The sequence below is a fragment of the Oncorhynchus tshawytscha genome, linkage group LG23 (assembly GCF_018296145.1).
Source record: "Oncorhynchus tshawytscha isolate Ot180627B linkage group LG23, Otsh_v2.0, whole genome shotgun sequence".
In the NCBI taxonomy this organism is placed as follows: Eukaryota; Metazoa; Chordata; class Actinopteri; order Salmoniformes; family Salmonidae; genus Oncorhynchus; species Oncorhynchus tshawytscha.
Genome location: NC_056451.1, coordinates 10,513,546 through 10,657,724, shown reverse-complemented (window position 1 = coordinate 10,657,724; position 144,179 = coordinate 10,513,546). Strand labels below are relative to the sequence as shown.

Sequence of the window (144,179 nt, the reverse complement as noted above, 5' to 3'; positions counted from 1 at the left end):
ACGTCGAGACAGACTGGGATACGATAACATTGGTAAGGAATTAAGTATGTACAGTATAGCCTAAATAAATCGAATTATTTGCTCACTGGAAAAATAGTCATTCTTACGTCTTATTAGAAGTAGCGGAGGAAAATAACACCTGATACAATAAACTGGCTAACTGTCTCGGGCATAGTCCATCGGTTACAAGTGCAACGAGTTAACACAATGTATCCACCACGATTATCAGTCAGTCGTTCGTGAATAGAACATCGGATAGTGGTAAGCGGTGCTGAAATCTGTTATTTCTACCAGTCGCGAACAATCCTGATGTATAAACGCATACAAAAATAACGTATATTAAATAAATTCGGCTTCTCTAGAAAAAAAAAATCGACAATGATCTGCTATCTCATGTAGAGACGATGGCGCAACGATATGCACACCCATGTTAAAAAGTGCGATTTACTTTCCAATGTCGAGTTAAGGCTTGCTATGGATGCATAACATCTGCTTGCGATATGTGTTCTTTCTGCTGGTTTGATTAACGTCCGGACGGGAGCTCTTCTTTCTTTCTCGCTTTCCCCCTCTGTGTCCCCATTAAATTATGAGTTGTATTGACTCATCACTCCCCTTGCTGGTGCTGCCTGTGCTTTCCCTTTCTCCTCCTCATTTCAAAAGAAAATACCCCCAAAACAAGACGATTTAACCCGCATGTCGAGTGTTGAAGGCAGCCACCCGCGACAGCCGATGTCCTGGCGGAGTGGAGAACCTAAAATAAAGTAAAAAGTGGAAAGAAAAGAGAGGATGGTGCGATTTCCGGCTGTGCGCGCAGGAATTTTTAATCAGCTTGATTAGAGTGAGGCGGTTCTGCATTTATTACTGAATAACACACATGCACATACACAGAGGCGCGCATAGGCTATACATATTCGAGATGCTATGCGAATGGACATTATATAGGCTACAGGAGGACCATGTGTGAAATTGTTAAAATAGGCCGATATAAACCGCGCATCACTGAAATGCTATCTGAGAGAGCACAATAGATTAACTCCCATGCCATTTTGCCTATTGATCTACGTCAGTCCTGAGTAGCCTACTCGACCAGTAAGCTATTCTTATTGTACAAACAAATACAGAAACAAACAAACAAAACTGTTATCCCAAATTATAATAGGCTGTTTGTTTATTACATGGTTACTATTATTTTCCTGAACTTTTCCCATAATAAGATGAATAATAGCCTACAATAATAATGCCGGGCTCCAATATTATGATTATTGAAGACAGATCAAATCTGTTAGGTGTGAACAAAAGCCTGATAACTGAGTTTGCATATCACTTAGAGGTGCCTCACTGGCTGAATATGTCTTATTGCTACAGCACACATCATAGAAGTAGAGGGTGGTGAGCAAAAGCTGTTCTGGTGCCTTTCTAAAATAGCTTATGTACACAGTGCATTCATTTCACACATGCTACGAGCAGCCCTACACACGGGTGACAACGCAATAGAGAGCATAGCCAATCCTCTACTACTAAAAAGATTGGATTACGGTACTGACTTTCCCTGACCACAAATATGGCACTGTCCTAACCTCGTACAGGAGAGAGGGGGGACTGGGAGAGAGTAGAGTGAGTGTGACCTTCCCAAGACCCTAGAGGCGCACCTCAAGGACATCACTTTCAAGGCAAGTGCCTTACAACCTCTGTTATAGACAAAGTATTGTCTATAACTGAAAGCAATGTTGCTGTCTATTACTATATACATCACAATACAATTATTCTCGCTCAAATGGGAATGCACAGCGATGCTATAAAACATATGTTTGCACAAACAACGTAGAGAGAACATCAATTGTCACACAGAATCAAAGAATGCAAATCATTACAGTTATCCTGCATACCCTGAGATAAAACACTATTCTACACGAAAAGATTGTCAGCAGGGGACTATAAACAAAAACATATGTGGGTGTAAATACTTACAGAGACAGACCAAGATATTATGTACAGTATATCAGGCATGTTGTTAACACAACATGAAAACAAGGCAGTCCAAATTCATAAAAAAAGCTAAAAAGGAAACCAACCAAAACAGGACGCATTAATACCTGGCAAACCATAAACACAAACTCTATATGTGCAGTGATTGCCTACCTCTTTGGTCAAACACAGAGGAAATGCTGCATATAGAAACAAAATGTTGCATATATTGTAGTATTTAATCATAAACCATGGTAAGGCCTATAGCTCCCAGAAATGTTAAGCCAAATCATAAATCTCTTCCCACACAACAACAACAAAAATGGTTGTTTTGTCAATAACGCATAGAGGCGAGCAGAAGGAAATATGTAAGGGGAAAAGATTTGTGATAAAAAGTCCAACTCTTCAAAAGAGGGTTTCTCTTAAATTCCTGAGAGATGGTTCCTAGAGATGAGACATATTGAGCTCAGGGAAACTCTTAGTTCATACATGTTTAAGGAGTTTTAAGCCAAGAGGGTAATACTTTATGGTGTTCAAGCTTTATAAGGATTGACCCAGCAGATTACCTCTTTATCATATAAAAATGTAAGTGTTTTATGTTTTTTGACAGAAAGAACACCCAAGTCACTGTATTCCCAATGATTGTATTGCTGAAAAAACGTTTGAGCCAGAAGTAAACAGAGCAAGGTAAGATTCAGTGGTATCAAGTTGAGGTGGAACACTGTCTTGAGTAAACAACAACACCTAGCTCAATGTCAGTCACTTTCAAAGCAGTGAGTCTGTGCTGCCGGTAAGTGATGCTGTCCCATGTCTGTGGCCTGTCACCGGAAACCCATACTGTATGCTCCAATGTTAAAACCTTACTGAGGTTCAAACTAGTCAGGTGTATGTCACAATTCAATAAACTTAGTAGCCTATCTATAAAATGTTGGGTTGTACAGAGATGTAAAAACTGTCTAAACTGACAAATTCATACTGCATTCATCAACAGAGTACTGCAGTATTACTTTGTTTTAATCAAGTAAGGTGCATGATAATAAAGATGAAAAGGACAACGCAATATTCTGGGGCTATTACTATGTTATTACAGTGTTACTGCTGGTGATGTATAAAAACAACTCAATGTTTTTGGGTCAAATCCATTGCTCATTTCACATAATATCACCTGTAATAGCAGGGTCAAGGTTTTATGTAACACATTGGGAAAATTCAAAGCCAAATACATCAAATGTTTTTTTTATCAAAATGTTTTTTGAGAGACTACACATGACGCTTGCTGTACATTTGGTTGGGTGTACATTTTCATATCTGTCAGAGTGGGCATGGACATAGAAATAACAGCGAATGCGAGCTATAGTCGGGCAAATGGGCAAATTGTTATCTGCCGTGACGCAAGCAGCCGCTGTCATTTCCACTGTGATTGTGGGAGACCATCAGAGAGCATTGATAACCCTGCCAGCCAGGTTCTGGCACTGCCAACAGGTGCTGCCACTGCCAGCGACGTTGGCACAAACATGGCTGTGAAAACCCTCTGACATCCAGAAGGGCACAGATTTGCACTGACTGCACCACTGAATCAACAGTACTGATTATCAATTAACATATAGGTTTTTGTATCAGAGAGAGAAAAAAATAGTTTTCACACTGAAAGGACTCTATCAATACCAGCTGATTACAAACACACTAGTGTGATAGATTTACCAGGGCCAAGGCATATGTGTTATTACATGTTTGTAAGAGATGGGTGATGTTATAGCTGAGCTCCTTAGTATGAAGCAGAGGTTTGGCATGCACATCTTCAATAAAATAAAAAATGTAAACATAATAGATGTCTTTAAAGATGTATCTCTGTTAAATAGTGTAATACTTGAGCCATATGATTTAGTTACAATACAAAGCTTGTATCAAGATTCATAGCCATAAACAGTAGGCAAATCACATGCACCTGGCCTTTATAAGTAAGATAAGAAGTCGAAAATGGCAATCATAAATCGATTTCACTAACATTTTACAACACCTACTCATGATCCCTTCTATTGCACTGTCCCCTTTGCCATCTTTTGCACCACCATAATATATAACCTTACAAATGTTATTGCCATATTGTAGCCCCTTCTTTGACCCTCACTATACCATCACATAGAACGATCATGAAGCCTCTTGTTAAATAATGGAGAGAAAATAAGTACGAGGTCAGTTTTAACAACCAGTTTATAATCTACTCTTTAACATGTCAAGATCCTGCAAAAGAAAGCGGCATGAGCGAACGCAGCAATGTTGGCTTAGCGTCTCGGACGGTGTGGCTTCTTTGTTGTCCCAGACGCCGAACGCGTCATCACATACAGTATGTAGGTGTTGTGATATCGTCATGCTCACTACTTTAATGGGCATTAATACGATTATTTGGATTATCTAATACAAATGAGTCTGTCTGCATCTTAGCCGTGTGTGAATACTAACAGCATGGGGTAATGCTGTCAGTGCAGATCTCAGCTGGCTGTGTAGGATCTGGGATATATGAAAGCACACACAAAAAGAAGGCACTAATAAGCCAATGAGGTATTCAATAATCTGTGTATTATTAATATTGGTGTGCTGATTGTCAAAACATTATTATAGTACATGCACAAATTCCCTCTCCACTAATGACATATTGTTTATACAGTAGTAGGTATTTGCAAGTGTGTTTGCATTGAGAGTGTATAGACAACAAACCAATTACCAAAGTCACATGAAAACTTGAAGAGGATAGTGTCCGGTGCAAATTGTTTTAGTTGAAGGGACATTTCCAGCAGTACTGCATGGTGTGCCACATATACAAATAAACTATTACTAAAAAGACATCAGTGAGAAACTGAGATATCCTTTTAGTACTCAGTCGTTAAGCAGTGAACCTGAATATGAAAGATATTCCATATCAGCAATGGATAGTGTTCTTTAAACTGAACGAGTTGTAGGCTCTCTATTTGGCCCTCATAGTCAGTTTGGTTTTTAATTAAAAGTGAAAGAAAGTAAATCATTTTTTTTAAATTCTGATTTGGCAGTGTTGTGTCGTCATCGGAGAAAGAGTGTGATTCAAATGAACATCTTAAAGTTTCCTAAGTGCTTAATTCTTTTATAATCACATGAATGTCCAAAGTAGAACCGGACGACGTCCCCGCCCACTTACTGGAAGACCTTTTCACTTTCCTCTGAACAGGCCTCACAGTATGCGTCAAGTCGTAGACGCCGGCATCAAAGAGTAACAGAAATGAGACGGTGACGATTTTGAGAAGCCGCATGCTCTTACAAAATATACTATTTGTCTCACAGAGCGGAACTCTGACGCCCACCACTAGTACGATGTGTGGTGTGCACTGTACAACTCCCCCCACACACGGAAACACAGGTTTCTCGGTATCCGAGATTGAGCTGGTCTCAGCTCTGTGTCTGTCTGGGCCTATATGCATCATAAGGTCAAGATCGCTGTCCCTAGCCGCAGCAGCCTTAGCGACAGTGGTGCCACGACGACGACCGGGCCAAGATTAACACAGGGCCAGAGCTGGCCTCATTTTAATCTCCCCACAGGAATCTTTATTAATGATTCAAAACAAATGATTGTGTCCCCGAGGCTGGTGAGAGGACCCTGTATCGGCTTGTTTATCCCCCTTCGCTTTTATCGAATTATAAAACAAATTAGTCATAGAACAATTAACTAGCATCAGTTTCAGGGCCTTGGAAATTACTGTTCTGTCACTGGTTGCAGGGCCAGTGCTCATCACATGACTGAATAATTTGAACTCTAATTTCTGCCTCGTGGATTGCAACATATCAACAATTAATAGCTAGATAGACAGGGTTGTGTGTTTCGGGAAGCGACACTGAAGATGGCTTTGTCCACACTTTGATATTGAGCTACACAGTGAAGAGGGAGGCTAAAGATGGTGCAAAGGATGCCATATACTCTGCTGTGGGGGATACTTGAAAGGACAAAACTATGGTTGGTGCAGGAGAACTCTTAAGAGTGTTAAGTGAATGTGGGCAGGTGAAACAAATGTTTACTACGCCCAGTACACAGAAAGGCTACTGAGCCAACCATTCCATAGGCCTGGGTGGGAGCATTGGATAAGGAGTGCCAACATGTCAATGCAGTTGTATCTACATATTTTCCTCTGCACATTTAATCTGTAGTCAAAGGATGCATCATCCACCACTGTACAAAACATTTGACAAGGGAATGGTTGAGGTTGTGTTTGTGTGTACAAGAGAATACAGTATCGGTTGAATTTGTTTCATCGGAGTATGTGGGTGGGTATTAACAACCTGATCTTAGCAGGATGCAAATTCCACCAAAGCACTCGGTTCCTTTTTTGTTGCATTATCTGAACAAAGGATTCAGGAAAACCTACACAGATCGGATAATGACAAGCATAAAAATAAAACACAATCAAATTTTTTCAAGAAATCAAAACACATGTTGGGCCTGAAATAAGGTGATTTGAATTATAAAAAGTTCAAGGTATCAGTCAACATGTATTTCAAATTGTGTTTGTTATTGTGCAGTGAAGCATGCAAACAATTGCTATTCAATTTTTTACAGAATTGTCATTTTGCCAAACCGTGACAGAATCGACATGACAGACTTTGGTTATTTATCTCTGTGGAAAGACAGGCTCCCCATTCAACCAAACAGTGCTGATTGTGAGGACCAGAAACAATGCAAGCTTTTATCGTTAAGCCAAGGAATCTGGATCAACAGTATGCAAAGCATATGCCAAAATAAATTGTTTTCAACATGCTGGGGCAACATATCCCCCTTTTAAAGGAGTCTCAGATCATGGCCAAATGTGCTGTAACTCTGCAGTTGCATACAAGCGCGCATCCAGGGTGGTATGTCTGCAATTGTCAGGCCTTTTTACATTTTTGACACTGAGCCATGGAATGTGCAAACAATCCCTATTAAGACACAGACCTTTTACCAAAACTGGTTGCAGCATGTCATCAAAAAGTCTCAGATTCATTGTTACCTTTGTTCCATATTAGCAATCATAACAGACCTATTTCAGAGGAGGTGGAATCCCCAAAGAACCACACATCAAAAAACGAGACAGGCCTCTTATTTACTGGCGACAGTCTAATAAATGCATTTGCTGGCAGCTAAACAGGTATTTACTCTGCTCCCTACCACAGGTATAATTTCACTGTTTGCTGAGCTGTTATTTCTACACTGCTAATTATCGAGGGTGGTAAAGACGATTAATGGTTTTACCCTAGATATCAGTCTCAGCCCAGCGAGACACAACCCAACTCTAGACTCACCAAGTACTTTGCTGTATGAATTTTAATAGCGTAGAGATCTTCGTAGGAGGTATTTTGAACAAGCCCCAAACTCTTTTAGCTACACCCTAACCTGAAGCCATCGTTTAGTCGCAAATGTCTGGAGGTTCTAACATTTAACATCCACATTTTCTTCTTCTTCAAAAACAAGCTACCACTGCAAGGAGCTTGAGTGAATAATTCCGTTTCAAACGTCAGTGTTGTTGAGTGTCATTGAGACATCATTGTGTGTTTTTTGAGGAGAGGTAGCAAAGAGGAAACCTCTATGATGTACTGTACTGCCTAATTGGTCTCTTAGGGTCAGGACATGAACTGAAGACGTTGTTTCCTCTCGCCCACCTATTATGTACGTTAGTATCTATTACTATGTACTTCCAACCCTACATCCCTTACCACAACTGCTGTTCAACGGCTGTGGGGACCTCATCTGAAAGAGCACTATGAGCTGCACACCCTACTCCTGTCTTCTGTACTGTATGTTAAGAGCAGCAGCCAACGTTCAGCTGAGCCTGCAATGCCTCCGCTCCCTCAGAATCTTCTGCTCCCGTATGCTAGAGCGACCTGACAAATGAAGTGGCAATTATTGGAGATGTGAGGCAAACGTGCCACCAGGATGACAAGGGTGGAGAGGAGAGGGAGAGATCCCCTAGCTGTGTTTCTAACAGTTCTCAAACAGTCGGTTGATTTCCTGCTATTACATAGCTGTCAATAACAAAGGCGGACACTACTTTCACTTTGGTGCCTTGACAAATTTAACCTGACTTTTGATAACCTCAAAAACATCTATAGGCAAAGACAGACAGTTAAAAGTCTCTGTATTTCTTCTGCCTTATGGTCATTATTACATGTCAAAGGAATTTGCAAAAGGGTATGAGAACATGAAATTATGGCACAATGTTAGGCTTCTTCAGGGCATCACTATTGGATCTGTGTCCTGTTAGGTATCTGGACTGTTAGCACTGTCCTTGCCATCTGACTTGTGTCGTTCCTGTCAAATAAGGTTAAGTAACAGATTTGTGTGTGTGTGTGTGTGTGTGTGTGTGTGTGTGTGTGCCACTTTCACAACGGCTAGCTAAGTGTTAAGACTGGTTTTAGTAAGCAGAAAGTGAGACTGAGAGGGCTAACAGCAGCGCTCAACGTTCAACGTTCAGTCTTTCATCTTAAGCAGGATTTACAAGAAGTGACACGGTCGCTAAAACAGGAAAAGGGCTGTGACATTGTTCTGTGAAATAGTGACCAGATTAACTACAACAGCTCCTCAAACTGTGAGAGATTTGACAAGATACAATCACCTCTACTAAAACCATAACCTGGTTTTCTTCAGCTTGTGCCACACTCTCAGCATACAGGACTATCACACTCTCAGCATACAGGACTATCACACTCTCAGCATACAGGACTATCACACTCTCAGCATACAGGACTATCACACTCTCAGCATACAGGACTATCACACTCTCAGCATACAGGACTATCACACTCTCAGCATACAGGACTATCACACTCTCAGCATACAGGACTATCACACTCTCAGCATACAGGACTATCACACTCTCAGCATACAGGACTATCACACTCTCAGCATACAGGACTATCAGACTCTCAGCATACAGGACTATCACACTCTCAGCATACAGGACTATCACACTCTCAGCATACAGGACTATCACACTCTCAGCATACAGGACTATCACACGCTCAGCATACAGGACTATCACACTCTCAGCATACAGGACTATCATACTCTCAGCATACAGGACTATCACACTCTCAGTATACAGGACTATCATACTCTCAGCATACAGGACTATCACACTCTCAGCATACAGGACTATCACACTCTCAGCATACAGGACTATCACACTCTCAGCATACAGGACTATCACACTCTCAGCATACAGGACTATCACACTCTCAGCATACAGTCAGCAGTGGAAAGAAAAATATTTACACTCTAGATTTGTCAAATCAACTTCTTCTATAACATATTCCATAGGCTTATTGGGCTAGTTAGAGATATTAGACATACAAACTTTACCTCCTGTAAAAGAATACTTAAAACTTAACTATAAGATTACTTAAAACGTAACTATGGTAAATGGAATTCTCCATATCATGCAGTTTTTACCTGATGTCCCTGTGGAATAATTGTTTTAATAAATGCATATTTTCCATATTGAATTATTTATTAATATTAGCTGAAATAAAGATACCATGACATTTTTCAGGGCTGAGACAATAGACAGCTTGTTTACCTATCGGTGATCAGTGAATCAGATCAGATTCATCTAAGTCAGCAGCAATGCTAGTGATTATGGCATGTCAAGAATCCAAGCCGTACTGAGATATGTGAAAGAGACTGTCTGTCGTGAACCTGAACAAAACCACAACACACCTATGCCCACACAATCTCACAATGGGACACTACAACTTCCCATAACATGCCCTTACACACACACTCATCTGGATCTTTCTAAAAACACTGTATCAGCACAATTACAAAAACCTCAATTAGACAAAAAATCAAGGCCATCATTACTACTTTTACCCAATATGCTCACTATCAGTTGCAAAACCTGTTGTCAACGCAAGACACTGCAAAAGAGGATATTCATTAGGAACACAATCCACTTTATTTCTTCATTTACTATTTGAGTTCCATTAGGCTACAAGGCATTTGATTATGAAGATATTATAAAGCAATTCTTCATGAAGTGCAGTGTTAGATATATAAGTAGTACGGTATAATAACTATGTTCTCTGACTATTAAAGATCACCTATTGTTTGAATCCTGGAAAATGTAAAAATTATCTGGAGAACTATCTTAAACTATATGAATTAGTTGGAGTGTGTGAGTTCTGTGTTAAAATAAGCATAAGAGCATAAGCATACATTTGAACGATAATCACTTGACTTCATAAAACACCCATTGGCAAATTTAAAAAAAAAAAAGGGGGCTATCATGGCCTGTTGGTATAGGCTAATAGACTACTTAGTCTACTTGTTATTAACACGTGATACAAACTGTCACGTTCGGAAAGTATATAATTCATCTAACAGTATGTAAAACAACTGCCGCGACAAAAAAAGATATATATATTTTGTCAAAGACACTGTTATCTATGCCTATATACAGTTGTATAACAATAAAGGTGACTAATGTTTTTCTATTGTGGTTATTCCAAGACATCACTCAAAACAAATACTGGTCAGGTAATGCATTTTTCTAGCCAAGTTTGCAGGTAGCCTATAGGCTACATCACGGAACTGAAACGATAAGGAAGCACAGAGTTGGTGCGTTCTCTCAAGATGCGCAATATACATGAATCGGTTTAACCTCATTCAAGAGTGCCTAATAAGCCTGGAATATGCCGAGTTATTATTTACAACTGAACTAAACGCGACACAAAAGTATAAACATTTACATAGTATAGCCTATTGTAGTATTTCATCTATAGCATATCATTAAATCATGCACTCAGAACGTAGAGATTGTCTTCTCTAAATAGAAGACATAAATGTGCCAATATTTAGATGCATTTTGGCCTTCAGTCTTTTATCGAGAAAGGGTCTGAAAACTGTTGGTCAACTGACCTAAATGCTTACTGTCAAAGACTACTTCCGTTCATTCAAGGATCACACCTACATTTTTTAAATAGGTGGACATTCCAGTCTGTCGGTAGCTTACAAAATAGCAAATAGCAAAAATAAGCAGGTTCTGTTGAATTGAAAGAGAAAAAATGAATTCAGGAGAAAATGTAACAATACCTTCAAAGTTAGCAGTTACCGTGAAGCCTCTTGTTTTCCATCAAAAAGTTCAGAATTCTAATAGAGTCTGCTCCACCTTGACGGATCCAAAACTGCTCGGACAATTCCGGTTGAGAAAGACACACGAGCTGTCAAAATTGCACTCGCGAAGACTGCGCAAAGCTGAACTTCGGAGAGCCAGAATTGAGCGCAAATGCAAGCAACGTGTGCTGCGGGAGTGTGCTAGATTTGAGTAGCGGCATGAGAGGAGGGTTTCTTTGAAAGGGTGGCAGGTAAACGAACCGCCCCTCCCCGTTTCTGATGCTCAAATCGATGATTTGCCAGCTGTGGCGCAGCTTGTCTCGTGCCCCACTTTAGTTTTTACAACGCTCTTCTCCCGGCGCGCTCTCCAGGGTCTCCAGGGAGCTCGACTCAGGAATAGCAGATAGGAGCCGACTGCCAGGAGAGCGTTCACACTCATTCATTTTCATATCTACACGCCACATGTTTGGGTGTCAAGAAAAACGACCGATAATATAAAACATTGCGTGTTCATAAGATAGATTTGTTTGAGGGTGCGCATAGCCTCTTTTTAACAATGGTGCATGGCAAAACAGATAATTATATTGTCCAAACTCTCAAATTGGTCCTGCCGGATAATATAGAACTATATAGGCTTCCTAGGCAGTGGTTTGTAGTGTTGGTATCTAACCTGGTCTCAGAGCATAACATTAAGTATCAAATCAATTACAGCACCGGATATCATAGCCTAACATTTCATCCATGGTTAACCAAACAAGCGATCAAAAAATAACCACTTCATTGTTTCATTTCCATCAATGTCAGTTGAAAAGATAATAAAAACTGCTATACGAGACAAACTTGTTGAAAGGCTTTTGCATTGAAAAGATAACACACACACATATTTAAAAAATAACAGTAATTACATTTACAATGAATAAATTGTAAAAATAACAATAATAATACATAAATAATATAGCCTACTTTCTACGTAAGAAAAATGCCTTTGGCATTCCATACCTACCATTTAAATCACTTAAGACTGCAAGCTGTTGCTTCAGCCATAGTTAATACAGTAGCCGACATTTGCGCATTTATGGCTACTGTATGGCACAATCGAATTGAAAATCGTCTTGTGGTCGATAAGAGTGCCACCAATAAGGCTTTATTAGTCCAAAGCTAAAAAAAAATACTGAATTAGATTTTCTATATAATTTTACTCAATTAGGTTATTATGCCTGTTTGAAAATGTGTTAACGATTTAACAAAACGCGGTTGGAAGGAGAGGAGAACATTTACATGTATTTAATTTGCTAAAAGTTAATTGCAGTCTATATGAGAGGTTTTCTCAAATTTCTACTAAAACAATTTAAATAGGTATTTGGTAAATCCTGTAGGTTCACCTGTATAAATTTGATGCGTTGAAAATATAAATGCAGTGGGTTGAAAACATTTTGCCAATGTGAAAACGTGCCCAATGCTTTGTAAAGTATAGGTAAATAAATGTAGGTAGCTTTGATATGTTTCATAATGTGACTTAAAAATGAGTGACCAAAAGACTAGTCAATGATGGCCATGCACTGCAAAAGGTATGCATGTGTAAACATTCAAACGAACAGAGTGGTTGTATTACATGACCAAACTATGTAGCCTATGGGCAAGAGGACATGGTCATTTAATTGTGTAATTGACTTTTCCTCAGAATGTGTTATCTACTACATTTTTGGAATAAGGCAGAAGGAACGTCAAGTATGATCTAATGAGGACTCTGTTTTTTAATCAAATATGATAGTGGGCTTTTGTTGTTACATCATTTTCTCTCTCTCTCTTAGGTGTGTGTGTGTGTGCGTGCGTGCGTGTAGAATACGTTGTCTGGACTAAGTGATTGACGATTTGATCTTTGATTGATTATTTTAACGTGCACACAGAGGTACCAGTAGTTGCAGTTGTGCTGCAATGAGGCGCTGCAGCACAACCATAAATAACTCAACTACAATCACAGGAGTTGTAGCATAACAATTACTTTACCGGTAGGCCTACTACTTTGTAACAAGTAAGAATGAGTGTAACGTTAACTATTTTAAAATGGTTCTATATGGATGCAGGTTTATTGTAAGGCACAGGAATAAAAACTTCTCAGAAAGGTGTATTTGTTGTGGGTTTGGGAATCCACAAAAGCCTTTTTGGTTTCATAATGAGTTATATCTGAAATCTACATTTTAAAAAACTCCGTTTCTCTATATGATTCATTTACTGCACTCTCATGGGAGAATGAAGTGGCTTCCAAAGTTACAGTTAAAAGGACTCGGAGATTACGTTTTTTACTGTTATTTTATGTTTAAGTTTGCATTTTGCCTAAATAGTTTTCAAAGATATGGATAACAAACAATTTATGTATTTACTCAAATGTAGACTTACCCTCCACCTGATTAGTTGCTCAAGCACTGGTATGTTTTTCCCACTTAGGCCACAAGGGGGACTACTATGACGTTTGCATCAGACAGATGGCAGAAAACACAGAGGACAGAAACAGAAAAGTGATGACCCTTTCTCCCATAATCCTGATTTCTTACCCATCAGTCAATTCGGGGACATTTTATAAAATTGTTTTGCTTTTCATCTCATTGACCAACAACCACACATTAAAAACTTTACAAAACTGCTCAATTTAATGGTAATATGTTTACAATTGGAATAACTGTATAATAACTATCTCTATAGAGACATTACACTTTGATAGTTGTGAGTATTGGAGAAGTATTATGGATATTCCAAATAGCAGTGATAATGCATATTATCAACTATTCTACACTGAGCTGTAGTAACATGGAGACCTCTCTTGCTAGGAATATCGTTAAAAGAACTGAGATGTGAGAAGTGAAGTTTACACAAACCATGATCAAGCAATTAATGGGCTGGGTCCACAAAACATTTTAATTGTCTGTGTTTTTCTGAAGACAGTAAAGAGTACTTTGAAGATTACAAGGGTTCAACACTCCAGAATTCATGTTTCCGACCAACTTAATGGCAAGACATCATTGCATTTCCATCAAGTGGGTCTATTTTAATTACAGACTATTTTCGACTGAATGTAATTTGTCTAAAAAAGATGCCTTGAGCCACGAGTCAGACGTCTCGTCTAAATCTGGAATGTGTTTTATTGTTTTGATTTTGTGGTTACTGTTCACTGCTCGCTGGAGTTACTCTCTTTCATAATTAACTTCTCATCACCTTTTATGCTTAACAAGAATTCCTGAGGAATCCAAACTAGCACTTGTCATCTACTTGTGTTTACCAGCATTTCATGTTGTTTCTGATAATTTCACCATTTCACAAGGCGTATTGTCTCTATTTTCACCCGTTAGAAATTAAATAGGGAATTTGAGCTCAATCCCTCCCTACCCTCCCTCCACTGTAGCCTCTACCTCTCCCCAATTCTGTATGTGGCGATGGGACCTTCATGTCTAACTTGATGTGTTCTGCTGTGCTAAACATGCTCACAGCCCAGATGAAACGCTATTAATCCTCATTCATCTGCTCCCTCAAGATGCTGCTGTGCTCCGTCAGGGAGGACTTTGAAGTGGAGAACCAAGCAGAACAATAAGCTGACCCACAGAGGCCCTATCCAAACTGCACATGCCTAATATCCCTACTGCACAAATGGTGTGTCAGTCAGTCAGGTTCGCAGTTCTAGGTACTCAGTAAAAGTATTTATCACGTCTGTTTGCCCACTGGTTGTTAATGGCTGTTAAATGTCAGTAAAGTGTATCAAATGTATTTATTTATTGTCCATTTGTCACAGCGAACAACATAAATGTGTCTTCCGCTCTGTTCTAAACCCCCGTGACATCACGCATACAGGTGAGATGAGCAGAGGGTCAAGCTGCAGTGCAGCGCGCCTGGATGGGGAGCGTGTTGTGGGGTAATGGGACCAACGGTAGGGGAATGTCTTGAGGATGTGAACCCAGCAGCCCTCCAGTTTCCAGATCAATTCTGACTGTTTTTCCTACGCCTGGCCTGGGATTCATACCTGCCACCTTTTGGCCACAGGTCCATCTCCGTAGCCTTTGGGCTAACTACCGCCCCAAGTGTATGGCTACACACTCAGTCAGTGAGGTGTCGCTATAACAGAACATTCAACAGTGCATTTCATACCCTTGTCATCCAAATTAGTCTTGTGAGACCATCCTTACAAACCTCGTCTAGTTGAAGCCTGGGCTTCCGAGGCTAAATCCATACTTCCTGTCACCTTTATGCTACCTGTAAGTGAAAGACGAGAAAAAAAATGATCTTTCAGTTTTTACAATCACACAAGCAAATTACATTTACATGTCAAAACGTAGTTATTGGTAGGCTACAAGCAGAGTTTACAGTATGCTGAAACATTCCATAGACAAATACAGTAAGTTCCGTTGATTAACTCTCCCAGTAGTTGAACCTTATCTAATCTGCAGCCCTCCACTCCGAGCTGCCTGGTCTGACATGCCTGCCAATACAAAGCATTTGAAGTCCCCACAATGCCCATGTCTGTGTGTTTGACATGCATCTCAGCACGGCGCTCCAGTCACAGCAAGACATCATATCTTCCAGGAGAGTCTATTAGCCGTGCTTAATTAAACTAATGTAATTAGACATATCCAAACTCAGACGACTGAATCGTTGATAAGGAAGCGGCCATGAGAGGAGTAGTGTTGCCACATCCCCTGGCTAGACATTAGTAATGGTAGGCCTACCTATTACACAGTAATACGCTCTTCGCTGAGCTTGAGAGCTTGTGCGTGGATAATGTGTCTACTTGTGAAATAAATGCTTGGGATGTACCCTACTGTATCTGAAGTTTTTCAGATTTTGTAAAACCAACGATGAATATGGGTTGATTGAGCAAGCAATGCTCGTATTGTAAACTAGAAAGCTTGTGACTGGCAAATTACATATATTGCTTCAAACATATGTTGGGTGGGCCCAAAGGATGCTGACAATCAATGATGAACACCAAAGGATAATTTCTCTCTATATCATTATTTTGATTTGGTTGGAGCCATTGAGTGTGTGAGTGACTCATTGAGTGTAAGTGAGTCATTGAGTGTAAGTGAGTCATTGAGTGTAAGTGAGTCATTGAGGTGTGAGTGAGTCATTGAGTGTGAGTGAGTCATTGAGAGTGTGAGTGAGTCATTGAGTGTGAGTGAGTCGTTGAGAGTGTGAGTGAGTCATTGAGTGTGAGTGAGTTGTTGAGAGTGTGAGTGAGTCATTGAGAGTGAGTGAGTTGTTGAGAGTGTGAGTGAGTCATTGAGTGTGCGTGAGTTATTGAGAGTGTGAGTGAGTCACCGAGTGTTATTAAGTCATTGAGAGTGTGAGTGAGTCATTGAGAGTGAGTGAGTTATTGAGTGTGAGTGAGTCATTGGGTGCTATTAAGTCATTGAGTGTGTGAGTCATTGAGTGTTATTAAGTCATTGAGTGTGTGAGTCATTGAGTGTTATTAAGTCATTGAGTGTGTGAGTGAGTCATTGAGCATGAGTGAGTCATGTAGAGTGTGAGTGAGTCATTGAGAGAGTGAGTGGGTCATTGAGAGTATGTGTGAGTCATTGAGAGTGTGAGTGAGTCATTGAGAGTGTGAGTGAGTCATTGAGTATGAGTGAGTTATTGAGAGTGTGAGTGAGTCATTGAGTATGAGGGAGTTATTGAGAGTGAGTGAGTCATTGAGAGTGTGAGTGAGTCATTGAGTGTGTGAGTGAGTCATTGAGAGTGTGAGTGAGTCAATGAGTGAGTGAGTCGTTGAATGTGAGTGAGTCATTGTGTGAGTGAGACATTGAGTTTGAGTGAGTCATTGAGAGTGTGAGTGAGTCATTGAGAGTGAGTGAGTTATTGAGTGTGAGTGAGTCATTGGGTGCTATTAAGTCATTGAGTGTGTGAGTCATTGAGTGTTATTAAGTCATTGAGTGTGTGAGTGAGTCATTGAGTGTGAGTGAGTCATTGGGTGCTATTAAGTCATTGAGTGTGTGAGTCATTGAGTGTTATTAAGTCATTGAGTGTGTGAGTGAGTCATTGAGCATGAGTGAGTCATGTAGAGTGTGAGTGAGTCATTGAGAGAGTGAGTGGGTCATTGAGAGTATGTGTGAGTCATTGAGAGTGTGAGTGAGTCATTGAGAGTGTGAGTGAGTCATTGAGTATGAGTGAGTTATTGAGAGTGTGAGTGAGTCATTGAGTATGAGGGAGTTATTGAGAGTGTGAGTGAGTCATTGAGAGTTTGAGTGAGTCATTGAGTGTGTGAGTGAGTCATTGAGAGTGTGAGTGAGTCAATGAGTGAGTGAGTCGTTGAATGTGAGTGAGTCATTGTGTGAGTGAGACATTGAGTTTGAGTGAGTCATTGAGATTGTGAGTGAGTCATTGTGAGTGTGAGTGAGTCATTGAGTGAGTGAGTGAGTGAGTGAGTGAGTCATTGAGTGTGAGTGAGTCACTGAGTGTGATTGAGTTGTTGAGAGTGTGAGTGAGTCACTGAGTGTGTGAGTGAGTCATTGGGTATGAGTGAGTCACTGAGTATGAGTGAGTCATTGAGTATGAGTTAGTCATTGAGTGTGAGGTACTTTAAGCCTATGGCCAGTAGTTTTGCTTGAACATGTGACCTAATTTCCCTCGCCCTTAAAGGTATTGAGGGGAAATGAGTCATCACTCAATTCAAATGACTCCCAATTACCAACACATACTGTGTTACTTACTGTAAAAAAAAAAAAAAAATTACAGTACAGTGGTAGTATTGGTACAGTAGCGGTAAAGTACAGCGCATTAGCAGTACAGTGGCATACAGTATATTGAATATGTCAGAAGTAGCTCTGCAAATTAACAGAGTTTCAAAAAGTAACAGGGGAGCATACTGAGTTCCAATTTGAACTTTCTCTGCCCCTGTATCTCAGGATATGGTGGTTGAAGTCGTTTAACAATGAACTCATTACTAAAGGGCCAGCTAAACTTAAAATATCCAGGGCATTGGATTTTTTCTTACAATAGTCTTCCTATCCTATCTCAGACCAAAATGAGGACTTTGACTTCTGACAGGGCATGAGGTAATATGCCCTCATATATTATTGGGTGACTCGCTATTCAAGCTAATGAGGTCGCCGATATTTCTTCCAATAGTTTACTTACGCAATTACCAAGAGTTACTTTCATTAATGTCATTCTTTTTATTTTGTCAATATGTGAGACAGTAAGAGCATCAATTAAGTGAAGTCACATATGACTAAATATAATGTAGCCTACACTCCAGATGACATGGATCATGTCACTTTGCTCAAATAGTTTGAGAGAGAAGAGTAAGAAGTCTGTGTGGGTAGAGATGGGAGGCGAGTGGAATGTACTGTACTGAGAGATATATTTGCACTATTTTGTTATGTTGAGGAGCCACGTCAAGTTATTCCACATAATTATATAGGCGTGGAATACATGATGTAACCATGGCAACATCTGTAAGCGTCAGGGCACACCTGAGGCCAATCAAGGGTGGGGTAGTGTGACGGGGGGAGAGGAGGAGTGAGTGAGCATGTCGCAAGTGTCAGCTTCATTAACGCCATCAAAACACTTCAGCCTAGCATTTACGACCTGATTCAATTAACATTTGTCCAAGAAGATAAATAATTGAGAGAAAAAATTGCATCCGTGTTAAACTATTTAACAACTTTATAGAGAGTAGACATACACTTATTGACATATAAGGAGAGTTCACTGATTAGAATTTATTTCTTGGCATCCATTCTTTCTTTGCTATATCTTTGCTTCCATACTTTGCCCATTGCAATGATGCAACTATCAGCAGTGTAAAACTCCTGTGTAAAACTCAAATGCTACACAATCCAGGACCATGCCCCAGGACTACCTGACATGATGACTCCTTGCTGTCCCCAGTCCACCTGACCGTGCTGCTGCTCCTGAACATTTGAACATCTTGGCCATGTTCTGTTATAATCTCCACCCGGCACAGCCAGAAGAGGACTGGCCACCCCACATAGACTGGTTCCTCTCTAGGTTTCTTCCTAGGTTTTGGCCTTTCTAGGGAGTTTTTCCTAGCCACCGTGCTTCTACACCTGCATTGCTTGCTGTTTGGGGTTTAAGGCTGGGTTTCTGTACAGCACTTTGAGATATCAGCTGATGTACGAAGGGCTATATAAATAAATTTGATTTGATTTGATTGGATCCTGTGTAAAACCTTTAAATGTCGCTGCATGTTAACGTAAGGCTTGTGCGATATGTGGCAGGTCATTTCTTCGCGTCCATACGTTGCCTTATTATACGTTATGCCAAACTGTTGTCCTCTAGAATCATACAGAACATGAAACATGAAATGCCAAAGCACTAATAAATGATCCATAATAACAAAGTATGTACAGAGCCTTCAGAAAGTATTTACACCCCACCCTCGTTTTCACTCCCTTTTGATTTTTGGGTCACTGGCCAACACACAATACCCCCGTAATGTTAAAATTGATTTAAAAATAAAAAGTGTCTTGAGTCAATAATTATTCAACCCCTTTATTGTGGCAAGCCTAAAGAAGTTCAGGAGTAAAACTTTGCTTTACAAGTCACATAATAAGTTGCATGGACTCACTCTGTGTGCAGTAATAGTGTTTAACATTATTTTTGAATGACTACCTCAAAACAAATACAAAAGGCAGACATTGAATATCCCTTTGAGCATGGTGAAGTTATTAATTACACTTTGGATGGTCTATCAATACACCCAGTCACTACAGAGATACAGGTGTCTTTCCTGACTCAGTTGTCGGAGAGGAAGGTAAAACCTCTTAGGGATTTCACCGTGAGGCCAATGCTGATTTTAAAACAGTTACAGAGTTGAATGGCTGTGATAGGAGAAAACTGAGGATGGATCAACAACATTGTAGTTACTCCACAATACTAACATAAATGACAGAGCGAAAACAAGGTAACCTGTACAGAATACAAATATTCCAAAACATGCATTCTGGTTTGCAACAAGGTACTAAAGTAATACTGCAAAAAATGTGGCAGAGCCACATTATTACTTTCTGTCCTGAATAAAAAGTGTTTGCGGCAAATCCAATACAACACATTACTGAATACCCACTCTACATATTTGCAAGCATAGTGGTAGCTGCCTCATGTTATGGATATGCTTGTAATCATTAAGGACTGGGGAGTTTTTCAGGATAAAAAAAAGAAACGTAATAGAGCTAAGCACGGGCAAAATCCTAGAGGAAAATGTCTCCTTTCAGCAGGACAATAACCTAAAACCCCAGGCCAAGTCTACACTGGAGTTGCTTACCACGAAGACATTGAATGTTCTTGAGTGGCCGAGTTACATTTTTGAGTTAAATCTACTTGAAAATCTATGGCGAGGCCTAAAAATGGTTGTCTAGCAATGATCAACAACCAATTTGACAGAGCTTATGGAATTAAGAAAATAATAATAGGCAAATGCTACACAATCCAGGTATGGAAACCTCTTAGAGACTTACCCAGAAAGACTCACAGCTGTAATCCCTGCCAAAGGTGCTTCTACAACATAAGATATTTCTGTATGTACAAGATATTTCTGTATTTAATCTTCAATACATTTACAAACAGTTCTAAAAATGTGTTTTCACTTCATCATTGTGGGGTATTGTGTGTAGATGGGTGAGAGAAAAAAAACAATTTAATACATTTTAAATTCAGGTTGTAACACAACAAAATGTGTTATAATTCAAGGGGTATCAAAACCTTCTGAAAGCACTGTATTCAGATGATCGTTAAGTCAACAGGCAAAGATGAAGGTTTTACACAGGAGTTTCAAGCTGATCATATTGCTACATCATTGCACTAGGCCCTGCTGAGTTCCTCAGTCCCACCATCTCCACATTAACACTATCTTGTTCTAGTTTACCCATACAGTAACCCTTCATCCTTCTGTGCCCCAAGTTGCTTCTGACAGCAGCTTAGCCTCCCTCCTCCCTCCTATTAAACCCAACCAGGGGGTGTGGAGGGCCCTCAGGGCATCAGCACGCCCCTCCCCCCCGCTCCTGGTTGCCCCCGGTGACGGCGACAGAAGTCTGTAATTGCCACCTCGTCAGACGGCTTCATTAAGACCAGTATTGTCTGTGCAGCTGAACTGCAAAGGATGGAGGGAGACAGTGAGAAGAGGAGAGAGCGAGAGGACCCATAATGCAATTACTGCAATGCTGTGACAGGTGGGGCCCACATCCACCATGTCTATTGGGCCATCGCGCATGCTGGGGAGTACCCGGGTAGACGCGTCATTTTTCACCCCCCTGTCATTAGCTGGTAATGATTGGATTATTTTGCAGATGAATCGCGGTATACGTCTTACTCACAAACACTTCCTAGAGATATTAATCAAAACCATCAAGGCAAAGCAGTCGGAGAGAATTAAAATAACAACATGTCTAAATAAAAAATGACAGTAATCTCTCAATGTGTTTGTAACCCCTTGGATATATTCGTGTTGAAGTGGCGCAGTCTCGGTTGAATTATTTTGTTACTTGTGACAGTTCTTATGAAATGATATATGTCTCCAAGTAATTAGCTATAAGGATAATACGTCTCACAAAGGAGAAAGCTGTTGCTACTGCAATAAGACAGACAATGAAGAAAATGCAATACTGATAACTCCCTCTGATTCAGTGAGTACATTTAGAATAGAGGTGAAATTGACATAATTGATATACTGTAAAACTAACACTTGCTTTCCATTGTACTTGGTAATGTGACTTTAACTGTCAACTAAGATAGTTGTACTATAATCTAAACCAGGCCTCACTAATGACATGGGTACATTATACACTTCAATCCCAAAATGGCAATTATTCTACAGTTAAGTATGGGTCCATTTTAAGCCATCATTGACTGGAACCCTATGAGAGAGGGATGTGATGTGAAGGCAGGTGAACTCCCTCTTTCCAGCAGGCCAGCTCCAGTTAACACATTCCCTTCATCCTTTCAAATGACACGTGACTGACATGGCCCTCGGTGGAAGGATATTATAGTCATCCACTGCTCTGGGAAGGATCTGTGGGGCGGTTCAGCCCATGCCAAGCGCTTGAGTTGGTCGAGAGCCCCAGGGAGGCCGGGGCTTAAGTCTCCATGGGCCAGTAAGCCCACAGGCCCTGTAGCCCAGGGAGACGTAGCAAATCACAAGAGCACCTTGGCAGTGGGGCCCCCCTAGCCTTAGGACTGCTGAAGCTAAAAGACGACTAATGGTGGCCAAATACAGAGCGAGTGAGACTGGCATATTGGGGAGCGTGTCTGTAGGTTCATCTGGATTGGCGTCGATAAGGAGCCTCGATCGTCCTCCTCTGCCTATCACTACCCTGCACAAGGTGAGAGCCGAGTGTGACGGTCGATGTCTGTGTGTGTGTGTGTGTGCGTGCGTGTGTGTGTGTGTGTGTGTGTGCATGCACGTGCGTATGTGTGTGTGTGTGTGCGTGCGTGCATGTGTGTGTGTGTGTGTGTGACGGTGGCATATGATGGGGGACTGGCAGCCCATCTCCTAGATGCCAGCAGTGAGCTGATGCCTCACCAAACACATTCCTTTCACAGAGAGCAGAGGCACGGTCAACACCATGCCAGCACTCAGGCCCTGAAGTCATCCCCCTTCTCCTCAACTAGAGACTGTCAGTGAAGGCATGACTGTCCTATGGAATATGTGGGATATGAGAAGATAACATGGTGAATTGAATCAATGGAATTATACAAGTGGCAGGTTGACAAAAAGAGAGGGGAGTAAAATGTTTGATAAATACATCAATGTGACTGCACTGAAACTTTTCTGCCGAATGTTTCTGTGTCTGTTTTGCCTAAATGTGTGCTATCAGTCCATAGAGAGGGGAATTCTGAGTATAGAAGTGGCCCTTAACATCCACAGACTCACAGAGAAAGCCATGAGCATCACATATAACTTTTTTGGGGGTGATTTTCTTTGTGAGGGTGTGTTGCTGGAGAAGGGACACTGAAAGGAAAAAGATAAGTCCATAAAAGCTATACAAACCAACTTTTCAACCAGTCACTCAAACTAAAGTATTCCATATTTCAGATCATTTCAGGGGTTGCAGGGTATTCAGCCCTCAAAGCCCCAATGCTCTACCAAGGCTTAAGTGATGACATGGAATGATTATGGCACAGTTAAATAGCAGTGTAATGAGCTAATTAGCCCTATTGACACCCATGGCTGTCTCAGTGGTAGATCAGGTATCGTTTACACACTCCTTAATCACAACAGATAATACTATTTAACCCTGAGATGCTAAAGCTGGGCAATGGAGATCCACAGTGATTTCTGCATTCAGATATCATCATTTTAAACTCATTTTAAACTCAGATGCATTTTAATAAAATTTGCTTCTTGTATCCTCCAAACATGTGTACGTTCATTTTCAAATCAATATTTATTGTTGGGAAGAAAGATACTACTGAAAACCTTTCATATGCCCATGTTACTGTTGAGACCTCTATCTCACGTACATTTTTTTAATTTCCAAAACAACTTCCTAAAGTACAAATCTCTGTCACTATCTCTTCTTATTTTACGTTGTTTGGTGTGATTTCATGGAATAAACCCATGCTACCTTACACAGAATGGTATGTGAGGATAAAACAGAAACGTTTGGGGCCCTGTTTCTCTCAGTTCACTTGTCTTTGTACCTTGACTTCTTTGTGGTCTAGCAAAGTACTGGGAAAATTGTGTTGAATTACTTCAGGTAAATTGAGGGCGTTGTGAAAATAATTACTGCCACAACAAAGCATGGGAAAGTTCAAAGTATTTGTTCAATTCATATGTTGAGTCATACCATAGGAACTGTAATTGGCGGGGCGTCATTTTCAGAGTTCCTTTTGACATTTGTATAGTATATAGTATTAATCTATATACCGTAAAATTTGCCATAATCAATAAACTGTGAGATTATATGAATAGAGCCTAACCCAGACTTGAAAAACCCCAGTTATGTAGCACGATCATGACTGATAGGTTAAATGGATACCAAGCAACTGCACTCTGATTCGTTTGCAGAGGTAATGACATATTTGAGGAGTGAGAACTGATTGTGTAAGTTTAAATTGTAAGTTAGCTACCGAGGACATTTTTGTGACAATTGTGACAGGAAGCAGATAAAGAGCTAAGAGAACAATGTTCCATGACGCACCAGACAGACAGACATACAGTAGCTACCTGGGCAACATTGAAGTTGAGGGAAGTGGCACGTAATCATGGCAAATAGGGCTGTAAGCAGGGATTGAGTTTTAGTGAGGTCTGAAAGGGGGGTGTGTGGAGGTTCTAATAAAACTACACACAAACAGACATCAACAGAGCACACAGATGATCGTATTCTCACATTCACATGATGTATTAGAATATTACCTATGATTCTGTATTCATATCAGTGATGTAGCGGTAAAAAAAAAAGGTGGGTAATGGGTTAACTATGAACTCCAGTGGGTGATCGAGGTAAGATGAACAACCACCGATATAAATGAAAACGTATGACATTTTTAGAACTGTATTGTTTGATTGCATTTCAATATAGGCCTACAAGGAAGATAGCATATTGAAACATATCTTTTTGTTGTTCAAGACTTGTTTGATAAGATTAGAACAGATTTTCTTAGGGGCCCCACATGGGGCCCCAACCATACATTTGGGAACCACTGTACTAGCCTCTGTCTCTGCTTGCTTCTTCTCTCTCTGTCTCCTCTGCTTCCTCCTGCATGCATTGCAGCCAAGGAGCCAGGGTTTCCGGTCTAGAAGCACGGTTTCGATTGCTCCTATAGTTTTGCTTCAGTACTGCAGTTGAAATGACGCCCGGCCCAGAAAGACAATTTCCACAGACGGCCACATAGAGAAGTCAGATTTGAAAATTCCTAAAAAGAAACTTTAGTCATCACCTCTGTCCACAAAACATCCATTTAATTATTCAAATAATAGTCGCTGAGGCCTATTTTTTTTCTTCATAACTCACAGTCGAAGATATTCAAATATTATATTCATCCAACGTCTGCCAGGTTTTTGGATGACGTGATGACTTCGGTGCTGCCCTCGCTGCTCCCTGTGCTCACTGATTGCTAGGGCTCATGTGGTGTTGGTCAACCCAGATATACATGGTCCATGAATTGGCGTATGAGAACGTGAGTAGATTACCTTGAAAACAACAATTGGGCATCTTGGACGCAGTCTCCGTTTTTTATTATACCACAGTGATTGCAGCCTGCCTCAGCCTCACCACTGAGCGCCACATCACGGTCCGTCTCAGTAGCCTACTCTCTGTAAAGAGAGTAAGTCATTATGAGAACTTAGTATCCTATTTTTTTGCTCCAGCTGAGGAAGGCCCCATTTAACGTTAACTTATAACTTATACCCCATAATGTCAAAGTGGAATTTTGTTTGTAGAAAATGTTTAAAATTAATAAAAAATATAAAGCTGAAATGTCTTGAGCAAATAAGTATTCAAACACGTTGTTATGGCAAGCCTAAATAAGTTCAGGAGTAAATATGTGCATAACAAATCCTATAATCAGTTGCATGGACTCCTTCCGTGTTCAATGATTAGGGGTTAACATTATTTTTGAATGACATCTCTATACCCAACACATACAATTGTCTGTAAGGTTCCTCAGTTGAGTGGTGAAGATCAGGGAGGTTTTTCAATGCCTCGCAAAGAAGGGCACTAATTGGAAGATGTGTAAAAATGTAAAAATGTCTGAATATCCCTTTGAGCATTGTGAAGTTATTCATTACACTTTGGATGGTGTATCTATACACCCAGTCACTACAAAGATACAGGTGTCCCTCCAAACTCAGTTGTTGGAGAGGAAGATAACCCGTCAGTGATTTCACCATGATGCCAATGGAGATTTTAAAACAGTTACAGCTGTTATATTAGAAAACGTTTTGCAAGCTGCTCTCTCTGACCTTCTGAAAATGTCACTGTGTTCCATAGGCCTACACGTAGCAAATGATAAATGTACACATATCGTCATAACCCGTCTACCTTACAAAGTAAGGCATCAATCTCCTCAAATTGCACACTAGTGCAGTATGTACGTACAAACTAAGTTATTCTACAAAAAAAGTTGCCCTTATGAAGACATTGAACATGGTTGACACCAATGACCCTCGAAACTGGGACTGCCTTGTAGAAGAAAGCAGAAGAAATACAAGCCTGCTGAACGAAGCACGAGATTGAACTTCACTCAACTTTCCCTGTTAGTTAACACTATATCAACTGTTTCCCTTTACTGTGGCAATTGTGATCGAATCAACGCAATATTATCCACTTGAAAAGCAACATATCGAAATAAAACGAACTACGCAAGACTCAGCATGCAAAACGATGCAAGAGATTTTGTTGTAGGTAGAACACATTGGAGTAGGATTCAGCCCGACTCAGCCCATACTCGGCATAACCAATTAGAGCTGCATTAGACCTACATTATTTTGTTAATATCCTTTGCTAGTTAGTGAGTTACTATCCCACTTATAGATCATTTGTAGTCAGCAATAGGGGAGTGATTGCTTCCTACAGGAGCACAACACTTTGAAAAGTGAGTCAGGTAAAGAGATTTTACATCATAAAAGGGCAGTGTTGTATTTTGAGGAATGCTTGAATACGCTAAGTAGCCAACAGGCAGGGAGTAACATAATGTGTCTGATTCACTGTAATAATGGTATGGGAATAACATGCATTTTATTTTGTCAAGTGTTTTCTTGCATCAAACAACACAACAACACTTTCAGTCACCTCCTTGTCTGAAGGACAAGTGGATGAACAGGTTAATGTCAAGCCCTGTATGTTTTTTTTTCAAACGTCTCATGGAATGTAGACCCACATTGAACACCACACATGGGCTGCTACTGTAGACTGATTGATAGGACAGCTGTTTCCATGTTATTATGAGATGCATTTTCTCCATTGTTTTGATGTTAGGCCACTCTGGTAGGCCTAAATTATGATCAAATAGCCACAGTAGCCTACTTGGTAACTGTTAAAACTGCAATTTAAAGTGGGTACAGCCTCAGTGTTCACAGTAAACGCGTGCTGGAAGTTGCACAGAATACATTTACTTGATTGACACAAATGCTAATCTCAAAACAAACAAAAAACATAATTCATTTGAGCGAGATACCTTAATATGAGCGCAACACAGGCAGAATCCTATAGTTGCAAGATGAAGTACATTTTTTATCAGCTGCTGTCCCACTGGACACAGCGAGTGACTGCTAGACTGCCTCTGTCTGTTTCTCCAAGTGGCCACCTGGGAAGACCAATTAGGCGTTCCCATGGAGAGCGATGTGGCCCTAATAACAAATGGAATAAGATGAAGCAGAATCAATTACACTGATGCTGACCCTCAGAAGGAATGTGACTACGGAGAGCAATGTGGTACACAAAAGCATTTGTCTCAAGACAACATTTGGGATGGAATATTTATCTTTTACTTCAGCACCAACGCAAGGCGTTTCTAAAGTCATGATGTGAACCATAAGAACAGGAGGAAACAGTCTGTGAGTTTATATTGTACACAATGCACAATGCACTGTAATGAGATTTCAATAATGCAGTTTTGGGTCTAAGCCACTCTCAAACTTGGGCAGAATGCACTTTGTTGTACCCTTGTAATCATGATGGCTTAATCCTTACTTACTTAAATGGATTGTAAACCTAAATCCTCTGGAATTTAAAATAGCCATTGATTTCAACACTTTAGTGACAGTTATCTTCTCTAGACTTAAACCTCCTTTGTAGTGATACAATTCAGGGCGACATTTTTGACAAGGAAATTAGATAAACAAGTTCTCACAACCTATTTCACTCCATGTTTTGGAAAAGGTAGAGCAAAAAAAACGAATTCATTGAAGAGATATGCAGTGCATTGTGGGTGATTTCCTCTCATTTATGTTTCGGGAGCCGTCAACAAGATGCAGAGAGGCGTCAGCAAAACAACATAGGCACCTCGAGAGATGGGAAAGATAATGAAAAGTTTGATGATCTAACTTGCACCCAGTTTTTTAGACAATCATTTATACAAGAAATTAAATTCTGCATACAGTTCTCTTAATTTGACTTTAATTAAACAATGCTGTATAAATGGTACTTTCAATGACCAAATGTTCCCACACAGCTAAATGGAAGGCCCCGAGCCATTAAGAAGAAAATAAAGTTGGTCCCGGGAGGCTGTGCTAGAATCTGATCTGCCCAAATGACAGCTGATGGCTTAGAAAAGATAATTAACTTTTCAATTAGTGCTGCATCTGACATTGCCGTGGTGTCTAGTCAAGCAACTAGACTGCTGTTTAGGGAGACTTGGGTAATAGATTGACACACTTTGCATTATTTAGGTGTTTGAAAGATGTTATTTTTGTAATGTGAGCGTTGTGCTTTGAAACTTTGTGAGATATTGTAATTTTCCAAAATATGTTTGCTATTAGCTCTCATAATGACATTTAGTCTGGAAAATGATAGTTATAAATCCAGTGAACACTAATAAAACCCTAAATCCAAGCACTGATGGTTTTTATTTATAACACTACTTTTACCCTGTTTATCAAAAGTGTTGGAACAACTTGTCAATAATCAACTGACTGGCTTTCTTGATGTCTATAGTATTCTCTCTGGTATGCAGTCTGGTTTCCGCTCAGGTTATGGATGTGTCACTGTAACCTGACAGGTCCTCAATGATGTCCCCATGGCCCTTGATTCTAAGCAATGTTGTGCTGCTATTTTTATTGACTTTTTTTTATGGTAGACCATTCCATTCTTGTGGGCTGGCTAAGGAGTATTGGTGTCCATGAGGGGTCTTTGGCCTGGTTTGCTAACTGCCTCTCTCCAACAAGCTTTCTCTACCTTTAACCTTGTTCTGAACACCTACAAAACAAAGGTCAAGTGGTTTGGTAAGAAGAATGCCCCTATCCCCACAGGTGGGATTACCACCTCTGAGGGTTTAGAGCTTGAGTTAGTCACCTCATACAAGTACTTGGAAGTATGGCTAGACGGTACACTGTCCTTCTCTCAGCACATATCAAAGCTGCAGGCTAAAGTTAAATCTAGACTTGGTTTCCTCTATTGCAATCGCTCATCTTTCACCCCAGCTGCCAAATGAACCCTGATTCAGATGACCATCCTACCCATGCTGGATTACGGAGACATTTATAGATAGGCAGGTAAGTGTGGCTGTTAGGTAGGTAGGTAAGATAAGATGTTGGCGGCTAGATGATCTTTACCATTCGGCCATCAGATTTGCCACCAATGCTCCTTATAGAACACATCACTGCACTCTATACTCGTCTGTAAACTGGTCATCTCTGTATACCCAACCCACCAGTTGATGCTTATTTATTAAACCCTCTTAGGCCTCACTCCCCCCATCTGAGATATCTACTGCAGCCTTCATCCTCCACATACAACACCTGTTCTGCCGCTCACATTCTGTTAAAGGTCCCCAAAGCACACACATCCCTGGACGCCTGTCTTTTCAGTTCGCTGCAGCTAGCGACTGGAATGAGCTGCAACAAACACTCAAAATGTTTGTTGGCAGCTTCATTAAATAGTATGCGCAAAACACAGGGTACTTTTTAATGAAGCTGCCAGTTGAGAACTTGTGAGGCATCTGTTTCTCAAACTTATCACTCTAATGTACTTGTCCTCTTGCTCAGTTGTGCACCGGGGCCTCCCACTCCTCTTTCTATTCTGGTTAGAGCCAGTTTGCGCTGTTCTGTGAAGGGAGTAGTTCACAGCATTGTACCAGATCTTCAGTTTCTTGGCAATTTCTCACATGGAATAGCCTTCATTTCTCAGAACAAGAGTAGACTGACGAGTTTCAGAAGAAAGGTCTTTATTTCTAGACATTTTGAACCTGTAATCAAAACCACCAATTCTGATGCTCCAGATACTCAACTAGTCTAAAGAAGGCCAGTTTTATTGCTTAATTAATCAGCAGAACAGTTTTCAGCTATGCTAACATAATTGCAAAAGGGTTTTCTAATGATCAATTATCCTTTTAAAAGGATAAACATGGATTATGTCACGTCCTGACCTTAGTTCCTTTTTTATGTCTCTGTTTTAGTTTGGTCATGGCGTGAGTTGGGGTGGGCATTCTATGTTTTGTAGTCTAGGTTTTGTATTTCTATGTGCTTGGCCTGGTATGGTTCCCAATCAGAGGTGGCTGGCAATCGTTGTCTCTGATTGAGAACCATACTTAGGCAGCCTGTTTTTCCACTATGGGTTGTGGGTAGTTGTTTTCTGTCTCTGTGTCTGCACCAGACAGAACTGTTTCGTGTTGGTCTATTTTTGTTATTTTGGTCTTAGTGTTCTGAGTTATAATAAATATGAACATAGACACTTACCACGCTGCACCTTGGTCCTCTCCTTCTTCCACCTACGACAGCCATTACAGATGAGCTAACACAATGTGCCATTGGAACACAGGAGTGATGGTTGCTGATAATGGGCCTCTGTACGACGATGTAGATATTCCATTAAAAAATCAGCCTTTCCAGCTATAATAGTCATTTACAACATTAACAATGTCTACACTGTATTTCTGATTAATTTTATGTTATTTTAATGGACAAAAAAAAGTGCTTTTCTTTCGAAAACAAGGACATGTCTAAGTGACCCCAAACTTTTGTACGGTAGTGTTTATATATATATTTTTAAATCCCAGCCCCTGTTCCCACAGCAGGCCTTTTGCCTTTTGGTCGGCCGTCATTGTAAATAAGAATTTGTTCTTAACTGACTTGCCTAGATCAATAAAGGTTAAATTAAATAAATATATAATACTCGTATATCACCTTGTTGTAACTATCACATACAATACATACCATCCTTCCATATGTTACTGATGAGCTATTTGAGCAATATTAGATAAAATATCCAAGTCTTTTGTTTAGAAGCTACAGTATCTCTTGAATGTGATATTTTCAATTAGCTCATGATTCCTCATTTCCTCTTAATATCAAGGCCCACACTGTGTTTTAATTGAAGTGGCTGGGTGGCTGTGTGCAGTGACGTGGGGACAATGTGCTAACGCTGCGCTACTCATTAGCCTGACTGTGGCATACACCTGGGGTTCATCCAAACCAGGGGTCAGAGGGTAGGGGAATTTGTACGATAATTATTGACAAGCAGATGTTATAAAGTCATTTATGGTAATGCAATCATAATAAATGGCTTTTGTTGCTGGGTGGGGGGGGTGGGGGGGACTTGATGTGGGAAAGGGTGGGGAATGGGGAGGCCGTTTAAATTTTTTAAAACAAAGCTGTCCAAGTGACTACTGCATATAGGCAGTATGCGGTGAAAGATGTTACACACACACACACACACACACACACACACACACACACACACACACACACACACACACACACACACACACACACACACACACACACACACACACACTCACACAGGTATTTTGTTATGGCACCATACATGCTTAGAAGGAGACATTTGTTTATATTCTGTTAAATCAGAGGATTTAAGGTGAACAGATCATGGCCTACATTTATACTCCATAGAATCTTGGTGGGGTGTTACGCTGCAGGTAGCATTTCTCCTCGTGCGTGGAGACTAAAATGTCTTATTTATTCTAATTGACAAGAGCATCTATGGCAACACTGTCACTTGTGTACAAAAATAACCCCACGTGAGGTGATCTGCACAAATCAGATATAAGGACCTCGAGGGGAGAAAGCGCCATGTGTAGTTGCTTTTACATATTGTCAGTAGCCATAAGACAACCCTATCTGCCTCTCGAAATGTGTCAGGAATTACCACCATTTGAGCCTCCTATTCCAAAAACATGCATTAACCCCCTCCTTAGGTGCAATAGTTCTTTTTAGTGTGAGCAAATATCGCAGCGAAGCAGCAACCTGGCAGCTGGCTGAATATAGCCCTGCACAGGAAGAAAGCATCCATGTTATCATACACACACATGTGGCCTGGGTAAAGATTAAGCTGTATTCATCCCTGGCTGCCTCCTTTTCCTGCCTCAGTCCATCACAGATATGGCACCGATTCAGCCGGAGAAGCAGGAGAGGTGCCACGGATTTCACGGCGTTCCCAAATCAGGCCGTCTGGAGACACGGAGTTGTGCGGCACTGCTCGCAACTCGCTTTGGCTTTCCCAGGATCAAAATCCTCCCTATTCCAGGGTTTGGAATTTTTTAAGATGGAGGCTTCGACAGAGCTCCCCCCTCCCCTACACAGGCCCCTGTTGTGTGCCTGGAATTGGGAATTGTCTGCTGATTCATGCTTTCTGTGGACTATTGTTTGGGAACATGTTAATATTTGCTTCGAGTTTTAGGGGAATGGATTTAGTTAAATGAAAGAAAGAGGGGAAGAAAGAGAGTGATCATTTAGCATGGAGAAGTGCGGGATCATTGCATGTCCCCACTGACATGTACATTATCACTGAATAGGACTGGGGATCAGAGTGTGCATGTTGGCCTTGACTTGGGGAAGAGGCTTACACCCCTCAAGCTACTTAGAGGCCCATTCAATGCTAAGCCTCTAATAATTCTTGCAGTTCCCTTAAAAAAGCGATACACACAAAGGCGAGACAAAGTAATGAATCCTTGTATATGGTAATAGTAAGGCCATGCTGACAATGAACCCCAGGCCTTCACAAAGACCACTCAGCTACTGGGAGTGGCTGCTAGGTCACATCAGTTCCCTCATAATAGCGAACCTGCACAAAGTACCCTCTAGTTTTCCCCTCAGAATCACTGGAAATTCTTGGAACTAAATGTCACACCTGATTGGCTGTAGCGACAAGGTACAGTTACAAGGTGAGGAGATAAGAGATTTAAATTACTGGACCCTTCTGACGCTATCATATTTCACTGTCATGATCACGATGATGAATAGAAGAACAAACGGTTAAAGTGTGGGATACAAAGTTAAACGACAATTTTAGTTATACACGTCAGTTAACATTAGAAGAATACGGTTTAACTCCCTGAGTAGAGCAACACATTTAGAACATTAGTGGCGTTAGACTCGTTGAAACTTGATTTAACTGCTATTAAATGATAAAAAAGACCTTTCTTCTCTGACATTTAAAACACATCCTTACTTGGGGGATTTTTGTTTATAAAGAAGGATAATAATGACATCAATCTTAACCACACGTACAAGACAGTGATAGTTAGCGTTCTTTACTTTCATCACACTATGTTTGAGGGTAAAATGTGATTTACTAGGAGCAACATAAAAAAAAACATAGAATTCATACATTCTATTTAGTTATGTTTTCCTAGATATCTCAACAAATCAAAGTTACGTCAAACCAGGAGTCACGAATCACACTGGTGTACCCAGGCATAAACGATGCAGTAACCCGTCTGAATGTTCAAGGTGACGCGGTGCCATGTTGTGTTGTGTTTTCCAGGCACTCGCTTCACCAGTCACGGATTAGAGGGACATTTTTGCTGCGACGTTGACTACAAAGTGTTTTCCCTGTGTCAGTAACATTTCATTTTTTCTAAAAACCACTGGTGCAGTATATTAGCCATAATTTATGTTTATCATCTCTTGTTCCGTAGTTGACTTCAACAAACCGTTTAATACTTAAGCTGGTGCATATGGCTCCAGTAATAGCTATTCTGCTTGGAGGAGCACTTTAAAGAGTTTAAATCATTTCTTTGGGCAAACACTAATGAATTATGTCACCATAACCGTGATCTAAAAATGCTTGGGAACCAGTGGGGTAATTAAGTGAGGGCGCCTTTGAAGGGTACCTACCAAGATCCCTGGGGAAGATGATGGTGTGTGGGGTGTACTTATTGAATACTATGGGTTGGGGATGGGAGAGGGTCTAGGATTTGATGAGGTGATTCAAACAGTCAGACAAATGTTGTATTCTGAAATCAAATATGTATTTGATGTTTTTTTTCAAGGTCCTACTGTGCCATTACTTCAATGCCCTCTTTCACCATAAACAAGGGTTTGTTTGTCAGAGTGTAGCTGTTCTGTACTGTATGGTAGGTAGGCATGAATAGTACTCACAGAACACTTCCTATTCATATCCCTCCGCCCATCTATAACCTACACGTACACAGTCAATTACACATCTACTGTAAGCATGGTTTATTAGACTTTTCATTTGGCAAACACGATGACAGTTGGAATATAACCCCTCACCCCTGAACAATTCCAATATAATGGAAGTTACCATCTCTGTGGATTTATGAAAGGTAAATGCTCCATGTTGTTGAGTAAGTATTCAGAGTAAGATGTATTACTCTGTCCTGGTTAAAAGTATGCTAGCTCGTCCTCCCCTGGCTGGCTGGAAATAGTCCCTCGTCTGTCAGGAGAGTGGAGATTAGCACCAGACAAAACACCACAGCACAGTTCTACTGCATCATTACTGTTTTCATTCAATATACAATTATATTTCTGATTTGTGCTTTGTTATCTTATTTTTGGTCATAATGACTGACTTCTTTGTTTGATATGTTTTAGGACTAAAGCCGTCTTTGAATGATCCTGTTAAAGTAAAGGCTATATTCACAGCTTTATACATGTTCACAAATCAGTCAATTTAACCTAGCGGAAATATTCACTGAAATGGCAACATGCTGTAGATTTTCACCCTAACCAGCAGGTACATTATACACCCAATGTGAAATATGAGAAATGTGCAAGGTGGCCTTGGCCGTCTTACAGAAGGTGTAGAGGTGGAATGCATTTCATTAAAGCTTCAAATATTCATTTGGCAAATATATCAAGATCCAAACACAGGCCCAGAAATGGCAAGCAGGGCTGGCAGGCTCTCACAATGGAGGATGTGAAATGACAGTAATCCATGAAAAAGAGCACAAATGTATAGAATGTATTTTGATTCCCCATCTCTGATGTCTTTGGGTTTTATTTTTGGTAAGAGGTTCAATAGCCTTGTGCGTCCTCCAAAAATCATACAAATGCCTTACTATGATTTTTAAATGTCACATTAATTTAGAGTTAATTGCTCTGCTTTCTGGATAAAAATACAATGATGAAAATATATATATATTTCTAATTTTGTACAGTTATTATAATGTAATAAACATTAATGCACTTTAAAGTCTTATAATAATTTATGAAATATATTTATTATAATTAATATATACTATTCTTGCATTATACAATATGTTCCTTTTGGAATAGACATGTGCACAATACTTTACTTATATATATTTTTTAAAGTCATTCGATATTAAATGGAAAATGATCTATACACCACTATATGTATTTTTAGCAAGATGTTGAGGCCTCATATGACCATTCAAAAGGCAAACACGCTAGGACCCTTTTTTGAAAGCTACCACATCCTGCACAAGAGCATCACAGTGATGTGTGCCTGACTAGTACCGACGGCTACATCACTGAGCTCAGAGACAGAGACAGGTGAAGAAGGTGCACCGGTACACTTCCACTTCCTGTGACAACGAGGTGCTAAGGTGGCCTACTTTCTCTCGGTGTCACGTCTGCCAGTGCACTGTTGATGTAATCAGCAGATGGGGGCAGAGCACACGTCTCGCCCCGAAACCGAGGCAGGGGGTGTAGACGCTCTCAGAAGACCACACAGTGAATGAGAGCCCTGCTCGTGCCAACGCCTCCAACATGAGATTACATCAGACCTCCGCCCCTCTCTCACCCACCTCACCCACTCACTCGTCCAACCGCACCATGTAGCTACGCCAGCCAGAGCCAGAGCTGTCAACACACACTAAACAGAGAGAAAATAGGGGTTTGGTTGGGATACGGGGAGCAGGTATCAGTGCATTGGAGAAGCATGGGCGGTAATATCAAATGGAAGTAAACACTAGGCAGAAGCAAACCACCACTATCATTCCTACATTACATGCACAAAAGCCACAAACGTCATTCTTTGGATCTTTATCTTTTGCATTGTCGTGCCATGCATAACAGCATATCTCCATGTTCCTATGAAGCCTTGTGCATTTATAACAAATGTTGACATTCTGACAGTCAAATAAGTTAATCACCCTCCATTTATGTAAAAAAAAAAGGCCACAAATCTCACTAATGCACAGTGTGACTTGAACCCGGGTCACTGCATGAGACAAGGCTGTCTTCGATCGCCGCGCTAAAGCCTAGACATTCACGTAGAGAGCCAACCTCAGGTAAGGTCAGTCATCACATGAGGTGTTACCTCCGTTACACATGACAGCTGTGCTGTAGTTAAAAGAAAATGAGGGCTTGTGCAAGGTGGCATACATTATAAACACATGCAGATTCATTCGGCATTACATTTCTCTAATCTGGCTGTCCATCATCAGTATCACCCTGGCAACCTAAAGTAAGTGATCCATTATCTTCATGACACATCAGTCTGTCTTTAGGTCACAGAGACCCTTGTTTATGGGGCTGCAGCCTCCATTCTTCAGTTCCAATGATGGGGATGGGTTGTGTGTGTGGAGGTATGGGAGAGACTGGGGAGGGAAGGGGGATTGTAGTGTGTGTGTCTGGGGGAGTGGGGGTTCTTATCATCCTGGTTGGGGTGGAGGGAAAAGATGGAGTGAGGGAGAGCGGGATGGAGATGGAGGAGGAGGGGGAATGGGGGGCTGGTAAAGTCTGATCTCTGCCACGGGGCATTTATTGCTGGGAGAGAAGCTGGGTTGGAGGGGGGCTGGTGGGAGGGGGCATTGTCTGCTGTGTCCGTGTGTTATAGGATTGAGCTCAAGTTTCTTTTGTGTTGGCATTTTGTTGAGGGATTATGTTCTTTGAGAGAGTTGTGCAAGCAGGCAGGCACACAGCGTGGAGGCGGAGAGAGCGCTGGGAGAGGGGGGAAGGACGTCTTTGTTCAGTGCAATGATCATGAACAAGACAGATAGCAGTGTGTGTGTGTGTGTGTGTGTGTGTGTGTGTGTGTGTGTGTGTGTGTGTGTGTGTGTGTGTGTGTGTGTGTGTGTGTGTGTGTGTGTGTGTGTGTGTGTGTGTGTGTGTGTGTGTGTGTGTGTGTGTGTGTGTGTGTGTGTGTGTGTGTGTGTGTGTGTGTCTGATATATATAGAGAGAAAGTGATCGAGAGAGAAAGAGAGAGAGAGAGAGAGAGAGAGAGAGAGAGAGAGAGCAAAGCAAGATGTCAGGACATGTAACCAGCCATGTAACAATTTTAAATCAATTTGGCTCCTGAGAGGGAGTTGCTCTCCGCAAAGGAATTTCCCAAGAAGCAGTAAAGGACTTTTATTCTATCTAAATAGATATCAATTACATAATCGCTTTTCTCTCCCCTCAGAGCAGACTGCCACGGTGAAGTTAGTCGCCCTGTGCAGAGTAATTGAGCTCATACATTATGTTGCAGGCCTACTATTGGTTGTGTCATTTTCTTTTCCATTGATCAAATATAGTATAATATTCATGGCCCCTTTCATTTCTCTAGCATGATCTTCCCTGATTGGCAATCAACAGTTTTAATGTTCCTCAATGCCCACCTTAGCCCTCGAAAACAAAAAAAACGTTTATATCCAACTGTTATGCTAGCTCGTCCATCTCTGAAAGTGATGTTACTTTTCTCATTGATCAGATACAATATGATAGTGATGTGCGCAGGAGATGTTTTATAAGCTTCAATATAAGAGGCCTGATCTATCTCCTCAACATTCAGTTGACTGCTTTCCAGCCAAGTATCTTTGGTCAATTCATCCTAAAACTTACAGCACCTAGAATGTCCATTCATAATAAAGAAATGTACATTGGTGGAGTTTCCTTTTTTGTTAATTCCTCTTGGTTTCCCTTCATATTTCCCAACTTGATAAAGCACCACATGGTACATTTGCATAGGATAACCAACATATAGCAAATCATTTGCATGCCTGAAAGTATACTTGAGTAACCGTAATTACACGTGACACCAATTACTCTGTTACTTTGTATTAAATTATAATGGAAAATTCCACTAGAGAATTGGAGCCTAATTGCATCTTAATTTACATAATTTTGCATATTAATCACATCTCAGATGAATAATAAATTTCAGCGGATTTTTTAATTTATGCATAGATACAAAAACGAGCTGAAAAAATAATTTGTGATGGAAAAAAATCAGGAACTATTTCTTAGAGCATTCATTTCTCTCATTACCCTGCACCAAAGTTAAAGAGACATCTTTGCTCAGAATCTTGATCAACAAGCTCTATATTATTTTAAGATATAGTTTGGCAAGAAAAAAATATATATATATTTATTTTCCAGAATCGATTTTGTTTTTTCACTTTGACCTTGTTCCTGTGGTGACTGTCACTCCAATTTCAATTTTTAAATGTGGATTTTTCTTTTCTCCTTGATCGACACACCTGTGCCGAGGATTGTGCAAGTGGCCACTTGCCAATAGACAGATAATACATGCCAAACCTGTAGTGTACATGGCATAAAAGTTATGGGCAGAAAGTTGTGTTAAATAGTAAAAGCAGGCTGTTCGGTTGTATAAGCGAAACCGATGTCAGTATAGCTTCCTCCACTGTCCCTGTCCCATACCAGGCTCGAACTAGTGATCCTCTGCTCCCCAAAACACGTGAACGCCCTCCTTGACAACATACTAACAAAGGCCACAGGTCTTGAGGAGAGGACGTACATTGAACATGCACTCAGAAGCCCTCATGCTTTGTTCAATCATTACAGTTAAGTCTAGGACAGGGGTTTTCAAACCTCTCCTCGGGGACCGCAGCCATTCAATGTATTTGAACTATTCCACAGCTACAGTAGCACACCTGATTCCACTCGTCAACTAATCATTAAGCCCTTGAATAGGTGAATTTGATGAGCTAGTTCAGGGCCACAACAAAAATGTGAAACGTATGCAGGTCCCCGAGAGTTTTTGGTGGCATGCAAGTATGCTAGGACAATTTGTAGCAATTTTTTCGATTGTTTATCAGAATCTTTAAGAAGGACAGACAGCAGTTATGCGGTTCAACAACAGTGATTTGTAATATACCATCAACCTATGGTATTCATGGGTTCATTTGTGGACAACAGTGGTTTGTAATACACCATCAACTTCTGGTATTCATGGGTTCATTTGTGGACAACAGTGGTTTGTAATACACCATCAACCTCTGGTATTCATGGGTTCATTTGTGGACAACAGTGGTTTGTAATACACCATCAACCTCTGGTATTCATGGGTTCATTTGTGGACAACAGTGGTTTGTAATTCAACCTTTATTCATGGGTTCATTTGACAACAGTGGTTTGTAATACACCATCAACTTCTGGTATTCATGGGTTCATTTGTGGACAACAGTGGTTTGTAATACACCATCAACCTCTGGTATTCATGGGTTCATTTGTGGACAACAGTGGTTTGTAATACACCATCAACCTATGGTATTCATGGGTTCATTTGTGGACAACAGTGCCTTTCAGTGGCATGACATGGGAAAGACTTGACTAACAGAGTGCTGATGAGGCAGATAAGGCCTCAGCTCCTTATAACCACAATAGGATGATAATGACTGTCTTGAAGAGCAATTCCACCACTTGTCAACTTCGCTTTCATTATCTCCAGCACAATCTCAGTGTCTAATAGTGCATTTCATTGTTTCAGTAGAAAAAAATAGAACGTTTTTTGACATCACCAAAAGTTAAAACATTCTAAAAACAGTGATTTTCAAACACTATGAGATTTGCAGTGATGTGGGGAGCAAGAAAATACAAAACATTGTTGCAGGTTTTGTAAATCACAGTTTTTCTGACTTTGAATCCCTGTGATGTCACAGATTTTATTTTTGGGGTGGGGGGTGGGGGTCTTTCTTATCTTTTTAACTACAGATCATAGAAACACGCTGTTTTCAAATATGTAGACTGGTATGGTGCTCGAGATAATGAATATGAGGTTGGAAAGTGGCAAAACTGCCCTTTAAATTTGATCCATGGATTTGCATTTACAATTTAGATATTGCATTGATCTTTCTTTCTTTCTTTCTTTCTTTCTTTCTTTCTTTCTTTCTTTCTTTCTTTCTTTCTTTCTTTCTTTCTTTCTTTCTTTCTTGATCTCTTTCTTTATTTAATCCCCTTATGGAAAAAACACATTCATTTTACTTGAGCATATGAAGTGTTCCAAAAACATGGTTTCATGCAATCACATGTGAAGTTAATGATAACACGTGACAACATGTAATAACATGAAACTACACACTTGTAAAAAAAAAGGTGCTATCTAGAACCTAAAAGGGTTCTTCCGCTGTTCCCATCAGAGAATCCTTTGTAGAACCCTTTTGGTTCCAAGTAGAAACGTGTTGGGTTCCTTGTAGACCAAAAAGTACTTGGAACCAAAAATAGTTTTCCTATGGTGACAGCAGAAGAACCCTTTTGGAACCCCTTTTTCTAAGAGTGCCCATGAGAAGTGTTCAAAAAACACGTTTTCACATGATTTTACATGTGAAATTTCATGTGAAATAATGTAATTTTTCTGTAAGGGTTCATTCAAACTATCCATTTAGGCCTACAGGGAGTTTGAGGCATATATAGTGTTTCCACAATCACCCAACCTCAACCCAATTGAGATGATTTGGGATGAGTTGGACTGCAGAGTGAAGGAAATGCAGCCAACAAGTGCTCAGCATATGTGGGAACTCCTTCAAGACTGTTGGAAAAGCATTCCTAATTAATCTGGTTGAAAGAATGCCAATAGTGTGCAATGCTGTCATCAAGGCAAAGGGTGGCTACTTTGAAGAATCTCAAATATAAAATATATTTTGATTTGCTTAAAAAATTTTGCTTACTACATGATTCCATGTGTGTTAATTCCTCGTTTTGACATCTTCACTATTATTCTACAATGTAGAAAATAGTAAAAATAAAGAAAAACTCTTGAATGAGTAAATGTGTCCAAACTTTTGACTGGTACTGTTTAAATATATATTTATATATAAAAAACAAGCATAACTTCTCAGAAAACCCAAAACCCAAATTCTTCTTAAAAGCAGCATGTTCAGAAAATGGTTGCTCTCTCACAAATACACTGTAGACTAGTAGGGCCTACAGCAACAACACAGTAGCCTAATGACTCCACACAGTACCTTCGGCACAAAAGCTCTCATCTGGACACTAAGAGACTAAGAGAGATTAAGACTAACTGGGCTTGATGGGACAGCTCAGAGCTTCTGCTCTTTTCTGTCCATATAGTTATCTTGGATGTGAGGAAGACGTGAGGCAGGCAAGGATCAAGGAGGGATGTGGTTAGATCAAGGCATTTCTCTGCTTTAATGTGGATTTGAATTGTGATTTTAAAGGTGCTCTTGGGTCAGGTAGATTCCCTGTATGCATTCAACTAATGTGATTTCTCAACATGATTTTGTTTAAAACAAACTTTGTTCGGTTAAAAGATGAAATAGACAACTAAAAAAAATAGATAATAGATGATAATAAAGTCAATAATATTAGATTAATGGGGAAGAGTGGGGGGGACAGGTATACAAGGAGGGTTATTATACCAGTTTACATGTTCACCCCTCATTATAGTCCCAAGGGAAACACTGACCAAAACTATAGTTCCTACCCTGTCACATTTCTTTATTTTAAATGTTTTAAATGTATGTTATTTGCTGGCCTGTTAATGGGGATGTTTAATTGACAAAGTTGTGGACAAAAGTGGCAAAATAGATTATGGCTTTACTAACTACAATTAAATTGCAGACTGTTGCTGGCACATGAAGAAGGCTTCATTCTTATATAGAAATAGTTTGGCAATCGTGTGGAATCAGAGCAGGAATATATTTTATTATTTTGCTCCATTTAACCCACAGGTGTAAAAGCATTTTAAACTGACATGGATAATTACTATAATAGTCTCAGAAAGGTTTCCATATCTGAACGCAATTTCAATAATCAAGTGCTGCGCTAGCAATTATGTATCAATAAAATGACTTGCAGAACTTAAAGGGGTGTGGACACGCGCAGGCGTCTCTCCGCTTGTTTTCATGCGTGGGAATATTATCTCAAACTAGAATATATTTTCAGATTAATTCGCCTGAACACTAAAAGGAAATCGAAATATCAAGCAAACACAAATGTTCGTGACCTGTAATCACCAAGAACAGCGGGAATTTAATTATGTTTTGGTCTACTGATCAAATTTCAGCTTTTGAGACAATGATTTTGTGCACCTGTGCACAAACATCCGTCTGAAAACAAAGCTATTTGAACACAGTTGTATGTTTACTCAACCATTGTAGTTTTTTTTCTCTCTTTCTCTTTCTCACTCACTCACTCACTCACTCACTCACTCACTCACTCACTCACTCACTCACTCACTCACTCACTCACTCACTCACTCACTCACTCACTCACTCACTCACTCACACACACACACACACACACACACACACACACACACACACACACACACACACACACACACACACACACACACACACACACACACACACACACACACACACACACACACACACACACACACACAATGTAGGCCTAAACATTTGTGGGCCTGACAAGGGGGTGTGCTCAGCCCCCTCCTGTACTCCCTGTTTACCCATGACTGCGTGGCCACGCACGCCTCCAACTCAATCATCAAGTTTGCAGACGACACAACAGTGGTAGGCCTGATTACCAACAAAGACGAGACAGGGAAGAGGTGAGGGCCCTGGCGGAGTCGTGCCAGGAAAATAACCTCTCCCTCAACATCAACAAAACGAAGAAGCTGATTGTGGACTTCAGGAGACAGCAGAGGGAGCACGTCGCCATCCACATCGATGGAGGGAGAAGGTGAAAAGCTTAAAGTTCCCCGGCGTACACAGCACCGACGATTTAAAATGGTCCACCCACACAGACAGTGTGGTGAAGAAGGTGCAACAGCGCCTTATCAACCTCAGGAGGCTGAAGAAATTTGGCTTGGTCCCTAAGACCCTCACAAACTTTTACAGATGCACCATTGAGAGCATCCTGTCAGGCTATGTCACAGCCAGGCACGGCAACTGCACCGCTCAGCCCAACGCATCACCGGGAGCACACTGCCTGCCCTTCAGGACATCTACAGCACCCGGTGTCAAAGGAAGGTCATGAAAATCATAAAGGACCTCAGCCACCTGAGCCACGGCTTGTTCACCACACTATCATCCAGAAGGCAAGGTCAGTACAGCTGCATCAAAGCTGGGACCGGGAGACTGAAAAACAGCTTCTCTCTCAAGGCCATCAGATTGTTAAATAGCCATCACTAGCCGGCTTCCACCCAGTACCCTGTCCTGAACTTAGTCACTATCCCTAGCCTGCTATTACCTGGTTTCTCATTTGCTGAACCTTAGAGGCTGCTGCCCTATGTACATAGACATGGAACACTGGTCACTAATAATGTTTGCATACTGTTTAACCCATTTCATATGTATATACTGTATTCTAGTCAAGTCCATCTTATTCAACTATTGCTGTATTTACACTATTCTATCCACGTATTCCTCCGATATTCTATATATTTTACCCACATACTGCCCATAATGTCTATACATGCCATCACATACAGTAATATACTGTATATATACATATATATTTATATATACTCCGGACTCCGACATTGCTCTTCCTAATATTTCTTTATTTGATTCATGGGCATGTGTGACAACAATCTCTAACAGTAAGTCTATTTGTGTTGGGCTATATATTGTTTTTCTGGACTTAATGATTAAATATGCACTATGCAAAAATTGCTCCGCCATTTCCTGAATGCTCAAATTCTAATAGTTCACCTAATTTCAGTTTATGTAACAAAACAAGCAAGTATAGTGTAGAGAATAACTGTACCATCTTTTGGTTTCCATAACCAAAAATACTGTATTATGAGCTGTTTGAAGCTGGTTTACAAAACTGAAAGTAAAAGATGCAAAAAGGAAACTTAACAATGGAGAATAGAAATGACACATATAACAGACCTTCCGCTTCTTAGACTTGCTTTCAATGAGAATGACAGATTTATAACCCACATTTCTAAGTGAATTTGGTCGTCACCCAAAAAGTGACATATTGCAGCTTTAAAGGCATGGGTCTGGAATGCAAGGTTTTAGAAATAAGACCTTACAGAACTTCTGCAATTCAAGGTTCCATGGGGAATCGGATTTCACGCTAAGAAACGTGCCTATTTTGCCCAGCCAATTTTAGTTGTGAAACTATCCATGTACAAGACTGAATTGTAGACATTTAGTTCCCTCTACTGGATATTGTAGGTACAGTAAATGTTTTACCATAAGGATTATGGGTACAGCATCGGATAGTTTCATAAGGTTGCCTGAAGAACCACAAGGGAGAATGCATCTTGCTCTCTATCAAAATCCAGAATGAAAATTATACTATATCGTTTTGCTTCCGCAGGTGCGTTGGCATGATGCCGCGGTTTACATGTATCGCCACTTGCCGTGAGCTCGGCGGGTTGGCGAAGCGCTCATACTTATCATCGCTGGCCTACCCTTGGAATAGGACCTATTCCACAATGCCACAACAGCCCCTATGCCGTTCATTGACGTCTAGTTATACGCGCACCGCGGGTCCGCTTGGAAAATTGACCACACTATGTAGCTTGCATAACTTGCGGCGACAAAGTGGGGTTTTCTCCCATCAGAAATACAGACAATACTGCACAGAGAGCGAGAATGAACGGACGCGCACTGGCGGCCATGGTCATCATGGCATCACAGTGATCGGCATCCCTGATTCTCTCACGTGGATCCGCAATAAAGTCCACATCTACCTGATAGAACTCTATTTTCAATTGGGCATTAACAGTGTGGAATTTGACAATGGAACCAAACAGGTATGGTTTCTCAGGTGTTATACATAGGCTGCTCTTTGGTGCATCATATCCCTTATTTGATAAGGGTCATATCAACTTTATGACAGGGTCATAACTCACTGTATTCATCACACATGTTTGGGATACTAGAAACTACACATTGGCAAACGTGAACTAGACACCTGACCTGGTCTTTGCAATAGGCACTGGTCCATGTCTCCACCATGATGTCCAATGGTAACCTTGAGGAGCTGAGAGGGGTGGTATCACCTACTTTTACCATCTATACTATTTATATTCATCTAAATGAGTCTATTGTAAAGACAAAGTGTTGTGTCCTGTTTTAGATTCCTTGATCAGTTTTCTGATGAATCAATGGCCCATGTCATAGCCATGTCCCATAACCTGTGTCTTATCTGGTTTCATTTCAGATAGTGGTCTGCGCAGCAGAGGTGCAAGTCTCACTCAGAAACACAAAGAAGGCATCTAGCTACCTCATTGGACAATATTATATTTATTCATTTTTTATTAAAATGGTATTGCTGTGTGTGTGTGTGTGTGTGTGTGTGTGTGTGTGTGTGTGTGTGTGTGTGTGTGTGTGTGTGTGTGTGTGTGTGTGTGTGTGTGTGTGTGTGTGTGTGTGTGTGTGTGTGTGTGTGTGTGTTAGTGTGACGCATAACTGTGTCCTACTTCACTGTTTCTGTATATTTGTCTTTTGTTAACTCTCTGTTTTCCTGCTTCCTCTTATTCTCAGGTAGGAAGTTTTGCTTCATTGTGATGAGGTTCTGGCATATGTCCACTGCTGATGTTCCTGAGGACCAGGAGAGTACCAAGATCTTCAAAATGGCCGCCACTGAAGAAGACGGCCCACAGAAGAAGATAGTGACAGCTGTCTATGAGTAAGCATGGCATCCAAGACTAATCAATATTCATTTCATGCATCCACATGTTTGGATTATAATTATTAAGTCTCCCTAAATTTTACTTAAATATGAATTAAAAACTTTTACGTGCTGTGTCTCTACCAATTCTTAATCTCTTACTGGATCTTGATGGATAAGCCAAGAGATTTGATGTGCGAGAGTTTGTCAATATTTTATTTACCTTCTCCATGCATGTGAACCCACAATAAGTAATGCAAACATCTAACCAGGGACTTCATTTTCTGCATCTCATAGAGAAAGGTTGGGGGAAGTATGGGAAACATACAAACCTCTACGTGAGGTAGTTATATTGTGTATGAAGAAAACACATTGTATTTGCTCTTGCTGCTTTTATATGTTTTGTATTACGTCTCAATAGTATTGTAGTGTGTTATGACAGCCATGTTGACAGTGTAGGAAATGTGTTATAACACCTCCTAAGTGCTATCAAAGTACACCTGTGTATAACCAATTGAAGAGCTTCAGTGCTGTAACCTCTGGTTTGGTCTGAATCACTTACGCGATTTGCTCCAAGCACAATGACAGGAATTAAATCCACTTCCGATCCACGGAGCAGGATCAAGCTTCTTCTCCCATTCCTGATCAGAAATCCCGTTAGGAATCGGACCACACAGTTTGGTTGTCATACCTAATATCCACCTATCTAGTTGGCCAGAATCTCACTCTTATTGTTTCAGGTCTTAAACTCTTTTCTAAAAGCCTGTCAAACGTCATATGTTTCCCCTTTCATTGCTGAGACACAGTTTGGCAGGACAAGAGAGCTCTGTTAAGATGCTTCACCTTATTTTCAAGGTGACGGTGGGAAGATTAGTTTGGTTGTTTGTCAGCATTGGTTTAAATTGTCTTCCCTCGGCTGTTTGAATACATCTTCAAAAGTATAATCTATAAAATATATTTGTCGTCACACTCTCTTTCTCTCTTGCTCTCTCTCTCTCTACTCTCTCTGTCTCATTCACTCTACTCTCTCTACTCTCTCTCTCTACTCTCTCTACTCTCTCTCTCTACTCTCTCTCTCTACTCTCTCTCTACTCTCTCTACTCTCTACTCTCTCTCTCTGTCTCATTCACTCTACTCTCTCTCTCTCTCTACTCTCTCTACTCTCTCTCTACTCTCTCTCTCTACTCTCTCTCTCTACTCTCTCTCTACTCTCTCTCTACTCTCTCTCTCTACTCTCTGTCTCTACTCTCTCTCTCTCCTCTCTCTCTCTACTCTCTCTCTGTCTCATTCACTCTACTCTCTCTCTACTCTCTCTCTCTCTCTCTACTCTCTCTCTCTCTACTCTCTCTCTCTACTCTCTCGCTCTACTCTCTACTCTCGCTCTACTCTCTCTCTCTACTCTCTCTGTCTCATTCACTCTACTTCTCTTGTCGCTTTACAGAGGTGCTAAAACACCATTGAAACATCTAAAGCAATTTCTATGAGATCTAATTTTAATGTGTTTCTCTCCCTCTCCTTTTGTTCTCTCTCTCCCTCCCTCCCTCCCTCCATCTCCCCTCTCAGATTCCACTGGGAGCTGACCAAGGGAGCTGAACCTGATTGGACAGTCACTAACATCTGGCACTGGAAACTGATAGGGTGATTGGACAAGACCCATGAACACCTCTGTCACCGGGATACAGCATCAGACCAAGCATACACAGCATCGTTGACCTAATTCAACTCTGACAACATTAAACTCAACAAAACGTTATTAACCAACAGGACTTCAATCAGCAGGACCATTGTACTCAGCCAAGCGCACACAAACTCAACTGAAACATTACAAGTCAACAGAAGAGTCACCTTGAATCCTAGCTGCTTTGTAGGGTGGACTGGATGGAACCAGAGCCCTACACACTGAAATACAGACCTATTATTTATCCCTAAGTTCTCCGATCTCAGGTTTGTTGGGAACAATAGACTTTCTATGAACCTCAGCATGAACAATTCGTTTCTACAATATCCCTGCTGTTATAGATTGTCCTAGAACAAAATAAACTGCTTCACGGTGATACTGTATGACATTTTGTCTCTGTGAAACAGTATCACAGGTTAAACTGTTGTTCTGTATTGTTCAGAAACACCTTAGTTGTCTGATTATTCAGAAGTAAAATTGATAAAGGTAAGACACAATTAATAAACAGAACAATCCTCAGCAGAAGGGGGCGATAGTGTTACACAAATCACAATATGAATTAGTGTTGATTGAAAGCGGTTGGATAATAACTGGCAAGTCTCCCTATCCTCCTATAGATGTTTATATGATACACATTTTACATAAGTGACCTCGGTTTAGTTTGGGAATAAACAAAGGTAGAATAGTATACACATACCGGTCCCACTTTAAAGGAAGTACAGCTTGTAAAGGCTTTATATAGCATACATAAGCACTACATAAATGCTTCACAAATAATCAATACGCATATGTCATATTCTATAAATGTTGTAAAAACATACAAAGTGTGTAATGTCACATTTGGCAATTCACCCTACAGTGTTAATGGTTATGTCACCCTTTATACATCATTTATAGAGTATGACAGATGCTTATAGTTGATTTGTTTTATGTAGTGCTTATGAAGCATACAAATATCTTACATTATGATTAAATGTCTCAAAGGAATCACAGATGTCGGTGTACTGTAATGTATCATGCCAGTGCCAAAATCAAACATCCTCTATTAGGCCGTCATTGTATACAACCATTTGTTCTTAACTGACTTGCCTAGTTAAATACATTTTTAATCAAATACAATGTAAAACAATTACACTGACAGGCTATTGAACACTGTGTTTCATCCAATTCTGTCAACTCTTAAATCACACTATTAATGATGCATCAAAAAGAGAGACAATTCCTTCATTAGTAAGCATTAATTCATGCATAATGAAATATGGATGGGGATTATTATAATTTCCAGGCGTGGTAATATGGACAGGTGCGTAGGGGGTTCTGGTTAGAGACGCTTCCTGGTTATTCCTAATGTGATTATGAGTGTGCATAGCTTTACTTATGTTAAAACGCTAGTGAATATGTTTATAGCATATTAGCCAATTCACCACGCCAGGGTGTCAGATTGTTAAATGGTAATTTACAGTAGTAGAATAATTCAAGTGATAAAACACTGACAAAAAGCTCATGTGTTGTTTATTAACATGTTATGTTTCTGTGTTGTTGGGTTTCGACATAGATTAGTGTATGCACCCGGGAACCTTTTATTCATCTGGTTATTCAAGTTGATATTGTTCTCCAAACAATTACTTCAATATGCCGCCGGTACAGTAGGTGGGTGTTTGCGCACGCCTGTGTGTATGTGCGCACGCCTGTGTGTTTGTGTGTCTAAGGCTGTGGCCTTATTACATATTTAATTAGGATTGACAGATTAACATTATAACACTGACTTAATACAACCATAGAGTAAATATGTGTGTAAATCTAATCAAAGAGTATGACAGAATAAACAGGACTTCAAATGATAAGACTCCGATGGCATTGATGGTACTCATAATTCTCAATATTTACTTAGGTTTCAGGAGTAGATATTGTATATTATCACATGCAGGAAGGGTAAGCATTTAGTTAGCAGCAGAAAAAAAATGTATTACTTATTCTAGCAACAGCTTATTGCTCTCAACCTAAGAAAATACATGACAGTCCACAATCAAAAATCATTTTAAGGACCGTTAATATGACAATTAAATAGTTAGTCTCAAAGAAAAAAAAAGAAGAATAACACTTGAATACTTGAAGTACATTCTTTCACAGAATAGATACTGAGGAGGTAAAAGATACTATTCAGATTTAATTAGCTTGAATTTCCTTTAGAACGTCCTGGAAAATCTCCACACACATGTCCCCAGTGGGGTGTCTCATGGATGCCAGCTTCCACGCCTCCGCAAATGTCTCCTCGGAAATACTTGCGCCCACATTTCGGAATATGACAGTGATCTGAAAAGGAAATGGAGGCGGAAATAAGAATCAGAAGATCTCTTTGACAAATGATTTGCTCATGCTCCGTCCTATTTCAATAACATTTTGTGTCAATCACTTCTCCAATGGCAGAATTGTTCATACCAATTATATTTTTGAAACAACGTTTTTCCTACATTTTGAATGCTGTCACAAAATCCCACATGGTACTATATGTCCCAGTGCTATTCTATAAAATCTACTAGACCATATCTTTCTTTCTCTCCCTTGATTCTTCAGTGGGTTCATTGGTATTCTGTACCTCCTCTTAGGTGCGGGGACAGAAGAAGTGCTCCATGTCGACTCCCCTTAGGGAGTACAGCGTAGGAAACAGGAGGTCAAATGCTGTGGTCTGGTCACCGTAGTTAGTGCTGTCGCTGACGCTCTTGATCTGCGGGGCCACCAGGTTGGTGCGCACTGTGGGAGTCCCATACATATGATAGTCTATGTGGAAAGATGTCATAATTATACAGTGAGATTCACACAATGTAGAGAAGCAGGGGGAAAAGGACTACCAGTCCATTGTAATGCTAAGATACAAATGTGAGAAATCGTGTGCTGAATCTCAGAGAATTTTCCCTCCCTGAATTGTTTTTGAGAATTATTTCAAATTCTTCATGCATCTTTCACCTAAATATCTATTCTTCAGCGTGCTGCTCACCTCTGCAGGTTCCCGGTCCTCCGGTCTGGCCAAAGCCTCTGAGGCTGCAGGTCTCACAGGGAGAGCCTCTCTCTGCATGTTATCTGGGGCGTGCTGGTCTTACTCTCTGAGGTAGAGTTGTCAATCAAAAGGGAATAGAATTACCGCCAGTACACCAATCACAGAAAATGGACTTGCATGGGAATGAGCATTCTAGTAATTATATTTCTATGCTTAGACACTGTAACTGACCACTAGTCAGAATGCGCTGCTCCACTTTACTGATGGCCATTTTGTTCTTCCAGTTGAGGAAGTTGGCGAACTCCTGAAAGTTGATGAGTCCATCTTTGTCCATGTCACAGTACTCCATCAAGTCATCCAGCACCAGCCCACTCAGGTCCAGGTTAAACTGACGACACATGTCCTGCAGGTCCTCCCCTTCGATCACAACCTGACCCTTCTGTGGAGTCACATACACACACACGAACACATGCACATAGCACACACACAGACAGACACACCTCAGACTGAACACAGTGAACAATCTCAAACTAACTTAATACTATCAAAGACAGTACAGTATGAAGATATCTAGAAACTGCTTCTCCAATAGAAATACTTGTAGGCGATGTCATGGCGACGTTGGTTAGCTAAGCTAACAGAAACATGTCATCAGGCCTAACGGTAGTCTCGTGCCAAACTGCACATGTGCAGGCAATCAAATCAAAGGCACTCCTTCGACTTTAAGTTGTTTTTTGATGAAAATGAATATGTGTCAGTTTGTCACTTTCACAACGTTGGAGAAATAACATGTTCAGCTACTTCAGACATTGGCTTGAATCTAGGCTGTGCCTTTAGATTTAAGGAAAATGAACAACTATGGAAGAATTTTTCACTTCTCCCATTGACTTGTAGACCCCAAACCCATGACTGGTCGGTCGAGTCTGCTTCGCAAAGCATTCCCGGAAGTATTGCGATGTTGGTCCTGGGGTTTAGAAATTCTGTGATATTATCAAGTTAATACAGTAGAATTGTATATACAGTGTATTCAAAAAGTATTCAGACAACATTACTTTTTTCGCATTGTTGCATTACAGCCTTATTCTAAAATGGATTAAATTGTTGTTTTCCCTCAATCTGCACACAATACCCCATAGTGGCAAAGCAAAAACAGGTTTTTAGACATTTTTGCAAATGTATTAAAAATTCTACATTTACATAAAGTATTCAGACCCTTTACTAAGTACTTTGTTGAAGCACCTTTGGCAGCGATTACACCTTTGAGTCTTCTTGGGTATGACCCTACAGTATAAGCTTGGCCACCTGTATTTGGGGAGTTTCTCCCATTCTTCTCTGCAGATCCTCTCAAGCTCTGTTAGGTTGGATGGGGAGCGTCAATGCACAGCTATTTTCAGGTCTCTCCAGTGATGTTTGATCGGGTTCAAGTCCGGGCTCTGGCTGGGCAACTGAAGGACATTCAGAGACTTGTCCCGAAGCCACTCCTGCGTTGTCCTGGCTGTGTGCTTAGGGTCATTGTCCTGTTGGAAGGTGAACCTTCGCCCAAGTCTGTGGTCCTGAGCGCTCTGGAGCAGGTTTTCATCAAGAATCTCTCTGTACTTTGCTCCGTTCATCTTTCCCTCTATCCTGAATAATCCCCAAGTCCCTGCCGCTGAAAAACCCCAAGCATGATGCTGCCACCACCATGCTTCCCCGTAGGGATGATGCCACTTTTCCTCCAGATGCTTGGCATTCAGGTCAAATAGTTCAATCTTGTTTTCATCAGACCAGAGAATTTTGTTTTTCATGGCCTAAGAGTCCTCTAGGTGGCTTTTCGCAAACTCCAAGCGGGCTGTCATGTGCCTTTTACAGAGAAGTGGCTTCCATCTGGCTACAACCATAAAGGCCTGATTGGTGGACTACTGCAGAGATAGTTGTCCTTCTGGAAGGTTCTGCCATCGCCACAGAGGAACTCTGGAGCTCTGTCAGAGTGACCATCGGGTTCTTGGTCACCTCCTTGACCAAGGCCCTTCACCCCCGATTCCTCAATTTGGCCGGGCGGCCAGCTCTAGGAAGAGTCTTGGTGGTTCCACACTTCTTCCATTTAAGAATGATGGAGGCCACTGTGATCTAGCGTTCCCCAAATCTGTGCCTCGACACCATCTTGTCTCGGAGCTCTACGGACAATTCCTTCGACCTCATGGCTTGGATTTTGCTCTGACATGAACTGTCAACTGTGGGACCTTATATAGACAGGTGTGTGCCTTTTCAAATCATGTCCAATCACTTTAATTTACCACAGGTGGACTCCAATCGAGAGTTGTAGAAACATCTCAAGGATGATCAATGGAAACAGGATGCACCTGACCTCAATTTCGAGTCTCATAGCAAAGCATCTAGATACTTATGTAAATAAGTTATTTCTGTTTTTTATTTGTAATAAATTAGCAAAAATGTCTAAAAACCTGTTTTTGCTTTGTCATTATGGGGTATTTTGTGTAGATTGATGAGTGTAGATTGTGTGTAGTGTAGATTGATTTTAAAAAAAAATCTATTTTAGAATTAGGCTGTAACGTAACAAAATGTGGAAAAAGTCAAGGGGTCTTAATACTTTCTGAATGCACTGTATGTAACCTTGTCGTCGTGCCTGAAGGCCTGCAGCAGGGAGTTAAAGTTGTGGAAGTTGACCTTCTTGAGGTGCTGGCGTACAGCACTGACCAGGGTGCGCTGTCTGTCTGTGCCTTTCTGGTACTCTGCTGGAGGGGTGGAGTGGAGAAGGTCACCCACATCTGTGGAGAAAGTTAAACCAAATTCTTCATCTTCAAACAATAACAGAAGGCTTACATTTTGGTCACCCCTCTAGACTACATTATAGCTTTACCCATTTTTACCAATTTCATACTGGCATTGTAATAGAAAACTCAATATGTGTCCTTTTATGAATATGCGTCCTTTTATTAATTAAAATTTTACTCACCAAAGTCATCTGGCCGCTAGCAACATTCCAAATGTATGACCTGCTGGCACTTTCAATGTGTCTGCTATGCTATAAAAGGCTGGGAATAGAGGAAGTAAAGCTACTGTAGTAGCTGGGCATGAGTTGTGTATACACATGTCTGGAACATATACTGAACAGGCATTTAACTAGATCTGCATTAAAGAGTTAATGTGATAGACTTACGGGTCATGCACTTTGCTAATCTGTGGCTGTATCCTTTCCCTGTCATCACATCTCTGAGAAACAAACTTTGCACTGTTATGAGTATGGGAAAAAATAACAGTACACAAATCAACATTTGATGTCATGACTATTGGCAATGCATTGTGTGACATTGAATGGTGATGAGCGATGAGAAGTCGAGTGTTTTGAATAAATGTAAGGTAGGATAAGTGCTAACTTCTGAGTATCACACAACCAGTGGAGAGATTTGGAGACACTGCGTCCATCGTTGTGGAGGGGAATAGGCACTCCGAACCTGCCGTCCTTTCCATAACGGCTCCCCTTGTATTTCCTATCAACCTGTTCACCTGGGACGCAACACAGTTATGATGGATTTACCCAGGCTAAAATCAAACAGAGAAATATTGACAGGTATGATTAACCACTGGCTATGGTGTTTCTACAGAAATGTGTCTGAAAATGATGGGTGTTAAATCAATGTGTAAAACAACATATTGAATAGCATATAAATGACTTCCAAGCCTAAATGAAGTCCCCATTTGAACACTGTCAGAACCAAAGAGAGACAAATGTCCACAATACTCACTGACAAAGTAGGCATTGTGGGAGTGGATATAAGACTGGTGTCCCTCCTTAGCCTCTGTCTCCATCTGCTCCGCGCTTTTAGGTGGTTTGATAATCGCACCTGCAGCTGCAGCTGGATCAGATGGAACACCCTTGTACATGAAGGCTTGTGGAAATGTCTTTCAGTCATAATATGAATGTTCATGGCGACACATTGTAGCTTCTAGGGTCTTTCTTTATTGTCTGACTCACTTTTGGGGGATTTCACACCAAATGTGGCTTTGCTGGTGTCGGTGTCGAACCAATTTGGAAGCCCAGGGCTCTGATCATGTGATATGCCCAGGGGGGCTTTTTGATTGGTGGAATACCCAGCTTCGCGGAGCTGATGTAACCTCTGTTGATAGATGGTCTTATGTGGTGGGTTGATCACTAATCCACCCTGTAGGAAATACAGAAACAAATACGACCATACCAATCCCATTAATTAATGTGTTGATGATCTCTACCATGTTAAATGTATCTACAGGTGTATGATCTTAATTTTAGCCAGTTTCCTACAGCAGGAAAACAATCCTGCAGCAACAGGAAATTTGAATTATTATGTGGATTATAATTAATGGACATTTTCTGTAGCGATTTATACATTTTTTGTTAGGGCAAATCAAGTCTGGAAATTAGAAACTTTAGAAGTCTTTTTAAACCATGAATACACTACACGTTTGCATTTCCTGTTATGCAGTAAAAATTCTCAGCAACAAAATAGGGATCAAATTAAGATCCTACATCTGTAAAATGAAATCCTGGGTTAAAGTTAGCTTAAAACTCACTATGCTTGTCTCTGTTTATTTAGGTCTCTACTAGAAGCTTGGCTGCTCACTCCATGAACTAGAGTACTGGCAATGTCAGGGTCGTTGGCTTTCCCATGGAACACTCGGATAGTCACTGCACCTGGGCATGTTGTGTTGAGAAACATCCTCACTACTGGTGGGGTTTGGGGCTTTAAAGGGAAGGTGTGTGAGACACTGAATATACATCCATACAAACAGACACATTCACATTTCCACCACTAGGAAACCGAGGTCTGATCTGATTGGAATTATAATTATAGGCTTACTGTGCCTGTGTTCTAGAAAAAAAAAACATAAACATTCTACCTTGTTATAATTACTATGGCGGGGAAAAAGAGACTCCAGCGCAAAGAGGTCAATCGAACTCGATCAAAACAATGGAATTGACATGGAAATGTGTAGGGGAAGGGCCGTGAGGGAAAGATCCCGAATCTTCTCATTGCCCCCCAGCAACATTAGTCTACATTTTGGCTATTGTTTATGTGTATTTCACACTATGTTGAGATAAAAATCTGAGTATAATGTTTGTATAGATGTTAACCCCATGTTCATGTCATTGTCACCAATCAACTGCATTACAGTTAAAAACGACTGATTACCACTACCGATTTCTGTATGCTAGCTATGCTAACCAGTTTTTCTGAAAGGGAGTTAGCATTTAGCAGTCACTTCTAAATCTGAAAAGGGACAACTTCTAAAGCAAAAACAGCTAAATATATCCAAATCGGACTTAAGGAACCACATTGTGGGCCTTCTACAATACATACATCATGACTGTCGTTCTGCCCCTGAACAAGGCAGTTAACCCACTGTTCCTAGGCCGTCATTGTAAATAAGAACTTGTTCTTAACTGACTTGCGTAGTTAAATAAAGGTATAAATAAAAAACAATTAAGAACCTGCATGATTATGAACATTGCAAATGTTTGCTTTTAGCCTACACTTTAACAATATGACATGTTATGACAAAGTTGCATACATCAAGTCATGTTATATGTTACAAAGTTTTTTGTGAATGAGTTATCACACTTGTGTAACATTACCTCTTTGCCTAATAAAAGATTCGTTTTCCGGTTCCTTTCATTAGTGGCAATCTGCAGTTGCTACATCGATTTTTGGACTTGTACATTAATTAAATGCACAAATTGATTCTTTAAGAATATAACTTATAAATGCCTCGAACTTAGTTCAACTGTCTTACCCCATTAGAACCCTAAATATACTTTTGTTTTACTCCAACAAAGTAAATGTAAACAAACGTTGTATAACCTCAAAATCGCAGATTTCCCCTTTAACACGAGTGTGTGATTGGTTTATTCTCAGCGCTACGTAGGGCTCAATTTATCGTCATACACCGTACCATACAAAACAAACGGGAAGTGGGAAAGGGATAAACTTTATGAAATTTATCTACCTTTGAAAAGATTGTGGAGTGCCGGAAATATATATATTTTTTGTTAATCCCTTCAGCTACCTAGTTAATGATATCGGATAAGGTAAGCAGATATCATTCTAGCTAGCTAGTTTACCGGCAAAACTAGCTTGTTAGCTAGCCCTGGCTAGGCCGAAAGCTATGTTTTGTTAGCTAGCTCACAGCAAATAATACACCAACAGTTGATCTGTTCTTAATATACTTATGAGTTGACCATTGAAATGTATGTATGTATGTAGCTAGCTTCTATGTATTTGCGTGAAGCAGGGTGAGGTGTGGTTCAACCTTATGTCGCTTGCTAGCAGTAAGACCGATAGTTTTCGTGTACGAACTAGCACATTTTTCAATATACTGTATGTACTGTAATTAGTTAGCTAGATAAAGTAAACTAACTCGATAACAGTAGCCATCTAATCTAAATAATTATAGCTAACTACGTTAGCTAATTGTAACTGGCTGGCTAGCTAGCGTGCTAGCTAACCAATTTGTCATAGACAAGATCGTCCCACCCATTGGTCCAGAGGAAGCTAATCATTATTTTTGACGGACACAGTGCCTGATAGGTTTTATCCGCCATCATGACTTACTAGCTTGCTAGTCAACACAGTGGTTATTTGTGGTTAAGACTGACGTAACACGATTTCGACCGACGTGTCTTCACTGCAATTATTTTTGGCTAGACTAGACACAAGGGCTTGTTGTGTTTACTTGTTGGGACTAGGGTTGCACATTTTGGGAAATATTCAGATGTGGAAACTTTCTGTGGGAATTAACGGGAATATATTATTATTATTATTAATACCCTTTAAATGTATATGTTTTTTGCATTTGATATATTTACCATATCATTTGGAGACAAACATTTTACCTTATCATAAGTATACATAAATGCAAATGAGTAAATCCTTCCAATAAAAAATAAAAAACTATTTAGTTATGAGTTGAACTTTAACTAAATGAGTTGACTCTTCACATGGGATGATTTCACTGAAAAAAAGAAAGGGAATATTGAATGATCCCCAATGATCCATTGCATCTCCAAAAATTGTTTTCAACATGCATCTATAAAATTATAATATTCTAGAATATAAAGCTTTGGTTGTCTTCCTCTCAGGCTTCCATGTCTTCTCCCTGTAACTCCTCAATGTCCACCTCTTGTACATCAGACTCTGAGGCCTCATCTTCACTGTCACTTTCCAATCTTGTTGAGGATGGCTCATTGTCTGGCTCGAAATGCCTCAAATTTGCCCGGATGGCCACCAATTTTTCAACCCTTGTATTGGTCAGCTTGTTGTGTGCTTTGGTGTGTGTGTTCCCAAACAAGGACCAGTTGGGCTCTGAGGTGGCTGATGTTGGTGGGATTTGGAGGATTATTGAGGCAACAGGGGAAAGAGCCTCAGATCCACAAAGTCCTTTCCACCAGGTGGCTGATGAGCTTTGTTGGTATATTGCATCTCCTTCCCAATGCCCTTGCTTGGAAGTGTCCTTCGCCAGACTGCCAAAAACATTGCCCTCATCCAGGCCAAGGTGGTGAGACACGATAGTGATGACACCATAGGCCTTGTTGATCTCTGCACCAGACACGATGCTCTTGCCATCATACTCCGTGTCCAACATGTATGCTGCGGTGTGTATGGGCTTCAGGCAGAAGTCTTCATGCTTTTTGTTGCATTTCAGAAGCAGTTTCCTCTGCTTGGAGCAACAGTGAAGTGGGCAGGGCAGTACGGATTTCTTCTTTTACATCTGCAAGCAGAGTCTGAACATCAGACCGAATGGCATTGTCTCCCTCAATCCATGCAATGGCTACTGCTGTATGTTTCAGGAGTTTCAGGCTGCATACCACTCTCTCCCAAAATGCATCATCCAGGAGGATCCTCTTGATGGGGCTGTCTATATCTACAGATTGTGATATGGCCATTTCTTGGAGAGACCCCTTCCCCTCCAGGAGACTGTCAAACATGACAACACCACCCCAACGGTGTTGCTGGGCAGCTTCAATGTGGTGCTCTTATTCATCTCACTTTGCTTGGTGAGGTAGATTGCTGCTATAACTTGATGACCCTTCACATACCTAGCCATTTCCTTGGCTCTCTTGTTGAGTGTATCCATTGTTTTCAGTGCCATGATGTCCTTGAGGAGCAGAGGAGCAGATTCAATATATGAGCAGCACAGCCAATGGGTGTGATGTGAGGGTAGGACTCCTCCACTTTATACCAAGCAGCCTTCATGTTCACAGCATTGTCTGTCACCAGTGCAAATACCTGCGGTCCAAGGTCATTGATGACTGCCTTCCGCTCATCTGCAATGTAGAGACGTGTGTGTCTGTTGTCCCTTGTCTGTGCTCGTAGAATACTGGTTGAGTGGTGGAGATGATGTTGTTAATTATTCCTTGCCCACGAACATTTGACCACCCATCAGAGATGATTGCAATATATTCTGCTTTGTCTATGATTTGCTTGACCTTCACTCTGTTGAACTCTGCATCCAGCAAATGAGTAGATAAAGCATGTCTGGTTGGTCTCTGCGGGATCTATGCTGGGCAAACAACATTCAGAAATGTCTTCCAATAGCATACACAGCTCGAAGACATTCATCAGCATTTCTCTGACTTCGTTCCCCCATTGAGTAAAAAAAAAACTTCGGATTCCAGGAGGACCATGAGCTGTTGCTATCGATAAGGTGTCTGATTCATCATTTTCACCTCTGACAAAAGTCTCTCTACTTCTAACAGAGGTTGCTTGTTGTGAGCGCTGAGGGACCATTATGTACTTGGCCAGATGATTCTGCATCTTTGTTGCATTTTTCACATATGATTTGGCACAGTATTTGTAAATGTACAGAGCTTTTCCTTCTACATTAGCTGCAGTGAAATGTCTCCACATATCAGATAGTGCCCGTGGCATTTTCCTGTAAAGAGTGAAAAAAAAAAAAACAGAATACAATTCATGTACAGATAAATAGTTAAGCAGTTAGATTAAACAACTCCTTTTGTGATACATACAATTTTAAAAATTAAACATGTATGGAAACCGGTGAATTAACACTCAGTTAGCAGGCTCAATCTAGCTAAAACCCAAATGTTAACTAAAACTAACTAGCAGAAATGATTAACAAGTTAGAAATGATTTAAACAGAATTTGCTGTAGGCTACTATTTACTATCTAACAATATCATGTATGTCATAAAATATATTCACCCAGTATTGTAATCAAAACTTACCAGAAAGCATGTAGTCCTTGGCTCAGACAGTGCAGTAGTGTGGGCTCAATAGCATCTCATTAGTGTGCAAGATCTTGAGAATCAGCTGTACATGTGATGGAAGAATGCAGTGTGCATGCAGAGGGTTGCAATTCCATTGAATTGGGGATAGTTTAACCAAAATTGCCTTGTGTATCCCTCAAAAAATGTTCACTGTTATAAGCTAACTTTTAAAAAAAAAGAGAATTTTAAGCAAAATTCCCGGGCTTAACTTCCCATAGAAAAACCCGGAAATTTCCCGGAAGGTTTCCGACCCTTTTACAACCCTAGTTGGGACAGTTAAGAAATAGGTGTAATATATTCTTTGTAAACAAGTCTAATGTTACTAGCTAATTGCCAAGTGAAAGTCGTTGTCACATTTCCAAATACTGTCTGTAGTTAACTAGCTAGCTACATCCTGTGATTCAATGATATTACAATGATGATCAGAGACAAAGCTAATTTAACAATTTCTAACCAATTCAACGTCAAAGTTTAAAATTGTGATTATTTTGTAGTTGTATTTATTTTTTTCCCCCACTACTTTATTCACTGATCTATTGACAATTTAAGTAATGTGACATCTCATTTTTGGCAGTTCTAGGAGTAACCATTCAAGCGGTACTTCTGCATCCAGAGCAAGAGACTGGGGTGTAGGACATGGCAAGTAGGGGTGGTGCAACACGACCCAATGGGCCGAACACAGGCAACAAGATCTCCCAGTTCAAATTAGTACTCTTAGGGGAGTCCGCCGTGGGAAAGTCCAGTCTTGTACTTCGCTTCGTCAAGGGCCAGTTTCATGAATTCCAAGAGAGCACAATCGGAGGTTGGCTGATCTGACATCTTCTATTCATGTGTTAGTGGTTTTGGGTTATATCCATTCTACTATCTTTTTTGTCCTGTAGTGATTCTGATTACATTTCTGATTACATTCTGTAGGTTATGCAATCTCCCATGATGTGTGTATATATAGTCCATTGTTGGAAACTGGACAGCCAGATGTTTTTCTTATAGCCTACTGCAAACAAAATTCTAAATGCTGCTTTGACTGTCTCCTCTCAGCTGCCTTCCTGACTCAGACAGTATGTTTGGATGACACAACAGTCAAGTTTGAGATCTGGGACACAGCTGGTCAGGAGCGCTACCACAGCTTAGCACCCATGTACTACAGAGGTGCCCAGGCCGCGATCGTGGTCTACGACATCACTAACAAAGTGAGTCAGCAGCCAGGTTTATGTACTCTGTCACACATTAAAAGAGACTCTTAAATTAGGTACAGTGCATTTGGAAAGTATTCAGTCCCCTTCCCGTTTTCCACGTTTTTATTCTAAAATTGATTAAATATTTTTTTCCCCTCATCAATCTACACACACAACCCCATAATGACAAAGCAAAAACAGGGTTTTAGACATGTATTAAAAATAAAAACCAGATACGTAAATAAGGTAAGTATTCAGACCTTTTGCTATGAGACTCGAAATTGAGCTCAGGTGCATCCTGTTTCCATTGATCATCCTTGAGATGTTTTACAACTTGATTGGAGTTCACCTGTAGTAAATTCCATTGAATGGACATGATTTGGAAAGGCGCGCACACACCTGTCTATATAAGGTCCCATAGTTGACAGTTCATGTCAGAGCAAAAACCAAGCCATGAGGTCGATGGAATTGTCCGTAGATATCCAAGACCGGATTGTGTCGAGGCACAGATTTGGTGGAAGGGTACCAAAACATTTCTGCCGCATTGAAGGTCCCCAAGAACACAGTGCCTCCATCATTCTTAAATGGAAGATGTTTGGAACCACCAAGACTCTTCCTAGAGCTGAATGAGGAATGGGGGGAGATTGGCCTAGGCCAGGGAGGTGACCACAAACCCAATGGTCACTCTGACAGAGCTCCAGAGTTCCTCTGTGGAGATGGGGGAACCTCTCAGAAGGACAACCATCTCTGCAGCCCTCCACCAATCAGGCCTTTATGGTAGAGTGGCCAGACAGACGCCACTCTTCAGTAAAAGGCACATGACATCCCGCTAAAGGCACCTAAAGGACTCTCAGACCATGAGAAACAAGCTGCTCTGATGAAACCAAGATTGAACTCTTTGGCCTGAATGCCAAGTGTCACGTCTGGTGGAAATCTGGCACCACCCCTATGGTGGTGGCAGCATCATGCTGTGGAGATGTTTTTCAGTGGCAGGGACTGGGAGACTAGTCAGGATCGAGGGGAAAGATGAACAGAGAAAAGTACAGTGAGATCCTTGATGAAAACCTGCTCCAGAGTGCTCAGGACCTTAGACTGGGGCGACGGTTCACCTTCCAACAAGACAACGGCCCTAAACACTCAGCCAAGACAACGAAGGAGTGGCTTTGGAACAAGTCTCTGAATGTCCTTGAGTGGCCCAACCAGAGCCCAGACTTGAACTCGATCAAACTTCTCTGGAGAGACATGAAAATAGCTCCTCATCCAACCTGACAGAGCTTGAGAGGGTTCAAGTCAGGTTTGCCAAGCTTGTAGCGTCATACCCAAGAATACTCGAGGCTGTAATCTCTGCTAAAGGTTCTTCAACAAAGTACTGAGTAAAGGGTCTGAATACTTCTAAACCTGAAATATCAAATTTCACATATCTTTAATACATTTGCAAAAATGTCTGTGCCTGTTTTTGCTTTGTCATTGTGTGTAGATTGATGAGGGGGCACAAACAATTTAATCCATTTTAGAATAGGGCTGTAACGTAACAATGTGTAAAAAGTAAAGGGGTCTGAATACTTTCCGAATGAACTGTATAGCATTAGGTACAGCTGAAGACATTTTGTGAAAATTTAGCAGGAGTTCAATGATTAGGCCATCTTTAATAGGCCTAGTTGAGAATCTGAGGAAAGGGGTAGCCTTGTTTTGCTGACATGTTTTCAAGCATCTTTCTGTAGTCCTTAGATTTGACCCAATTCTAAAATATCCCTATTAATTTAATTTGGTCCTAACAAACTTGTAACATCTAGGGCACTTTTGTTTTAACAAATGAATTGAGGGGCTGTCATTGTTTTTACCCCTAGTTGCACCACACTTTCCCAAACCATCTTTCTGTTCAATGTGTAAATTGATCTTTTTATGTTGTAAATGTTTCTGATACTTTGCAATTTTGGCCAGGTCTCTCTTGTGAAAGAGTCTCATTGAGATGAACAAACCTGGTGTTAAAAAAATAAATTAAAAAAGAGCAACTCCAATGAGAAATGTTATGTTGATCCCCATGTCTGCTTTTGCTTTATTTGCTAAGATGTTTGCTGGGAAGTTGTTAGAATGTAGTATTTCATGGAAATAAGCTGTCAAACGAGCTTGGTTTTCTAACTCAATGCTTTGTACACAAAGCTTAAGCCAATGTTTGGAGCAGAGCATGCCTTCAACTCAGCAATATGATACATCTTGTTGACAAACTCCCCATACATGTAAGCTGGGGAACATTATACTTAATTGTCATATTTTATAGAAGTTCTCCTTTAATGAGACCACATCTTGGATATCCTGCAAAGTCAATAGCATAACCAGGGAATGAAGGGAGGGGTTGTGTTGTCATTCTTCCACAAGGACCTTGTTATTGTCTGACTTAATCTCTCGTCCTCTGATGTTTGCCAGGAGTCCTTTGCACGAGCAAAGAACTGGGTTAAGGAGCTTCAGAGACAAGCCAGTCCAAATATTGTAATAGCTTTAGCTGGGAACAAAGCTGACCTTGCAAACAAAAGAGCATTGGATTTTCAGGTTCGTGCCAGTGAATTTGCTAATGAACATTACACTGTGCTAGTTTTATTCTCAATGGAGTCATCATACAATTTGACCTATAAGGCAGTTAAACACAACCTTTTGCATATTGACTGATTTTGGTGGTTTTCTTCCAGGATGCCCAGTCATACGCAGATGATAACAGTTTACTGTTCATGGAAACATCAGCAAAGACCTCTATGAACGTTAATGAGATGTTCATGGCTATTGGTAAGTGTTTTATGTTCCATGTTCATTACACTTAGTTTGAAAATGTTAAAGCGTCTTATCAATCTGATAATAGAAACACAGGTCCTAAACCTTTTCCCTAACGCTTCACAGCAAAGAAATTACCCAAGAACGAGCCTCAAGCTGACGGCGCGTACAGTGGGCGGAACCGGGGAGTGGATCTTACGGCGGCAGCTCAGCCAGCCAGTCACTCCTGCTGCAGTACCTAAATCTGGCCCACTCTTCCCACATGCACCTTCCCCCTCTCCTCCTAACTTTGAATAACATCTGGACATGGTGTTCCCCTTTCTGACATCAGACCTTCCACCTCTCGTCCTTTCTCCCCGGAATAGCTAAAGACTCTGTATAGCTGCATTTAATACTTTTTTTTGTTTTTACTTTCATTTAAAAAAAAGTCTGTCAGTATAATGTATGCATGTATCACTACAAGGCCTAAAACATATATTTTTTTTTACTTCATTCAGTTGGAAGACTAACCCATACGAGAGAGAGAGGTGTGTGTCTGTCTGATTCCCTGAAGAGAAAGTGTAACCTAGGTCATAGGGTTAGTGGACTGGGGATAAAAGTAAGTTGTGTCCTTCCAACCAAAACAAACCAAATTCCTCCATTGTTAAATGCCTGGAGGCTATTACTGTTTGTACTGAGTATAATAACATTATTGAAGCCGTGTCAGGCAAGGACTGTCAAACCAAGCATTCCACTTCCTTGCACCTGCTGCCGAGACGACAACATCTTCGTCTGCAGAGAAGTTTGGCGAGAAAATCCAACTGGTTGAACAGGATTTAAGGGTGGTTTTGTGATTGGATGGCTGGTGACTCTGCAAGTTTGTCACATCTATGATGACTGGCTTGTGCATCATTGGAAGTCTCTCTTGAAATCACAACATTCTCTGGTTGATGCATTGATTTAATGAAGAACACTGAGACAGTTAGACATGCTCAGACAAGCTTTGTAAATTGTCTTGTTAAGACCTACCATATGACAAGTCCTTTGTTTCCCCAAACTGCTATTGTTCAGCTATCAACTTGTCAGAATTAGTGGTGTTTAAAATTAGGCCTCAAAACATGCACCAACATAAGTCTTGACAATTACCTATCATCAGTCTGGAATATTACTCTACTGTTATATAGGGTGTTGCAATGTTGTCTCCTACCAATACATATTGGAGGGCATAAGCTTGTCTGGAAAATGTCTAGAGATTTCAAACAATTGTACAGTACACCAATGTAGGTCTAGGTCAGCTATGTGTTTTTTACCTTGTCACAAACAAACTGGTTAAATGCTAATCAATGGTGGTCTTTTTAAATATGTAGTGTTATTAACAATTCAATTGCAATTCACCTGTGTCTTGTTACTTTTCTCAATGGTCTGTTAATATTTCAGAGGACTATTGCATTGCACAATTGTTGGTTATAGTTTAATTAATGACTGGCCATTACGTTTTATAAAACTCATGCACTGTGTCGGACTTGCTAACCTATTGCCTCAAACAACCGATAGTAGCACTATCTGACTGGTAGTCTTTCTGAAGCCAGGTGGATTTAACAATGTAAAACATGACTAGTGAAGGACTGATCAGTTTGAGTATCAGGGTACAAGTCAATAAATTCAATAAATTAGGTATATTGCATGCCTTTATGTTTTCAATATCACAAGAACTGCAAGAGCTGTTCATTCTTGGCAAAACATGAACAATTGTCCTGAAGTTATAATTACATGGTATTTGTTTGCTTTGTCAACTCTCCTTTGAGAGTGTTTTCTCTGAGCACATCCAACCCATGAAGAAGTATGACCATGACTGAAATGTTTTCCCTTGAACCTGAGACCAATGCTGTGTCCACTAGCTCTCTACAAATGTCAGCTGCAAGGTGCTCGTAGTCCAAGGTGAGATTCTTCAGACTGTCAGCCATAGTTCCCTTCACATTGACCTCACTCTCCTGCTGCAGGACTAGGGATTGATGTCTCTCTGTTTCCTCTGCATTCTGAATATCTCTAGCTTGTACCCCCAGAGGCTCTGGCATGTCCAACTCTGGTGGGTTGTCCTCATCCTTGACACTGGAAGGTTCTTCACTATCAAAAATAGATGACCCTGGTCTTGACTGTATGCAACCTTGAGAATCTGAAACGGACGAATCCTCAACAGTTTGCATGAGGCACAGGGTCTTCACTATTAATTTCTGTTGAGTCAACTCAATGACAGTCAGAGCTCTTTCAGCCACTGCATGCTCATCCAAGACTTCCCAGAGGCCACTGGACGCTAGGACCAGCATCTGGAAGGATGGGTCTGTGGGCAGCGACACAGAGTAAGGCACAGGGATGACTGACTTTTTCAGCTTGCGATCACCATAATGACCAAGCCCTCGGGTGGCCTCGGTCAGCCCCTCCACCAGACCGTGCTGTTTGTTGACGCTGATTGCCCCTCCGGACTGGAGGATGCGTTTGCGCTCTTTAGGGTTGGACGTGCTGTGGTCTTTGGTCAGACGAAAGCCCCTGCCTTGTTTGTACAGCACCGCATGGACATTACCTGTGAAATGGGAATCAACAAGAGATTTGGGAGAAATGTGAATCAACAAGAGATTTGGAAATTGATAATATTCAATGAATAAGACTTGTTCTGTATAATTTTTTCAGTGTATTATTAGTATGCTGGTAAAATACTGACCACAGTTAGCAATGAGAATTCTTCCACCCTGTAACTCCTGTGAGGGGGTTGGTGTATTACTCTCCTGTCCTGTTCCCTGCTCCTTCCCGTCTGAGGAGGGCAGCCCACTGTCGATCAGGCAGAGGAGCGCTGTGCAGCCACTCCAGCGGATCTTGGAGGTCTCGTTCTTGCCAAGCCCCAGGACCCGGTCCATCTTCCAGAAGGCTGTGGTGAAGGCTAGGTTCACCTGTTCCATATTGGTCAGATTCTCCAGCTGCTCGGGGCCTAGGCCTAGTCCAATGTTCTGGGCCTGGCCTGGGTAAGGTCTGTTGTAGTCTTTCTGGAACAGGGCTTCAAAGCGTGACAGTAGCTTCACCTGGTCCTTCTCCAAGGAGAGCAAGGGGTCCTGTTTGGAGAGTTGTTCCAGGACTAAAACAGGCATCTCCCTAGATGCTGTAACTGCAGAAATCTGTCCGTGAAACCCGTCAAAGACCCCGAAAAAGCTGGTCCCCTCTTTGCCTCCATACCCCTCATGAAAAATGGTCACATCCTCCATGTTCTTTTTCCATGTGGAGTTTTTCTCCTCACACACTGCCACAGCACGGATGAACGGGTTGCTCCCTTTGTGCGTGGTAACGCTGTATTCTGCCATGCGCTGAAGTTGGACAAAGTCCACACACTGCACCCTGACGCTGAAGGGGCTCTTACCTTTCTCCAAATTGGAAGATGGGTTGCCATGGATATTGCTCCCACTGTGGTGGAGGGCATGGTGTTGGGAAGGGTACGGGCTTCCTGTGTCAGGACTGGAGTCAAAGGATTCCCCAGGGATCCCCTCTATGGGAATACTGGAGTGAGAATTATTCAAAGAATGGGAATACAAACACAAACAAATCAGGACTGAAATGTGTCACCATTTCATTTTCCATTTCACAAGTTCCATTATATTAGTAACAAATAATGACTTATTTCTCAAACTAGCCTAGTGAATATTTCCAGACATAATGTGAAGGGGTGTACCATGAGTCCATTTATGCTCGCCTCAAGTAATGGCAGTACTTTAGATTGAGTTCAGCTGTTTACTGGCCTTTCCACAGAAACAGTTTCCTTGGCAACTAAAGGCACTATGACAACATTGTGCAGCTTATGCGAGAGCCTTCCAATGATGATTTTTTTTTTTTCCGGAATCAAATGGAGAAAGATGTTTGGTAGGCTTTTGGTCATTATGGACATTTAGAGTAGTAGTCTGATTAATAGTGTTGAGTGGAAGGGGACAACAACAAAACAACAAAAAGAGTACAGGCTTGTGAATTTACTTAAAGTACTTAAAGAGCTGGCTTTGTGCACCTGTATGCCCCTCTTTTATCCAACAGATGGCAGCAGTAGTACACCATCTCAAAGGGGACCATGGAATAAGAGTCAGTGTGAGCCAGCCTACCTTATAGGCTACTCTTGAAATGTTGACAAAATCTATAATTTCATACTTGGAGTTTAATGAAATAATCCTTAAACAATTAGAATGAGAATTTTACATCCATACCATCATTAAAAGGCACCTCAAACACACTACATAACCAAAAGTATATGGACACAGAATCGTCTAGAATATCATTGTGTGATCTAATGTTAAGATTTTCCTTCACTGGAATGAACATTCCCAGACCATTATTCCTCCTCCACCAAACTTTACAGTTGACACTATGCATTGGGGCAGGTAGTGTTCTCCTGGGATCCGCCAAACCCAGATTCCTCCTTTGGACTGCCAGATGAGGAAGCGTGATTCATCACTCCAGAGAATGTGTTTTAGCAGCTCCAGAGTCCAATGGCGGTGAACTTTACACCACTCCAGCCGACGCTTGGCATTGCACATGGGGATCTTAGGCTTTTGTGGGGCTGCTCAGCCGTAGAAACCCATTTCATGAAGCTCCCGACGAACAGTTATTGTGCTGACGTTGCTTCCAGAGGCAGTTTGGTAGTCGGTAGTGGGTGTTGCAACCGAGGATGGACGATTTTTACGCGCTACGTGCTTCAGTACTTGGCGGTCCCGTTCTGTGAGCTTGTGTGGCCAACCACTTCACGGCTGAGCCATTGTTGCTCCTAGACGTTTCCACTTCACAATAATGGCTGAAATAGCCGAATCCACTAACTTTTGTATATATAGTGTACCTTACAGAACTTTGGTGAAAATGTTGTTATAACATACTGCTGAAATGTGCAGACATTACTGCATGACACATGGTTAATAGATCATTAGGGAAGCAGTGGGATGCAAGAATGTGTTCACTTCCTTCTTACCTTTAGGGGCTCCTGAGTGGTGCAGCGGTCTAAGGCACTGCATCTCAGTGTTAGAGGTGTCACTACAGACCCTGGTTCGGTTCCAGGCTGTATGACAACCGGCCGTGATTGGGAGTCCCATAGGGCAAGGCACAATTGGCCAGGGTAGGCCATCATTGTAAATAACAATTTGTTTTTAATGGACTTGCCTAGTTAAATAAAGGTTACATTAAAAATGATAAAAAATAAAACCTGCAGTTGACATGAAACACAAGGTGACACTTCCTGAAAGTCACAGCTGCTATCTGGCGTGATCTCCTTAGCTGTCGGCCTGCATCGCCTATCCTAGATGTCATCACCGTAACCCTGAGATGTCACTTCCCTGACAGTTCTATTACCATGATAACTCTCCTGGACTGCATACATTACTGCTATATTTCTATATCAGGTGATGAGAAGGAGACAGCGACACTGAAACTATAACACAAATTCCCAACTATCAGAACCAGGCAGTTGCCTGCAGGGATATGTCATCTACAGTAAGTTGTTTCAAAAAATGACTAACCAAAATGTGTCATTGGTAAACAGTTTACATTATCTCCATCATAGCTTGAATATTTCCTGTCAACTAAATATTGATAGGCACTTGACATTGATAGAGAACACTGAACACACACACACACGCACGCACAATTATACAACCTTTCCGCAGACCTTACACAACCTTACACTCAGCCCAGGGGCACTTTCATTTTCTTAAGCACTCTATAAAGTGTATAACCTTGCCTTCTAGATCATACCCAGCATGGTTATTTTGACGTTTGGTTCTTTGGAGGTTCTTTGGAAGTTGTGGGAATGTACATTTTTGGTTTCCCATTGGTTCTGGGAATTAAGCTGTAAGTTTCCTGGTAAAACTGAACATTTTTTTAAACATTCTGAGAACAGAAGTGGGCAGCATACCACCCTGCATCCCACTGCTGGCTTGCCTCTGAAACTAAGCAGGGTTGATCATGGTCGGTCCCTAGATTGGAGACCAGATGCTGCTGGAAGTGGTGTTGGAGGGCCAGTAGAAGGCACTCTTTCCTCTGGTCTGAAAAAAAGCAAATATCCCAGGTGCAGTGATTGAGGATTGCCCTGTATATGGTGCTGTCTTTCGGATGGGACGACGTGGTCACCAAAGCTCACATTGCACTTATCATAAGAGTAGGGGTGTTAATCCCAGTGTCCTGCCTAAATTCCAAATCATAGACATGTAATTATCCCCAGCTTCCAATTGGCTCATTCATCCCTCCGCTGTAACTATTCCCCAGGTCGTTGCTCTACACGAGAATGTGTTCTCAGTCAACTTACTGGTTAAACATGTTTAAAATCCTATTTACTCATACAAAGTTTTACATATTTGTCTATTCAAACAAACCCCATTTCAAAGAAAACACTCACTCATTAAGATCAGGTGTGGCCAATTAGTGGGTGCGGCCAACACATCTGAGCACACTTAACAAGACAGAGGATGGAGAGAGTTTTGTTGACCCAGAGAACGGAGTGTATATTCTTATTATGTTCTTTGAACGTTACTTGTGTTTTCTTGTGGTTTTTATGGAAAGTTCTCTTAATGCTCTGAGAACACGCCTTTAAATAGAACCATGAGGAAACCTGCAGAAAACGTTATACTGAAGTACTGAAATTCCCACAGAAGAACGTTGTTTCATAACGTTCTCGGGAACAATTTGAGAACATTATTTTAAATAGAACAATGAGGAAACCTTTAGGAAATGTTATGCTGAAGTACTGAAATTCACCCCTAAGAAACATATGGTTCTCAGAATGTTTCGCTCTAGCTGGATATCCTGCACCTTTCCTAGAATGTTGTATGCAAAATAATCATAAGACAACCACGCTCACAACAAACTCTAAGAAACATATGGTTCTCAGAATGTTGTGCGCTAGCTGAGTAGTTGCTGCACACATAGTGCCCTTTTATAGGTAGGCTACTCCTCCCATATTGCCTCAGATATATATTAATATGTTCTATTTGAACGTTTATTTGGTTCCTAGAAGAGACATGGAGCAGTATAAGCATTTATAACATCATACTGGCTGATATATTGGCCAATCACTGACATGGAACCATTCCCTTTTACTAGTTCTTTCTCCTTGTAATAAATAGCACCTCTCAGATCCGTTCAGACTGGTCCAACACGCTCTCTGTGTGTTTATGGCGGCAGGTTATTCATTAGGGTCACAGTCTCCGTCTCACTTGAGTGACATCTGTTTGAGCCAATAATTAATGGCTCAATAATTGATGTGGCCAAGGAGAGCAAGGCAAGGGCAGGTCATATAACTGAATATACTAATTTAGTATGAGGGGTCAGCCGGTAGTAATCTGAGCTAACTGAGTAAGGGTTTCTGTATGCATGCAATGAATCCATGACAACATTAGTAATCAAGGCTAGCATTATTTATTTATTTGTATACTATTTGTGCCAATTTCTTCTCCCTGTGACTCAGTGATTCCGCATGTTGATATTGGACATGACAAAGCCTCGGAATGAAGGTGGATTTGGAGCCAATGGGAGATGTCAACAATAGCTATATTGTACAATGTGGAGAGCAGAAAACTTAGTTGGGCTATTTGTTTGCATGTAAATGCTTTCCTTAACTTATGTTTGGATCTCAGTTCCATTCAAACAAACTCATTCCAATACATTTGGGGAAACATGTTTGTAATGTTGTTGTGTCATGGTCGATCTGAACTGCATGGTAACCATAGACTCCTAAACAAGCCGAAGCTTGTGTGCTTTGCTCTCATTTTTAAGGCTAACTTTATTGCCAAGGTCAAAGGTACTGTATAGCTCTTTAAGACTGAGAAAAAGAAAAGGCAAACGGCACATTTTAGACACATTTCGAAACCAAACTTCAAAAACTCTGTGTTCTGACCTATGTTTGGATTAGGATTTCATTTGGATTTCATTTGTTGTTTTGTGCACTCTAATAATTCTACCTTCACACAAAAATATTTGACTGGGACTTCTAATCAAATCCCTATCCTAACTTCAACCATGAAAGGCATGAAAGCAGTCTGCTGAAACATGAGACTGTAAAAACCAACTGGCATGTGATGCAGGTGTTCAGTCAAAGATTTATTTTATTTTACCTTTACTTAACTAGGCAAGTCAGTTAAGAACAAATTCTTATTTTCAATGACGGCCTAGGAACAGTGGGAACAGCTGTTCAGGGGCAGAACAACCTTGTCAGCTCAGGGGTTTGGACTTGCAACCTTCCGGTTACTAGTCAAATGCTCTAACCACTAGGCTACCCTGCCTAACAGCACCAGGTTTCAAAACGGTATAAAAACGGCTGGAAGAAATATGAAGTTCTAATGGACGTGGAATGTTAATTGAGGCACTTATCATACTGTGGAATCCGAGGTGAACGTGGACAGACACGCTGTCGGAATCTGCCCTTGTGTCCCAAGAGTATCCGACTTCAGAGTCTGTTCCTACTGTGTTACTACACATCCTCCTGCCTGTACATTAGCCCTCCAGCACGACACCGTTTTCTACAGGGAAGACCTACTCAATAGAAGCAATTGCGCAATGAACTTCTGTCTTTAAAAAAAAAAGATGACAGAAAACAACCAGCTGTTAGTTCAGCAGTGTGTGCTACTGCATATAAACACGCCTGTTGTTACACATCCACAGCCCACCAGATCAATTCTTCACAATCATAAAATGAATGTTTTCTGTGGCCAAAGGAAAAGATATCAAAAGTTTGGTTGGCATCGAATACGACGCAATTCATCAATCCAATCTGTGGTTTTCTCAGGAGTCCTAATAAACAGGTGATAAATAAATTTATTTCGCCCTGTGGTACCAAGGAACCTCAATACCCATTTGTCACACACTTAATGTCTTGCTCTCTGGTCATCAGGCGGCCTGCTTTGTTGTTTTTGGAGTTGGATTAGGGTTGGAAGTAAGCTCCCTCTGTCTGGAGAGGGGAGTTGTGTGTGTCAGGAATGTTGTCAGGAGTCTTTGGGCAGATATGCTACAGACTGGGCATTGACGCAAAGCCTTATGGGTTCATGGACTGGACCACAGACAGACTGAACAAATGTCTACAATATGTACCTGATGACTTATAGTGTTTTGGTTAGCTCAAATTGCTAACGCCGAAACCTGTTTATCAATGATTGTACTTCCTGATGGGAAGCAATCTGCAGGTTGACGTTTATTGTAATGAGTCTTGTCCTGGAGGCAGAACAGGATGATTTCCCCTTAAATTGATTATATTGTAAAAAGAAAAATGTGTTTATTTTTTATTTTTTTTGTTGCTTTTAGGTCTTAATTTAAATGTTAGGGTTAGGCATTAGAGTTAGGTAAAACATCAGATTGTATGACTTTGTGGCTGTGCCAGCTAGTGATCACTCTGCTGCGCTGCCTCCAGAAAAAGACTCATGACAAACAACGGCAATCGCAAGCTGAGAGCCTTCAATTGTGTTGTATGTTTATGTGACACTATAACGTGTGCATTTGACGTTTTAGTCATTTAGCAGAGGCTCTTATCCAGAGTGACTTACTGTAGTGCGTACATTTTTCTACATGCATGTGCAACGGTACAGTCCCATTGGTGAATTGTAGCATCAACAAAGTTAACAAAGTAAGACTCTTTTATTTGAAATTGTTAATCTTTTACACATGAACAGATATTATACACAAGCATTAGTGGTCCCTTTAAACCGTGACGTGGTCATTCAGAATGGTTATTGGGTGTCAGCTGGGATGGCTTTAAGGTGGAGGGCAAGGTCACACACAAACACCCATATACACCCACACACATACGCACACACACACAAAGAAACAAACACTTACACACCAACAGACACATACACGTAATGCAAGAGGAACTACAACACATACTCTAGCCAGCTAATGCACTGCAGACGTCAACAGAGGGGGGACTTAAAGTGCATACAGCAAAAGAGGAGATCCGTATCAGCCGTGAGTGATAACTACCTCCACTGAAGCAATGATCTTGGTGCGACACTATCTCTGAAAATATGATATCCCTAGAACACATTTATAGCTCAAACTGTGCCTCGCATTAGACAGAAATGACACTGCATAGTTCACTGGTTTGTCTTATACATTATTGCAGTACAATATAACTCCATGTCCTGTTCTTGGGTATGATTCAAGGGCAAGAGAATGGCACAGGAACGTTTGGGGCTAAGTAGCCCTATAATACTAGAAGGGGTGTCTGTGTGGGTACGACTAAGTACTAGCTACTATAGGAGGGAATTGTGATGAGTCAATGACTCTCTGAAGATGAACGAGTAGATTCGACAGGGTGGTTCTACAGTAATGAAGAGACTGGCCTGTAGTCAAGTGGAAGGGGAAATGCAGGGTTAATACTGTAGAGTAGTAGTAATCCAAATGGAATAGAGTGGGCAGTAGTCCAGATGTAATGCTTCAGGTTGTCTGGAGTCCATATGTGTTGGTGAAGATCGTAGTCTTCAGAGGAAACACACCAGGACGACAAACGGTTGGTTAAAAGCCGTGGGTGGCCGTCCTATCGCCACTGACCAGAATATCGGCTATTATTTGAGGTTATTTCCCCATGATTCTACATGTTGGATCGTTCACACCCAGCAGGTGATCGCTAACACACCGCGCCCATCTGTTTATTTTAGCCATTATTCGTTCCGGTGTGGTTCTTCTCTGAATGTAGGGGGAACAGCAGAGGGAAGGGGGACACTGATCAATTCTAGGCCATTGATGGGTTCCTTGGGAAATCCATAACGGGAGGTCTGGCCAGCCCAGTAGGGTTTATCTGGCAGTATGGGTTAAACAATACCTGTGTGCCTATTATCCTCATATTCTGGTGAAGGTGGCCTATGGTCCAAATGTATAAAGGGATAAGCAGAGGGAAGAGGACTCTGGTTCATAACAACTTCCGTGGCACGGCCGTCATGGGAAGTCCATAGAGTCTATAGGGTGGGGTTGTGAGTCAGTAGGGGGCAAACAGTAACTGTGTATGGGAGGTCCTGACAGGCCCGGGGGCGGGGCGGAGCAGGGCAGCAGGGAGGGTCTGTGTCTGAAAAAGGGTGGGGCCATGGGAGGGAGCGTGGGTGGAGCGGAGGCCGGGGAAGGCCGAGCCCATGGCTGCTGCTGCTGATGCCAATGCTGCCAGGTGAGCGGGCATTATCTGGGTGATTTGAGGTTGGCACAACTCCTTCCCCACTGTCAGCTTCACCTGGAGAGTGAGATTGAGAGAGAGAGAGAGAGACAGAGAGAGAGCGAGAGAGACAGAGCGAGAGAGAGACAGGGAGAGAGAAAGACAGAACAAAAAACTCAATCAGTGTCTGAGAGTATGGGTTTGAAGGTCAATGGAGCCCTTTGAAATCGTCTTCTGTATTAGTGATAGGGAAATGGGGCTTCCTCTGAACACCAAGATGGAAATTGTTATGTGCTGTCAATCAACTGACTCATGTATTCTAACCTACTGGGAGGAATCTTTGCTCTTTCCATATAAAAGTGTCTCCTCTGGGTTAATACAGTTGATGATGGGATTTAGATGTGTCATTTCCCACAGATTGTCAACCCCTGGGCCTGGTCGCAAGTTATCTCTGTCTGCCACTTTATGAGACCCGTGATGGAAACTCGACTTTCATTTTTTTTGGCCCCAGATGAATCCCCAATACATTCCACCTTTAGCATGTCGGTCTCAGACCTTCATTTTTACTAGGCCTGTAAAGTCACAAACCGTATCAACTTCATATCCAGGGGTTATTAAATAAACGAATAATGAAGAACACCGTTTTAGATTACAAAACAAGAAAGATATACCCACAATCGTGTCTCTCACATCTTGGTGACATAGATTTGTGGAGACTTTCTGATTGTTTAGGTGATTCCTATGATTCTGTATTTTGTCAGTATTGAGACAAGGAGGGACTTACTGGTTGTGTGGCCTGGACTTTTGGGGGTTTACTGTAGGGACTGTATTTGGGTTTAGCCGGTTTGCCCGCCGCTCGGTCTTTGTGACGTCTGCTGCTGATGTGCTGGAGGAGAGATGGAGAGGACAGTAAGGTTATAGAGTAAGAAAGAGTGAGACCACAAGTGATTGGTCCTAGATTTACTTAAACCTCTACAGGATCGGTGGGTCCCCCGCGGGACGGTTGAGCTAATGTAGGCTAATGTGATTAGCATGAGATTGTAAGAAACAAGAACGTTTCCCAGGACATAGATCTATCTGATATTTGCAGAAAGCTTAAATTCTTGTTAATCTAACTGCACTGTCCAATTTACAGTAGCTATTACAGTGAAATAATGCCATGCTATTGTTTGAGGAGATTGCACAGTTATGAACTTGAAAATGTATTAATAAACCAATTAGGCATATTTGGGCAGTCTTTATACAACATTTTGAACAGAAATGCAATGGTTCATTGGATCAGTCTAAAACGTTGCATAGACAATGCTGCCATCTAGTGGCCAAAATCTAAATTGTGCCTAGGCTGGAATAATACATTTATGGCCTTCCTCTTGCATTCAAAGATGTCAGTACAAAAAAACAATACAAATACGCATTATTTTCTTTGTATTATCTTTTACCAGATCTAATATGTTATATTCTCCAACATTAATTTAACATTTCCACAAACTGCAAAGTGTTTCCTTTCAAATGTTATCAAGAATATGCATATTCTTGCTTCAGGTCCTGAGCTACAGGCAGTTAGATTTGGGTATGTCATTTTAGGCGGAAATAAAAAAAAAAGGGCACATCCTTAAGAGTTAAGAGGCCTCAAAAAGACCAAGGAGTACAGAACACCACTAATTGATTTGTAAGGGTTGTCAGCTGTAGAGGTACAAATTAAAACAAGAAAATTGCCAGTAAATGCAATATGTCAAAATTGCATGATCAATGCAGCACTCTAAAAGTCCAAATATATATATAAAAAAACCAATTCAATTTTAAGACATGTTCCATTCATCCAGTTTTGAAAGCCTACCTATTCATTTGTTTCTATTCATTTAGTGTAATCAATGCCTGAAAACTGTTCTCTGCCATTTCAAGGTTATATTACGTAGGCTTAGTAATAATTTCTAATTAGACACTACTTCAACGAACCCAAGAGAGACAGATACAGTTATACCATTGATAAGAACATGACATTTAAATATAGTGAATTCAAACAATTTCCATTAAACAAATTCATAATTTTCACTCATGGAACTGTGATAATATACAATGGCTAATGTTCATGTAACACCCTGGTGTATCCCACCTGTTTTAGCTGTGTCTCGGAGTTGACGTGCACATCGCAGATCTCACAGTGAAATGTTTTGTTCTGCAGGCCCGTGGCTGCCTTGGTGGGCGGAGCTAGCTTACTCTTGACCCCTGGCCGGGGGAAGGACTTGATGGAGCCCACACCACTCCTGGCCTCTAGCATGGTCTTGTGTTTCGTACCTGGATGATAAAATAGGAAAAAGTGAGTCACAATAAGGTCTATAAGGCATTTGCATCCACAGTCATTTTCCACTATTATGTAAACAGCATTGAGAGGCACTGACATTATTTGCCAATGAATAGACCCTACCAATCAAATGAGGGACATGATTGGCTGTGTTCTTCACATTGACAGAAGAGTGAACTCTATTTAAGAGCTACTATTCAGGGTTAGTGATTGAGCCCCTAGGGACAGGAGGGACTGAGAGGAGGGCAGGTCCTCTCACCGCTGTTATGAGCCTCCAGTTGGGATGCCGAGTTGACGGCCATCTTGCAGAGCGAGCAGTAGAGCAGACGCCTGGCTTTCTCTTCCTCTGTCTCCGGGTCTGTCTCAGCCTCTTGCTCCATCTCCATGTCTGGTTCTAAAGGTGAGCTGGATTTGGGCGAGGCCCTGTCATCCCATCCTGTAGCTGAGGTAGTCTCTGTCCCTGTGGATGAATTGGGACTCGATGCCAGCGTAGGTGCCAGGGGTGGTAACATTGATGTCATAGGTGCCAGGGTTGATGTCAGGGATCTCAGGGTTGGAGCCAGTGTGAGCACAGGAGATAGTGGGAGTGGCGATGCACCTGGAAAGCCATCTGCAGAGGGCGATAGATATGTTAATTGACCTTCCCTGCTGAAATAACCTGTTACAAGACGACTACTGCACCAAAAATAATTGTCTCATGTATGGAGATCAAAGTAATCTATGGATCAATAAGATCTGATGAGAGAAACAACACAAGTCGGTATAAAAAATACTGTGAACTGGCTCCTCATTTACAAAAATAAAATGTTAGTCTTGGCAGCATCCCCTGATCGATGTCAATTCCTCTCAGTTCTCTCTACTGCAGTGACACAGAGTGAAGATCGCCAGCCAAGAGAGCGAATCAATAGTGAATTCATTTAATTTATATTACTCTACAATATCCAAATTACAGTATACACCGTTTACTCTAGTTGACACCTTTGATACTTTATATTTCTGTTATATCGCATAAAGCCACCATAATTAGCATTTGAGTGAAACCTTAATTGGACGGCAATTGATGGTGGGCCTCACCTTGTCTCTGATGAATACTATTTATGCTAAGAGGAAAACATTAACAGTGCCCCATTACCCCCCTGCAATTATCATCCAGATACTCCCAGCCTTCTTTTGAGTGCCAGGTATGAAAACACCCCACAGTCACACTATGCCAATCCCTCAATCAAAGCCAAGTCACTAGAGACCAAGAGCTGTCAACCTACCTCCTTCTGTGGGCAGGTTTTCAGCACAAGATAATGATTTGATTTGTCCTTGAAAAGCAGGGTTAAATGTGTTTTTGTAGTTTGTCTGTCACCATACATGTATTGTGCTTGCATGCGGGTCTCTATACATGTGCTTTTGAGTATGTACTCTCTCCATGTACACTGTGTTTTTGTGGTGAGTATATGCAGTATGTGTGTGGTTGTGTACTGTTCACACACAAGCATGGATGTGTCTCTTCATTGCTTCATCTTTTAAACAGGAAATCCCATTTCAGTGACCCACCTCTATTTCAATCAAGGGCGACCTGTTCAAAAGGCAATGTAGGCACATACATGTGTCTGTTCTTGCATTGCAGTGCACTCATCTTCCATAATGCCATTAAAGAGCCATTTGCCTTTCGCGAGCAGGTGATTATAGTGTACTTTGGCTGGCCTAAAACGCCCTCTACTCTGGGAAGGCTCCAGTAATCCATATCCCCACTCGCTGTGACCTAACTGGCTCTGTTAAGAACTCAATCACCTCTCATTAATGAAGGTAATGACTGTGATCAATCTAGAGAGGCAGCGGGTGGGGACTGACAGTTATGGGCTAAGAGAGGGGGGGGGTAGTGAGTGAGAGAGAGAGAGAGAAAAGGGGACACAAGGGGTAATAGAGTAAATAAGGAAAGGAGTAAGGAGATGGAACGAGAAAGAGAGATTGGAGAGGGAAAGAGAGCAGGGAGAGGAATGTAACAGTGAGAGAGAAAGAGGGAATGAAAAATACAGTAAGTGAAAGAAAGGTTAGGAAGTGCAGGGGCCCCAGAAGGAAAGGGGGAAGAGGAAATGAAATCAAAAGAGAAGAAATGAAATCAAAGAGAGGACACAATGAGAGAGAGAGAGAGAGAGAGAGAGAGAGAGAGAGAGAGAGAGAGAGAGAGAGAGAGAGAGAGAGAGAGAGAGAGAGAGAGAGAGAGAGGAGAGAGAGAGAGAGAGAGAGAGAGAGAGAGAGAGCCACAAAGAAAGAGGGCCACAAAGAAAGAGGGAATTTGATTGGGAAAAAGAGACAGCTATCATGACCCTCTTGGAGAGCTTCCCGTCCTTTTAGTCATCTGTTTCTTTTTTACCCCCCTTTTCTCCCCAATTTTGTTCTTGTCCCATCGCTGCAACTCCCCAATGGGCTTGGGAGAGGCGACGGTAGAGTCAGGCGAAGGTAGAGTTAAAACTTATTTGGTGTAGGGGGCAGTATTTTCACGTCCGGATGAAAAGCATGCCCAGAGTAAACTGCCTGCTACTCAGGCCCAGAGGCTAGGATAGGCATATTATTAGTAGATTTGGATAGAAAACACTCTGAAGTTTCTAAAACTGTTTGAATGATGTCTGTGAGTATAACAGAAGTCATATGGCAGGTGAAAACCTGAGAAAAATCCAACCAGGAAGTGGGAAATCTGAGGTTTGTAGTTTTTCAAGTGATTGCCAATCCAATATACTGTGTCTATGGGGTCAGATTGCACTTCCTAAGGCTTCCACTAGATGTCAACAGTCTTTAGAATGTTGTTTCAGGCTTCTATTGTGAAAGGGGAGCGAGCAGTGGTCAGGCTGAAAGCCTTTAGTTTAGTCACGCGCGTGGCCGTGAGCACGAGCTCCGTTCCCTTTCATTTCTAATGACAAAGGAATTGTCCGGTTGGAATATTATTGAAGATTTATGTTAAAAACATCCTAAAGATTGATTCTATACATCGTTTGACATGTTTCTACAAACTTTAATGGACATTTTCTGGACTTAGTACCCTCGCCTTGTGCGATAGGATTACTGGACTAAACACACAAACAAAAAGGAGGTATTTGGACATAAAGATGAACTTCATCGAACAAAACAAACATTTATTGTCTAACATGGATACCTGGGAGTGCCATCAGATGAAGATCATCAAAGGTAAGTGATTAATTTTAACACTATTTCTGACTTTTGTGACACCTCTCCTTGGTTGGAAAATGTCTGTATGGTTTTCTGTGGCTAGGCGCTGACCTAACATAATCGCATGGTGTGCTTTCTCAGTAAAGCCTTTTTGAAATCGGACACTGTGGTTGGATTTACAAGAAGTTTATCTTTAAAATTGTGTATAATACTTGTATGTTTGAGGAATTTTATTTATGGGATTTCTGTTGTTTTGAATTTGGCGCCCTGCAATTTCACTGGCTGTTGTCGAGGTGTACCAGAGAGTACCAGAGAGGCTTTATTAACACCCGCCAGCTTAACTCAGAAGCCAGCCGCACCAATGTGTCGGAGGAAACACCGCTCAACTGGTGACCGGTGTCAGCCTGCAGGCACTCGGCCCCACCACAAGGAGTCGCTAGGGAGCGATGAGCCAAGTGCCTTAGACCGGTGCGCCATTCGGGAGGCCCACATTGCCTGTTTCTATACCTCTATAGCTCTCAGTTTTCCCAGGAGATTTCCTTTGGCGATAGAGCAGAAATGCTCTTCTCAAATCCTTCCACTCTCGTTAGGCTTCCAGGCAATCACAGAGCTCCCCCTGAGATCTGATTACCTTTCTCAATGATGCTGGATTAAGCTCTTTAATTAAAATGATTGGGCCCCATTATATGCCACCATGACTTAAAGGACAGAAACCCCTCAAGGCCCTGCAGTTGTGAGGCATTCCTTCCTTTCTTCATTTAGAATTTCAGGCCAACTACATAGGCAGTTTTGAATCTACTGTGATTAGGATCTTGATAAAGTAGCTTTGATACAGAAGTGTATTTTTAATACTTGTGATTATCATTTGGATAACAGAGCAAAGTTATCTTTGAGATATTTCACAGCAGGGGTCATAGAACTTACGGTGACTCATTCAGCCCCTCCTTCCTCATTGGAATTCATTCTCCAGACAAAATCCTTTTGGAAAGTTTCCACAGCTTCAAACCTCCTCAGAACTTCTCACAAATGAGGGCATTTACAGGAAATCCTAGCTCCATGCAAGTGAAAAGCAGGTTTAATGCACAGAGTCATCAGCTTTGCCACTTTGTGATGCATGTCTGTGTTTAAGGGCTTTTTCCAACCCAGTGCATACAGATTTGGACTCTTTGAATTCCTTGTTGGTTAGGAGACGTGCATGGGGAGCTTTAGTGGTTAACTGATGGCTGAACAAGCCTAAGCACGCCCCCATGCCCAATGCCTGTTCTATTGTGCAGCTGCTGTCAGTGCATGAGGCATAGCTCCCCTGACAATCTGCTCTTTAATAGCTAATATCAGGGTACATTTCCTCAGGCACTGGACTGGAACTGAGAGATGGCGACTGCGTTATGGGCAACTCTTCTCTTTCTTAGCCACGTGCATGCGCACAAACGCACACAGACACACACGCAGACACACACACAGGCACACAGCTTGACAAGCATTGGCTAATCCATGCAATCTCACTGTGGCCGGCTGTCCATTCGAAGCCACACACAAGTTCACAAGTTTAAAACACACACACGCACGCACACATCCTCAAAATGCATACAGAAAATACATGAACTCACATGTACACAGAATGTGTGATATAATGGCTATTTGGCAGAAGTTTTGCATCAACACTGAGTGCCCACTATCAAAAGAGACTGCAGTTCTTCTCCCCATTCCTCATATCTGCTCTCAGTAGCCATTTCTCTTCCCTGACCTCTGCTTTTCATTACAGGAGCTCAAGGGCACTGATATACCGCTAAATACTTCAGCCCCAAAGATAATGTGGCGTTTACCCGCCTCGCCAATTAATTTCCCTGACATCTGAGCCCATTAATATTCATTACCCAACACCACTTTTGACAAACTGACGCTCCCACGCTTTGTAGACACGATAGTGAGGTGGAGGAGAAAACTGCTTGTTGTGTTTTGGGAGGTCAGTGATGAAAATGATTTATGGCTATTTGTTCCTTTTCCTGATACAGTGTTTAATGGTTTTGTCTTTGAGGCCTTTCAGGGTCTTATTTTTAAACATTATTTTCCACATAGTGAGACGTGGGCTTGTTCTTGAGACACACCTACGAGTGAGCTCTGGACTGCATTTCTCTAACATATGCATAAATACTCAGAGACATAACGGATGAATAAACAAAAGCTTGTTTTGGAATTCATTAGGTTTGTACCAGACTGAAGTGTGATATCAGCTCTCGTTAGAGGGGGTTTCAATTCAACTAACATGAGGAGGACCAAAACATACATTGACGAAATCCCCCATTTGTGGAGCAAAAGTTATATTAAAAAGTTACCTGGTATACTCTACCTTCACAACTCAAATCAAACTTTATTTGTCATATGCGCCGAATACAACAGGTGTAGACCTTGAAATGCTTACTTACGAGCATCAACCAGCAATGCGTTCAAGAAAGAGTTAAGAAAATATTTACCAAATAAACTAAAGTAAAAAATAATCAAAAGTAACACAATAAAATAACAATAACAAGGCTATATACAGGGGGTACCGGTACCGAGTCAATGTGCAGGGGTACAGGTTAGTCAAGGTAATTTGTATATGTAGGTAGGGGTAAAGTGACTAGAATTTGGGGACAAAACATTATCCCATTGGAATAAATAACTTATGATTTTTGAAATATGTTGATACTCTCTCTGTAAATTGTGAATGATCCTATTCTGCAGGTGTGAGCATGTGGGACCAGATGGTTCACAATGCAGTGCCTTCAGAGTGAGAACAGGAATCGCAGAACCTGAGCTCAATTATGGATGCTTGTATGTGCTCCAGAAATGTGCTCCTGGTTTAAAATCGCTTACTCATGGAACATTGGATTGCAGGCCCTAGACTGAGGCACTCAGACCTAATCCTGGAAAGCCATGGTCCAAGGTTTCATTGGTGCCATTTTATGAGGCAATTAAAGATGGATACAGGAAGACTTTAGTAGTGGACAGAGGTAACCCAGAGAGCACTCTGGTTCTCCAGGTCCTATGGGTTTAGCGGTAAGACTAATGGAATTGACAGAGGTCAGCCTCCGGGCCTCCACTGACTACATTTTAGAAAGATAAAGGAGAGTCAAGCTTATCTGGTCCTGGTGCCTGTCTCCTGTAGTAAATGTACATCATCACGATGTCTCCTGTATCTACTTCCCCCTGCTCCCAACTTCCTCTAGTTTGACACCATGATCAGATACAGTGGGGAGAACAAGTATTTGATACACTGCCGATTTTGCAGGGTTTCCTATTTACAAAGCATGTAGAGGTCTGTAATTTTTATCATAGGTACAGTTCAACTGTGAGAGACGGAATCTAAAACAAAAATCCAGAAAATCACATTGTATGATTTTTAAGTAATTCATTTGCATTTTATTGCATGACATAAGTATTTGATCACCTACCAACCAGTAAGAATTCCGGCTCTCACAGACCTGTTAGTTTTTCTTTAAGAAGCCCCCCTGTTCTCCACTCATTACCTGTATTAACTGCACCTGTTTGAACTCGTTACCTGTATAAAAGACACCTGTCCACACACTCAATCAAACAGATTCCAACCACTCCACAATGGCCAAGACCAGAGAGCAGTGTAAGGACATCAGGGATAGAATTGTAGACCTGCACAAGGCTGGGATGGGCTACAGGACAATAGGCAAGCAGCTTGGTGAGAAGGCAACAACTGTTGGTGCAATTATCAGAAAATGGAAGAAGTTAAAGATGACGGTCAATCACCCTCGGTCTGGGGCTCCATGCAAGATCTCACTTCGTGGGGCATCAATGATCATGAGGCAGGTGAGGGATCAGCCCAGAACTACATGGCAGGATCTGGTCAATGACCTGACAGAGAGCTGGGACCACAGTCTCAAAGAAAACCATTAGTAACACACTACGCCGTCATGGATTAAAATCCTGCAGCGCAAGCAAGGTCCTCCTGCTAAAGCCAGCGCATGTCCAGGCCCGTCTGAAGTTTGCCAATGACCATCTGGATGATCCAGAGGAGGAATGGGAGAATCTGGTCATCTGGTCTGATGAGACAAAAATAGAGCTTTTTGGTCTAAACTCCACTCGCCGTGTTTGGAGGAAGAAGAAGGATGAGTACAGCCCCAAGAACATGAAGCATGGAGGTGGAAACATCATTCTTTGGGGATGCTTTTCTGCAAAGGGGACAGGACGACTGCACTGTATTGAGGGGGGGATGGATGGTGCCATGTATCGCGAGATCTTAGCCAACAACCTCCTTCCCTCAGTAAGAGCATTGAAGATGGGTCGTGGCTGGGTCTTCCAGCATGACAACGACCCGAAACACACAGCCAGGAAAACTAAGGAGTGGCATCTCAAGGTCCTGGAGTGGCCTAGCAAGTCTCCAGTCCTGAACCCAATAGAAAATCTTTGGAGGGAGCTGAAAGTCCGTATTGCCCAGCGACAGCCCCGAAACCTGAAGGATCTGGAGAAGGTCTGTATGGAGGAGTGGGCCAAAATCCCTGCTGCAGTGTGTGCAAACCTGGTCAAGAACTACAGGAAACGTATGATCTCTGTAATTGCAAACAAAGGTTTCTGTACCAAATATTAAGTTCTGCTTTTCTGATGTATCAAATACTTATGTCATACAATGTGATTTTCTGGATTTTTGTTTTAGATTCCATCTCTCACAGTTGAAGTGTACCTATGATAAAAATTACAGACCTCTACATGCTTTGTAAGTAGGAAAACCTGCAAAATCGGCAGTGTATCAAATACTTGTTCTCCCCACTGTATACAACATTTACAGTAATGTTATCCAGGTGAAAACAAATGGATGTGGAGAAAGAGAACTATCAGCACACCGTTTCTGTTCTCCCACAGTTTTCTTTTGCAACCTTTACACCAAAGGGTCCTGGTCAGGTATTTCGGGAGACTCGGCACCTTTTGAAATTTGTTGGATGGATGTGACAAAGAAGAGTGACACACAGAGAGAGTGGATGGGTTTTGGTAAAAACAGCAGATACGGAAGGAAAGTAAAGGGAAATTACCAACCTTTCCTGCCAGTGCTGTAGCACATTGCTGGAGGGTTGATGCTCTTAGGGACTTCCTGGTTGGTGGTTTCCTTGGTGACCACTGTACCTTTGAGCTTACATTTGGTAGCTTCCAGAGATTTCAGCTTCTTGGCATGTTTTGTTCCTTTGTAGTGGGCTACAGCTTGGCTCTGTGAGAAGAACAAATAGCAGGCTCAATTTAAACCAGGCCAAATTATGAGCAAACACAAACTCAAATCAGTGACCCATGAAATATACAACACAGTGAGCAGGCATCACAAAGCATTGCCTTTTATAGTGCTGATTAAACACAAACTTTAAAGGGGTTCAGCATCAAAAGAACATCCATGACAATAACAAAGACCATGAGCTGCAGAGTTTAGTCCAATTATATTTACAATGTTATCCATGCTCCTTTGCCTGTTATGTGATTTTTTTCTTTATCTCACATCTCAGTACAGTATCAATGGCCATGTGATGGGTGAATCTGTGATAGTCTGATGTATTATTTATGTAGCTGTTTGAATTTATTCCAGACACGATTTGTCCAAGATTCACCTTCACAACAGATTTACCTGGACTCGTGGACTGGATCACATGCAAAAACTTTCAGTCCTCCTTGTTTACCTCCACATACTTCCTGGCTGACTTTGCCCGTGGCAGGAAAGGAAGGTATTAGGAAAAATGGTATTGCCTTTTGTGCCAACCACATCCCCAGTAAGGCATTGTTAGCGTCTGTATGGGCTACGAGGGAAGTTTCAATCAAAACCATTGAGACAAAGAATTCTTACTTGCTGTTTGCAATTTTTAGGAGAAAATGAGCTTTCTCCATGCCAATTAGAGCAAATCAACAAAATGGAAATTTCCAGATAAAACTCCCTTTCTCTGCACTCAACCTAAATTGATTTAGTCTGTGGAGGTCATAGACAATTATTGGCATTGGAAAATGCATAAAATACTAATCCTCTGCTGCAAAAAACCAAGCATGGCACTAGCTAGTTTTCCATCCAATTGGCAACAGATTTTCATGCGAATATTCTAAAATCTGAATTAAGATATTTTCCCACCAAAGATCTGTGCATGATGACGTAATACATATAAACATATTGTGTTATACTATTGCAGTAAAATATAAATTAAATGGATTTACATCGCATTTTCAACTCTAGTGATCGTTTTGTCAGAATAAATGTTGCGTTTTATAGCGAATCTTTGGTCTTGGCACGTGCGGTGCGGGTAGGCTACCTACACGATGAGAGCAAGATTATTTTTGTTTTTCAAACGGCAGCCAAGCATCGATTATCATGCCATCAGAATAAGACGCTAGATATTTATTGGAAAGGTGCATCAAGCTCATCAACTTGCACTTTTACCACCCTGTAAAGTTCATCATCACTTATTTAATCTGTAGCCTAATATACAGCCTGCTGTAACGAGTCGTAGTGGAAAGAACACACAATATCATCGCGTGACTTAAAATTGACTTCGATATGATGGTTATTCTATCAATATGTGTACATAAATGCATTTCCACCGCATTATATATTTTACAGAAACAAAAAATATCCCACTTTGTCGAGCGTATTTTCTAAGTTTGACATTTGGAAAGTTTACCGACAAAATGTGCTGTTTCCATCAGGCCTGTCATGACATTTTTAATTCGACATGTTCTTTACACGCATAAAAAGGTCGGATGGAAATCTGGTTAATGTCTATGTTATCTTTACTCCAATATATTGCTTCCTTATATCATACTCCAGGTATCCAAGCCATCAGTAGATTTTTGCCAGAAGACACAAGTGATATGGATGACTGTTTAGTGTAATCAAGACCATAATTCATCTTTCATTAGAGCAATGATGTGGAAAAATTGCCTTAATGACACTTGCGGTTTGACACAGACCTGATTAAGGTGGGGAAGGAGGTAATTCGTTTTTGGATGGTCTATAAGTGAGAAAGACATCTTATGGAAAAAGACTGGCAAATAGCCATTTAGTCAGTCAATCAACGCACAGAAAATTAAAATTCCTTCTCACGTGGTATTTAATGTTCTGTGCATTCTTTAAATCATGCTTAAAATATACCAAATTTGACATTTTTTGGTTGGGTTATAGTCACTATGTTACTGTATATGGGTGGCTGTATGGAAATATCTTGCTGGCGGTGTAATTAGATCAATAAAACCATGTGTAAGGAAAAAGATTCCAATCTGGACAAAGAAGTCCAAACAAAGGCATAACAAAGTTATGTGTGCTTGTGAGAGAGGGAGAGAAAGAGGGAGAATGCTGTAGCAGGCCTCACTCTCCAATGACTTGCATTGGAATTATTTCTATATATACAGTACCAGACATAAGTTTGGGGACACACCTACTCATTCAAAGGTTTTTCTTTGTTTTTACTATTTTCTACATTGTAGAATAATAGTAAAGACATCAAAACTGGAACCAAAAATCTCAAATTTGGACTCATAAGAACAAAGGAACGGTCAAATGTCCATTACTTGTGTTTCTTGGCCCAAGCAAGTCTCTTCTTCTTGGTGTCCTTTAGTTAAGATTTCTTTGCAGCAATTTGACCATGAAGCGCACAGTTTCCTCTGAACAGTTTTACATTTTTTACATTTATTTAACTTGGCAAGTCAGTTAAGAACAAGCTCTTATTTTCAATGACAGCCTAGGAACAGTGGGTTAACTGCCTGTTCAGGGGCAGAATGACAGATTTGTACCTTGGGGATTTGAACTTGCAACCTTTCGGTTACTAGTCCAACACTCTAACCACCAGGCTACCCTGCCGCCACAGCTGGAGATGTGTCTGTTACTTGAATGAACTCTGTGAACCATTTATTTGGGCTGCAATTTCTGAGGCTGATAACTATTGAACTTATCATCTGCAGCAGAAGTAACTCTGGGTCTTCCTTTCCTGTGGCGGTCCTCATGAGAGCTAGTTTCATCATTGCGCTTGATGGTTTTTGCGACTGCACTTCAAGAAACGTTTAAAGTTCTTGAAATTTTCAGGATTGACTAACCTTCATGTCTTAAAGTAATGATGGACTGTGGTTTATATTTGCTTATTTGAGCTGTTCTTGCCATAATATGGACTCTGTCTTTTACAAAATAGGGTTATCTTCTGTATACCACCCCTACCTTGTCACAACAGCTCCAACACTAACCCAGGAAGCCAAACACCATGATGATGACTCAGGTTTAGAGCTGGAACTGCTTCATCTACAATACTGCTATTCACTTTGATAGATGGAGACACTCATAAGGATGCATTCATCGATCCAGGGCAGGAAGTTGAAGAAGTTGAAAAGCAGATGCTTCAGGCCCTTTTTATAGACTGACATTGTCTGTCAACAGCCAAGCAAGAGGTGGAGAGAATCCGTGTGAAGTTCTCCACGGCGTGAGACTGGTTTGGTGGTAGTGAGTGTGTTTGTGGCTTGTGTTTTACTGGTCACCAATCAGAACATCAGTAGTTCTCTCCTCAGGTTGAAATGGGAGGAGACATCCTCCTCTAAAGAATGACTCTTGAGGTAAAAATTGTTTTACTGTTTGACCAAGACATTTGAGAGCTGTGTCAGTTTATTGAGGCGCTTTTGACTTAGTGCAGAGGAAAACTGGGTGTGAATATCCCAATAACATGGTACAATGGAAAGACCCCTTTAATTAAATCATATTGTATGTATTTTAGTTGTTTTTCACCACTCAAAAGTCCAGGTATTCTGTTCTTCACTAAAGTAAGTTAAGCTACACGCACCATCCACCACCCAAACAACCCCAAGTCCACCAGGTTTCTCCATCCAATTTAAACTCCTATATAGTCAATCTGCAAAGATGATCAAGTATTTTTGATGTCCAAGTGACATCAAACTGAAATTTCTTCTCCCTATCTCGGCACCACGGAGAATTGATAGGTAAACATCATCTTTATCTGTTTGCTCAGGAGTTGTGATTGATGGCTGGGATGGATGATGATTATCCTGAGCTAGACCTCAATGTTGAAGAAATATTAACAGCCGTATTGAGAAATCACTAGCACATTGGGGCCCTGAATAGATAGCTAGCTTCCTTATTGGAGGAAGTATGACAATGCCATTTTGTAATGCTACTGAATTAACTACCCCTGGCTCAAAAATGTGTTTTCAATTGTAGGAAAATGTGATTTGATGGTAAGAACAAGGAAATTGACCAGTCAGATTCCATGCATTTTAGTAATGAGGGTTATATCAGAACGACTTTGTTTATTATTAAAAACAACTGCTGTCATGTATTGCAAGATAACAGTTGCTTACTCCAACTTTAAAGTCTTTACAAGAAAGTTGCCCTAGATTGCAAAGACGGCATGTTGTGCTGGATATATTATTCAGGACACATCCCCATATGAGACAAGCAACATCGTATGCTATTTCACAACTGACATCTAACATAAGGATGTAATGTGTCCCCTTTAATAACAAATGACATATACTTTTGAAGATCCATGAGCCCGTTATGTCTTATGTTTCAAGCAAGACTTTGTTGGAAGTATGACCTCATCAACATCTTCTGGGATCCTGTAAATGTGGGTTGAACAAGTAGGAGTGGACCGCCGTGCTTTGTTATTCAGTCTAATACGACTCAACACAACACAGGTTCATCGAGGGCATTTGGACCCGTGTGATCTCCAGAAGCTCCCTCACCTGTGAGTTGAATCTCAGTTGGCACACGCTGCACGAGACGTGTCTTCTCTTCGTCAAGGGATGAACTCTGAACGTGTGATGCATAACGGCTTTCTGAACTGGGTCCATCTGGGGGGAGAGAGGAGAGTATAGAATCTAAGTGAGATACAGTGTTAGAGCGGACCTCTAAATCAACCACCTTACATCCCTTGGTGTGGTGGAAAGAGAAAATTATTTTCTTTAGAGCAGGGTTCCCTAACTCAGGCAGGTGGGGGTTTTTTTATAAGGATTTTTTCTTCTCTTCTACTGCTGAACACAAAAGACTGTAAAAACACCAGCAAATCATCAGCTCCAAGTGATTTTAATTTTGGAAATCTGTTCCAAAGTATTCCCACGCACAGGAGAGATATATGTGATCGCATACAAAGCAATGTTTAAAATGATTATGTTTTAGTCAAAAATTATATCTGTTTGGGCTTCTTGAGGCCAATTTGCTGTCTACAAATTATTTGTAATTATGTTCCCGCCCCCCTGACCATCCGCTCAAGAAAAGATTGGCCTGCGGCTGAATATAGTTGATGAGCCCTGCTTTAGAGCTTCTTCGGGGGTTAGACGTTGAGACACTAGTCTCAATGTCAACAGTGAAGAGGCGACTGGGATTCTGGCCGTCTAGGCAGAGTTGAAGAGAAAAAGCCATATCTCAGACTGGCCAATAAAAATAAAAGATTAAGATGGGCAAAAAAACACAGACACTGGCCGGAGGAACCCTGCCTAGAAGGCCAGCATCCCGGAGTCACCTCTTCACTGTTGACGTTGAGACTGGTGTTTTGCAGGTACTATTTGATGAATCTGCCAGTTGAGGACTTGTGAGGCGTCTGTTTCTCAAACTAGACGCTCTAATGTACTTGTCCTCTTGCTCAGTTGTGCACCGGGGCCTCCCACTCCTCTTTCTATTCTGGTTAGGGCCAGTTTGCACTGTTCAGTGAAGGGAGTAGTACACAGGATTGTACCAGATCTTCAGTTTCTTGCCAATTTCTCACATGGAATAGCCTTAATTTCTCAGAACAAGAATAGACTGACGAGTTTCAGAAGAAAGTTCTTTGTTTCTGGACATTTTGAGCCTGTAATTGAACCCACAAATGCTGATGCTCTAGATACTCAACTAGTCTAAAGAAGGCCAGTTTTATTGCTTCTTTAATCAGCACAACGGTTTTTAGCTGTGTTCAACATAATTGCAAAAGGGTTTTCTAATGATCAGTTAGCCTTTTAAAATGATAAACTTGGATTAGCTAACACAACGTGCCATTGGAACACAATAGTGATGGTTGCTGATAATGGGCCGCTGTGCACCTATGTAGATATTCCATTCAAAATCAGCCGTTTCCAGCTACAAAGGTCATTTACAACATTAACAATGTCTACACTGTATTTCTGATCAATTTGATGTTATTTCAATGAACAAAAAATTAGCTTTTCTTTCAAAAACAAGGACATTTCTAAGTGACCCACAACTTTTGAACGATAGTGTACATAGACGGGTTAGCTGACAATGTCACAAAAACGATGCACGCGGGTCCACAGCAGACGTCTGTGTGTTATTTTGATTCTGGACTGTCAGATAGCTAACAACAATGACAAGAAGCTGCAAAAATTTGCTTGCTAGCTAACCAACTACTGTAACGATGTATTTGAGTGTACAACGAGTAACAATAAGTGACAATATGTTTTCAATAAAGATATGGAGAGGAAATATAGTTTTGGTGTTGTCAACAATCCTTTGATTTTAAGCCAACCCTGCCTGTTGTGCTAGACAGTTACGCACGCATTGGTTTATTGCTAAGTATCCCACCTGTATATAGATCTAAGAACATAATAGGATTAACGCAATCATAAAATGTTTGCACAAGTTTGTGAGTAGAGCAAAACTGTGGGTGAATTGAAGAAACAGGTGTGTTATGGAACATTCTTCCATTGTAAATCTCACCCAAGTTTCGGAGAGAAGATGACACATAAACCTGGCACAGGTCCCTGGCAGGGAAAGCTTCAGTACAGATACATTAGCTACAGCCTGCTGGGAAATAGGCTAATATGGAGGACTGGAAACGTATCGAGTGTGAGAAACATCTGTGCCACGGAAAAAGGATGACCTTCGACTTAAAACACGCACTGGGCTTGAGTGTCAGAAATGCCATCACAATCAGTGTCAAATTAATATTAGGCTATGTAGACTTAGAATAATATACAATACACCAAGGTTACTAGGGAAGTACCTCACACAAGTAACCTTGGTGTGTTTCGTGTATATTCAGTAAATGTTCACATAGCCTCATCACATAACGTTCACAGAACTCTCTTCTCGATCTACTGTATAAAATCTGTCCATTACACAGTCCTCCACCACTCAGCTGCGGTCTAAGGCCCCGTACACACTCCGGTTGTACAACTGATGTACAACGTATTTGACACGATGGTGATACAACCTGATAGAGTTTGTCTGCATTTTTTTTGTTACGGTTTCTCCACAGCGCTTGAGTAATTATTTTGGTTGTATCACAACCGTTTATCTCTGTTGTATCACAACCGTTTAAACAAATGTGTTGTAAATCAGCTCACACTTGAGTGTGAACAGGGCCTTAGCCAGCACAGCTGCATTCCTAGCAGCACATTATTCCTCCACCATACTCTCTCATCAGCCACCCACTGCGCCACATACTCCACAGAGAACCTCCTGCTGGGAGTCGGCTTCAATTGAGATATCTCCCCATCCACACACACATCTTTATGCTAAGTCACATGCCTGCTATCAAAGCCCATGGATGTGTAGTTTTCCCTATTTTATTCTCTCCGTCCGAGCGAGTGTCTCCTTTCATTCACGTGTCCTCTGTGATTCATGCTGATGTGTTGGGGAGATGTCGGGGGACCATCACCCCTGACGATAGAGGAATAACCAGGCTGTTTAATGGATACTATCTGACAGCCGTCAGCAGCCTGTCTGTCATACAGTTCAGCACGTCGGACGTGAGACCGGTTCACTCAGAGCAGAAGATAATGCAACAAGACTAGACAGTGATGAGACGCGGTGGCTGTGTGTGGGTGGGTGACTTTCACTTCCTAACTGTGATAAACTGGACAAACACAACACTGAGCACTATTTTTGTTAATTTACCAAAATGATATTTTCTATATGCCCATACAAGGCCCACACATCACTGCATAAAACATGAGGTCAAATGAATCCATAGATCAGCCTTTTTGCAAAGTGTCACAATTATAATACAAATTATAGTATTTTGTGTTCTTATAGTAAACGATTGTGGCCAGCAGCTCAAATGCTGCCCAGAGAGAGAGAGAGAGAGAGAGAGAGAGAGAGAGAGAGAGAGAGAGAGAGAGAGAGAGAGAGAGAGAGAGAGAGAGAGAGAGAGAGAGAGAGAGAGAGAGAGAGAGAGAGAGAGAGAGAGAGAGAGAGAGAGAGAGAGAGAGAGAGAGAGAGAGAGAGAGAGAGAGAGAGAGAGAGAGAGAGAGAGAGAGAGAGAGAGAGAGAGAGAGAGAGAGAGAGAGAGAGAGAGAGAGAGAGAGAGAGAGAGAGAGAGAGAGAGAGAGAGAGAGAATGGTCAACACACTGAGCTAGCCCCCACCGTGTGGTCTGAATGTTCCATTCACGGCCGCCCCATTCACGGCCGCCACGCACGCTTACCATTAACTAAAGTGGGATGAATGACCTGTCAAAATTAATCCTCCCTCCTATGCGTTTCCCAATTACCTCGCTGCCTAGGCCAGTCAGTTAGTTATCAGCAGACATGCCGCTATAGATTGTTGCCACACCAAAACATTTGCAAGTCAAATGCGGGGGACGCTCATAACTTATAATGAGAAACAACAAGCTTCCCAGGTGTTAATAAAAACTGCAGACCCTCACAGATTAGGACGTTGAGAGGGGAAGAGAGGAAGCAATGATGTCTGAGGGTTGAAGAGCAGAGTGTCTGCTGTGAACTGAGTGCACTACTAGTGGATGTATCCCCTGAAGATGCTGAGACTGAGATAGAGAAAGATCAATCCATTTCCCCCCCGTCTTAGTACAACTGTTAAACTTTGAGTTCTTTTTCGTAATCATATACTGTGAGAAGTGAAAATGTTTGGTGATATGATATGGATTTGTTTGCAACAGGAGGGAGAGAGTGGGAGAATGAGAGAGAAGAGAGAGAGACGAGAAGAATTTCCCCATAGTGTACTTGAGTGGGTCACTGGATAGGAAAATTCACAGTGACCGTGAATAGAATGAAACTCATAGAATCTTGATTCAATTGAATATTCTAATAGGATTATGAGTCCGTTACTGCAGATCAATTTGACCTTCTTCTAAGTGTTAACTTGGCTCAAAAAGCCCCAGGGAACAGTCTGTTTTCTTTCTATCGTTGCACTTGTTTATCTCTCCTCCTTAGGGTTGAAGCATCCCAAACTGAAAGGGATTCACGTGTGTTTCTTCACCATGTATAGAGGAAAATAGGTCTAGTGGATCTCAGTGGAATTTGTGTGTGTACTGTACTTGTGTGTGTGTGTGTGTGTGTTTATCATTACTATGCAAAGGGGCAGTAGCACTATTGAGCTCTTCAATTGGGCTTCTTATTCAATATACCACACTGAAGGCTGGAGTGGGGGTTCATTATGCACATTGCTCCTGTGGATATTGCTGCTTTTTAAGGGGTTTTAAGGGGGTTTGGATTCTATAAAAGGATTTAAGTTTTATGCTGTTGTTCCCCTTGATGCAGGCACTTACTGTCAGTAACGCTAAATAAGAGTGCTAAATGATTAAAATGTATGTGGTTAGCGAGAGAGTGAGAGAGAGAGGGGGAGAACCTGAATGGACTACTTTCGACGAACACAGAGCAAGCACAAGTACATTTCTATCTCCCCCTCTCTATTTCTCCTCTCTCCTTATAACCCATTCTTTCTCCCCCTCTCTCTCTGCTCTTTTTCTCCGTTGCGCCTCTCGTTCCACTTATATATCCCTCGGCTTTCTGCTTCTTGTCTCAGATTGTATTTTCTCCAGTATGAGTGGTACTTTAGAACTTTCCCATCGGTCTTCACTGCTGACCCCTCTCACACCATCAAGATCTGTTAGGATGGAATATTGATCTAGGGTGTCTCCTCTGCTCCCCAGAGCCACCTGGCTGCCTCATACTGTCCCCGACCTGCTCAGATGAAAATGTAACACCTTAACCTCTTAACCCCTGCCACACCCACCCCTTGCCTCAGAACAAAGCACATCTGAGCTCCATCAAATTGTCCTTATCTGTAGTACTGTCAAGCGTGACATGATATAAAAGCCCTTACACCTAAAAGAGTAACTTTGAACGTTATGAAACAACTCTTAAATAGGGGTTGAATACATTTAACTGCACCCCCCCCCCACACACACACACATCTTATTTGAATTAATCCATCTACTACTAAAATATAATGTCTTCACAGGTCTTGAGCCAAACTCACCACAATAATAAGGTGTATACATTCGAATATACATCACAATTAATCTGTGTACTGTAGGTCAAGTTGATGTGGTTTGATAGTGTTTTGCTAAATTCTTCCGTAACCCGATTTCTAATCGATCAATCTATCAAACCTCTCTCTCTGGCAACACCCCACTGGGAGTTATTCTCTCCTGACATGGTTCAATGAAATCTAAGATGAAACAATTTATCTTTGCATAATATTATACCATGAATATCAAACAAGAACAATATTCATAATAATGAAAGAAAAACCTACATTGCATTTGAATTCCTCTTTTCCAAATCATTGCCCTGAAATGAGAAATGCATGGCTTATACCTGCAAACACAGAGTGTAATAATGGTGAACACTTTAATATCAATGAATTCAAGGGTTTTACACACATGCCTACACTGCTTGAAGCAGTGCCGGCCCTTGGCATACTGTAAGATACATAGGCGGTCGCCTAAGCAAGGGTTTTCCAAACTCGGTCCTGGGGCCCCCTCTGGGTGCACGCATTGGTTTTTGCCCTAGCACTACACATCTAATTCAAATAAATCAAAGCTTGATGGTGAGAGGGTTATTTGAATCAGCTATGTAGTGCTAGGGCAGAAACCAAAATGTGCACCCGGACGGGGCCCCAGGACCGAGTTTGGGAAACCCTTGCTTAGGCAACTCTGGCCTAGGCCCCCGACCCCCTTACTGTTGAGAGTTAGAATAGTGGAAAACACCATTTCTAAGTTTAGTGGTGCATCAAGCAGTTTTCCTCTTCTTACCGACAGTCAAATCAAATCAAATGTTATTGGTCACATACGCATGGTTAGCAGATGTTATTGGTCACATACGCATGGTTAGCAGATGTTATTGGTCACATACGCATGGTTAGCAGATGTTATTGGTCACATACACATGGTTAGCAGATGTTATTTGTCACATACGCATGGTTAGCAGATGTTATTGGTCACATACGCATGGTTAGCAGATGTTATTGGTCACATACGCATGGTTAGCAGATGTTATTGGTCACATACACATGGTTAGCATGGTTAGCAGATGTTATTGGTCACATACACATGGTTAGCATGGTCACATACACATGGTTAGCAGATGTTATTGGTCACATACACATGGTTAGCAGATGTTATTGGTCACATACGCATGGTTAGCAGATGTTATTGGTCACATACGCATGGTTAGCAGATGTTATTGGTCACATACGCATGGTTAGCAGATGTTATTGGTCACATACGCATGGTTAGCAGATGTTATTGGTCACATACGCATGGTTAGCAGATGTTATTGGTCACATACGCATGGTTAGCAGATGTTATTGGTCACATACACATGGTTAGCAGATGTTATTGGTCACATACGCATGGTTAGCAGATGTTATTGGTCACATACGCATGGTTAGCAGATGTTATTGGTCACATACGCATGGTTAGCAGATGTTATTGGTCACATACGCATGGTTAGCAGATGTTATTGGTCACATACACATGGTTAGCAGATGTTATTGGTCACATACGCATGGTTAGCAGATGTTATTGCGAGTGTGGCGAAATGCTTGTGCTTCTAGTTCCAACAGTGCAGCAATATCTAACAAGTAAAATCTTACAATTCCGAAACAAAAACCTAATACACACACATCTAAGTAATGAATGTAATAAGAATGTATAAATATATGGATGAGCAATGTCAGAGGGGCATAGGCTAAGATGAAATAGATAGTATAGAATACAGTCTCTACATACGAGATGAGTAATGCAAGATATGTAAACATTGTTAAAGTGGCTAGTGTTCCATTTATTAAAGTGGCCAATGATTTCAAGTCTGTATATAGGCAGCAGCCTCTCTGTGCTAGTGATGGCTGTTTAACAGTCTGATGGCCTTGAGACAGAAGCTGTTTTCAGTCTCTCGCTTCCAGCTTCGATGTACCTGTTCTGACCTCGCCTTTTGGATGATGGAGGGGTGAACATGCAGTGGCTTGGGTGGTTGTTGTCCTTGGTTATCTTTTTGGCCTTCCTGTGACATTGGGTGCTGTAGGTGTCTTGGAGGGCAGGTAGTTTGCCCCCGATGATGCGCTGTGCAGACCGAACCACCCTCTGGAGAGCCCTGCGTTTGTGGGCGGTGCAGTTTCCGTACCAGGTGGTGATACAGCCCGACAGGATCCTCTCAATTGTGCAACTGTAAAAGTTTGGGAAGGTTTTAGGTGACAAGCCAAATTTCTTCAGCCTCCTGAGGTTGAAGAGGCGTTGTTGTGCCTTCTTCACCACACTGTCTGTGTGGGTGGACCATTTCAGTGATATGTACTCAGAGGAACTTAAAACTGTTTCCTGAAGTCCACGATCATCTCCTTTGTTTTGTTGACGTTGAGTGAGGGGTTATTTTCCTGACACCACACTCCGAGAGTCCTCACCTCCTCTCTGTAGGCTGTCTCATCATTGTTGGTAATCAAGCCCACTACTGTTGTGTCATCTGCAAACTTGATGATTGAGTTGGAGGCGTGCATGTCCACGCAGTCATGGGTGAACAGGGAGTACAGGAGGGGGCTGAGCATGCACCCTTGGGGGGGCGTCAGGAAGTCCAGGACCCAATTGCATAGGGCGGGGTTGAGACCCAGGGCCTCAAGCTTAATGATGAGCTTGGAGGGTACTATGGAGTTGAATGCTGAGCTATAGTCAATGAACAGCATTCTTACATAGGTAGTGTGATGGCGATTGCATCGTCTGTGGACCTATTGGGGCGGTAAGCAAATTGTAGTGGGTCTAGGGTGACAGGGAAGGTGGAGGTGATATGATCCTTGACTAGCCTCTCAAAGCACTTCATGATGACAGAAGTGAGTGCTACGGGGCAATAGTCATTTAGTTCAGTTACCTTTGCATTATTGGGTACAGGAACAATGGTGGCCATCTTGAAGCATGTGGGGACAGCATACTGGGATAGGGATTGATTGAATATGTCCGTAAACACACCAGCCAGCTGGTCTCCGCATGCTCTGAGGACGTGGCTAGGGATGCCGTCTGGGCCGACAGCGTTGCGGGGGTTAACACGTTTAAATGTCTTACTCACGTCGGCCACAGAGAAGGAGAGCCCACAGTCCTTGGTAGCTGGCCGCGTCGTTGGCACTGTGTTTTACTCAAAGCGGGTAAAGAACGTGTTTAGCTTGTCTGGCAGCAAGACTTCGGTCTAGGCGACGTGGCTGGTTTTCCTTTTGTGGTCCGTGATTGTTTGTAAACCCTGCCACATGCGTCTCGTGTCTGAGCCGTTGAATTGTGACTCCACTTTGTCCCGATATTGACATTTTCCCTGTTTGATTGCCTTGTGGAGTGATCGAGTACTCTGTTTAGTATTCTGCCATATTCCCCCTCACCTTGCCATGGTTAAATGCGGTGGTTCGTGCCTTCAGTTTTATGCAGATGCTGCCATCTATCCATGGTTTCTGGTTAGGGTAGGTTTTAATAGTCACAGTGGGTATAACATCTCCTATACACTTCTTGATAAACTCAGTGACCGTTTCGTTAGCCCATGTTAGCTAATATTTTTTAGGTTGGTAAGTTAGTCTACCCAGCTATCTAAACTTGTGGTAATCATGGCTGAATTACCAACCGGGCACGAAGGGCCTAGGGTGTCCAGAGGCACTGACTTCCAGGAGGCCTGTCATGCCAAATAGTGTCCCCCTGCCAAGAGTGCCCCTGCTATTGTAGTATTCTGTTTGTATGTAGTTTGCATTTCAATGGCATCCCTCAAAGAGATTTTATTTTATCTTTCCAACCAGGCAAAGCACTATGAAGGCACTACTGATCACGACAAGAGGCGCAAGAGGTATCTAGCTATAATTAACCCTGATCAATCAAATGGATAGGTATAAGCAATTATGATAATTACAACTGCACTTAACTAGGTGTCTTTGCTAGACAAACACATCCAGACAGACAGACAGACAGCTGGGCAAGTGAAATAACCTTTTGTTTATCAATCACATTCTATTATATCTGAAATTATTGTGATTTCAATGAATGTCATATCAGAGAGCACACAGTGTTTCAATTTGTTACTTTGTGCTAAAAGATCAGTACCTGCCAAGCCTGCCAGAAGTTTGAGAGGGTGAAAACTGTGGCGCCAGAGTTGAAGCCTGTCATGTCGCTAGCCCTTTCAGTGAATTGGCTAGCAGAGATGTGAACAACCCCCCCCCCTCTCCTGTTAGCAGTTTTACAACTTTACAACCACACCCTAAATTCCATGCAGAGACTCTTGTCTTCCTGACCATGCAATATGGGAGAGAGAGGGTCACAGTAGAACAAAGGAACTCTCCCGCCAAATTCTACTACATCCCAGAATTTGAGAATTTAACAATATTCTTATTTTGGAAAATGTGTAAACGGTTGGTGGAGAAGCCAGCTACAACCCGGTCCGTTTTGTTTCATGTTTGTGACCTCATGAAAGAAAATACAGCCACATTACCCTAACTCTGTTTATACAGGTTCCTCAGTTACAAGGCTTGCATCTAATTCTTGTATAAAATGAATGAGTAAAGATGAAACTATTAGCGAAATGATGTAATGTGATGTTAACCTTTAAAATGAGAGAATTGGCCTTCCATATGAAGTTGAACTAATTCAGTAGCCACACACAAGTGAATAGACATTGGTTGGAAATGATGAACAAACACATTTTCCACTATTGAATAAAAGCCTCCTTGACGAAAAGTCCCCTCAGTTCCAAATAATGGGAGGACATGTCCTCCACGTTGAAAAGGGCCAATTTCAACTATATAGGCCAGGAAACGAGAGAGCTTTCTCCACACGTGAAATGGTATGAACTCTGAACTATTGATCACCTAAAGAAGAAGCACATACTAAACTAGCATATATTAGACTGCAGCTGAACATATACACAAATCCAGTACGAGAACACTGACCGACGAGGACGCATCTCCAGAGTGAGATGAACCTCTCAGACCACGGGAACCTCTCACATGATGAAACTAAAGATTCCTCAAAGGACGAGGGTGACATTGAATGGGCAAACCAGAGCCTCACATCACCAGCTCAACTATCGAAGCCAGCTTCACGTAAATACAATGCATTGCTTTTCCGAATGAGCGATCGTTAGTGACATATGTATTTATGTGGGAATAGCTTCCCAGGTCTGATAGAGACCCATGGTCCTTAGTGTTCTTTCCAAAAATCCCTTCTCTTCTCTCTGAATCTATTGTGTTATAACCAAACTGTTTTTGTTTAGTCCAGTAGGGACGGTATTTACTGTATAATGTTATTATGTATTGTATATTCTGTAATTGACATAAAAGATCTTCAGATCTTTAGGAGTGGATTCGGGAGATAGCCACTCTATATAAACTAATGCTTCTGTGGTGCCCCAGGTTATTAATGGTTTAATTGTTGCGTGGTTTAATTCAATCACATAATCAATTACACGTTAGGTAATCAATTTGAAAATAGCATGTCATCTCATTAAAGAAGTCAGAGACACGACAAGCCCATCAAAGTTGTTTCACCATGATCAGTAAGTGTAACAAAACAAATTTTTGCCTTGATAAGTTGTTTGGTAAGGCTTGCTTGCTTTAATAATCATAGAGTGTGTGTGTGTGTGTGTGTGTGTGTGTGTGTAGTATTCTTACAAATATGAAAATCTGCATACTGCATGACACAGATACGGGTAAGAATAAAATAACCTCTCTAACACTTGTTAGGGGTGGACCTCATCGGACCCTTCACTAAATCCAGGAATGGCAACAGCTGTTGTCTGACAGCGACCGATCACTTCACCAAGTGGGTGGAAGCAATATCCATTAAGGTCAGTAACGGGAGAGAATGTGCTTTACTCCAAATTCCCTTCTGTAACCTATTAAAAAGGGTGCTTGGAACCAAAAATAGATTTGAGTTTTGTATGATACCAATCAAGAACGAGACTGGTGAGGCCTCCTCAAGGTGATGATGGACATCTTCAACACCCACAGTTCTCCTGAGGCCATCTTAAGTGAAACAAGGTACTGATGTTATTGGTTATATTCTGTTTTTTTTATTTAAATTTTATGGTACATAAGACATATTTCAATATCTCACATTGTCAATAGATATCCCTTTCCTACTCCCTTCTCCAGGTTTTGGATGAATGGACCAACCAGACCCTCAAGACTGCCATGGGCAAATCCCTTGACGGTACCAGGAATGGTGGGAGGACAACCTGAAGGTAATTCTCTTTGCACACAACAGCAGCGTCCAGGCCTCCACAGAGTACTCGCCGATCGCCTGATGTATGGACGGGAGCGGCAGCTGTTGACTGAGGTAAACAATGCAATAGTACTGTATATACAATTATTGCATATCATGTAGTCTTTAAAATTTGTTATTGACTTAGTGTTATTTGTTTATTGCTATTTTTGTATAATGTACTTTCAGATCACTGAAAATACACCTGATGTGGTGGAAGTGGTCGAACCAGATCAGAACGCTTTCGAGGACCACCTTCAGGCACGAGCTGAGAAGGATGTGGAGGCAAATGACTTGGTTCGGAAGAAGGACGAAAGGAAGACGAGACCTGGGAAACCTCGCTGCTCTTTCGCTCCTAGCTGAGGTCACCATCTGTTAAGGTGAATATAAAAATCTCAGATAATAACTATTTGCATTTGCACACAAAATAACCTGATGCAGATTTTTTTCTCTTTGTCTTCCTAGAGTTACCTCGGTGGAAGCCAACAATCTTCTCCAGTTGGAGTGGTTGGGCGGTCGACTACTGAAAGCCCTGACGCCCTACACTTTGGTGAAGCCCATGAGACAAAGTCTGTTAAGCTTTGGTTGACAGTTGAGAAAGCTTATAAAAAATGTACCTCCTTAATTTACCTCTCCAAATGACTATAGAACTATCGATTATCGATACTCAGGAGGTATCTCTCCCAACAGAGCCATTGAGTTCGTATCAGTCTGATTCTCTGTGCTCTGAGTCGGAGGGGGACCAGCTTGAGGTAGGTTATACCTTCAAAAACTGTTTAAAATGACATTTCTTTCATTTATAACACTGCACTCATCCATCACATGAAATGTAACCTGTGTGTTTATGTCTGTCTCCTACCCTGTTTCCTTTACTCTGCTCCTGTTCTCCAGGACCTAGGGGTTCCCCTAACACCCAAACGGGGATCTACCTGATGTCCTCCCTTACCAACCACCCTCCAACTTTTCATTACATCTACGGCTACTGTTGTCATTATCTGTTCAGAAAGTTTTCTTGCTTCATCACACTGGGCACATAATACACTAGCACTGCAAACACAGAATAAAGAGAGCAGCAGTGCCTGGACTTTGAAGTCTCCCTCTTCAAGTCCCCCTCCCGAGACTGGCTGCCTGATGAGAACAGGAGACAGGTAGAACCTCCCATCCACACAGCACCCACCTCCTCTCTATTCCACACAGCACCCACCAACCTCTCTATTCCACACAGCACCCACCAACCTCTCTATTCCACACAGCACCCACCAACCTCTCTATTCCACACAGCACCCACCATACAATTAGTAAAGGGCTGTTTTATGGTTTTTCATGGCGTTAAGAATGTGTCAAACTCATTCCACACAGCAGAATTCAGTATTTCAGTCTATGACTGCCGCGTGGGTGTTCCAAAACATCTGGTGAAAATAAACCAATGACACAACTGTATCAAAAAAAAGATCAGGGTTTATATATTGAAATCTTAAAATATTGCCAGGTTGGTTTTCACAGCTGTTTCACAAGGTGTTTGTTGTTGTACATTTTAAGGTATCCCTTGATGGTATTTGTTAGTTCAACATTATTCATTGTTGTATCCTGGGACCTGCAATAGGTACACATATATTCAACCACAAGGGTGTACTATTGAACTATGCGAGATAGATATATATTTTTTATCATAATAGAGGAATACTGAAATAATATTAACGTAGCAATGTTTAAGACATGGATCTCAATTAGTTTCAAAACGTCACAAATGTCTTTCCACCCCATGGCAAAACATATGGAATTGCAGGAAATTATCTGTAAAACTGCACATTTTTCTCTCCGCCTCATGGCAAAATGTGTAGAATTGCAGGAAATGAACTTTAAAACTAAACCTAATTGTAAAACTACTTTTGCCCGCGAGGTGGAGGGGCCTCCCAACAGATTCTCGCCTATGGCCCCCAAAAGGTTAGGGCCGGCGCTGGCTTGAAGTGATATGGTCATTTTTTTTATGTGAATGCAATGAATTATCTCTTTGGAAGTTTGTAATACTACTGAGCTCTAGATATTGTAGTTTGTGTACAAATCAGAGGATGTTTCAGAGTCTCAGAGGGATAACTGTGGAGGAAGACATAAATACATATCATAAACTTTTCACATAACAGCGGAAGAGAAGTATAAATGTTCACAGAATCCCAGCTCGAAGTAGGGTGTGGCAAAAGACCACAAAACATCTCCTACGATAGGCACGTTCAGCCCTCTAGCCGCTCTAGGCTAACAATCTAAACGATGATGTAGTCTTGAAAGATTGTCAGTCTCGTAAATGCACTGGGTTAATCTTGTCTCGGTGCGAAAATATTTCCTCTGCTAAATCTTTCCTGGGTACCGTACATGGCACGTGTGCTTATCATTAGGGAACAATCAGTGTTGCAGATGCAAACTGCTTGCGTGACTCCCCAGCTGTTTCTGGTTTAGCAGTGAAACATGGTACCGTGCAGACCTGAACCTCACGCACACATCCCCACAATGGACAGATGCCTCTACCTGGGGTGTGAGAAAGAGCAGTTGGGTAATACACAGAATGAACAGTTTAAGATTGATATATTGTCACCTTTTCTTATTCATCTTGGCCCACTTTAAGAGCAACTAATAATGCAACAGAATCACGTTTCCTCAACTTTGAACTCGAGGGTTCATTGGTTGAGCCACTATAAATCAACCTGTGTATCATAGACTATGGGGCTACATAGACCCTTGAATGCACTGTAACACATACAGTACAGTATGATTTCTTGTCAACTTTTTCACACAACATTTTACAACGCACATAATTGTCCTATCTAAATCAATTTTGTGAATATTCTACTTTGGAGAGGGCTCACTGCAAATCTTGAGACGAGAGAAAGCACTACAAAAGTAGTACAAGAGTATTAACAATACTGTGCCAGGCAAGCTGCTGGCACAGAGCATCCCCATAAAGAATTGGCTTTAGCTCCACAGTTTATCTCTGCATTCCTACTGAGAGAGCTCTGCTGGCCGCTACCCAGGGGAGTGAAATGTTATCATGGGAGAAACCGTCAAGAAAGCGCTCGCCACATAAAGCTACTGTTAGGGGCAGAGGTTAAAAAGCACCGGGTGCTAACTGATAGCAACCATTGCAATAACCATATAGTCTGTATTGCGCGTTTACATCAGGTGGCATTTGCAAGGGCGCACCACCAGGGTGGTCCTTATCCCCACTGTGTTCTCCTCTTTGGTGTTTTGGCTGCTATCCTTATAGGAATACAATTTACAGAATCCATTAGCTGTTACGAGACTTGCGTAAATCAAATAAAAATCCGTAAATAGTCTCCGCCCTTTGTTCTTTTTTTCAAATCACGCAGCGCTCCTCCGCTATCATTTATCATCCAAAGCAAAAACAGATAAAGCCGTATGCTTATACGCAAGTGCATTCGAAACCTACATTTCCATTACTGGTATTGATAGAATAATTGACTTTTAGAGGGGGGTGATTGAAATGGGTTGTGATGCTTGAGGGACTCCGGGCTGAAACCCATGTGTCATTCTCAGTCCGGGACTACAAAGCAATTTTCCAGCCTGCAGATCGGTAAGAAGGAATCAATATCTCACATTCCTGATTACTCTACAGAGGAAATAGAGTTTGTATTGTTTCTTCAAGACAAATGTAGGCCCCTGGCAAGATACATGGTATTTTCAGCGGTGAAGAAAGCCCCCTTAACTGGAAACTACTTTTCCCATTCACTCCTTTCATTACACCCCCAAACCAACACCTGTCTGTGCTGAGTGTTGAGCTCTTACTCTTTTTATTTGGTTTGTTTCTGTTCTTTCACTCTGGCCAGCTCAATATCACTACTGCAGTTGCTGTAATCTAAAGTTCTACACCTATTTCACAGTTGGTTTCACCTTAGCTGTGAACGGCCTTCCTGCTCTGTTGTTTCTTCGTCTACAAAAACTTTCTTTCTCACCCTGACAAATAAACCGAATGTTTTCTAGGAAATGTGAAGAGGAGATTCTACAAACCAATTCTTTCTAACATAAAATACTGCAGCACAATGCCCAGAATTGAATATGCAAAGGAAATTAGCGGGGTGTTGCACAGCTTCTATACAGCAAATGAGTCAAAAAAATGTGTATATTATATATACACGGTCATATTACACAAGGACACATTTCTATTCTATGAGAAGTAGCAGAGCCCATGAAGAAGGAATAACAACCAAGGGGGAGTATAACAAAACATTGAGAAAAGATTCCTGCTATCCCTTCTGGGGAAACGTATCCTGTTTATGTGAGTCACACACTGTATTACAGAACAACATTGACTGAGAGCTGCAAGGAGACTTGGAATCTATCTCATCAGATGCAGGTGTGGTCATGGACGTAACTCCCTGCCTCTCGAAAGAAGGTGGGGAACGTGTCTGCTGAATATCACACCAGAACTCTGACACTTTATTACACCGGAGTAGATTAACGGAAAACTGCAGTCAGTTTTCGTAGTAGTAGTCTATATGATTATTTTGCATTTTGCGAATCAGAGTGCATAAATGTTTATTGTGCTCTAGAGGCGCATAAGCAAAACTGACATTATATCTGATAAAACTGCCACCTTTCCAATAGCTGATGATGGTAAGTAGCTTTAGCTAAACCTTGTATAGTACATTTAATAACATCTAATACCTCTCTATCTCCACTGGAAAACATTGCATGATTACCACACATGTTATTGACCCACTTCATCAATCATTTGATTGAATTGATCCCTTCTTTCTGACGAAGGGCATTGACGGTCGTAACGTCACGATTTTAACTCAAATTAAATCAATAAAGCATTGAGTTTTCAATTGTGAGTTAGAGTCGCGCCTCTTCCTTCAAAACATTGAATTGATCCCACTTACAACAATGCTGGGAAACGTCTTCACACACAACTAACCATGGATCATTTCAAATGGACACACACATAAAACAGCGTTCCATCCCACATGCAAGAAACAGACATCACCACTTTGTTATGTCCCTGAAACCAAACCAATACAAAAGTTATGCAAGTGTAAGCAGCACAACCAAACATGGAACAATAACTTGTGCATAAACACTTTTATAGCGCTGTTGATCGTGCCAACGCTAGCTTTTACAATCACCCTACATTCATTCTGCCAGTGATTAAACGTCAAGGGCACAGAGAATGAAGAGAGTGAGAGAGAGAGAGAGAGAGAGAGAGAGAGTGTGAGAGAGAGAAATGGAGAGTGTATGGGAGAGGTGATTACCCCATGTTAATCCAGTATCAGCTTTCCGTGATTTGGAGGCTTCCCAGTACATTACTCATTAAGTGCTGAAAGGTCTGTTTAATGCAGATTAGAGGGTGAGAAGAGGAATGGAGGCAAAACTTGAACTTTCTCACGAAATCCATTCCTGATACTATCTGGCTTTCAACTGGACTATCCAAGCCTTGTTCCGTGATGATGTCCCCACTTGTCTCCTGTGTTTTCCTGCAGCTGTGCTCCATATTTCTGGTTCTGTTTCAAGCAGACTTTAAATTGAGCTATCCCCCGTAATTCAAAGGCAAAAAGCTCAAGCCGTAGACTTTTATCTGTCACATATTTTCCACTAGTCATCATTTTGTGATGATTTTGCTAAATTCAAACCTGATGAGGCCACATGCAGTATTTGCCTATACTTTATATCTGCGTACAAAGAAAACAGTGCAAGAGAATACAGTCAACTTCTACAATAAGTGCACATTGGATATGTGTGAAGTCTGTTCACATGCAATGTATTTAACGAGTCCCAATCCCAATATATTCTTTCAAATTACCCTGGTTGACTGCCTGCTCTGGTTTAGTGCACACATTTATGACTGTCCTATATCATTGTTTACATCAGCAGCTTAAATGATTGGAAATGTATGGTCAAATGTTTGAAAGAGGCTCACACTTCAAAAGACAAATCACATGCCCTCTAACATGAATGTCATCATACTAAATCTAAACCATTGCACCAACGATATCAGATACCATACTTTATGACCTTAGCCAGACCTAACCAGGATCGTAACGCCCAATGACCTGAGCTGATCCCAATGACCTGAGCTGATCACATGACCCGGGGCTTACCATGCCGAAGCCGGGGAAGAGGCTGACTGCTGAGGCCGTATCCAGGGGAAACGGGAGCTGGAACTGCTTCATGCCCAGAGACTGCTGGATGGTGGGTAGAGCAGGACGTATCAGCCTCGGCAGGAGGCCATTTTGACATGCATTACCTGTAGAGGAGAAGAAAGAGAATGGGCAGTGTTCAAGGGTCTGTGCTGTGGTGGTTCTCAGTTAAACAAGAGTATGATATTATGAGCAAAATGTACAATGTCTCATAGACAAAACCACCAAAAAAGTAAGATTCAAATGAGATGAAATATGAGAGCACTTGTATCTGGGGGGCTCCCAACTGTATTTGGGAGGCTCCCGAGTGGCACAGCGGTCTAAGGCACTGCATCTCAGTGCAAGAGGCATCACTACAGTCCCTGGTTTGAATCCAGGCTGTATCACATCTGGCCGTGATTGGGAAGCCCATAGGGTGGTGCACAATTGGCCCAGGGTAGGCCGTCATTGTAAATAAGAATTTGTTCTTAACTGCCTTGCCTAGTTAAATAAAATATTTAAAAAATCGGATATTGGTCTGCCTTCTCTAACTATGATGACCTCTCTTCCAATGAAAACAAGGCCTCTGGACTGAGTCTGAACTATAGATAAACCGAGACAATTCAGACATAGCCTACAGAGACAAATACAGTATGATGTTAATTGGATCATGGGAATGCCATGTCAGCCTTATCCAGTTGCATTTGACTCTTTAATAATCCTTCTCGTCAGCACTGTTTAAAGCTGCAATCAATATATGGAACTTTTTGGGTGACCTGACCAAATTCACATCGAAATAAATGTAAGTTATAAATCTGTCATTCTTATTGAAACCAAGTCTAAGAAGAGGCAGATATGTTCTATGTGCACTATTTCTATGCGTCCCGTTCTTAAGTTTGTCTTCTACTTTCGGTTTTGTACACCAGCTTCAAACAGCTGAAAATACAGTATTTTTGGTTGTGGAAAATATATTTCACAGCTGTTTAGATGGTACAATGATTCTCTACACTATGGTTGCTTGTTTTGTCAGAGAAACTGAAATTAGGCGAACTATTCGAATTTTAGCAACCAGGAAAGGGCGAAGCGATTTCTGCATAGTGCATCTTTAAGAGAGAAATGTCTTAATGCTGAAACCATCCTCTTAGTCACAAATATGAAATGAGTGCACCAGACCAGACAGATCAATAACGAAGAAAATTCAATAACAAAACGGCAAAACGGTCTGGAAAAACCAAAGTAAATACGTTCATTGTCATCTACATGAGAGAAGCCAGAGAGGGGCTTTATAAGCCATGAATTACAACCAGCAGAGCCTTTCTTCAACACCGGGGGATTAGAAAGCAGCTTTCCAAAACATTAGGAACTAAAGAAAGCCATTCCGTACCCATTAATTAGAACCAGGGATGACTTTTACCACAGCACATTTAACAACATGACGAACTCAGAGCCAGCATGACTAAAAGCGCAGATACCATATCAAAACACCGGCTTGAGACAAATAAAAAACTATGTTTGCCACATCAAGTCCCCAGGCGATGGTAAGGGTGAATAAAAAGAAACAGTTGTAAAAAAGAAAGAGGGAGAGAGAGGGAGGGAAACCACAAGTCTTTTTTTCCCCCTCTGCTCGGAGGAGCACTGCCATCTGTTGGAAAGCAGCAAATGCCGATGGTCATGTGGAGACACGTCCCAGTTCTCCTCTAACAAAGCATGTCCTTCTGCAGCCATCATCCCTGCAGGATCCTCCACTGACATGTTGCCTGACGTCACCCTGGAAACACGTTGCCGACAAGCCAGATTGCCGACCAGAAATGCAACGTGCAGTCAAAACAGCCTATTCAAACAACCAGAACTGTACTCTGGTTGAGGAGTGAGGAGTGAGCTACAGTATCCATTGTGGTGTTTCAAATATAAACGTGTCCATAGAAAAAAAGGAAAGAATGGATCTGGTTGTGATGGAATTGTTATACAGTAAATTACAAGAGGCACATAGGAGTCCAGCATCTCAGCTCTACTGAATGACAAAAAGAGAACAAATTACATCGGTCAATATTTTAGCCAATCTTTTAGTCTCGCCTAACAGAGTGCAGTAACTCAAAAAACAATTTCCCCATTTCAGGATGGCGTACTGAGACAAGACACTTTAACCTCATGCGTTCATTTTCACTTCCTCCGTTCCGAAGGATAACAAAGCAACACTGATCTCCCAACATGCACAAACACACAAGGAGACATTCCATCTTTTAACATTGCCTCATGTAAGGCTAGTGTTTCAACTCCCTGACCTGAACGTTATATTGGCGCATGGCTGGCTCATTGTAGTATTAAGAGTGGAGCTTGTAGACTTGAGTAAGTCCTGTCTCTAGGTATGAGACTCTCTAGCTGTGTATAATACACTCTTAGAAAAAAAGGGTTCTTCAGCTGTCCCCATAGGAGAACCCTTTTGGGTTCCAGGTAGAAAGAACCCTCTCTGAAAACTGTCCTATATTGAACCCCAAAATAGGTTCTACCTGGAACCAAAGGGTTCTCCTATGGGGAGTGTGCAAAGTGTGTTTTCATGTGGTGTGTTTTGAAACACGTGTAAAATAGATATGTGTGCTGCTCGTAAATACATGTAAACATGTCCTCGTAAGTTTGTTTAATGTGTATCTGTCAACGTCTTGTGCGTCACGCGTCTTTTCATGCATGTCTGTGCGTGTGGGCGCCTTGCATATCGGCCCTCTTAAAAATGTCTTTATCTGGGACTAAAACCCTGCGGCAGTGTGTCGAGCGAGAGTAAAGATGTCTGAAGGACACAGACTAACGTGAATAATTAATCGTCTTCCACTGCTCTCTCCCACCTCCGCCTCTCCTGGTCTTGATCCCGACTGCTCTCCGATAAGATCTGTCCAAAGGGCCGAGATTCCACATAGCCGGAAATCTGCTGTCATGGAATATAGAATCTACGATGCAAAGGTCTACTATTTCACAGAGCAAATATAAATCCAATTATTGGGAAATATGAGGTCAAGTGCGTGTCAAAAACATTCATATATCCTGATGATGTGTATTCAGATGTGTTTCACAGCATTGTGTTCTTAGGCGCTGTCTGGGTGTATTCCATGACCATAATTACACTTAGGATCAATTACTGTAATTAAGATGCAGAGGTTACAGTGGTTTCACCCCATTTACAAAAACAACAAACATGTAGAAACATTCAAATCTCTTATTAATCCATAACATTTGAAGATTGGTCAATTAGAAACAGATTTACACCAATGTACCCCTAGGCTACATGTTTGTATCCATTTCACTAAGCTCTCCGCTGCATTGCTAACGGTTAGCATTTAGCTTCGGGCTCAGACTCGAGTAGCCTGGCTAACACCAGAACCCCACCCTCCCAACGTAACCCGCTCTGTTGTCATGACTTTCGCGGTGTAACCTCTAATAAACACAGCTGTCTCGGAGTTTGATCCAACAATCACTTCCACTGTGCTCTGTAATCTGAGGTTAACCAAAGAGATGTTTACGTGCTCTTAAACTCCAACCACCAGGCCAGATACACCAGATACGTGCTCTGAGCCTCCAACTCAACACTAATCCCTTTTATGATTACAGCTCACACTAGGAGACATTACTCCTGCTGAGTTACTGTCTTTTCATTGGCCTTCTTCATCCATTTGGTTCATGAAGAGGGTTATTTGCATAGGGGGCACATGGGGAATTCTCGCCCTTGATTTTTGTTTCTTTTTTTCCCATCAGAAATTCTAAGGGATCAAATTCATAGGGATTTGTAGAAGTATTATGTGACAGGAGAATTTATATAATTCAAAATGCATATTCAAAAAGTTTTCAACCAAAAACATCTTTGAGGAAAAGCACAAACTTGGATTTTTATTCTAAAATGATTCTATCACTGACACAACAGCTAATTTAGCTGTGTTTATAGTCTAACATATTGTGCAAACTATATTAATATATTCATCCACAAATGCTTAAGCTTAAGCAACGCACGTTCTCCACAACCAAAACCTAACAAGCTTCCTTCCTCCCTTTTCCTCCATTATGCAATGACGACATTAGGCATTAGTACAAGAACAAAAGAATTCCAGACATAATATACTCTTGATTATTTTATTCACAATGCACTTCTTTTTCATTTGACAAAAGTGATAAAACTGCATTTCACCACCCTATCGTCACTAGGGCTACCTCTGTCTCCAGGTGGGCCTGTGTGTTGACTAAAGCTGATGAGTCACGAGGCTGTGCTGGCACCAGGGAGGTGACTCCACAGACCAAGGACACCAGACCAGTCACGTCCCCACTACATCAACACTCCTTGCCCTTCAATGTACACAGAGGGCTCATGTCAACAGTATGCATATCAGTACAGGAGAGATTGACTGCATCAATTCTTGTTTCTGTGAGAAATATTATTGTGTAGAAAATTCCAAATGGTCTGTAGAATCAACTTACGTATAGCTCTGAGAGACATACTTACCCCAGCAGACATGCCACCAGGGGTCTCTTTACAGTCCCCAAATCCAGAATGAATTCCAGGAAACACAGTATTATATAGAGCCATGATCATATAGAGCCAAGAACTCCCTTCTATCAAATTATTCAAGCAAAGAAATAAAACAACACACACAGCACTTAGGCTTTGAGGCATATGTATATGTACGGATGTGTGTGTAACTGTCAGTAATGTGTGTAACCGTCAGTAATGTGTGTAACTGTCAGTAATGTGTGTAACCGTCAGTAATGTGTGTACTATTCTTCTTATTCTCTGTGTGTCGTTCAGTCTTTGAGCTGTCCTTTCCTACTGATATTCTGTATTGCGTCATGTTTTATGTTTTGTGTGGACCCTAGGAAGAGTAGCTGCTGCTTCAGCGACAGCTAATGGGGATCCGAATAAGATACAACAAAAAATACTCCTGCGGATGAACACCTGCCAGACAACCAGCAGTCACACGTCTCTGAGAGCTAATACATCACACCTGACACACATCCTACATCATAACCTCTTTCCTAAAGGACACATTAGCAGTCTGCCCACAATGTCACCTGGCTCCAAAACAAAAACTCTCTGTGACACTTTACTTAAAGGCTGCAGGTGTAATGCATTATAATGCAGTTATAATGCATTACAAGTCTTGTCATCAGCATGATGTATAATGAACCCCTTATGATGTCAGAATCTCACTCCATAAGGTTGCTGTGTAATTTGAGATCATTTTAATCCCACAAAAAAAGACAGTGCCCTTTTATGAAGCCTTGCTGCGGCAAGAATCAATGCAATTATTCTTCTAACGTGAGAATGTAAGCCAGCGATGTGAAGAGCACTTGAAAGGAAAGCACTCCTGCTTTAAGTCTGCCTAAGCCTCTCATCAAACACAAATCTAATGGAAGAAGTCTAATTCTTTCATTTCTCAAACTATTCTAGACAGCATATCAAGTGGCTCTCAAAGCCGACAGTGAGCTAGCTTTGTCCTTCTTTGAATTCCTTCGCTATAAACACATCAGCGAGAGTCTATAAAACATGTGAGATGAAATGCAAACCTTGGACTTTCAACCCCACACATGGATCTAGTCTGGCAGGATGGATAATGGCTAGGGGGAGTAGACACGGTGCCTAGGGCTTATCCAACCGTGTCAAATCTAGTAAGTGTGGAACTTCACACTTTCCTTCCTTTTACGTTAACCAAATCATCCACTCCATCTCTGAAGATGATGTATGTACTGCTAATGCCACACAAACACATGCATAGGACACAAACTCACCGAAAAACATGCTGCTCTCCATGACTCCTTAGACATAGGGGTCTGTATGTCCTCTCGGATGCCCTGCCAGGTTGTGTGTGTGTGTGTCCATGGGCAGCAGCCTGGGCATGTCTCACACACTCTTTATGTGTGTTTGTGTGAGTGTGTGTGTGTGTGTGTGTGTGTGTGTGCAGCTCTGTAGTCCGTCTCTCTGTCTGTGTGTCGTGTCTGCAGCCGTTACCGTGCAAAGCCGGCACCCTCCTCTCACAGTGGTCTGTGTCCCCCTCCTTCGTCTCTCTCACTCTCTCTTTCTCTCCACACACTGCTCTCTCTCTCGTCTTGCTGGTTCTGCCGGTCTCTCCTCCCCTCTTTTCTCCTCCCGTCCTCCTGTACAATCTCCTCTCTACTCTACTTGAGCGCTGGCCCCTCTGCGTGCTTCTCTCCTCTCCAAGGTGTCTATCTACATTTTCCAGCTACAGCCTCTCTCTCTCTCTCTCTCTCTCTCTCTCTCTCTCTCTCGCTCTCTCTCTCTGAGTTTCTTCTCTGTCCATCTCTTCTTTGTGTAAAACTCTCCCCGTCGCCTCTCTCACACTTTCTATATATCTTTCCCTCTTTTCTCTCCTTTTAATATCTTTCTTTCTTTACTTCTTTCTTTAACTACCTATCTGCCTCTGTTCTCTGTTCTCTCTTCCTCTGTCTGTTTTCTTACTCTCTCTCTCTCTCTCTCTCTCTCTCTCTCTCTCTCTCTGTAATCTGACTCCTGGAGCTGGGCTGATATCAGTGCTGTTGGTGTGAGCTCCACTGCTCTTCTCCGTCTCTTTCTGGTGGCTCCTCAGGCACAACACAACACAGAACAGCACCATGCACAAGGGACAGCCACCGGCCACACAGAGACGGCTGGTCGCTGTTACCCACAAATACCAACTAGGTTTTGTGATGCACAACAAGGGTTCGCCTGTATATATGTGTGTGCGTCAGCATCCTTCCCACTTAACCTCCACCGCCCTTGGCTTTGTTTTCACACAATCACTTTGATTGGTTCACTGTAATGCCTATGAAGGTCAGACAGCAGCATTGACCGCTCCAAAGTCTGGCCACCGCTATCGACTACAAATGAGACAGTCCTGATCAGAGTGATGTCTGTCCACACACACCCCGAGATAGCCAGCCCAGCCATTAGTGAAATCATAACTGTCTCCTCAAGACCCAAAAAGAAATCAATGTTCTCAAGTGTTGCGATTTCTCTCCTCCTATCCCCTCAGGCTCCGCTATGGCGGCCATCTCGCGTCGCACAGATGTTTTCAATTAATCCTGAATTCCCATTCTGTCTCGCCCAACCCCCGAGCCCACTTCCAGTAAATATGTTTATTCCATATCTGAAACGGCAGCCTCTCCTTCTCTCCCTCCTCTCTTGGTCATTCTCTGTCTCTCTCTCTTTCACTGGCAGTGGCTATGGTGGCTGGGCGAATGTATTTTTTAACCTCGACTCGCAGGTGTCAGTGATGGTGCATTATTTGTCACCATGAATAGCGGTTAGAGCAGCGACGCAGCCCGAGGAGCACCAGTGCACCACGTGCAAGTGCAGCCCGGGCTACTTCATTAATCTGGCTGTCACTTCCATGACGCTTTCCATTAGTTATGGGGCTATCTGATCAACAGGCAGACTCTCCGGCTTTTCAAAGCCTTTAAACTGCTATCTGGGAGAGGGAGGCTGAGGAGGGGAAAGAGCCAGGAGAGAGAGAGAGACCCACATGAACAAATACTACAGTTTACTCTAGAATACTACAGTACCTACTCTAGAATATTACAGTACTTACTATAGAATTCCATAGTAAACTGTAGTAAGTGTACTGTAGAATACTATACTACCACACTGTAGTATCCCTCGATCATGTGTAGTACTTAGAATGTTTTAGTATACGGTAGAAAACTACAGTAAATACTACAGTATTATCCACAAAAAAACACTGTAGTAAATACTACAGTAATATCTGCAAAAACACTACAGTCAGCAAAAACACTACACTTTAACCATAGTAAATACTAAAGTATTTAACTTGCATATACCTTGCCCATTCCTTTCCCCCATATGCCACCAATAAGTGAGAAACCTACATGCCAAGTATACAACCTTATTGTGTTCCCTACAGGTTATAGAAATAGCATAAGCTCTGAACAAACCATTCAGACCCCAGTCCTACCTACCTACAGGTTATGGAAAATAAGCTATTTTAGTGTTTCTCAAGTAGGTTTCCTGAAGGAGAAAGCCTCCACTTCTATGTCAAAGATAATAAAACTAAAACACTATAGTAAATACGACAGTAATGCCCGCAAAAACATTACAGTAAATACTATTGTAAAGTACAGTCCGCAAAAACACTACAGTACATTTTTTGTTTTATTTGTAATTTAGCAGACACTCTTATCCAGAGTGACTTACAGGAGTGGGATAAGTGCCTTGCTCAAGGGCACAGACAGATTTTTCACCTAGTCGACTCAGTGATTCGAACCAGTGACTTTTCGGTTAATGGCCCGACACTCTTAACCACTCTCAATCAATCAAATTCAATCAAATGTATTTATAAAACCTTTCTTACATCAGCTGATGTCACAAAGTGCTGTACAGAAACCCAGCCTAAAACCCAAAACAGCAAGCAATGCAGGTGTAGAAGCATGGAACTTAGGAAGAAACCTAGAGAGGAACCAGACTATGAGGGGTGGCCAGTCCTCTTCTGGCTGTGCCGATTATAATAGAACATGGCCGAGATGTTCAAATGTTCATAGATGACCAGCAGGGTCAAATAATAATAATAATCACAGTGCTTGTAGAGGGTGCAACAGGTCAGCACCTCAGGAGTAAATGTCAGTTGGCTTTTCATAGCCGATCATTCAGAATATCTCTACCGCTCCTGTTGTCTCTAGAGAGTTGAAAACAGCAGGTCTGGGACAGGTAGCACATCTGGTGAACAGGTCAGGGTACCATAGACGCAGGCAGAACAGTTGAAACTGGAGCAGCAGCACGGCCAGGTGGACTGGGGACAGCAAGGAGTCATCAGGCCAGGTAGTCCTGAGATATAGTCCTAGGGCTCAGGTTCTCTGAGAGAGAGAAAGAGAAAGAAAGAAGAAAGAAAGAAAGAAAGAAAGAAAGAAAGAAAGAAAGAAAGAAAGAAAGAGAGAGAAAAAGAGAGAGAAATAGAGAAAGCATACTGAAATTCACACAGGACACTGGATAAGACAGGAGAAATACTCCAGATATAACAGACTGACCCTAGCCCTCCGACACATAAACTATTGCAGCATAAATACTGGAGGCTGAGACAGGAGGGGTCGGGAGACACAGTGGCCCCGTCTGACGATACCCCCGGACAGGGCCAAACAGGCAGGATGTAACCCCACCCACTTTGCCAAAGCACAGCCCTCACACCACTAGAGGGATACCTCCAACCACCAACCTACCATCTTGAGACAAGAACGAGTATATCTCACAAATAGCTCCCCCACAGCACAAACCCAAGGGGGGGGGCTAACCCGGACAGGAGGCTCAAGTCAGTAACTCAACCCTGCTAGGGATGGCATGGAAGAGCACCGGCCAGGCAGAGACAGCAAGGGCGGTTCGTTGATCCAGTACCTTTCCATTCACCTTCACACTCCTGGGCCAGACAACACTCAATCATAGGTCCTACTGAAGAGATGAGTCTTTAATAAAGACAAAATTGAGACCGAATCTGCGTCTCTCACATGGATAGGCAGACCATTCCATAAAAATGGAGCTCTGTAGGAGAAAGCCCTGCCTCCAGCTGTTTGCTTAGAAATTCTAGGGACAGTAAGGAGGCCTGCATCTTGTGAATGTAGCGTATGTGTAGGTATGTACGGCAGGACCAAATCGGAGAGATAGGTAGGAGCAAGCCCATGTAATGCTTTGTAGGTTAGCAGTAAAACCTTGAAATGAGCCCTAGGCTTAACAGGAAGCCAGTGTAGAGAGACTAGCACTGGAGTAATATGATCAAATATTTTGGTTCTAGTCAAGATTCTAGCAGCCATGTTTAGCACTAACTGAAATTATTTATTGCTTTATCCGGGTAGCAGGAAAGTAGGGCATTGCAGTAGTCTAACCTAGAAGTGACAAAAGCATGGATTCATTTTCTCCATCATTTTTGGACAGAAAGTTCCTGATTTTTGAAATGTTACGTAGATTAAAAAAAGCTGTCCTTGAAACAGTCTTGATATGTTCATCAAAAGAGAGATCAGGGTCCAGACTACCGCTGAGGTCCTTCACAGTTTTATTTGAGACGACTGTACAACCATCAAGATTAATTGTCAGATTCAACAGAATATATCTTTGTTTCTTGTGACCTAGAACTAGCATCTCTGTTTTGTCAGTTTAAAAGTAGAACATTTGCCGCCATCCACTTCCTTGTGTTCTGAAACACAGTCTTCCAGGGAGGGCAATTTTGGGGCTTCACCATGTTTCCTCGAAATGTACAGCTGTGCATCATCCGCATAGCAGTGAAAGTTAACATTATGTTTCCGAATGACATCACCAAGAGGTAAAATATATAGTGAAAACAGTAACGGTCCAAAAACGGAGCCTTGAGGAACACCGAAATGTACAGTTGATTTGTCAGAGGACAAATCATCCACAGAGACAAACTGATATCTTTCCGACAGATAAGATCTAATCCAGGCCAGAACTTGTCCGTGTAGACCGTGTACTAAGGTCTAGGAGCACGAGGACAGATGCAGAGCCTCGGTCTGACACCATTAAAATGGAATTTACCACTTTCACAAGTGCAGTCTCAGTGCAAAACCAGACTGAAGCATTTCGTATACATTGTTTGTCTTCAGGAAGGCAGTGAGTTGCCGTGCAACAGCTTTTTCTAAATTGTTTGAGAGGAATGGGAGATTTGATATAGGCCGATAGTTTTTTAGATTTTCTGGGTTAAGGTTGGACTTTTTCAAGAGAGGCTTTATTACTGCCACTTTTAGTGAGTTTGGTACACATTCGGTGGATAGAGAGCCGTTTATTATGTTCAACATAGGAGGGCCAAGCACAGGAAGCAGCTCTTTCAGTAGTTTAGTTGGAATAGGGTCCAACTATTCCAACTTGAAGGAGCTTGAAGATTTAGAGGCCATGATTATTTTCCTCAAAGTGTCAAGAGATATAGTACTAAGAAACTTGAGTGTCTCCCTTGATCCTAGGTCCTGGCAGAGTTGTGCAGACTCAGGACAACTGAGCATTGGAGGAACACGCAGATTTAAAGAGGAGTCCTATGGCTATGGTTTCACGGAACAGTGGCCAGTCTCACCTTCAGCACCACCATGCTTTCAATCACACACTCAGACGCCTTTCCTGGTGCCTGGTGAACAGTGCACATAAACATTTTGACAGTGGTGAAAAAGGTACTCAATTGTCATACTTGAGTTAAAGTAAAGATACATTCATAGAAAACGACTCAAATTAAAGTAGAAGTCCCCCACTAAAAGTATTTGGTTTTATATATATTTAATTAAGTATCAAAAGCAAATGTAATTGTTAAAATATACTTAAGAACACAAAGTAAAGGTATACATTTCACATTTCTTGTTTAGTTTTCCTTTTATGGATAGCCAGGGGCACACTCCAACACAGATATCATCTACAAACGAAGCATTTGTGTTTAGTGATTTCGCTAGATCAGAGGCAGTAGGGATGAACAGGAATGTTCTCTTGATAAGTGCGTGAATTGGACCATCTGTACTTTTGGGTGTCAGGGAAAATGATTTTCATTAAGAATGTCAAGTAAAAGTTGTCAAAAATATAAATAGTAAAGTAAAGCACAGATACCCCCAAAAATACTTAAGTAGTACTTTAAAGTATTTTTACTTAAGTACTTTACACCACAAGTGAATAAACCAATCAGAGAGAAATGCCCTTCAGGCATGTCATTCTGGTTCTGTCCTTTATTAGGCCATACTGTTTGGTACTCAAGCCCTCGTCTCAGCATTAGTCAAACCCCCAAATTCTCTCAGAAAAAAATGTATGCTAGGCATCGTGTGAATATTAATAGATGTTGTCTATACTGACAAACTTGGTGTAATATAAGATTTTGTAACATGCTGTTGGAACTGTGTTGTGGGTACAGAGTAGAACTGTCATGACAACCGCAGAATAAGTAGAAACAGTACTAGGTCAAACTCTTTCTCAAGAACATGAGTCATTCAAAGACAGAAAATATCAACCACAGCACTGGAAACTTAACACCATTGGCCATGTTAACTTAACCACACGCTCGGTAGGTAAACTACGTATTACGCTGATGATAGTTGACAGTTACACATTGTTTCTGAAATGAAACATTACATGCAAACGGTACCACGAGAAGTGTGCAATCCCTCCATGTGTGAGGACGGCGATTTGGCCCGCTTCCCTCCTGCAGTGTCTTCTGGGAGTAAAACTTGGGTTCCCACCATTTCCTCAGCATGTGTTTTACATCATCTGGTCAATAGCGTACAGCAGGGAGATACCATTCATACCTAGAGGGTAGAATGCTCCCAAAGTAGCATTTATAACCACCTACAAATATGCAGAAACACCTTTAACAAAATAGAGATGGTTTGGGCCCTATATGCTCCATATTTTCTATTTGAGTCTCAGCCAAGCATAACAGCAGTATGAGGCCATTTAAACAAAACTATCACACAACATGTTTTAACTATTTGTCTAATCATATTTAATCAATATGCTTCAGTTGTCAATCAATTAATTTATCATCCAGTAATTTATTCTAGGTTTCTCAGCAGTGAGGAACAAAGCAACCACATCTCATCCTCTGCATCAGGTGAGTGTACTATAGCTCTGTACCCAGTTGGGTGATTTGAAGCACATCACTTTGTTGGGATAAAGTACCCTGATGGACATAGTTAGATAGAGTTCGGGGGAAAGTACCCTCATCCACCCACTCCACACTTTATCTCATCATAGAGCCAACAGAACACAGGCAGAACACAGGCAAGAACACAGTCAAGACATGTTCTGGCATTCAAAACCAATTCCAGATTCTTTAATGTACTTGTTCTCTCTCACTATCTCCTTTCCCCTCTTTCTCTCTCTATTTTTCCTTTATTCTCTCCTTTATCTGCTTTTACAGCTTGTAAGAGGAGCAGTTGGAAAGAAAGGAGGAAAGTATTGATCTCCAGAGAACAGGGAAGTACTGCAATCTAACACACACATTGCAGTCAATAGCTTATCATGCCACTAAAAATAACATTCCCTCAGACAAATGTTTCCCACTACAAATAGATCTGACTGGTTTGAATCCAATGAAAACTTGATAAATAGAGAGACATGGAAATTAATAGACAGTGGGGGTGATGTTGTCAGAGGAATATACAAAGGGGAAAGGCATGATTGTGTGTGCAGAAAAGAGCAAGATACAATGTATTGGGAAAGTATTCAGACCCCTTCCCTTTTTCCACATTTTGTTACGTTACAGCTTTACTATAAAATGTATTCAATAAAAAATGTCCTCATCAATCTACACAAAATACTCCATAATGACAATGCGGAAACAGGTTTTTAGAAATGTTCGCAAATGTATTCAAGTATTCAGACCCTTTGTTATGAGCCTCGAAACTGAGCTCAGGTGCATCCTGTTTCCATCGATCATCCTTGAGATGTTTATTACAACTTGATTGGAGTCCACCTGGGGTACATTCAATTGATTGGACATGATTTGGAAAGGCACACACCTGTCTATATAAAGGTCCCACAGTTGACAGTGCATGTCAGAGCAAAAGCAAAGCCATGAGGCCAAAGAAATTGTCCGTAGAGCTCCGAGACAGGATTGTGTCGAGGCACAAAACTGGGGAAAGGTTCCAAAACATGTCTGCAGCATTGAAGGTCCCCAAGAACACAGTGGCCTCCGTCATTCTTAAATGGAAGAAGTTTGGAACCACCAAGACTATTCCTATAGCTGGACGCCCGGCCAAACTGAGCAATCGGGGGAGAAGGGCCTTGGTCAGGGAAGTGACCAAGAACCCGATGGTCACTCTCACAGAGCTCCAGAGTTCCACTTTGGAGATGGCAGAACCTTCCAGAAGGACAACCATCTCTGCATCACTCCACCAATCAGACCTTTATGGTAGAGTGGCCAGACGGAAGCCACTCCTCAGTAAAAGGCACAAGACAGTTGACATACAGTACCGTGAAAAAGTATTTGCCCCTTTCTAATCTTCTCTACTTTTGCATATTTTTGAAACTGAATGTTATCAGACCTTCAACCAAAACCTAATATTTGATAAAGACAACCCGAGTGAACAAATAACACCACATTGACATACTTATTTCCTTTATTTCATAAACAAAGTTATGCAAGACCCAATGCCCCTCTGTGAAGAAGTAATTCCCCTCCTTACACTCAATAACTGGTTGTGCCACCTTAAGCTGCAAGGACTCCAACCAAACACTTCCTGTAGTTGTTGATTAGTCTCTCACGTAGTTGTGGAGGAATATTGTCCCACTCTTGCATACAGAATTGCTGTAACTCACCGCCATTTGTTGGTTTTCAAGCATGAACTGCTCGTTTGGACCACATGGGTCCCATTATGTTAACTAACCTCCAAACGAGCTTCAATACCATACCACACTCCTTCCATGACCTCCAACTGCTCTTAAACGCTAGTAAAAGCAAATGCATGGTTTTCAACCGTTCGCTGCCCACACCCGCCCGCCCGACTAGCATCACTACTCTGGACGGTTCTGATCTAGAATATGTGGACAACTACAAATACCTAGGTGTCGGGCTAGACTGTAACCTCTCCTTCCAGACTCATATCAAACATCTCCAATCCAAAATCAAATCTAGAATCGGCTTTCTATTTCGCAACAAAGCCTCCCTCACTCACGCCGTCAAACTTACCCTAGTAAAACTGACTATCCTACCGATCCTTGACTTTGGAGATGTCATCTACAAAATAGCTTCCAAAACTCTACTCAGCAAATTGGATGTAGTCTATCACAGTGCCATCCGTTTTGTTACCAAAGCCCCTTATACCACTCACCACTGCGACCTGTATGCTCTAGTCGGCTGTCCCTCGCTACATATTCGTTGCCAGACCCACTGGCTCCAGGTCATCTATCTCAGCTCACTGGTCACGATAATAACACCCACCTGTAGCACTCGCTCCAAAAGGTATATCTCACTGGTCATCCTCAAAGCCAACACCTCCTTTGCCCGCCTTTCCTTCTAGTGACTGGAACAAATTGCAAAAATCGCTGAAGCTGGAGACTTACATTTCCCTCACTAACTTTAAACATCAGCTATCTGATCAGCTAACCGATCTCTGCAGCTGTACATAGTCCATCTGTAAATAGCCCACCCAATCTACCTACCTCATCCCCATATTGTTTTTATTTACTTTGCTGCTCTTTTTCACACCAGTATAACTACTTACACTCCATCATCTGCTCATCATCATCTGCCCATCTACCACTCCAGTGTTAATCTGCTAAATTGTAATTACTTTGCTACTATGGCCTATTTATTGCCTTACCTCCTCATGCCATTTGCACAAACTGTATATAGACTTTCTTTTTTTTCTATTGTGTTATGACTGTACTTGTTTATTCCATGTGTAACTCTGTGTTGTTGATTCTGTCGCACTGCTTTGCTTTATGTCACGATCGTTAAAAGGAGTGGACCAAGATGCAGCGTGGTATGTTTCCATCCTTTTATTTGGAAGTGAAACTCAAAGAACAAAAACAATAAAGCAAAAAAACTAAACGTGAAGCTCAAAGTAGTGCTTGCAGGCAACTATACCTAGACAAGATCCCACAAAGCACAAAGGGGAAATGGCTGCCTAAATGTGATCCCCAATCAGAGACAACAATAAACACCTGCCTCTGATTGGGAACCATACCAGGCCAACATAGAAATATAATTACCTAGATGACCCACCCTAGTCACACCCCGACCTAACCAATATAGAGAATAAAAAGCTCTCTATGGTCAGAGCGTGACACTTTATCTTGGCCAGGTCGCAGTTGTAAATGAGAACTTGTTCTCAACTAGCTTACCTGGTTAAATAAAGGTGAAATAAAACATTTTAAAAATTATACCTGCGAAAACCAAACACCGCAGTCCACAGTAAGAACCTCATACCAACAGTCAAGCATGGTGGTGATAGTGTGATGGTTTGGAATACTTTACTGCCTCAGGACCTGGACAACTTGCCTTGATTGAAGGAGCCAAGAATTCTGCTCGGTATCAGAGAATTCTACAGGATAATGTTTGGCCATCCACCTGTGAGCTGAAGCTGAAGTGCAGCTGGGTCATGCAGCAACACACAATCAAGTCTACATGAAAATGTCTAAAAGGAATGGCCTGGTCAATGTCCGGACCTAATCCCAATTGAGATGTTGTGTCAGGACTAGAAATGAGCAGTTCATGCTTGAAAACCCACAAATGTCGCTGAGTTACAGCAGTTCTCCGTGCAAGAGTGGGCCAAAATTCCTCCATAGCGATGTGAGCGACTGATCAACAACTACAGGAAGCATTTGGTTGCAGTCAATGCAGCTAAAGGTGGCACAACCAGTTATTGAGTGTAAGGGGGAATTAACTTTTTCACCCAGTGGAATTGGGTGTTGCATAGCTTTGTTAATTACATAAATAAAAGTATCCATTTTTGGAGGTTATTTGTAAACTCAGGTTCCCTTAATCTAATATCAAAAATATGCAAAAATAGAGAAAATCAGAAAGGGGGCAAATACTTTTTCACGGCACTGTACAACACTATACAGAGTTGTGAAATCACTCTATGTCAGGAGAAACACGTCAAAACAATACATCTTACATATCGTTGTTCCCTTTTAACATGGGAATTAAACATCCAGAGGTTTGGGGATGATGTGATCTCTGAAAACAGGCGTTTCACACTAATTTAATCTCGTCTTGGCTTCGTCTGCCAGCTCTGTCACTGCTGGACTACCAGGGGAACATTCTTCTCCCCTCTCCACTGACACTGGATGAGGAAAAGCAATGGTTCTGAACTTTTAGCCGAGCCAAACTCGACATGAGAGGTTCCAAGCGTTAACAGCTGCTAATTGGATACTGATGTGGACTTGACATCGTCTGATTCCAGCCAGTTGGGAGCTCTTGTTAGAAGCCCATGCAAATCTAGGGCCGAGAGAACGGCCTAAATGACACAGTACATGCTGTGGAAGATGGCTTTGCTATTTGAACATTGACTTTATGAGGACCAGAAAAAGCAACATTTGAAATGTTGGGTAGAAACAGAAACCAAACAAAAAACACACTTAAATCAAATTGATTTAAATAGCCCTTCTTACGTCAGCTGATGTCACAAATGCTGTACAGAAACCTAGACTAAAACCCCAAATACCAAGCAATGCAGGTGTAGAAGCACGGTGGATAGGAAAAAATCTTTCGAAAGTTTTGGTTTCAGCTTTTCATAGCTGATCATTCAGAGTTTCTCTACCGCACCTGCTGTCTCTAGAGAGTTGAAAACAGCAGGTCTGGGGCAAGGTAGCATGTCCGGTAAACAGGTCAGTGTTCCATAGCCGCAGGCAGAACAGCTGAAACTGGAGCAGCAGCACGACCAGGTGGACTGGGGACCGCTAGGAGTCATGAGGCCAGGTAGTCCTGAGGCATGGTAGTCCTGAGGCATGGTCCCAGGGCTTAGGTCCTCCTCAGAGAGCATACTTAAATTCACACAGGACACAGGACACCGGATAAGAAAGGAGAAATACTACAGATATAACAGATTGACCCTAGCCCCCTGACACATAAACTATTACAGCATAAATACTGGCGGCAGAGACAGGAGGGTTCGGGAGACATTGTGGACCTGTCCGACGATACCCCTGGACAGGGCCAAACAGGCAGGATATAACCCCACCCACTTTGCCAAAGCACAGCCCCCACACCACTAGAGGGATATCTTCAACCACCAACTTACTATCCTGAGACAAGGCTGAGTAGAGCCCTGAAGATCTCCCCCATGGCACAAACCCAAGGGGGGTGGGGCGCCAACCCAGAAAGGAAGATCATGCCAGTCACTCAACTGACGCACCCCTCCTAGGGACAGCATGGAAGAGCACCAGTAAGCCAGTGACTCAGCCCCTGTAATAGGGTTTGAAGCAGAGAATCCCTGTGGAGAGAGGGGAACCGGCCAGGCAGAGACGGCAAGGGCGGTCCGTTGCTCCAGTGCCTTTCCATTCACCTTCACACGACAGTCAATCATAGGACCTACTGAAGAGATGAGTCTTCAATAAAGACTTAAAGGTCGAGACCGAGCCTGCGTCTCTCACATGGATTGGCAGACCATTCCATAAAAATGGAGCTCTATAGGAGAAATCCCTGCCTCGAGCTGTTTTCTTACAAATTCTAGGGACAGTAAGGAGGCCTGGGTCTTGTGACCGTAGCGTACGTGTGGGCATGTACGGCAGGACCAAATCGGAGAGATAGGTAGGAGCAAGCCCATGTAATGCTTTGTAGGTTAGCAGTAAAACCTTGAAATCAGCCCTAGCCTTAACAGCAGTGTAGAGAGGCTAGCACTGGAGTAATATGATCAAATGTACATTACATTACAAGTACTGCAAACAGGACAAATTGGTTGGATGGGTCCTGTGTGTGGTTGCCCATGATGAATTATGATTGGCTAGGGATATAGCCAATCACCTGATCATGGTTATCAGTTGCGTACTGCTGCAATGGAGAACAATGCCACATCATTTGTTACACACACTGATTACAGTTTTATGGCTGCTTATAGCATAAGCTATGTCATTCTCATGACAGTGTCAAATGACACAGACAGTCGCTTCATGAAGGACATCTCAGGGAAAGTGTCTTACATGAAAAAGCTCCCGCCTTAAGTGATTGGATCTCATCTCAACATCTATTTTTCTCTATTACAGCTGACACAGCCAGACCTTAATTGCTGCTGACATGAGTGGGGAGTTTTAGCTGCTATGAATCACAGGGGTAGTGTGGTGACGGACAGATGGCGTCTCGGTGCTAAAGCCGATCTGAGCTGTGGGGGTTATTGACTGGCAGCCTCCTCAGCTCACCAAGCATTCAGGACGCCGGGTCAATATGGATTTGATTTGCGCCACACAGAAATGAGTTGGATCTTAGCTGAAATGTACAGATGTATTCTGAGGAGGTTGCTGAGTGTGCAGGCAAGTAATTTAAGAGACATTGTGGATTTGATCAGAAGAACCTAACCAAGCATGAGTTATCTAGCTTCTCCTGCAGGGAACACTTCTTTACACTTCTCCTCCCATCAGAAACCAGAGCCAACTATAATAGAATCAAGTCGTTGATTCCAGTTTTGCTTACTCATGAAAAACTGTGATGTGAGTAGGACTTTGCACAATCGATCTCCATCTTGAATCTCCCACTGTTGATATTTTTCCATAACACCAATTGGCTGAGGGAAGTACAAAACTAAAGGATTCACTCTTTCCAGTCAAACACGTCATCGATGACACCCAATATTGTTAGCCCAATACAATATTTTCCAGGCAGGTCCGTAAAGGTTGTTATTGTAAAATATGTGAGACAATGGTTGTTGTGCTTATTTAATCCATTTGAATCATTCCTGGATTTGAGTGCACTAACGTAGAACTAATGCAACACCCCAATATTATGCCCTATTTGTCTAACCTGATGACACCAGTGTAACATTCAATCATGAGGTAATTTATATCCTTACAAAGCATGAGTTCTTGTCACATCCCATAGCTGCATGGCTCATCACTAAATGTGCTATACCGTTACTATTGTATTCATAGATAGCGTAAACATACAGTAGCTATTTCAATCCAGTGTGAGTGCACATAGTTGAACTCAGAATGAATTTGTTCTGACACGTCCAGGTATTGGCATGAATTTATTCATAACATTTGACATGATACAGGCCAAACGAGAACCCCCCCCCTGGAAAACAGATATTTTTCTACACATCCTTATACACTCCCTTGGGCATTGTAGTCGTGTCGTTTTCTCTGTGGGCCTCGTCCCAATCGTAAATTCGACACAATATATAACTCAGTAAAATAGAACCGCTATCATCCAGCCCATAATGCTCGGAAAGAATGTGCACCTTGTCAGCGAGTGACACGTAAATCCTAATAAATGTGCTGGCCCGCCAAGGCACTGCAAGATAAATGGACGCATCCCCCGTCCTCTGTCAAGGTTAGCGAGGAAAGATGCACTTTATTGGATATTCAAACTTATTTTCCATCGCCAACTCGATCACCAAGATATCTGTGTGGAAACATCCTGATGTGTCGTCCCTGGCAGGGTGAAGGAGGATAGCACAGGGAAGGCAAATCATGGAATCTGGGAGGGTGCGTGAACGGCGGTGAACCGGGACCGACAGTTGAGCAATGACAGCAGACAGGGTGGGCCGCCCGGTCGCCCTTGAGCTGGCCAATCATGAGCGGTGGGCTGTTTGTTAGGCGGACACACAGATCACAATGCTGTAATTACCAGTCAGGGAGCTGAATGGAGGAGAGCTTGTAGTCGACACACACTCAACCGTCGTTGAGTAATGCCATAGGGTTGGAAACAGTGCTGACACCTTGGCTTTGAGGTGTCTACAGCGCCAAATATTTTGAAAAAAACCTATATTTCAAATTGCAACCTACTTATTCAACAATCAACTTACTTTTCTTTGATAAAACCTAATATTTAACATAATACAGTACCAGTCAAAAGTTTGGACCCACCTACTCATTCAAGGGTTTTCTTTATTTTTACTATTTTGTACAATGTAGAAGAATAGTGAAGACATCAAAACTATGAAATAACACATATGGAATCATGTAGTAACCAAAAAAGTGTTAAACAAATCAAAATATATAGATTCTTCAAAGTAGCCAACCTTTTCCTTGATGACAGCATTTCACACTCTTGGCATTCTCTCAACTTCATGAGGTAGTCACCTGGAATTCATTTCAATTAACAGGTGTGCCTTGTTAAAAGTTAATTTGTGGAATTTCTTTCCGTCTTAATGTGTTTGAGCCAATCAGTTGTGCTGTGACAAGGTAGGGGCGGTATACAGAAGATAGCCCTATCTGGTAAAAGACCAAGTCCATATTATGGCAAGAACAGTTCAAATAAGCAAAGAGAAACAATAGTCCATCATTACTTTAAGACATGAAAGTCAGACAGTACGAAAAGTTTCAAGAACTTTGAAAGTTTCTTAAAGTGCAGTCGCAAAAACCATCATGTGCCATGATGAAACTGGCTCTCATGAGGACCGCCACAGGAAAGGAAGTACCAGAGTTACCTCTTCTGCAGAGGATGAGTTCATTAGAGTTACCAGCCTCAGAAATCGGCAATTAACTGCACCTCAGAATGCAGCCCAAATAAATGTTTCACAGAGTTCAAGTAACAGACACATCTCAACATCAAATGTTCAGAGGAGACTGCGTGAATCAGGCCTCCATGATTGAATTGCTGCAAAGAAACCACTACTAAAGAACACTAATGATAATAAGAGACTTGCTTGGGGCAAGAAACACAAGCAATGGACATTAGACCGGTGGACATCAGTCCCTTGGTCTGATGAGTCCAAATTTGAGATTTTTGGTTCCATCTGCCGTGTCTTTTTGAGATGCATAGGTGAACAGATGATTTTCACATGTGTGGTTCCCACCGTGAAGCATGGAGGAAAAGATGTGATGGTGTGGTGGTGCTTTGCTGGTGACACTGTCAGTGATTTATTTAGAATTCAAGCCACACTTAACCAGCATGGCTACCACAGCATTCTGCAGCAATATGCCATCCCATTGGGTTGGGCTTAGTGGGACTATCATTTGTTTTTCAACAGGACAATGTCCCAACACACCTCCAGACTGTGTAAGGGCTATTTTACCAAGAATTATAGTGATAGAGTGCTGCATCAGATGACCTGGGTTCCACAATCACCCGACCTCAACCCAATTGAGATGGTTTGGGATGAGTTGGATGGCAGAGTGAAGGAAAAGCAGCCAACAAGTGCTCAGCATATGTGGGAACTCCTTCAAGATTGTTGGAAAAGCATTCCTCATGAAGCTGGTTGAGATAATGCCAAGAGTTTGCAAAGCTGTCATTTTATTTGTATTTATTTAGCCAGGCAAGTCAGTTAAGAACACATTCTTATTTACAATGACAGCCTAGGAACAGTGGGTTAACTGCCTTGTTCAGGAGCAGAATGACAGATTTTTTACCTTATCAGCCCAGGGATTTGATCTAGCAACCTTTTGGTTGCTGGCCCAACACTCTAAACACTAGGCTACCTGCCGTCATTAAGGCAAAGGGTGGCAACTTTGAAGAATATAAAATATAAAACATATTTTGATATGTTTAACACTTTTTTGGTTACTACACGATTCCATATGTGTTATTTCATAGACGTGATGTCTTCATTATTATTCTACAATGTAGAAAATAGTAAAAATTAAGAAAAACACTTGAATGAGTAGTGAGTAGGTGTGACCAAACGTTTGACTAGTACTGTATATGTACAACCCATTTTTTCACGTTGTACCAAGTAGATTTTTGCTATGCAATGTGAATATGCATGAGGCGTTGAAAGCAATTTAGCAGCTTTCATTCAATTCAAAAAATCACATTGATCTGTCAAATTCGTTATTTGATTTCAGACAAATTGAATAGAATATGTTGAATGAACCAAAGCGTAATTTTGGATCATACCGATCAGAAAAGCACTTCGGTTGAACAACAGCGCATCCTACTCTTTTATAAAAAATGTTTTACAGTGCACCTGTATGAAGACTGTAAACGGGTACACACAGTATACTAAATTGACTTTCTAGGAACTAAGTGCATAATTTAGGGTCTGACCAACTTCAGTTGAACCAAAATGCAGGCCTTTCCCATCCTAAAACCAACATGGAGACTAATGTTTAAATGTCTGCAACCAGGACTAACTGCTCTCAGAACACAGACCTTTCTGCTTTGATTATATCTGCACTTACCAGCAGGCCAATGAGACATCTAATTTCATCCACTTCAATGTGATGAACCCAGCATTTCATTGAGACCTTATCTAACACAGTGACATACACTAAACAGTGTTGCTTGACTTCAGTATCTTCAATCATCCAACCAGCATCCAGAAGTCAATATGATGTCTGTCTCTCAGTTGATTGCCTCTATGGTTCCCTCAACTTCCCTGACTACAGGAAGCAGTGCATAACAACACCATCGCTACTTCAGTGTTGACTCTGTGACTTCCATCCAATGAATACGCAAACAGAAACCTCATATATACCTAAGTAATGCTTGCATATGAACCATGTAAAACTTCAAATGCATTCCACTTGTACATATGTATCGGTTGCAGTGCTCACACCACACCTAACAAATGTAACTGACACCAGCTGTGAGAATCAAAGTTAAAAGGTGGTTATTTTTCCACTGGACCAAAGAGACTGACAACCATACAAAGTGAAATAAAAACACACTTTAAAGTGGAACTGACAGCATTTTAGCAACATGAAATCGTATTCAAATCTGTTCATATACTGTCACGCCCTGGTCAAAGTATTTTGTGTTCATCTTTATGTATTTGGTCAGGCCAGGGTGTGGCATGGGGTTTTTGTAATTGTGGTGTGTTTGTCTTGGGGTTTTGGTGGTGGTATTGGGATTGTAGCTTAGTGGGTTGTCTAGCAAAGTCTATGGCTGTCTGGAGTGGTTCTCAATCAGAGGCAGATGCTTATCGTTGTCTCTGATTGGGAACCATATTTAGGCAGCCATATTCTTTGAGTTTGTCGTGGGTGATTGTCCTTAGTGTCCTATGTGTACTCGTTGTTAGTTTGCACCAGATAGGCTGTTTCGGTTTCGTTTATTGTTTTTTGTAAGTTCGTGTTTTTTGTTATATTAAACATGGATCGCAATCGACACGCTGCAGTTTGGTCCGACTCTTTTTCATCACCACTAGAAAACCGTTACAGAATCACCCACCAACCAAGGACCAAGCGGCGTGGTAAACAGAGGCAGCAGCAACAGCAGCAGCAGGAGAAGCGACAGGTGCAGCAGGAGCAACAGCAGCAGCAGCAAAGGCAGCAGCAGGAGCAAAGGCAGCAGCAGGAGAAGCAACAGAGGCAGCAGCAGCATTGGGAGAGGCTGCACTCTTTGGATAAATGGACTTGGGAGGAGATCCTTGACGGACAAGGACCCTGGGCAGAGCCATGGATGGAATTGGAGCTGTCGGCGAAGCAGAGTGCTGAGTCTGAGAGTGTGGAGGATGTATTGGACAGAGTAGAAAGAAAGGTGTGGGCTTGGCATAGCATGCACGGCATACCAGTGCCAGCACCACGCATCAGGCCTACAGTGCGTCCCACCTGTTCAGCGCTGCCGGAGCCTTTCTCCTCTACAGCGCTGCTGGAGTCTTCCGCCTGTTCAGCGCAGCCAGAGCCTTTCTCCTCTCCTGCGCGGCCGGAGTCTCCCGCCTGTTCAGCGCAGCCAGTCTGTAAGGAGCTGCCAGTCTGTAAGGAGCTGTCAGTCTGTAAGGAGCTGTCAGTCTGTAAGGAGCTGCCGGTCTGCACGGAGCTGCCGGTCTGCACGGAGCTGCCGGTCTGCACGGAGCTGCCGGTCTGCACGGAGCTGCCGGTCTGCACGGAGCTGCCGGTCTGCACGGAGCTGTCGGTCTGCACGGAGCTGTCGGTCTGCACGGAGCTGCCAGTCTGCACGGAGCTGCCAGTCTGCACGGAGCTGCCAGTCTGCACAGAGCCGCCAGAGCTGCCAGTCTGTAAGAAGCCGCCAGAACTGTCAGCCTACATGGAGCAGCCAGAGCTGTCAGTCTGCATGAAGCAGCCAGAGATGTCAGTCTGCATAGAGCAGCCAGTCTGCATGGAGCAGCCAGTCTGCAAGGAGCTGTCAGTCTGCAAGGAGCTGTCAGTCTGCAAGGAGCTGTCAGTCTGCAAGGAGCTGTCAGTCTGCACGGAGCTGCCAGTCTGCACGGAGCTGCCAGTCTGCACGGAGCTGCCAGTCTGCACGGAGCTACCAGTCTGCACGGAGCTACCAGTCTGCAAGGAGCTGCCAGTCTGTAAGGAGCTGCCAGTCTGCACGGAGCCGCCAGAGCTGTCAGCCTACATGGAGCAGCCAGAGCTGTCAGTCTGCATGAAGCAGCCAGAGCTGTCAGTCTGCATGGAGCAGCCAGTCTGCAAGGAGCTGTCAGTCTGCAAGGAGCTGTCAGTCTGCAAGGAGCTGTCAGTCTGCAAGGAGTTGTCAGTCTGCAAGGAGATGTCAGTCTGCAAGGAGCTGTCAGTCTGCAAGGAGCTGTCAGTCTGCAAGGAGCTGTCAGTCTGCACGGAGCTGTCAGTCTGCAAGGAGCTGTCAGTCTGCAAGGAGCTGCCAGGCTGCAAGGAGCAGCCAGTCAGCACGGAGCCGACAGAGCTGTCAGTCTGTAAGAAGCCGCCAGAGCTGTCAGCCTATATGGAGCAGCTAGTGCTGCCAGTCTGCCCAGCGCCACCAGTCTGCCCAGCATCGCCAGTCTGCCCAGCATCGCCAGGCTGCCCAGCACTGCCAGTCTGCCTAGCGTCGCCAGTCTGCCCAGCGCCGCCAGGCTGCCCAGCGCCGCCAGATCTGCCAGTCAGTCAGACTCTTCCAGATCTGCCAGTCAACCAGACCCTTCCAGATCTGCCAGTCAACCAGACTCTTCCAGATCTGCCAGTCAACCAGACTCTTCCAGATCTGCCAGTCAACCAGACTCTTCCAGATCTGCCAGTCAGCCAGTCTCTTCCAGATCTGCCAGTCAGCCAGTCTCTTCCAGATCTGCCAGTCAGCCAGACTCTTCCAGATCTGCCAGTCAACCAGACTCTTCCAGATCTGCCAGTCAACCAGACTCTTCCAGATCTGCCAGTCAACCAGACTCTTCCAGATCTGCCAGTCAACCAGACTCTTCCAGATCTGCCAGTCAACCAGACTCTTCCAGATCTGCCAGTCAACCAGACTCTTCCAGATCTGCCAGTCAACCAGACTCTTCCAGATCTGCCAGTCAACCAGACTCTTCCAGATCCGCCAGTCAGCCGGGATCTGCCAGAACTGCCAGTCGGCCAGGATCCGCCAGTCAGCCAGGATCCGCCAGTCTGCCAGGATCAGTTAGATCCGCCATTCAGCCAGGATCCGCCAGTCTGCCAGGATCCGCCAGTCAGCCAGGATCCGCCAGTCAGCCAGGATCCGCCAGTCAGCCAGGATCCGCCAGTCCATGATCCGCCAGTCAGCCAGGATCCGCCAGTCTTTCAGGATCCGCCAGAAGTGCCAGTCAACCAGGATCCGCCAGTCAGCCAAGATCCGCTAGTCTGCCAGGATCCGCCAGTCTGCCAGGATCCGCCAGTCTGCCAGGATCCGCCAGAACTGCCAGTCTGCCAGGATCCGCCAGTCTGCCAGGATCCGCCAGAACTGCCAGTCGGCCAGGATCTGCCAGTCGGCCAGGATCTGCCAGTCGGCCAGGATCTGCCAGTCGGCCAGGATCCGCCAGTCTGCCAGGATCAGTTAGATCCGCCAGTCTGCCAGGATCCGCCAGTCTGCCAGGATCCGCCAGTCTGCCAGGATCCGCCAGTCTGCCAGGATCCGCCAGTCAGCCAGGATCCGCCAGTCAGCCAGGATCCGCCAGTCTCCCAGGACCCACCAGTCAGCCAGGATCCGCCAGAAGTGCCAGTCAGCCAGGATCTGCCGGAACCACCAGCCAGCCAGGATCTGGTAGATCCATCAACCTGCCTGAGCTTCCTCTCACTCCTGAGCTTCCTCTCACTCCTGAGCTTCCTCTCACTCCTGAGCTTCCTCTCACTCCTGAGCTTCCTCTCACTCCTGAGCTTCCTCTCACTCCTGAGCTTCCTCTCACTCCTGAGCTTTCTCTCACTCCCGAGCTTCCCCTCAGTCCCGAGCTGCCTCAGTCCCGAGCTGTCCTTCAGTCCCGATCTGCTCCTCAGTCCAGTGGGGTTCTGGGTGAGGACTACTAGGCCATGGTCGGCGGCGAGGGTGGACTATCCAGGGACGAAGGGAGAGGGGACTAAGACATTAAATGAGTGGGGTCCACGTCCCCGCGCCCGAGCCGCCACCATGGACAGACGCCCACCCGGACCCTCCCTATTGTTTTGAGGTGCGTTCGGGAGTCCGCACCTTAGGGGGGGTTCTGTCACGCCCTGGTCAAAGTATTTTGTGTTCATCTTTATGTATTTGGTCAGGCCAGGGTGTGGCATGGGGTTTTTGTAATTGTGGTGTGTTTGTCTTGGGGTTTTGGTGGTGGTATTGGGATTGTAGCTTAGTGGGTTGTCTAGCAAAGTCTATGGCTGTCTGGAGTGGTTCTCAATCAGAGGCAGATGCTTATCGTTGTCTCTGATTGGGAACCATATTTAGGCAGCCATATTCTTTGAGTTTGTCGTGGGTGATTGTCCTTAGTGTCCTATGTGTACTCGTTGTTAGTTTGCACCAGATAGGCTGTTTCGGTTTCGTTTATTGTTTTTTGTAAGTTCGTGTTTTTTTGTTATATTAAACATGGATCGCAATCGACACGCTGCAGTTTGGTCCGACTCTTTTTCATCACCACTAGAAAACCGTTACATATACAGTGCATTCACAATGTATTCAGACCCCTTGACTTTTTCCACATTTTGCTAAATTACAGCCTTATTCTAAAATGGATTAAATAGTTTTTTCCCCTCATCAATCTACACTCAATACCCCAAGTATTCAGCCCATTTCCTCAGTACTTTCTTGAAGCACCTTTGGCAGCGATTATAGCCTTGAGTCTTGTGTATTTGGGGAGTTTCTCCCATTCTTCTCTGCAGATCCTCTCAAGCTCTGTCAAGTTGGAGTGGAGTAAGTTGGAGTATTTTCAGGTCTCTCCAGAGATGGGGTTCAAGACCGAGCTCTGGCTGGACCACTCAAAGACAATCAGAGACTTGTCCTAAATCTACTCCTGCATTGTCTTGGCTGTGTGCTTAGGGTCATTGTCCTGTTGGAATGTGAACCTTCACCCTAGTCTGAGGTCCTGAGCGCTCTGGAGCAGGTTTTCATCAAGGATCTCTTTGTACAATGCTCCGTTCATCTTTCCCTCTATCCTTAATAGTTCCCCAGTCCCTGCTCCTTGAAAAACATCCCCACAGCATCATGCTGCCACCACCATGCTTTACCATAGGGATGGTGCCAGGTTTCCTCCAGACATGACGCTTGGCATTCAGGCCAAAGAGTTCAATCTTGGTTTCATCGGACCAGAGAATCTTGTTTCTCATGGTCTGAGAGTCCTTCTGATGCCTTTTGGCAAACTCCAAACAGGCTTCTGTCTAGCCACTCTAGCATAAAGTCCTGATTGGTGGAGTGCTGCAGAGATGGTTGTCCTTCTGGAAGGTTTTCCCATCTCCACAGAGGGACTCTAAAGCTCTGTCAGAGAGACCATCGGGTTCGTGGTCACCTCCCTACCCAAGGCCCTTCTCCCCCAATTGCTCAGTTTGGCCGGGCAGGCTAGCTCTTGGAAGAGTCTTGGTGGTTCCAAACTTCTTCCATTTAAGAATGACGGAGGCCACTGTGTTCTTGGGGACGTTCAATGCTGCAGACATTTCTTGGTTTCCTTCCCCAGATCTGTGCCTCATCACAATCCTGTCTCGGAGCTCGAGGACAATTCCTTCGACCTCATGGCTTGGTTTTTGCTCTGAAATGCACTGCCAACTGTGGGACCTTACATAGACAGATGTGTTCTTTACCAAATCATGTCCAATCAATTGAATGTACAACAAATGGACTCCAATCAAGTTGCAGAAACATCTCAAGGATGATCAATGGAAACAAGATGCACATGAGCTCAATTTTGAGTCTCATAGCAAAGGTTCTGAATAATTATGTTTTTTATTTTTAATACATTTGCAAACATTTCTAAAAACCTGTTTTCACTTTGTCATTATTGGGTATTGTGTGTATTTACTGCAGTGTCTATCAACTGTCCAGACGCACGGCTGCTTTCACATTATAGAATTTTCACAAATCCCTTACTCTACTTCATTTCCAACCATTCTATGACAGTATGAAAATGTGAACATTGTCATATCTAAGTGCTATGTATGCACCTTTATAATGTCTTATTGTAGGGCTTATAATGTGTTGACTTCCTGATCCTTTCCACAGATTCTGATCCTTTCCACAGATTTCATTTAAAGAAATGCTCTGGAACTTTGGCGACTACAAACTATTTTTTAAAGGATTCTGTTTTGGGCTGGATGGGTCAATGTGTATGTAGTTCATACGTGCAAAATCTATGAGCAGAATTACTGTATTACCTCAATTAGCCACAAAGTCCCTAGTTTGAAATTGTCTGTTTTCTGTAAGCTGTGCTGCGCCATTTTCTTTACATTTTCTCCCTCGTGGGCCACCCCCTAGCAATTTGAGTTCTAGCCAATGAGCTTCATACCCTCACCATTTGAGTGACAGCTAGCAAGATGCACACACAGCAGAGTGAGAATGAGAACAATGACAGGGTGCACATATCTGCACATACCTGTATATGAGTGCTACTTTCAAGACCACTGGCTAAAAGGTAAACAAAAGTACCAGAGAATCTCTTTAATTTTACTAATGTTCTTTTTGGGCAAAGATGTAGCAAAGATGACAGGCTAGTAATTTACTTATCCTATAATGTTAATTGAAACTCTCCATAACTAAGCCACAAAGGATTGACTGGGGTTGAAAACCCGACCACACATCAATTTAGTATGTTTCATGTATAATCCTTTTTCGCTGGCTGGTTGATTAAAAATGAAGCAGACAATGATAATGATTTGTCCTAATATGTATGAGGACTCTGCGATTTTAAAAGTGTAGTTTGACATCATTTTGTACTTTCTGAATTAAAGGGTCTGCTTTGTGTCTGAGGAACATGGGCTTCAAATAAGCACTTGACATAATATTAACACAAGGCATCATCTGACGTGCGATAGATATTCGTAACTGGTTAGTGGTTATTCATTTTACATGCATCTGGATCGCAAAACGCCCAAAAATGCAAAAACAATCACACAAACAACAATGTGTTTTCGACAAACTTGCCTTCCCATTACTGCTCTGTTGTTTTGAGCTTATTGAAGCAACTTGGACAACTTTGGCTTTATCAAATTTTAAAGAGAAAACTGAGGGAGGAAGGAAGCAACAGGCTACTTTCACTGGGCTTAACGGCAACTTTGGCACTGAGTAGAAGGGCTGTATCGCCCCAGCTGAGGCGGATATTGAAAGCACAATACAATAACAGACAGCACAATACATTACAGGGCTTCTAGAATTTCATTTGCCTCAGATACAGTGGAGCACACAGAGATTCAATAAACCATGTTCTTTCCTAGGGTGGAAACTGTTTGGCCGGCGTTCATTAGTTCTCCTTCACCGCAGCAATTCATGTTTTAGCACCTTAAAATCTCTCTGTGTGCTTTCAACTTGATTCCCAATTACACCAAATTAAGACCAATGACTATGGCTATCCAGTAACACAAGTGGCATATTTGAATTCCAAATTCATAACCAATGTCAAGTATCTTTACTCCAGTAAATCAGCATGGAAATAGTTCTGAATATCTCTCAGGAAAAGTCATTACTTTGCCCTTGTGATTGTACATTCCAGACATGTATGATTGCTGTATCATGAGTCATGGCAACAGTCTCTCGTTGATGACATCAGCGAGATAAGGGTCAATTTTTCAAAGGCCAGGTTGTCTTGTGACTGAGACCACTCACTTAATCCATCATCCAAAGTGCACCGCACTACTGATAACAACAAGCTTGCTCAGCCAGTCAGCACAAACCTATTAAAGTTGTTTTGTTATCTAAAAAGCCAATTACTGTAACATAGAGCACTAGCCACCACTTCAAATCAATGGACTGGATGAAGGTATTACTTCTTAGGTAACTTAATGCAGGTTCCTCGCCCATTTCCCCTACCAGACGGCTTTATTTTATTTTGACTAACTTGAGGTTCCCTACGGACCGTCTTGTAATGCTACTCTTCTCTTTCCTGTGGTGTGTTTTAGAATGGGGTTGGTACTGGGGTATGTCTTCTACCATCATACTGACATCTGGAATTATTGAAGAAGAAGATTACTTTGGTTCTTTTTTAAACCTGCAACAATAATGATATACCATAGATTAATGTGATTTCCTGTCGAACCCCTTGAAACAATTTAACACCGGTTTTGCAATCCTTTGTATGGGTGATTTTTAAGCAATGGGCTCAGTTAGTTACATGAACAGGACAGGAAGAAAAATATACTGCGTTAGCTCAGTACTTGAATCATCTTACAGTAATGTCAAAGGTATGTACAGCAGATGGTCAGGTGGAATCCTTTTAAATTGTGTTTGCGCTACAGACGGCTATGTCGATCCACTAATACAGAACTATTAAAGGCCAAGTATACTACTTTCGTGGGAAACAACAAAAAAATATTCCGATTTTTCAGGGGTGCTGCAGCGTCCTCAGCACCTCTACTTCCCACGACTATGACTCAAGACACCACTCGGCAGTGAAAACCGACGTCAAACAAAAAGGATTGCCTTTTGTCACATTATTGGCAATCTTCTTTAATTTAGTCTTGATCCCTATTCTTGGTCTAAGAACAGCCTACAAATACACAATAAAGCCTCTCATAAAGTCGGCCTGGTGTTGAATAGAGGAAGTGTGTAAACAATCGGGACTCATACTGTGGCTGATCTGGGAATTCTCCCAATGCCGGAGGAGATGAGAATGAGAGGAAAGACGGGTGACTTTATTTCCTGTTTTTGTAACCCGCACTCTCAATTCACCAAAGCTTGCCTAACGTGACAGTTCCATTGACAGCGCTGGTGAAACATTGAACTGGACATTGAATACACATCACAACAAGAGCTGAAAGAAATTCTCCTACTCTGCTGTCGTTTGTTGATGTAAAAAGTTGCAAAACAGTACCCTATTGGTACAACTCGAGGGGATTGCAATTGTTTAAAAGATAGTACTGGCAAGGTCCACCTGCTCCTTATTTTCTGAATACAGATAATGCCAAAAAGGGCAAACTCAAATAGATGGATGCAATCCGCATCACCCCTTCCACGCTCTCTCTCCTTCTCTCTCCCTATCCCTGGGGTTAGACTGTCTACCAGTTGGATTCCAGCAGACTTGGGCCGGGGGTCATTTGTCATCCTTCATTTCTCCTTTGATCCCGCTGCAAATATCTGTTCTCCAAAGCTCCTCTATTCAACCATTCCCATCAGCCTTTTGTAATTAAGACCAGGCTTCTTTCTGGGGATTTTCCTCTTTTCTTTTTTTTTTTACTATCCAGCTGTCTCTGCAAGTCCCAGCATAATCTTTTTCGGACCCTAGCATGAGTGAACAAAATACCCTTAATTTCAGTTCCCTCATCTGTGAAAAAAAACGACGGGCCCTAGCATGTTTGTGCCAATGGGCAGTGCAGTTGTTTTGTCCCTTAACAGGCCCACCTTGGGCTTCCAGTGATGTCATTTCCTATTAAAAGAATAGCTCTCGATAAAGAGCAGAGGACCCTTAATAATATCTGTGTCCAAAAATATGAAAGTCTTTATTTGGGACTAAATCATTATTGGTGAAGTATACAGGAGGTTCTGATTTGCTTGGGGGGACGGGGGGTAAATCCCCTCTTGTGAGCTGTTCACTTACCCCTATAGGTTGTAAAGGTTTAATCATTCCAGGGGATCTCATTCAAAGAGGACTGTACATAATGACTCATGCTGAGCCCAACTTGCCAGGGAAGCTTTCCAGACAGAATTATGACTCCAGAGTACTGTATGCAGCATGTTGTTTACCATTAGTTTGCCCATGCCTCCAACCAGTCTTTTGATTTTTTCAAAATATTACCCAATAAATGTGTTTTTCGACTGTACAGTATCTACATGATATATCTGCATTGACCCCCCACTAACTCTTTTGACTCGTCACATACACTGCTGCTACTGTTTATTATCTATCCTGTTGCCTAGTCACTTTACCCCTACCTATATGTGGGCTCCTGAGTTGTGCAGCGGTCTAAGGGACTGCATTTCAGTGATAGAGGCATCACTACAGACCCTGGTTCGATCCCGGGCTGTATCACAACCGGCTGGAGTCACATAGGGCGGCGCACAATTGGCCCAGCGTACCTCAGACTCCTGCACATCAACTTGGCACTGGTACCCCGTGTGTATAGCCATGTTATCATTACTGATTGTGTATTTATTCCTTGTGCTGGTATCTTTCTATAATTGTTCTATGTTTGTTGTGTTATTGTATTTAGAGGTAATCAAATCAAATCAAATCAAAACAAATTTTATTTGTCACATACACATGGTTAGCAGATGTTAATGCGAGTGTAGCGAAATGCTTGTGCTTCTAGTTCCGACAATGCAGTAATAACCAACAAGTAATCTAGCTAACAATTCCAAAACTACTACCTTATAGACACAAGTGTAAGGGGATAAAGAATATGTACATAAAGATATATGAATGAGTGATGGTACAGAGCGGCATAGGCAAGATACAGTAGATGGTATTGAGTGCAGTATATACATATGAGATGAGTATGTAAACAAAGTGGCATAGTTAAAGTGGCTAGTGATACATGTATTACATAAAGATGCAGTAGATGATATAGAGTACAGTATATACATATACATATGAGATGAATAATGTAGGGTATGTAAACATTATATGAGGTAGCATTGTTTAAAGTGGCTAGTGATACATCATTACCCATCAATTCCCATTATTAAAGTGGCTGGAGTTGAGTCAGTGTGTTGGCAGCAGCCACTCAATGTTAGTGGTGGCTGTTTAACAGTCTGATGGCCTTGAGATAGAAGCTGTTTTTCAGTCTCTCGGTCCCAGCTTTGATGCACCTGTACTGACCTCGCCTTCTGGACGATAGCGGGGTGAACAGGCAGTGGCTCGGGTGGTTGTTGTCCTTGATGATCTTTATGGCCTTCCTGTGACACCGGGTGGTGTAGGTGTCCTGGAGGGCAGGTAGTTTGCCCCCGGTGATGCAGACCTCACTACCCTCTGGAGAGCCTTACGGTTGTGGGCGGAGCAGTTGCCGTACCAGGCGGTGATACAGCCCGACAGGATGCTCTCGATTGTGCATCTGTAGAAGTTTGTGAGTGCTTTTGGTGACAAGCCGAATTTCTTCAGCCTCCTGAGGTTGAAGAGGCGCTGCTGCGCCTTCTTCACGATGCTGTCTGTGTGGGTGGACCAATTCAGTTTGTCTGTGATGTGTACTCTGAGGAACTTAAAACTTGCTACCCTCTCCACTACTGTTCCATCGATGTGGATAGGGGGGTGTTCCCTCTGCTGTTTCCTGAAGTCCACAATCATCTCCTTAGTTTTGTTGACGTTGAGTGTGAGGTTATTTTCCTGACACCACACTCCGAGGGCCCTCACCTCCTCCCTGTAGGCCGTCTCGTCGTTGTTGGTAATCAAGTCTACCACTGTTGTGTCATCCGCAAACTTGATGATTGAGTTGGAGGCGTGCGTGGCCACGCAGTCGTGGGTGAACAGGGAGTACAGGAGAGGGCTCAGAACGCACCCTTGTGGGGCCCCAGTGTTGAGGATCAGCGGGGTGGAAATGTTGTTGCCTACCCTCACCACCTGGGGGCGGCCCGTCAGGAAGTCCAGTACCCAGTTGCACAGGGCGGGGTCGAGACCCAGGGTCTCGAGCTTGATGACGAGCTTGGAGGGCACTATGGTGTTAAATGCCGAGCTGTAGTTGATGAACAGCATTCTCACATAGGTATTCCTCTTGTCCAGATGGGTTAGGGCAGTGTGCAGTGTGGTTGAGATTGCATCGTCTGTGGACCTATTTGGGCGGTAAGCAAATTGGAGTGGGTCTAGGGTGTCAGGTAGGGTGGAGGTGATATGGTCCTTGACTAGTCTCTCAAAGCACTTCATGATGACGGAAGTGAGTGCTACGGGGCGGTAGTCGTTTAGCTCAGTTACCTTAGCTTTCTTGGGAACAGGAACAATGGTGGCCCTCTTGAAGCATGTGGGAACAACAGACTGGGATAGGGATTGATTGAATATGTCCGTAAACACACCAGCCAGCTGGTCTGCGCATGCTCTGAGGGCGCGGCTGGGGATGCCGTCTGGGCCTGCAGCCTTGCGAGGGTTGACACGTTTAAATGTTTTCCTCACATCGGCTGCAGTGAAGGAGAGTCCGCATGTTTTAGTTGCGGGCCGTGTCAGTGGCGCTGTATTGTCCTCAAAGCGGGCAAAAAAGTTATTTAGTCTGCCTGGGAGCAAGACATCCTGGTCCGTGATGGGGCTGGTTTTCTTTTTGTAATCCGTGATTGACTGTAGACCCTGCCACATACCTCTTGTGTCTGAGCCGTTGAATTGAGATTCTACTTTGTCTCTATACTGACGCTTAGCTTGTTTGATTGCCTTGCGGAGGGAATAGTTACACTGTTTGTATTCGGTCATGTTTCCAGTCACCTTGCCCTGATTAAAAGCAGTGGTTCGGGCTTTCAGTTTCACGCGAATGCTGCCATCAATCCACGGTTTCTGGTTTGGGAATGTTTTAATCGTTGCTATGGGAACGACATCTTCAACGCACGTTCTAATGAACTCGCTCACCGAATCAGCGTATTCGTCAATGTTGTTGTCTGACGCAATACGAAACATATCCCAGTCCACGTGATGGAAGCAGTCTTGGAGTGTGGAATCAGATTGGTCAGACCAGCGTTGAACAGACCTCAGCGCGGGAGCTTCTTGTTTTAGTTTCTGTCTGTAGGCAGGGATCAACAAAATGGAGTAGTGGTCAGCTTTTCCGAAAGGAGGGCGGGGCAGGGCCTTATATGCGTCGCGGAAGTTAGAATAGCAGTGATCCAAGGTTTTTCCAGCCCTGGTTGCGCAATCGATATGCTGATAAAATTTAGGGAGTCTTGTTTTCAGATTAGCCTTGTTAAATGGTAGGTGAAGGAGTCAAGCGCAGGAGAGCAGAGATGTCCAAGTAGTGTCTTTTAATAGGCAAGACCACAACAATAAGGTCAGGTACAATACCACATAAACGCCCACGACAAAAGAGAACACAGCTACTCACGGAAGGAGGAAAAACAACGCTCCTTAAACTTATACACAATCGGTATATACGTGAAAATAACTGAGGCACAACCTCAACAAGCAACATGACCAGAATAATCCCGCACTAACCTAAGCAGGCAACAGGGGTAATTATACACACAGAAATAAAGCAAATGAAACCAGGTGTGAAAGAACCAAAGACAAAACAAACGGAAAAGGAAAAATGGATTGTTGATGGCTAGTAGGCAGGTGACGCCGACCGCCGAGCCCCGCCCAAACAGGGAAAGGAACCACCTTCTGTGGAAGTCGTAACAATGTTTCTCTCTGCATTGTTGGGAAAGGCCTGTAAGTAAGCACATCACTGTTAGTCTACCTGTTGTTTACGAAGAATGTGATAAATAAAATTATTGGATTTTACCAGCTGCTGCTAAGTGATGTATAGTGGTTATGAATATGTTTTATGTTGGCATATGTGTTATTATGTCTCCATTATGTGTTATCTCTCTGCTGTGTCACCCTATTTAATTTCCCCCCTTGCCACTGACCTTCATTGAACAATGGGGCCTGGTGACTGAAAGGTTCCCTGTACTTTCTGCATGGATGATGGAAGCTCCCACAATGATCTACCTGGCCTCTGTCACCTTGTGTGTGAGTGCTGCAGTGAGACTGACATCTGTTGAGTGTGGGTACCTGGTTCGTTAACAACTAATACAGGAAGT

The 144,179-nt window shown here is 42.1% G+C and overlaps 4 protein-coding genes, 1 long non-coding RNA gene and 1 pseudogene across 26 annotated transcripts in view; 1 reads left to right on the top strand and 5 right to left on the bottom strand.

Annotated features, from left to right (window-relative positions):
• Positions 1-11,299, bottom strand: part of LOC112223005 (DNA-binding protein SATB1) — a 54,090-nt gene extending 42,791 nt beyond the window's left edge. For 14 of the 21 annotated variants that reach the window (XM_024385904.2, XM_024385906.2, XM_024385908.2 and 11 more), the window contains exon 1: positions 11,051-11,298. The gene's annotated coding sequence lies outside the window, so the exon portion shown is untranslated. Of the gene's footprint in view, positions 831-11,050 lie in introns of those variants that run through there. The other 7 variants (XM_024385912.2, XM_024385914.2, XM_042304577.1 and 4 more) reach the window with 3 other exon arrangements.
• Positions 11,300-49,383: 38,084 nt separating this feature from the next.
• On the bottom strand, positions 49,384-51,296 carry LOC112223007 (annotated as a pseudogene).
• A 1,571-nt stretch (positions 51,297-52,867) lies between these two features.
• Positions 52,868-54,510, bottom strand: LOC121840587. The gene is made up of 3 exons (XR_006079710.1): positions 54,101-54,510; positions 53,311-53,861; positions 52,868-53,122 (listed from the first exon to the last, which is right to left on the bottom strand). It is a non-coding gene; the product is annotated as an uncharacterized LOC121840587 (long non-coding RNA).
• A 1,750-nt stretch (positions 54,511-56,260) lies between these two features.
• On the top strand, positions 56,261-65,212 carry LOC112223008 (ras-related protein Rab-5A). Its single transcript, XM_024385919.2, has 6 exons — positions 56,261-56,421; positions 60,193-60,420; positions 60,657-60,808; positions 63,218-63,340; positions 63,478-63,571; positions 63,683-65,212. The coding sequence occupies exons 2-6, from the start codon at positions 60,255-60,257 to the stop codon at positions 63,796-63,798; spliced, it is 651 nt and encodes a 216-aa protein (XP_024241687.1). The 5' UTR covers positions 56,261-56,421; positions 60,193-60,254; the 3' UTR covers positions 63,799-65,212.
• An 89-nt stretch (positions 65,213-65,301) lies between these two features.
• Positions 65,302-67,258, bottom strand: LOC112222560 (protein phosphatase 2C-like domain-containing protein 1). Its single transcript, XM_024385309.1, has 3 exons — positions 67,248-67,258; positions 66,252-67,075; positions 65,302-66,113 (listed from the first exon to the last, which is right to left on the bottom strand). Exons 1-3 carry the CDS (start codon positions 67,256-67,258, stop codon positions 65,302-65,304), a joined length of 1,647 nt encoding a protein of 548 aa, XP_024241077.1.
• A 5,891-nt stretch (positions 67,259-73,149) lies between these two features.
• On the bottom strand, positions 73,150-114,071 carry LOC112223009 (zinc finger protein 385D). 2 transcript variants are annotated; one of them, XM_024385920.2, is made up of 8 exons: positions 113,437-114,071; positions 107,656-107,801; positions 89,848-89,955; positions 85,174-85,342; positions 77,237-77,587; positions 76,789-76,970; positions 75,460-75,561; positions 73,150-74,753 (listed from the first exon to the last, which is right to left on the bottom strand). In XM_024385920.2, exons 1-8 carry the CDS (start codon positions 113,456-113,458, stop codon positions 74,508-74,510), a joined length of 1,326 nt encoding a protein of 441 aa, XP_024241688.1. In that variant the 5' UTR covers positions 113,459-114,071; the 3' UTR covers positions 73,150-74,507. The 2 variants fall into 2 exon arrangements, with proteins under 2 accessions (XP_024241688.1, XP_024241690.1); XM_024385922.2 differs by lacking the exon at positions 89,848-89,955.
• Between the last annotated feature and the right edge of the window lie 30,108 nt (positions 114,072-144,179).

Excerpts from the sequence above, each read along its gene's own strand:
- LOC112223008 (XM_024385919.2), top strand. The coding sequence starts at position 60,255 with ATGGCAAGTAGGGGTGGTGCAACACGACCCAATGGGCCGAACACAGGC. Across the intron at positions 60,809-63,217 it reads TCTACGACATCACTAACAAA|GAGTCCTTTGCACGAGCAAA; the intron begins GTGAGTCAGCAG and ends GATGTTTGCCAG. Across the intron at positions 63,341-63,477 it reads AAAGAGCATTGGATTTTCAG|GATGCCCAGTCATACGCAGA; the intron begins GTTCGTGCCAGT and ends GTTTTCTTCCAG.
- LOC112222560 (XM_024385309.1), bottom strand. Across the intron at positions 66,114-66,251 it reads AATTCTCATTGCTAACTGTG|GTAATGTCCATGCGGTGCTG; the intron begins GTCAGTATTTTA and ends CCCATTTCACAG.
- LOC112223009 (XM_024385920.2), bottom strand. The coding sequence starts at position 113,458 with ATGGAGAGCAGCATGTTTTTCG. Across the intron at positions 89,956-107,655 it reads TCTTCCCCGGCTTCGGCATG|ATGGACCCAGTTCAGAAAGC; the intron begins GTAAGCCCCGGG and ends CTCTCCCCCCAG. Across the intron at positions 85,343-89,847 it reads AACTGAGATTCAACTCACAG|AGCCAAGCTGTAGCCCACTA; the intron begins GTGAGGGAGCTT and ends TTCTTCTCACAG.